At 41.5% G+C, this 144,179-nt stretch overlaps 1 protein-coding gene and 1 pseudogene across 1 annotated transcript; one reads left to right on the top strand and one right to left on the bottom strand.

Moving 5' to 3' along the window:
- Window positions 1-36,448: 36,448 nt before the first annotated feature.
- On the bottom strand, window positions 36,449-115,495 carry SCN11A (sodium voltage-gated channel alpha subunit 11). The gene is made up of 26 exons (XM_026496750.3): window positions 115,229-115,495; window positions 111,893-112,011; window positions 110,725-110,826; window positions 103,179-103,307; window positions 101,786-101,889; window positions 97,168-97,341; window positions 96,353-96,416; window positions 91,676-91,817; window positions 90,926-91,123; window positions 89,921-90,094; window positions 87,113-87,242; window positions 85,834-86,072; window positions 82,016-82,198; window positions 79,630-79,998; window positions 77,514-77,903; window positions 66,985-67,098; window positions 65,816-65,930; window positions 63,686-63,840; window positions 60,571-60,744; window positions 55,506-55,607; window positions 54,767-55,036; window positions 54,028-54,081; window positions 51,223-51,364; window positions 45,673-45,773; window positions 40,594-40,864; window positions 36,449-37,529 (listed from the first exon to the last, which is right to left on the bottom strand). The coding sequence occupies exons 1-26, from the start codon at window positions 115,493-115,495 to the stop codon at window positions 36,499-36,501; spliced, it is 5,313 nt and encodes a 1,770-aa protein (XP_026352535.1). The 3' UTR covers window positions 36,449-36,498.
- Window positions 115,496-132,994: 17,499 nt separating this feature from the next.
- Window positions 132,995-134,255, top strand: LOC113253650 (plasminogen activator inhibitor 1 RNA-binding protein-like; annotated as a pseudogene).
- The last annotated feature ends 9,924 nt before the right edge of the window (window positions 134,256-144,179 follow it).

Below are 144,179 nucleotides of genomic sequence, written 5' to 3'. Positions count from 1 at the left end.
ATCCAGGGCACAGCAACCTCCCCTCTCTACTCCATCTCTCTAAAGCCCACCCATTGTTCAAGACTTCCCTGAAGGATCCTCTGATTTGTCCTGCTGGTCAGCTCTGAAAAGACCTCAAAATAATAATAATAATTAATAATAATCATAATATCACAATTCACTCCACCTGCTTTCGCCTAGGTCTGTGTCTAATGCAAGGTCAAGTTCACAGCTGATGCATTCATGCAGAGCTTCAGGCCTTGGCCCCTCCCTACAGAATGCGAACAAGGCATCTCCAACAGGCCTTCCTCTTGTCACCCAGGAGTCAGTCAGTGCCACATAGTGTTCAGGGTGGGACTGGGTAGGGGTGAATGTCTCCCACCATGGGCAGGGGACCAGGGTTCCTGCTCCTTGTACCAGGAACCAGCTATGTGACCTTGACTAACTCACTGGAACTGAACTTCTAAGTCTCAAAGCTTCTTTATGTATAAAATGAGGGCATCGGACTAAATAATAATGGGAATAGTAACTAATTGGCTGGGCTAAGCCCTTTATACATCCCCTGGTTTAAATCTCTTGTATTATGAACTAGGTATTACCATGGCCATTTTGCAGTTAAGGAAACAAAAGGATTGGGGGGAAGTTGCCTAAGGGGTTAATAAATAGCAAAGCTGGGATGTTAACCAAGGTGTGGCCCAGCCCACAGGCGTGTGTTCTTCGTCACTATGCTTTGCAGGTTAATAAATAGCAAAGCTGGGATGTTAACCAAGGCCCAGCCCAGCCCACAGGCACCTGTGTTCTTGTCACTGTACTTTACACCTATCTGGTGATGGTGACTGCCTCTTCTTCCTGCTCTTGTGAACCAGTTCATAAAACATGGCTCTAGTTGTCTTTGGAGAGCCAGGGAAAGAACAACAGCAAGTAGCAAAGTAAGAACAGTGACCATCGACTCTAATGGGCAAGATGGACCAGAGTGACATCTTGACTCAGGACAGAGTTCCGAGTCTCTCAGAATTGTTGCCAGTGGGGGAAGGGAGAGACCACCTTTGCTTGAAGGGGGAGGTGAGAGAAGGTGCTGTCTGTCATATCTGAAACTCCTTCCCACATGATCTAGGACAGACACCAAGTCATGATTTTTACTCAGGAAACATTTACTGAACTGCTAATGTGTACAAAGTTTTGATGGAGGTATAAAAATCAAGGAAGCTGAGCCTCTGTCACTCATAAGTTCAGTTTGGTGGGGACAGACACTAGCAGGAGCACCACTCTAATGGGAGATGTGCTTATACACACAAACATAGATGAAGAGGTGATGCCAAGGCAGAGAAGGGAGAGGGGGCATGAGGTCTTGTGGGAGAACAAGGTCTCTCCAGGACCTTGAAGGACAGGTAAGGTCTGGGCAGGAAGTGACTATGCAGAAAGTGTGAGCCCAGTGGGTGAAGAATGTATGAGAAAGTTTACAGCAGCCTCAGAGGGGGAAGGGAAAATGTCTTTCACAGGCTCAGGAGGCATGGACTCTAAGCTCATGGTATTGGTTTTTATGTGGGACCCCAGGACTCTAGGGACTCTGGGAGGGAAGGAGAGAGAATGGGAAACATGGGGCTGCTGCTTTTGAAGGAGCTGGGGTTTCAGGAATCTTCTGGACATGATGGGCTTCTGATATAAGGGAAGGCATGGCCGTGCACCTGCCCAGAGTCAATGGTCACTGGTTTTCCTCCTCCTAGAATAGCATTTCCTTGGCAATATTTATTTGTGAAAGACTCTTTATCCACTATTTACGATTACAGAACATCCTCAGGGTCCTTTTCTATTTCCTTCTGATGATGATTTTCTCAAAACTATCTTTTCGCATATATGTTCTTTCATATGTCAGTGTTCACTTTCAATTCCTGTTCATTATTATTATCATTATTATCAACATTAGTTGACTGCTAAGTGAGTGGACAGGAAACTAAGAAATTGCTTTTTAAGACCACTCTAAATTCTTCCTAACATTACAAACCAACTTTTTGCCATTTCAAACAAATTTTTCCATCAGACTAAAAGCAATTCATTTCTTTGCGTCATTTCCACCTTCTTTCCACACCATGTGGCTAGAAAGCCCAACCTTTTGGCTTCTGCCACTCAAAATACGTAAGTGCAATTGACTCTATCTGCTTCATTTTGCAAGTCCAAGCTACATTTAAAAAATCATAGCAGACTTTTCTTTTTCTGGCACTGATCCAATCAGGTAATCTCAAAGAGCAAAATCATGATCTGGAATCAATTTATACTAAGTGCACTTGAGCTATGGGGGGAAAAGCCAGAACCACAGAAATCTCATCTCTCAATGAATCATTCTTCTGGATTTCAGAGTTGGGCTAAAAACAAAGGATAGATGGCTTTGGCCCTACCTGTTGTCAACTTTCTGGACATGTATAAATGCTCCCTGCAGGTTGGAAAACACCCTTGGTCCCCTGGATTTGTATTGTTTCATCATAATATCTTTAAACAGGAGGCCCTCGACCTTGTTGCCCATTAGAGTTTTGGGGAAAGCATCAAAAAAACGTAGATTCCTGGCTGTCACCTCTGGACAGTTAGATTCAGGAGGCTTAGAGTGGGGTCCCAGAGTCTGTGTCTCTAAAAGGTTCTCCAATACATTCTGATGTGTGACCCAGAGTGGAAACTACTGCGTTCAACCTTATCCACACTTTTCTAACAAGAGTACTTTTGCCTTGAGTTTGAGGCAAAACTTATCTCTGAAGGAGTGTATCACCTCATACCTGCAGACTATGGGTTCTCTGCTTTCTACGTCCATTTTTATATAGCTGTAACATTTTCCTCAATACTTCTAGAATATTTAGCCTCTGTTACCACAGCTTTGGTAAAATTTCTGAAATCCCATCTGCTAATAAAACATCTCTTTGTATCAATACGACTCTTTGAAGAACTTGACATTGATCTGGCATGTAGAGATTGCTAGATTTTGGATTTGGCTATAATTTTTCCCCTTATCTTTCAGAGGATGGGAAATAATGGGAGTCTTCTATAGAAATAGATTAATAATACTAGCTTTCTAAGAACTGTGGGTGTTTTGGGAAGGTCGATTATTCAAACAGCCCACAACTGTGCTTCATTTTTGGCTCATGGGTAAAACCTGTAATTCTTCCCATATAACCCCAAGCATATATCTTTACACCATTAGCCATAGATTGGCCCCCGAGTCCCACAGCCAAACCTTTGCTGGCTCAATCTTGCTTGTCTTCTAGGTAAGAGATCCTCTGTTCTATCCCAGCTCGCCTCCACTGGAATCCATGAGCTCCTGGAACACACGTTCAGCTTAATATTCAGGCAGAGCAAGAAGAAACTCCGTCCATCAGATGCCTCTTCTGCCGGAGAGGCTAGTGAGCAGCTCTGGTAGGGGAAGTGAGTCAGAGACCCCCAGCTCTGCAAAGACTTACACTTGTTTGTGCCTTCAGTGAACGTGCTCCGGCCTTTCTGATAGGAACCTCCCTGGTGTTCAGGGAACTGCAAGGACTCAGGCTTCCCTGGGTGCCATTCCCATTTCCCGTCACGAGTCCCACCCTGGCTGCTGGTGCTCCAGAAAGTGCACTCCTTGGACGGAAGCAGGGCGGGGGTGGGGGAGGGGGGCGCAGGGAGAAGCTTATGTGTGATTAGATGGTAAAGTAACAAATGTGATTTTAAATGGTCTCATGGGAAACGCTGAAACCCGAGGAAGCAAAGAGGCTGCACTTAGATACGGATGCCTCCAGCATGCACAATAGACTCCCAGCCCAGAGCACGGCAGCCTAAGAGAATTGGATGGGCTGTTTCCCACCACTGACCCAAAAGAGCAGAGCTGCGCCCATTCATACGGTGCCTTCCTTGCCTCTAGGTCCTTGGTCCAGAACAAACACTCATGTTTATTAAAATGTTGTTCCCCTTCTCAAACCAAAACCTAAAAAAAATGTACTTTTTTGCATTTTGGGAAAATTTAATAGAAAAAAGAGTTTGAGTGATTTTCATATTCTTCATGCATGCTCAGTAATAGACCAGGTCATATGAAACAATAGTTTGAAATGAAATTGTAGGAAAGGTTTCAAACCCCAGATCCGATAGAAGAAAAGAGCAAGAGAAAATGACCTGTACACATGGCCATGGGGTCAAGAGGGATGGGAGGTGATGCAGAAAGTCACAGCCCATCCTGACCCCACTGTGTCTGCCTGGCACAATGTGGGCTGGCACGGTAAGTGTCCCTCAATGCCAGTCTATATCACAGAAGCCTAACTGGATGCTTTAATGTATTTCAACTCCATTTATTCAAAATCTCCCAAATCAAACAAAAAGCAGCTTCTTCAGGTCAGGATTCAGATCACATGAAATGTTCATCTCTCTCTGCAGGGACCACAACTTTCAAAGGGTCAGGCCAAGGAGGGCCAATATCTCTGCTCCAAGGCAGAGCTCAGTAGAAAGGGTGGAGGCTGGAGGGTTTAGGTGTTGGGACACCATCATGGGAAGGAGAGGAGGGAGGATGGTGCCCTCTTGCCACCTGTTCCCTGCAGCCTCCTCAAGACACTTCTTCTTGTGGTCCACCCAAGCAATGGAATCTGCAGTGCCTCCAAAGATGATGCTTCTGAAATACAGTTGATCCTTGAACAACTCAGAGGGTTAAAGGTGCTTGACACCCCCTCTTGAAGTTGAAAAGCTAAGTACAATTTTTTACTCCCCCCAAACTTAACTGTTAATAGCCTGACCTGAAGCCTTCCCAATAGCATAAACAGACCACTGACACATATTTTGTATTATATGCGTTGTATACTATATTCTTTACAATAAAGTAATCTAGAGAAAAGAAAATGTTATTAAGAAAATCATAAGGGATCATCGAACTTTACATCAAAAACAAGGGATGTACTGTATGGTGAATAACATAATATAATAAAAATATTATTATGAAAAAAAAGAAAATCATAAGGAAGAGAAAAATACATTTACAGGGCTATACTGTATTTATCTAAAAAAAAAATTCTGTGTATAAGTGGACCCACACAGTTCAAACCTGTGTTGATCAAGGGTCCACTGTACTTATGATGGAATGACATGCTATCTGCAATTTGCTGCAGAATAATCTAAAGGTACTGGGTAGGGTATGGTGAAAATGAAACAAGATTGGCCATGAGTAGATAATTGTGGAATTAGAGTAGGTAAGGATTTATCACACTATTCTCACCACTTTGGTGGATGCTTGAATTTCTACAACAAAGTTTTTAAAACCTGATGTTCATGCAAAGGCATTCAGTCTAGGCTCTTACATGAAAAGTGGATTATGACACTATAGTGATCCTGAACTTTATGAACAAATACTCATCTATCTGCAGAAAATATTATCTGGAAGGAAAGACACCAAAAGTTTATTTGTTTGTATATATAAGGTGGGATTAGGAGTGATTTAAAATTTTTCCTTTTTTAACCTCTCTTTGTATAATTTTTTCCACAATAAACATGGTAATTAAAGACAATATATAAAGAGCATGGTTAGGGCTCCAGCTCCCAGGATCTCTGCTCTGCAAGTCCTGTTCTGGGGGGTAGGAGGGAGGGGCTGCTGGGAACGCTGGCTGTGAGAAGGAGAACCTTGCACTTAGGGGGTGTTCCCTGAGCTCCCTGAGGTGTGTGCTAGACCCTGTCATCACTATGGGAGAGCATCTTCAGCATTCTCAGGGGTGACATCCTTAAAGGAAACAGCCTTGGGATTGATGTCAGGGAGGTTTTGTGTCCTGGGACAAATCACCTGAGTTCTCTGGGCCTCATTTTCCCCACTACCACTTCCCACCTTCCAATACACTCTTCACACCGCAGCTAGAATGTTCTCTGTTAACAGATGTCCGATCAGAAGTCACCTCTGCAGGAATCTCCTGAATGCAGTCCATTGCTATTACAATGAAATCCCAGATCCCAGACATAGCTTGTGAACTCTCTGCCTTCTCTTAGCTTGGTGGTAACAATGGCCCACCCGCCCCATCTCCATGCCCTAGTGATACTGGGCTGCTTTTGGACACATAAACACACAACGCTGCCTTCCAACTCAGGAGTTCTTGCAGATGTTGTTCTCTCTCTTGTTTCCTTGCATTTAATTTCCTCCCCTTTCCTTTACTTACTAAAAACTGGTTATCCTTCACTCCTCAGACTAAACATCACTCCCTTGAGAATACATTCCCTGATCCTCCAAACCAGGGTAGATACTCATGTTACACCCTCACATTAATTCATTCTTTCATTCATTCAACACATTTTTATTGAGAGCCATCTATGTGCCAAGAGCCCACATGATGAGGGAGCAGAAGGCTAGCTGAGGACAAAGCAGAAGCTGGCACCCTACAGCAACCCCCCTCCCCATGTGATATATGTGAAATTCCTCAGGCACTCCTGACTGCCTTAAAGGAAAAACAAGTGGTTAACTGATGGAGATCACAGTCCTGCAGGACAGGAGTCTCCCTCAGTTTACAAATGTCCTAGTGATTTACAAGGAAGAAGCTTTCTTACCTATAGCCTATGTTCCAGAGACCCATAACTCAGATTTCTGAAGCCCTAACATCACCCTCCCATCCGTAAAATTGGGGGGAAGCTGAGATGGAAGGAAATGTAAATAAAATTGAATTTCTTCTAAACCTGAAGCCCATTGACCAGGACGTGTGATAGAAGGAATGTAGCATTCCTCTAGGAAACTCCCAACTGTCTTCCTGTTAGCACCTCATTAAGGGGAAACAGGGTTGGCTTGACAATAACCAGGACTCCAGTATCCTGAGAACCGTCTTTAGCATACGACAGTCCTTCTGGACACCCCCTTTGTCCTCACCTCCCCAACTCCTGAGTATATAATCAGCCACTCCTCAGGACCGCAGTGCAGCAGCTCTTTCTGCCCATGGGTCCTGTCCCCATGCTTTAGTAAAATCACTTTTTTTGAGCCAGAGATGTCTTAAGAATTCTTTCTTGGTCATCACCCTGGACCTCACACCACCGAACCTCACCTATATTCTAAAACTTAAACACGCAGTCTAGTGTGGGAGAGAGATATTGAACAAATAGTTCTGATAATGACCATGACAATGTGTCTTGTGATGACATATCCATAATAATGCAAATTCAGATAGCAACGGGTGATTGGCTCTCATTCTTAGCAGCTGGCTCATGAGCCTCATGATAATGCATCACACATCTGACATGAATGGACTTTTTGGGCCTCACTTAAGGCATTGTGGCAGGATTCTACTGTGCAGCCAGTTACAATAGGAAAAAGCAAAGGGAATGAACTGTTTATATGACCGAGGATATAAAGCACATCTTCAAGCCATTTGTTTAATGTCTATCTTCCCTACTATTTACTTATTCAACTAGTGCTTAAGAAGAACCTACTCCATGTCCATGCTGAGTGCTGAGGATACAAAAATGAAAGGATGAAGTTCCCCTCTCGGGGAGCTTACATTCTAGAAAGGGAGGTAGAAAAAAGCAATTAAAAAATTAATGAATGCAAGATGCCCTTCAACAGATGACTGGATTAAGAAGCTGTGGTCCATATATACAATGGAATATATCTATCAGAAAGAACGAGTTCTCAACATTTGCTGCAACATGGACGGCACTGGAGGAGATAATGCTAAGTGAAATAAGTCAAGCAGAGAAAGACAACTATCATATGATTTCTCTCATCTATGGAACATAAGAACTAGGATGATCAGTAGGGGAAGAAAGGGATAAAGAAAGGGGGGGTAATCAGAAGGGGGAATGAAACATGAGAGACTATGGACTCTGAGAAACAAACTGAGGGCCTCAGAGGGGAGGGGGGTGGGGGAATGGGATAGACTGGTGATGGGTAGTGAGAAGGGCACGTATCGCATGGTGAACTGGGTGTTATACGCAACTAATGAATCATCGAGCCTTACATCGGAAACTGGGGATGTACTGTATGGTGACTAGCATAATATAATAAAAAATCATTAAAAAAAATTAATGAATGCAAAGTCAAAATACTATGGTGTTAATGCCAGACAACTGCAACCAGGACAGTTATTTCAATCATCAAACCTATGTTCACAGAAGGAGTCTCGTTTCTCATTAAAATAAAAATTTTAAAAATTGTATTCAGAGAAAACTTACTGAACACATACGCGATGTGATTTAGAAGAAATAAATACATGGTCTTGCCCTGTTTCTGGCACAGAGCTCCCGAAATGCTTGGAATTTCTGGTGATGAGAGTCTGTTATCATGTTAATAACGTGTCTTTGCACTGGGTGTTATATGCAAGTAATGAATCATGGAACTTTACATCAAAAACTAAGGATGTACTGTATGGTGACTAACATAATATAATAAAAAATATTATTAAAAAAAGTACTGAATTGGGGCGCCTGGGTGGCACAGAGGTTAAGCATCTGCCTTCGGCTCAGGGCGTGATCCCGGTGTTGTGGGATCGAGCCCCACATCAGGCTCCTCTGCTGGGAGCCTGCTTCTTCCTCTCCCACTCCCCCTGCTTGTGTTCCCTCTCTCGCTGGCTGTCTCTATCTCTGTCGAATAAATAAATAAATAAAAATCTTAAAAAAAAAAAGATTAAAAAAAAACAAAAACAAAAAACAAAAAAAGTACTGAATTGGGGATCAGATGAATTTACTGTCTTTATATAATAAAGTCCTAGAAAATCATAAAAAAAAAATAACGTGTCTTTTGGAACTCCCCAAGGTGGGAGCTGGTTACCAGGAGAAACTACCAATGAGTGGAGGGTGGGAATTTCTGTCCCACCCCCTGACCTCTGGGGAAGGGAGGGAAACTGGAGGTCGAACCACTTGCCAGTGATTTAAAGGCCAGTGATTTAATTAATCGTGCCCATGAAGTCTTCATAAAACCCAACATAGCGAGGTTGGGGGTCTTTTGGGTTGGTGAACATGTGGAGATTTGGGGAGAGTGGTGTGCTAGGAGAGGGGGTGGGATCTCCATGCTTTTTTCTGCTTTCATGAACTCTGCCCTATGCAGCTCTTCCATCTGGCTGTTCGGGCGGAATAGCCTTTTATAATAAGCTGGTAATCTAGTGAGTAAACAGTTTTCTTGAGTTCTGTGAGCCACTCTAAAAAGGAGGGGTTTGTGGGAACCTTTGGTTTATAGCTGGTCCATCAGAAGCACAGATGACAACCTGGGATCATGATTGGCATCTAAAGCAGAGGACAGTGTTAAAAAGGAGACAGGAGGCCTATAATGGAGTCATTTTTGCTAAATTCCACATCAGCAAGCCAAGACTTAACACCTAACCTCACTGCAGTTTCAGCCCCTCAGGAATGTAACCTTTACCAGTCAACATGGAATTACCGGGTCAGCACTAGTGAGACAATCTGCCAGATAGACCCCTTTTGTTCCCCTTAGGAAGTTGACCTTGCCAGAAGCAATGCATTCTTTGCTAATAATTTCCATTTTCCGCGCCCCTTGTTGCCTTTAAAACGCTTCTGGTGGAGAGGGTAGTGGTGGTGGCAGGATAGGGCAGTGGAGATCCTTTCTGTTTGTGAGATGGGATGCTGCCCTACTTGTGAACTGTTGAATAAAGCCAATGAGATCTTTAAATTGACTCAGTTGAATTTTTGTTATTTAACAACAGTCTTGGGGGTCTGACCCCTGAGCTGTGGAATCTGCTGCCAACCCCAGGTACTGTCAGAACTGAGCTGAACTGTGGGATACCCACTAGTGTTGGAGGCTTGCTTGTTGGATGTGAGGGAGCCCCCCCAACACACACACACCCAGTTGTTGAAATTGGGAGCTCATGACAATCTTAGTATATTAAAGGAAAAGAATAATTTTCCAGAAAGCAACATATTTTTTGAAGATTTCTTCTGCCCCAGAAAACCACAGAATTATTGGGTGATGCAGACCCATTTTACTTCCTTTTACCCTATCTTTTCCTGTGCTTCAGCCTAGAGACCTTCCTATCCCTAGTAAAGACACCCTTGAAAGTCTTTTTCCCCAGTAAGTTACAGCCCCCTCTGTGTCTTGTATGTCTTGTGTTCACCTCCCTTAGTTCTCTTTGCGCTCCTTGAGAAAAGCGTGTCCATGCCTAGTCTCGCACACCTCACAATGCTAGGTGCGCAATGCACCAAGAAGGAAACCTTCTGTGCTGCTGGGACTCCCTCCTGGTAAGGGCCCTTGACTTAATGCCTGGGTCCCCAGCACCTGGCACATGCCCGTCTAGAGAGGTACCCAGCTAATACTTAAAAGGAATTGTTCTTTTTTTCTTCATCAGGTATTTGCCGTGCATGCATTTATCTCATTCTTTTGAATACAGGTTATGGTCTTAGCCTGCTGTAGCAACCATCCCTTATCTGTAAAAGGGCTTTATAGCTTACACTTTACTTTTGCATAATAATACCTGATGATGTCTGGTGGATCAAATGGTCCTTATTTTATATTATGTGGGGAAACTGGGTTGAGAGCGGTTAAGAGGCTTCACAAGCAACACCAGGCCATGCAGTATGAAGACAAGAAGGAGATTTCAAAGTTTCTTACTCCAAGGCTCTTGGCAACATAGATTTCCCAGCTGTGACTCGTCTCCTTTGATTACTGCTCCTGGGGCAAGCCAACTCTTTTCAGGCAGTAACTGGAATCATGGCAGCGGTCTGATGCGTGGAAGGGAGAGAATCATTGCCAGTGCCTTGGTTCCTCTGCTTTCCCTGCTCCTCTGAGCTCTTGTCATCCATCTCTGTGCCTGTGATGTGCCCTGGACACAAGTTGTGTGGGCGAGGGGGAGCCCGGGGTGACGGTGCTCTGTGGAGTCTGGCCTCCTTGTCAGAACTCCAAGCACCAGGAAAGGCGAACAGCTTAGTTTCCATGGCAACCTGCCCACCCGGTCCCTGCAGCTGCAGCCCCTCTCGGGCCCTTGAGGCGGGGGTTGCGGGTGGCCTGGTCAAGCCCTGTGCCCACGTCAGCCCCCACCGGGTTCAGGCCTGAGGCAGGCTGTTCATTCTGAGCTGGAGCTTTGCCTGACATGGTTCCCATGGGGACGGCTGTGGGCACATGCTCCCTATGGTCAGATCCCCAGATCAAAACTGCCCTGCAGTTCAAGCAGCTCCTGCTCAGAGCGTTTGGAGGAAAGACTGAGTTTCAGGTACCCCTGTCCCCCAACCATAGGTAGATTTCAGTACATGGCACAGTAGGGTTTTCTCTGCTATGCATGGGGGTATTCCCCCAAGCCAGGGCCTAGGGGCACCAAGATGTCAGAGGCATAGTCCCCACCCTTAAGAAGGGGCAAGAACAATGGCCCGTGGGGCTGGTAATTACACTGCAGCTTGGCCTGGCAACAGTGGAACTAGGAACAAGAAACAGGAGGGACTGACCAATTCTGGGGAAGTTTCAGAGGGGGAGAAGGAGGCATTCCAAGCACAGAAAGAATATGTTCTGTGAGATAACAAAGTTTGTATGCTATAGGAAGAGGGGAAGGTGGAGGTGGGGCTGGGGGAATGTGCAAACCTCCCCCATGGAGGGCTGTAGAGCTCAGGCTGTGTCCCATGGGAAAAGAGGAGTCATTTCACACAGGAAAGCAGCATGGCTGGATTAGTGTGAATTAAAAAGGTCACCACAGAGGCTGGGAAGAGACTGGTTTAAAGAGGGGATGAAAGGTGGGGAGGACAGTGAGGTGGCTGTAGATATCCTGGGGAGGACTCAAGACTGGTGACTAATCTCTCTGGGTCAGGGGCCTCCTTCCATGTGAGGTATGGCCAAGGGCATTGATTCTGTGCCCTTTGTGTGGAAATGGCAGGAACCAGGAGCCAGGAGATCTAGCTGTTTGCTGTCAATGCCTCACCCAGCTGCTGTCATGTGTCAGGTTTACAAGAAGACTCTCAGAGGGGGAAGCTAGCCTACAGAGCTTTATTAGGGAGAGCTGTTGGGTCAACACCTGTGAAGGGAGTGGGCTGGTGGAAGGATAGCGCAGGGGAGAAGTCAACCATCATGCAGTCCTTATGGAGACTTGGCCAACCCCACAGGCAGCTCAGGTGTTGAGGGGCCTGTCAGAGCTGTCCTGCATTGGGTGGGATGGCCAGGCCTTTATGACCCTTCTTCAATTGGTCATCAGATGTGGACCATCCTCAGAAAGATATGATTCAGGGATGCAGCTGCCAGCAGCTGAGGCATCCCTGGGAGGCTGGCAGGTGAAGTCTGCCTCCAGCATTCCCAGAGCTGGGCAGAGAGTCCTAGCTGAAGGGAATCTGGCACGGTTCCTACCGTATCCACCATATCTACAAATTCTCCCTGCTTGCATGGGGTCCTGGGCAGCTCTCCCAGTTGGAAAATTGATGGGTCTGGATTATTTGGTCTAGAAAGTCCTCTCAGGCTTGATTCTAATTTTGTATGCCTCTAATGTCAGGGAGTTAGTAATAATAGCAAAAATAGCTATCATGTGCTGGGTGCCTACTATACACATGGACTCTAGGCCTTCATATTTTACTCAATATCATCTTGTTTCAACCTGTGAGACAAATACATGTATTATCCTATTTTCTAGAGGAGAACACAGGGGTCAGACAGGGGAAATAAGCACCTAGGCCCTCAGCACCCAGGTGGTAGAGTCTGTCCCTAGCGCCAGGTATGTCAGCTCCTCAATGCTGCAGCCACTGTGCCAGAGGCTGCTGCAGATGGGGCCCCGGAGTTGCAGGAAGATTTGAGGGATGAATATGTGACTGTTATATAAGTATGGACCAGTCAACAAGGTGTCTTTACTTGCCAGGATCCTCATGTTTTGGGAATGAGTCTGACAGCACCCCCTTCTTTCACCTACCCACTGCCTAATGAAGCATCCATGTCTAGGGCCTGGAACTGTCCTCAGGGCCTCGGGGTGGAGAAGTGACACAAGAAGAAAAGACAGTGCCATCAGTCTTGAGAAATGCACGTGTCTGGTTTCTAGGCAGAAATCCATTCAGTGAAAGTACTGCCCCTGAGGTGGACTTTGTTTTTCCCTCTCCACCTCCCGAAGGTGTGAGACACTCACGACCTCATTCCCTGAGCAGCTGAACTTTCCAGGCATGCACCAGGACCTCCTCTGACCCTCATGTCAGCCCTGGGAGGCAGGTGTTATCCTCTCTACCTTGCAGAGGAGGAAATTGAGGCTCAGATGGGTTAGGTCACTTGTCTGGATCATGTGGCCATGGTGGGGCAGACCTTGACTCTGGACTAGTCTGTCTGCACAACGGTGAGGCAGGGGATCAAGAGAGGGTCTGAATGAAGGGACCTGCACTGCAGAGGACGGAAAACATGGTCTGTGGGCTACAGCAGGAAGGAGGGGAAGTCAAGAGGGGCCAGAGGGAGGTGGGGGCTGGTTGTTCTGGGAGTAATGACAAAGGAGATCCTGAAGTAGCATCTTGGGATTCAGAGTTGTGAAAAAAAGGCAGTCTAGATGAGCTGGCTTGGTGAGTGTGGCAAGGAGTCTTGGGAGGGCCTTTAAAAGGCAGTGCTGAATGACAATCAACTGGGGATGCAAGAGACCTGGTCTCTCGTGTCTGGGTCTCAGGGTTCCTTGATGCAGAAACGCCTGAGGGGTGGGGAGGGTGGGGAAGGTGGAGAAAGATGAGATAGAATGGTTTAGAGAAGTGGTTCTCAGACTTCAGTGTGCATTAGCATCACCTGGAGAGCTTATTAAAACAGATTCCTGGACTCACCCAGTGATCCTGTCTCCAGACATTGAGGGTGGGGGGCAGGGTGAAGTTCCCTATTCCTAACAAGTGCAGCAGATGCCGATGCTCAGGTCCTGACTCCACTGTGGGGAACACAGGAGTGATGGCCTCTGTGGGCTCCTGCTAACCCTGGCATCCAGCTTCCTGAGATTCTGCAATGGGCTTCCCCAGCAGCTGCCCTCTCCCTAAGGATGGCCACTGCTGACTCAGGCAGGGGAGAAGGGGCCCCTGCTGCTCCAGGAGCCATGATTGAGAGTGGCTGCCATTGGGTAGATGCTTTTGTTTTTTTGTTTTTGTTTTGTTTTGTTTTTATTTATATATGCATGTATGTTGCTGTTCTTTTATTATTATTATTATATTTTTTTATTATATTATGTTAGTCACCATACAGTACATCCCTGGTTTTTGATGTACAGTTCCATGATTCATTAGTTGCATATAACACCCAGTGCACCATGCAATATGTGCCCTCCTTAATACCCATCACCAGCCTATCCCATTCCCCCAACCCCCCTCCCCTCTGAAGCCCTCAGTTTGTTTCTCAGAGTCCATAGTCTCTCATGCTTCATTCCCCCTTCTGATTACCCCCCCTTTCTTTATCCCTTTCTTCTCCTACCGATCTTCCTAGTTTTTATGTTCCATAGATGAGAGAAACCATATAATTGTCTTTCTCGGCTTGATTTATTTCACTTTGCATTATCTCCTCCAGTGCCATCCATGTTGCAGCAAATGTTGAGAAATCATTCTTTTTGATAGCTGAGTAATATTCCATTGTATATATGGACCACATCTTCTTAATCCAGTCATCTGTTGAAGGGCATCTCGGGTCCTTCCACGATTTAACTATTGTGGACAATGCTGCTATGAACATTGGGGTGCATATGGCCCTTCTCTTCACTACGTCTGTATCTTTGGGGTAAATACCCAGTAGTGCAATGGCTGGATCATAGGGTAGCTCAATTTTTAACTTTTTAAGGGACCTCCACACTGTTTTCCAGAGTGGCTGTACCAACTTGCATTCCCACCAACAATGTAGATAAAAAGCTTCTGGACAGCCAAAGAAACAGTCAAAAAAACTAAGAGGCAGCCCATGGAATGAGAGAATATATTTGCAAATGACACTACAGATAAAAGACTGGTATCCAAGATCTACAAAGAACTTCTCAAACTCAATACACAAGAAACAAATAAACAAATCATAAAATGCGCAGAAGATATGAACAGACACTTTTCCAATGAAGACATACAAATGGCTAACAGACACATGAAAAAATGTTCAAAATCATTAGCCATCAGGGAAATTCAAATCAAAATCACACTGAGATACCACCTTACGCCAGTTAGAATGGCAAAAATTGACAAGGCAAGAAACAAAAATTGTTGGAGAGCATGTGGAGAAAGGGGATCCCTGGGTAGATGCTTTTGATGCCAACTTTACAGATAGTAAGCCTGGAGTTCCCTGAGTTCACACGGCCAGCAAGTGCTAGAGCCAAGATTAAATCCTGGAGCTTAGCTGAGACCTGAGGGCATGAGGCATAGACACTACAGGGACTCATCCAAAACCTACCATGACCTAGAATGCCCATTGCTCTCAGGGAGGATATAAAAAGACATTCGTTTGAGAAGCCTGGGGCTCTGTAAGCATGAGATTCATTGAAACACCTCCCACCCCAAACTCCTGAGACAGGAAGGTCACTGGAGTGAAAGAGGGACACTGCACAGTGGTCAGGGAGTCATCTGGAAGGAGATGGAATGATACCATGGCTTTCCCCCCTTGTGGCTCCAACTTACCAGGACATGAATAGAGCAAGTATAGTAAACATCATTCAGATTCTTGAACTGTGCCTGAGCAGGCCATACTAGGGAAGAAAGACACTCTCACAGGGAACAGAATGGGGCTTGGAGTTCTACGAATTTGAATACTAAAAGAGATGTGGTTTTATTTTCTATCTGAAGCTCCTTGTTACAATAGGATTGGATGGGGCTGGCGCAGGAGAGATGCACTATTACTCACATTATCTTTGAAATAGTTTCACATTTGTTTAAATGACAATAGTTTTAGAGTCATAATTGATACCTGTTTTTATAACTTCAAAGTGAGAGAAAAAAATAGGTGGAAGAAAAGGTGCCTACATGAGCAGTGGCAGAGAAAGCTGAAGGTGCCATGGCAAGACAATAGCATCTACTCTGACAGAGTGCCATTCAAAGGAAAAGGCATTGCCTGGTGTGGATTCAGGAGAAGTTGGCCAAAGAGATTTTTAGAAGAGAATACATATGGAATCTCAAATATCTTAGCTCTTGACTAGAGGAAAAATTCAGAGATGGGCTGGAAGGAGCAAGGTGCACTCTAAGAGCTATGCCATGCCCAGGAGAATCGGGAGCTTGGAATACAACTTCATCTAAATGGACAAAGGAAATACGGAATGGCTGTTAATGGATATCTCAACCCAAGATGAAATAGGAGTCCAAGGAGCATTTCAATATAATATATATTTAATTGAAACGAACTACATATCTTAAATCAAAATGATGTTAGCAATTCCATGCAGAGTAGGAATTGCTCTGTGACCTTTATTTTCTCCCTCTCTAATGCTTATTTTGGGAGAGAACTCTTAGCTCAAGTATTAGCTGAATGAACGATTGATTAAATGAATGAATGAAGTTGAAATTGTTAGAAGTTCTTGAAAATGGACTTTAATAATGCAGTTAATTTCCTGTGCTTTCCAAGTTTTCTATGGTGAAAAGATATTACTTTGATAATTAGAATAAGATTAGAATGTTGTGTGGGAGGTTGGTTAGGAGTCTGTTCTCTCGGGGGAGAGTTTTCTGAGGGGGTCGGTGGATGTGTGCCCTCCCAGGCCGTCCTGGCTCATGAAGCAACCACAGGGTGAAAGATGAACTCAAACACTGGGCAGCAAGACTGGGGCAGTGAACCAGCTGGGCCTGAGTCTCTGTATGTCAGAAGTTGTGCACAGAGTTGGTATTTCAGGGGAGGACACTCAGATGGTCTCTCCCTCAGTAAGCCCACGGTTTGGACTGTGAAGGTTCATGGACTGGGCACATGTAATTCTAGAACAATTTGTGCCTGGGGCCAATAAAGATGGCAGTGCCATCTGAAGCTGAAGAAGGACGGCTAGCAGGTGGGTGGAGACTGTGTGTACTCAGAAACTGCTATTAATGCAAAGGAGAAGTGTGCATCTTGGCCCACGACTTCTTTCTCTGGTTAGAAATGACTGCAACATGGTAAACCATTTTAGATTTCCCAAGGGTATGCTTCCTGGCACTCAGAGCAGATAATTCATCTGAGCATTTCACTGGAGGTAGGTCAGGGTGGGCTGGAGCCCTTCCTGGGCAGGGCTCCTCCATATGAGGAGGGTGGAGAGGTAGGATGGGAGCAGGGGGAGACCCAACAATGGATGGGCAGAGGGTGGCCAAAAGTCACTCGCAGGAATATCCTGTCCAGAAACACCTGTCAACCTTAGGAATTGCCTTGGGTGATCCTAGATGTATAGTCCAGAGCCCCATTCCTAAAGATATTTTCTTTTCTCTTTTCTTTTTTTCTTTTCTCTCTCTTTTTCCCTTTTTCTCTAATTTCTTTTCTTTGTAGGTTTGGAGTGGATTCCAAGAATCTGCATTTTTCACAAGTACTGTGGATGATTCTGGTGCAGGATGTCCGGCATTACATTTCAGATAATATATTAGTGTGAGCTGTCATAAAATACCACAGGCTAGGTGGATTAAACAACAGAAATTTATTTGTTTATAGTTCTGGAGGCTGAAAAGTCCCAGATTAAGTCTGGCAGGGTTGGGCTGCTGGTGAGACCTCTCTTCTTGGCCTGTCGACAGCCACCTTGTCACAGTGTCCTCACATGGCCTTTCCAGTTTACACACAATCTCTGGTGTCTTGTGCTCTTCTTATAAGGACACAGTTCTATCAGGTGAGGGCCCCATCCTTATGACCTCATTTAACCTGAATTATCTTCTTAATTACCTTCTATCTCTAAACATAGTCACATGGGGAGTCAGATTTTCAAACTATGAATTGGGGGGTGGGCTGGGGAACGATTCAGTCCATAGCATGTGCCATTCGATAGAATAGTGGGGCCTGACTGCCTGGTAGAGGATGGTGGGGAATACTCAGTGACAAGGACCAAGACTCTGGTAAAGGATCTTGTGCAAGCAGGAGACTGATGTCAAGGCTGCTACCTGTCTCAGATCATGGGGAATCTCTGTGCAGCAAGCAGGGGTTTTACTGCACAACAATGTTCAGGGACAAGTAATGGTACATTAGTCTTCTAAAATTAAATGCCCTGTGTCTGTGAGCTGCCATCCATCCAGGAAATGAGAACCCCATCTCAGTCATCCCTGGGGCTCTTCCTCTCTCTACATCCTCCCAGGACTGAGTGAAGCTCTCCAGGCCTCCTTACAAGGTCCAAAACACCTGGGGAAGGTGCTCTGCCTTGGTGACACATCTGTCACAGCAGCCATGCTTATCATCTAAACCTGCATGGTCTCTCAGAGGTGCTAGGTGGATGCTTGGTGCCCTGCCTGATGGGACATCTTCTGCCAGGGCTGAGGCACCCAGGGCCTGGAATACGGCTTCCCTGTGGTATGTATATGCAGGATCACTCAGGCCTGGAAGGCAGGGGAGACCAGGAGGCATATCTCCTGTCTGAAGAGTAATGTGACCAGAAGAGATCCACAAGAATGTCTCCACAAGAATGAGTAGAACATTGAACATCAGTGCAGAGAGAGAACTGAGAGCTCACCTCATCAGTCTCCTTGTTTTGCAAATGAGGAACAGAGGCCCAAAGAGAGGAAGGGACCTACCTAAGGTTACACAAATGGCTAGTTCCAGGGAAGGAGTAGATCCCTAAGACCCCCTTCACTCTGGCCCTGCTCTTCTCCTCATCTGGTATGGGCCTATTTCCTCTGCTCCAACTAAGTCTTATAATTTACCTAGTTTTGCTAACCATAACATTGCCAGGTGCTTCATCAGAAAACCTACAGTACTTCTAGAAGCCCTAGGGACACGTGCACCCATGCCCATGCAGGCACACGTGAAACATGCACACTCATATATGCATATACTCCACCGCTCCAAGGTAATCCCTGTTAGCACAAGAACACTTGTTTTTCCAGAACATGGGCAAAACATCCAGCCCAGAGCTCTGGCATGTAGCTAGGGCAGAGAGCTTTCACATTTGCTCCCCACACTAATGTAGAGTGTGGATGCTGCATCCTGCTTTCATCAAGCTCAGAATGGGAATGGGTGTCCATAAAGGGACCACAACCAGACCACAGAGTCAGGGGAGAAGATTCAGAGACTACCTTTGAGGAGTGCTAAACCCACTATGCATGGCTGAGAGTCCATGAGCCATCAGAAAAGTGGGGAGCCCCTTACTGCATTTGAGATCTGGCAGGACTGCATCCTGATCTGGGCATGCTGCCACTGAAGTAAGGTGGGAAGGGGACCTGGGTGCAGCTCCAGATTCCTTAATCAGCACTGACCCTCTGCAGCGAGCTGTTCTGACCATGAAGGATGGTGAGAGCGAGAGAGGACAGCACTAATGCTAGCAATGGCACGGGCTGACCGTTGTTGGTGCTTATGTGCCAAGGGCCTCACACGGATCATCTCATTTCAGTCCCAGAATGAGTGTGGACAAGGTGGGGGAACAGCAGATGAAGAGAGGGGGCTTGATGAGGGACTTTGGGAAGGCTGGGATTGCCAGGGCTCGCTGCTGGATCAACGTGGAGCACAAGGGAGAGGGAGGAGCTAGGATAACTGCCAAGATCCTCTGGTAAAATATGCTAAGTGAGTTTTGGATCTTCCCAGAACTTAGCCCTGAACTCTTCAGCCATTAGCTGGAAGTGACCCCAGGTAGTGAAAGCAAGTGTGTCTGTGTTCTGCCGGCCACAGATCTACAGTAAGGGTGGAAAGGGAGCAAGCAAAGAAGGCTGCTCTCGGGACCCCTGCCCTGTCTAATTCTGGCCCCCGGCACCATGTTCTCCCTCTCCTGGTATCCACTGACTTCTTCCTGACCTGCTGCTGCCAGGAGAGGCAGCCAGTGGGAGGTGGGGGACAGGAGGAGGCAGCTCTCAGAAAAGAGCGGAAGAAAGGCTCACTTGGTCCAGTTGTTTCTCTGGAAAGCAGCTCGGGTTAGTCAGACAGATCTCAGAGAGTCAGATGTCAGAGGCAGCCACTGCCTTCACTGCCTTGCAGAGCATGTGAGTCCCTTAGTGGGGTTAAGTGTCCGTTTGCCGTAGTTATTTAGGCAGCTCCCTCTCCTTGTGCTCCCCCAGGCCCAGCACCAGGGGGCCTACTGCAGTTCTCCATGGCCAGCCCTCAGGGAAGCAGCAGGTGGGGCTGGCAGGCAGACCCCTCAGCCAGAGAGGAGTAGAGAAGGAGATTCAAGTGGGGCCAGACACAGCGGAGGGAGGGCAGACACAAACCATCATCCTAGGGGACAGGCAGCATGCCCAGCCTCCTCACCTATAAGCATCACTGAGTTCTGACAGCAGCCCTGAGAGCCTAGATGTTTTATCTTTCCCATTTTAATGCCACTCACTGTCCTTGCCCTGAGGATGGTGTAGGGTTGGGGGCAGACAGCACTCACAGACCCAGTGGCACCCTCTCTAGCTCACTCCACCCAAATTTATCCATTTCTGGTCATTTTATTTTACTTTTTACATTTTTGTTTTAATTCCAGTTAGTTAACATACAGTGTTATATTAGTTTCAGGAGCACAATATGGTGATTCGACACTTCCATATAGTACCTGGTGCTTATCACAACAAGTGCACTTCTTAGTCCACATCACCTATTTCCCCCACTCCCCATGCTCCCCTCTCTAGTAACCATCAGTTCTCTATAATTAAGAGTCTGTTTCTTGATTTGTCTCTATTTTTTTTCCTTTGCTTGTTTGTTTTGTTTCTTAAATTCCACAGATGAGTGAGATCATATGGTATGTCTTTCTCTGACTGACATTTTGCTTAGCATTATACTCTCCAGCTCCATCTATGTCATTGAAAATGGTTAAGATTTCATTCTTTTTTATAGCTGAGTAATACTCCATTGTATGTATCTACCACATCTTCTTTATCCATTCATCTGTCGATGGACACTTGGGCTGTTTCCATATCTTGGCTATTATAAATAACACTGCAATAAACAGAGGGATGTGTGTATCCCTTTGAATTAATGTTCTTGTATTCTTTGGGTAACTACCTAGTAGTGCAATTGCTGGATCATAAAGTAGTTCTATTTTTAACTTTTTGAAGAACCTCCATACTGTTTTCCACGGTGGCTGCACCAGTTTGCTTTCCCACCAACAGTGCACAAGGGTTCCTTTTTCTCCACATCCTTGTCAACACTTGTTCTTTCTTGTGTTGTTGATTTTAGCCATTCTGACAGGTGTGAGGTGACCTCTCATTGTGGTTTTGATTTGCATTTCCCTGATGATGAGTGATGTTGAGCATCTTTTCATGTGTCAGTTGGCCATCTGGATGTCTTCTTTGGAGAAATGTCTGTTCATGTCTTCTGCCCAGTTTTTAATTTCAGTATTTGTTTTTTGGGTGCTGAGTTTTGTAAGCTCTTTGTATATTTTAAATACCAATCCTTTGTCGGATATGTCATTTGCAAATATCTCCTCCCATTCCGTAGGCTGCCTTTTAGTTTTGCTGATTGTTTCCTTCTCTGTGCAGAAGCTTTTTATTTTGATGTAGTCCCAATAGTTTATTTTTGCTTTTGTTTCCCTTGCCTCAGGATCTGGTCATTTTAAATCCAATTTAAACTCCATTATTTTGTTCTGGGAATGGAATACATAGGAAATGTTGTATTACCCTTCAGGGTTGATGACAGAACTGTTGTATCAGTTAGAAAATCCCCACAATTGCTTGAAACGGAGATTCACTAAAGAGCGGCTTGAAGAAATGTGGATCTTTTTCTCTAACATAATGTGATGCACAGAAGAAGGTGGTTCTGAGTATAGCAGAATGTAACTTCCATTCTTTAGGGTGCCTCAAAGTCACAAGATGGCTATTAGAGCCACACCATCACATCTGTATTCCAGGCAGGAAGAAGGAGGAGGTGGGAAAGGATAAAAACACATATCAACTGAGTTAGTCCCCTTTTTAAAGGAGCTTTTCTAAAAGCCTCATTCAGTAATGGTCACTTACCCCTCATTGGCCAGAACTTAGTACAAGTCCACTCTTAGCTTAAGGGTGGATTGGAACTGTATTTGTTTTAAGGTGGGCACTTTGGTGCCACTAATAAAATCTGATTTCTTTTACTAAGAAAAGAAGAGAGTGGATATTGGGTGAGCCCCTTACACCCTCTGCTATAACTTTAATTTGCCTTGGCCTGACTCAGGTCACGACAGTCAAGGACAGCCCTGAGAAGCCTTTTTATAAAGACTAAGCTGTAAGTGGCTTGACCATCAGAAACTTTGAGATGAGACTGGCCAGCTCTCAACTCTTCCTAATAGCATCCTCAATAGCACAGCCTGTCTCTGGGTTAACCTCAGGTAGGAAAGCACCTATATACGGAGAAAAATTACATTTGTTTTGGCTATGCCCTGGGGCTGCTATAAGTCTCAGGGGAGCTAATGCACGTAGCAGCACCTCATATAATATGAAGTACTACCGTTATCCAGGACTGCACTACTAAATGGGGTCTAAGAACCAACAGCATTGGCACCACCTAAGAGTGTGCCAGAAATGAAAATTCTCAGCTTCACCCCAGCCTTAATGAGCCAGAATCTGCATTTTAACAAGATCCCAGGTGAGGTGCATATTTAAGCTTAAGAAGCACTTCTCTGAAGCGTTGAGGGCTTGTCTCCTAAGGGAGGGCAGGTGACAGGAAACAATTCAGCTCACCCAGGACACTTCCTCAAGCCTGATGAAGTATCTTGGGAGTGTCACTCTCCCCATCTGGGCTCATCCTGCCTGTTACAGCAGTGGTATGTATCAGACCCTTGCTCCTTGAAGTATGGTCTTGGACCAACAGCATCAGCATCACTGTTAGAAATGCACAATCTCTGACCACACCCCGGAGTGATGGAATAAGTCGTCTGCATTTTGGCAACCTCCCTAGATACTGCGTCTGTCCATTCAAGTTTGAGAAACCCCACACTAGGTGCTCTATGTGCCTTGAAGTGAGAGAAATCAAAGTAATGCAGGCAAGTGATCCCAGGGGCCTGGACTGATGTGGATGATGAGAGACCACTGATTCCAGCAGTAGCACAGGTTGGGCTGAATGCAGATAAACTCCCTCTGAAAGCTCAGTGACTGGCAGACTACAGGGTCAGGGAATGTAGGGATCCCCACCACTGGTACTGTAGATAGATGCCTGGGCTACGTCTGGAGCAGGATCAGCTGGGGATTTCTCATCTGCTACTTCTCCTCTGGAGCTGGATGGGTACCTGGAGATCAAGGCAGGAGCTGCAGGGAGGGCTCTGGAGATGGCTCTGAACCATGCCTCCCTCTTCCCCTTCTCTCTTTCCAGGGTAGGTGGCACAGCCGAGGTGTATGGGTGGGCAGTGCGCACACCATTGAGTCAATGCCGCTGGCTTTCAGCAGCAGAAGGAAGAGGAGCGTACCTTGCCAGTCTTCTTGCCACTCAACACTTGGTTATTAAAAAGAAACCTTTAAGACTGTTTGATGTTTGGGACTAAATAAAGCTGTGCTCCCACTCCATTTGAGCTTATAATGGAGTCTAATTTTATAAAGAAGCCGATTAATGGCTTTGTAAATATAAAAGAAAGGATCCCTGCTTTTTTCTTGACCAGAAGGCCCCAGAAGTTAGTCCTGTAAAAATGTCAAATCTTGCTTTAAAGAATGGCAGGACTTCTCTGGGGAGAATAACAGGAAATGACTCACAGAGGGCACCCCGAGGCAGCTTCACTCTACAAAGGGGCCCCCTGCTCAGTAAGTGAGGCTGCTGGCAGCTGCAGGAGGAAGGTGCCCTGCCCGCCCACGTGTGTGTGTGTGTGTGTGTGTGTGTGTGTGTGTGCCCGTGCCCATGCTGTCTTCTCTAGGCTGGGTCTGTGTGTGGGGCCTGGGAACTGCTGGCATGCTGGTCCACGGAGACAGAGCAGCATGTGAGGCTGAGAGCCGACACAGGCAGCATTTGTTGCTTCAAGAAAACTCACCTAGAAATAATGCTAAACTAACCACACCAAGCTGTCAGCCCACACTCTTACCTGTAGTAGACTCTCTTTGGCTCTCACCTTGATCCTATTTGATGAGCAGGTGGAGACAAGGAGATGGCTCTCCTATTTTCTTGTGGACTAACTCAGACCTGAATCTTCTGTCATCTACCCCTTTTCCACCATCCTTTCTCCCCCTTGTCCTATTCCCGCCTCAGTCCCGAGGCTTGCCTTGCCCAAGGTCCTCACTGCGGATAACGGCTCTACCCCAGACTTCCAGATCTCATGTGATGAATGGAAAGGAAGATATTCAGATGGAACACGCTGGTACAACCACAGCATTGTTAAGATATTGAATGTTTTCCATGCCAGTTGTTAAATGGTTACTGCCTTGAGCCTCTGTATTAGTCAGAAAGCAGACTCCACCTCAGATGGTTCAGGAAACGTGAATGGAGTGACTGTTTACAGAGGTATGGATGCAGTTGTATTAGTTATCTACTGCTGGGTAACAAATTACCCCAACATTTTGCAGCTTAAGCCAATGAACATTTATGAGCTTACAGAGTTTCTGAAGGATGAGAACCTGGGAGTGGCTTAGCTGGGTGGTTCTGGCTCAGGGTATCTCATGAGGTGGCATCCACGCTGTTTGCAAGGCCTGCAGTCATCTCAACACTTGCCTGGGGCTGCAGGGTCCATGGCTGGGCTCACTCAGGGGATTGTCTATTGGCAAGCCACAGTTCCTTGCTGGCTATTAGTAAGACCATGTGGCCCTCTCCCTTGCTCATGACCTGGTGGCCTGCCTCCCCCAGAATGAGTGACAAAGAGAATGCAAGACAGAGGGTACCCAAGACAGAAACCTGCAGTCTTTCATAGCCTATTCCCCAAAGAGGCATATCATCACTTCTGCTTATTCCACTGCCCATACAACACAAACCTGGCATGGTGTGGGTGGGAGGCACTCAAGGCAATGAGTACCAGAAGGGAAAGATCACTGGGGCCATCCTGGAGGCTGGGTCCTGCAAGCATTGAGGATGTTGAAGCACTCAGAGCCCAGCAATGGCAGGATGCTTTTCTACCCTCAGACCCAAAGGGGTACCCAAAGGAGTAACCAAAGGTATAAAGTGGAGCTGGACCTGTGGAAGAGGAGCACATAGCAGGACACAGCCACTGCTGGAAACAGCCTGGAGCAAGCAGGAAGCAGGGAAAATAGCCTGATTTATTCCTCTTCCTTCCCTTCAGTCTCCTCCTGGTGCCTCCAATGAAGTGAACGCAACTGGAAATCAGGCGGCAAGTGAGTCCAACTGATGCAGCCTGAAAGGATCATAGAAGGATGCAGAGAATGATCTAAGGTGAGCATGTGGATAAATGGATTCTAACCAGCACCCCCAAGTGTTCTCTGGCCACCTCACTGCCCTGGTTTCTTCCCTGTGACCGCCAACCCCAATTAGGTCCTGTGATCCAACAGTTCAAGGGCTACACTGGCCATAGGCCTAATCCCCACACTCACTACCTGCACACTGGCCACTCTCAAGGACCCTCCAGTACTTAGTGACATCTATTCTATCTGGTCAGTGCCCAAGTCTTACCAGTTTAAATATTTTGAATACCACCTCTGATCAGAACAGACAGCAAAGGAAATAATTTAAACCAAAGCAGAGAATGATGGCCCAAGGAGAGTTATATGAAGGAGTTCTGTCTAGAAAAGGGGGAGCCTCTGGTTCACACACTGTCCCACATTTCTGAAGCAGCCTGAACCCAGAGCAGATTCGGGCTCTTGGGTCCCATGGGGAAGGACTCCGTGGCTCAAAAGAGCTGCCTTTAGCACATGGAATGAATCTGTCAGGGTCACCAGCATTTTATCCATTGTTTGTCGTGCAGTGTGGGGCCCCAGTGGTGTGATGGGAGAGCAGATAAAATATGTCTCCAGACAGAACCTCCTCTGAGCTGTTCCCTGCATAGTGATGGCATATGTAGAGTTTAAGGATAGGAATCTTCTAAGGCATCTCGGAGTGAAGTTAGGCAGAGCAGTTTTCTGAGGTGGAGCCCAGAGCTGCTTTGGAAGGGAATAAGAAGGGGAGGGCATTCCAGGGGAGGGAATTGAGGGGAAGAGATTAGGGGGGGGAGCAGGAACCACCAGGATTATGCAAAGATCATCTGAGGGATGGCAGGGCATGAACAGGAAGTAATGAGTGGGTAGATTAGAGGTAAATTCCTCATCCTGGCCTGCACAGGAAGACCCAGGCCCTGGGGCCTGCCTGAGACATGTAGCCCATACCCGAAGCAAGCTGTGGCACATCTGGGGCCAGCTGATGAGATGTCTGGAATGGCACAGGAGGTTGAATGCCATACAGGAAAGGTGGCCAGGTCACTGTAACCTGGACTGTGCTTTGCATAAATCTCTGCATGTTAATTGTAATATATTTACCCTCGAAAAGAACAGAAACCCATCCAGAATTTCTCTCCCTTTTCCAATACTTCTGTTTTGTGGCATTTCTGCCCCTGGCCATCCCCTTCCAGATCTCTAACCTGATGTGTCCTCCTATTCTTGCTCTGTTCACCCAGCGATGGGGGACTGTGAGAATGACCAGGTGAGCACATGCCTCGGAGAGCATCCGAGGCAGCCCTTCCTTTTTACTCACTTCAAAGTTAGGCCCACAGAGCGGATGGGCCTTGCTCAAGGTCACATAGCAAGTTGGTGGCAAAGCAGAGGTCGGAACCCTGCTGCACTGTGAGGCAAGGCAGGGAGGTTTTCTCAGCATCGTGTAGAGGGAGCGGGAAAGCAGCTGCAGGCCCCAGTGGCTGTGAGAAAAGGCTGCTGTGGGGCTCATCAGAGCATTCTTAAGTGTAATTGACTTTTAGGCATTAAATTTTTACCAGAATGAGCTCACAAGGTCTTTAGGGAGAAGGAAAGTGCCTGGCATTTCCTGCCTCTTGGGGCAGTGTCTGGGGTACAGAAAAGCTCATCCTCGGGGCTGCAGTATGGAGCCCTCCCCTGGGAGGGAGAAGAGGGGTGAGGCCCCGGGAGAGAATGCAGACCAGGATACGAGGTTCAGTGGCCTAGTGGTTCTCATTAACTCTAGGGGAGGAAGGGAGGATGGGAGTTCAGTACCCACCCAACAGCCCCCAAGCAGTCCTGTCTATGCCACGAGTGCCTACTGTAGGGGTAGGGTAGAAGAGATAGGTAACTCAGTCCCTGCTTATAGGGAGCATCCCTCCCTCCCCTAACCATGCTCACCTACCATTTTATCCCTGAACCTGTTCCACCATCAATCATGGACCTTGAGTTGGATCACTACCAATCTCAGGGCAACGGTGTTCTTACGTACAGACTTTAATGACGAGTTGGTCAAATTGATATCTGGAAGTTTTTTTGAGCTGTGTCGTTTCTTAGTAAGGTAGTTATCCAAGGTGTTATCCTAAGAGCTTCTTTGCAGCGGCTCCTTCCCCCCAGGCAGGGTGTCACCTTTGATATTCCGGTGCCAAGGCTTACATCCCTGAACAACAGCAGCCACTCCCTTCAGACTTTAGTGCTAAAATAAAGATCCAGAGGCTTATGGACATTTATTTCCATTTAGATCCAAAAAACTCGAAAGCTGCCCTTTTTTTTTGAAAGCAGACTTATTGACATGTAATGGACATACTATGAATTGCACATTTTTAAAGTGTACAATTTAATAAATTTTGATATGTATTATTCACTTATAAAATCATCATACAATCAAGATAGTGAATATATCTATTATCCCCCAAAGTTTCCTCACGAGCCTTTATCCACCCTTTTACCAACCCTTCCTTCCCCTAGCCCCAGGTCACCACTGATTTACTTTCTGTCACCATAGTTCAGTTTACATTTCTTAGAGTTTTATATAAATGGAAACATACAGTGCTTATCTGCTTTTATCCAGTTTATTTCACCTAGAATAATTCTTTTGAGCATCATTCATGTCATTACTTGTATAAATAGTTCACTCCTTTGTACCAAGTAGTATAGCCTTGGATGGATGTACCACAATTTATTTATCCACTCAGCTGTTAATGGACATTTGACTTGTTTGTCCTTTGGGGCTATTAAAAATAAAGCCACTATTAATATTTGTAAATAAGTCTTTGTGTGGACATATGCCTTAATTTCTATTAGGTAAATTTCCAAGACTGGAATGCCTGTCGTGTAATAGGTTTATGTTTAACTTCATAAGAAATAATCAAGCTATTTTCCAAAGTGTGTGCACTACTTTCCACTCCTACCAGTAGCATGTGACAGTTCCCATTACTCCACATCCTTGCCAAAACTGGGTGCAGACTTTCTCCCTTCTTTTCTCTTTTCTTTTCACTTTTCCAATAAATGTGAGGTGGCATCTCACTGAGATTTTAATTTGCATTTGCCTATTGACTAATGATGTTGGGCATCTTTTCATGTACTTTCTTATCAGTTCTTCAAAATCATTCATCCCCTTTTTTTTTAGATTGCTTTTCTTATTATTATTGAGTTGCAAGAACCCTTTGTATATTCTAGATACAAGTCCTTTGTCTGGTATATATTTTTCAAATATTTTCTCCCAGTCTGTGGCTTGCCTTTTCATTTTTTTAACAGTGTCTTTTAAGAACAAATGTGTTTAAGTCTGAAGTCCAGGAATACTATATCCAACAAAACTGTTCTTCAGAAATGAAGGAAAAATGAAGGCACAAACAAAAGCTAGAGAAGTTCGCCCCTAGACCTGCTATAAGAAATGCTAAATGAAGTTCTCAGGTTGAAATGGAGGGATGCTAAGGGCCAACAGGAAAACATGAAAATATAAAATCCACTTGTCAAAATCAGAATACTCTAACATTATAATGGTGGTGCACAAATCACTTTTATCTCTAGTATAAAAGTTAAAAGTCAATAGTATTAAAACTAATGTAGCTACACTACTGGGTATTTACGCCAAAGATAACAAATGTAGTCATCTGAAGGGGCACCCCGCCCCAATGTTTATAGCAGCAATGTCCTCAATAGCCCAACTATGGAAAGAGCCCAGATGTCCACTGACAGATGAATGGATAAAAAAGATGTTTTTTATATATATACACATATATATGTGTGTGTGTATGTATATATATATATACATACACATACACAATGGACTACTATTACTCAGCCATCAAAAAAAATCTTGCATTTTGCAATGACATGGATGGAACTAGAGCATATTATGCTAAGCGAAATAAGTCAACCAGAGAAAAACAATTATCATATGATCTCACTGATATGTGGAACAAAACAGAGGATCATAAGGGAAGAGAGGAAAAAATAAAACAAGATGAACCAGAGAGGGAGACAAACCATGAGACTTTTAATCATAGGAAACAAACTGAGGGTTGCTGGAGGGGAAAGGGTTGGAGGGATGGGGTAACTGGGTGATGGACATGAAGGAAGGCATGTGATGTAATGAGCACTGGGTACTATATAACATTGACCAATCACAGACCTGTACCTCTGAAACCAATAATACATTATATGTTAATTAATTGAATTAAAATTTAAAAAATGTTAAAAAAACAAACAATACCTTGGACGTATATTCAGATACAGTGAGTCAGAGATTACTGTGGCATTTTTTCCTTTATTTAATAATCATGTTTACTCAATTCACTTTATTGTGATGAACAATTTAATAAACATCCTTCAAGTTATTAAAAAAATGTAGCTACAATAATTTGTTAATGGATGCATGACATAAAAAGATGTAAAGTATAGCATCAATATCATGAAATGTGGAGAAAGGGGAAGTAAAGGTGTACAGTTTTTGTATGTGATTGTAAGTTTTTTTTTTTTTAGTTTTAAATAGACTGCTACAGCTAGAAGATGTTTTATGTAAGTCTCATGGTAATAACCACACACACACACACACACACACACACACACACACACACAATACCTCCAGTAGATACACAAAAGATAAAAAGAACGGAATTAAAGTACACCACTCTGAAAAATAAATAACAAAGGAAAAAAACGAGAGGAGGAAAGGAACTATAAACAGGCAGAAAACAACAAAATGGTAATAGTAAGTCCTTACTTACCAATAATTACTTTAAGTGCAAATGTATTAAATTCTCCAATCCAGAGATGTAAGACCTGACACCATAAAACTCTTAGAAGAAAACATAGGGGAAAAGCTCTTAGACATTGATCGTGACAATGATTTTTTAGATATGACACCAAAAGCACAACAAAGCAAAAATAAACAGGTTGGACTACATAAAACTAAAAGCTCCTGCACAGCAAAGGAAACCATCAACAAAAGGAATAGGCAACTATGGAATGGAAGAAAATATTTGCAAAGCATATATCAGATATGGGGTTAATACCCAAAATACATAAGGGGTTCATACAACTCAATAGCAAAAAAACCCCAAATAGCCCAATTTAAAAATGCACAAAGAACCTAAGTAAACATTTTTCCAAAGAAGATATACGAATACCTAACAGGTACATTAAAAGGTACTCAGTATCACTAATAATCAGGGAACTGAAAATCAAAAGTATAAATATCATCTCACACCTGTTAGAATGGCTACTATCGAAAAGATAATACATAACAAATGTCAATAAAGGTGTGGCATAAAGGGAAGCCTTGTAAACTGTTGGTGGGAATGTAAATTGGTACAGCTATTGTGGAAAACAGTATGGAAGTTCCTCAAAAAAATCAAAACATAACTAACCGCACAATCCAGCAAACTCATTACTGGATATATATCCAGTAATGGAAGGAAATGAAATTACTATCTCAAAGAGGTATCTGCACTTCAATTATCATTGCAGCATTATTCATAGCCACCAAGATGTGAAAACCACCTATGTCCATCAACAGATAAACAGGTTTTTAAAATGTGAATGGAATATCATTTGGAATGGTAATGGAATACCATGTAGCCATGAAAAAAGAAGGAAATCTTGCCATTTGTGACAACACAGAAGAAACTGGAGGGCATTATGCTAACTGAAGTAACCCAGACACAGAAAGACAAATACTGCATGACCTCACTTATATATGAAATATAAAATATGTCAAACTCATAGAACCGGAAAGTAGAAAGGTGGTTACCAGGAGCTTGGGGGGGGGGGGGTTGGGGGGAGTGAGGGAAACAGATACATTGGTTAAAGGGTACAAGATGGTGTATAAAGGTATAAGATGTATAAGTTCTGGGAATTGAATGTACAGCAAGGTGACTGTAGTTAATAATACGGTATTGTATACTAGAAATTTGCTAAGACAGTAGATCTTATGTTTTCTCAGCATGCCCCCCCAAAGGAAACAGAGGTGATGGATGTTTGAATTAGCTTGATTGGGGTAATCATTTCACAATGTATACATATATCAAACCATCATGTTGTATACCTTAAATATATACAATTTTTATACCTCGATAAAGCTGGGGAAAAAATAGAGTACACGCCATCAGTGTGATTTGGATTCAAAAGTGATTTTTAAATGTAGAAAGAGGGGCGCCTGGGTGGCACAGTCGTTAAGAGTCTGCCTTCAGCTTAGGGTGTGATCCTGGAGTCCTGGGATCGAGCCCCACATCAGGCTCCTCCACTATGAGCCTGCTTCTTCCTCTCCCACTCCCCCTGCTTGTGTTCCCTCTCTCGCTGGCTGTCTCTGTCAAATAAATAAATAAAATCTTTAAATAAATAAATGTAGAAAGAGCTTTGAAGAGGTAAAGGCACTTGAAGTTGCAATGGCTCAGCAGACACAGTGGTTTTTGGTGGACTGTACGCTCCTTGAGGGTGGCTTGGGTTGGGGGACTGACGGAGATTAAGGCAGACTAAATCAGAATGGCCACCCTACTTCTTGTACCACCACCATTACATTAGCACACTTGAAGCCTGCATTAATTGCTGTACATATGTTGTCCAAAAAGAGGGGGGATTCTGCTCCTGCCCCTTGCTAGAGGGGACCAGTATTCTGCTCTCTTTGCACCAGCTGCTAGAAGAGTTTGCCCTGAGGAGGAAGAGAATGATAAAAGGATGGAAAACTAGGTCAAAATATTAGGGAACTGAGTACATTGACAGAACTGAGGATGCGGAATTTGCAGAGCGGGCACAGCATCTGCATCTCCCCATGTAGTGGATGCTTCCATGATGGAAGAACTTTGAAAACATGCATCATCTCCAGAGGAGAGGAGATGGATGGTGAGACATTTACAGAACGTTACCAGGGAAACTGTGTCCTCCTTCAGTTGCAGTCACACTATCCCTTCGTGTCTGGCCAGTGTGATGCAGTGGTTGATAGCTTGAGCTCTGTGGCCAGACTGCTTGGGTTTGAACTAGCCTCTTACTTCCTCCACATGCCTCAGTCTTCTCATCAGAACAATGAAGATTAAAAATAGTTTATGTCTAATAACACTGTCATGCAGATTAAGTGGGGTAATCCTGTTAAAGTGGCAGCCAAGTCCAGAGTAAGTGCTCAGGAAATGTTAGCACCTGTTTTCTCACCGCCTCTATGATTACTCCTTGTGCAGCGACGGACAGGATTGCCCAGCCAACGACCCTGGAGCTTCTCTGTGGGTTGCCAGGCAACAAGCTATCTGGGACCGGGGCCCCCCTCCTTGAGCAGGAGGAGCTGTACAGGATTTCAACTTTCCCAAGGGCACTGAGCACTAGTAGCTAACATTCCAAGACAGCTCCCCAGAACAGCTGGCTCCTGAGCCTGGATTGTTTATAAGGCAAGCTCTCATGCTTGCTCAATAAAAAGGTAGAAGAGTAGGGATTGGGATCCTTCCCTGGAACACAGCTACTCTGTGTCCTGGCTCCTTGCTTGCTTCTTGGTGGAAGGGATGAAAAGGTGGGACCATGTCACTCATCTCATTGGCTGTGAATTTCTCATGAAGTCTGCTCCATGCCCAAACTGCATGTCATGGTGTTTACCTTCACCTACCTCCCTCGCACCCTTCCCTGAATTGTCTCTCCTCCTCATCTTTACTCTCTGAAAGCATGCCCCCAGGACGAGTCCTCTGCCTCCTTCCAGATCTGTGTGTGCTCCACGCCCCCATAATTTCATCTGCTCCTGCTGTTTCAAATGTCATCCCTGTGCTGAGGACTCCTGTTCATGTCGTATCCTCAAGTTCCTGGCTGGATTCTGTCACTTGGAACTGGCATTAAACCTTCAAAATGTTCCAAACTGAATTAATTTTAAAATTTTCCTCTGCCATAACCATGAAAGCAAACAAACCTTTGCCCTCCTATACTCATTAACTTGGTAACTTGTACTGCCATCTACCTCGTCACCCTGACAAAACTACTAAGGTTTCCCCTATCCTTCTGCCATGGCCATTCAGTTGGCACAAACGTCCTAGGGTCACACTTGATTGCCCCTGCCTCTCTCCTCACTCAGTGCCTCTTCTCCTTCAGGACCAATATTCTGCTTGTTTTCCACTGCATTCCACCCTGCATACTCTGATTAATTTTTCTCCCCCTTTCCAATACCTTTAGTGCTTCCCTATTACCTAAATATGTTATAACTCCTCACTCTGGCATTTAAGGCTCTCCACTAAACAGCCCATTTCTAAGATTCTGTTGGTGTTGTTCCACTAACCATACTCTTAAGTCTCAGTTGGTCACTTGGATAGCTGGTACTTCCTTACACTTTCTCCTTATACTCCTTACACTCTGGGGTCCCCTCCACTTCAAACATCTTCCCAAACAAATCCCCCTCCATCACAATTCTGTACATCTATCAGTCTCATCTCAGGTCCCCACTCTCTCTCATGAAGCCTTCCCAGGAGCCTGCCTACAGCGACATTCTTGGAGCAGAGGGGTGTCCCTGGTTTACTGCACCTGTTATGTTGCATTGTATTATCATCACATAAATGCTTGTCTAATACTCTTTCCAATCAGCATATATGCTCTTGAGGTTAAGGGCCATTGATTGAAAGGAGTTTATACAGGGTGGCACTGCACTGGCTCTCAGGAACATGTCTGTTGGTTGAATTAAGCAGGGGTAGATTTGCCAGGAAATAAGACTCAGAAGACAAGACGGTTGGCTTCTTGTGCCTGTAGGGCTGTTTGCCCTGGACATTCAGCATGGCCCCAGGAGGATGGAGCTCAGACTATCATCTCTGAGTCTTGGGGGTGTCTTGGATCCTCACACAGTGAGAGCAAGCTCAAGGGAGAGAGCTTTCTAGCATCCATCCATGATTTAGATAATTCACCACTTCCTGCCTTGACTTTCCTCCCTTAGCCCTCTGGCTCTTGGAGGGCCAGGCTCACAGGGATACTGAGAAGTGCTCAGAAAAAAAGCATGTTGGGCATTTGCTGCCATCTAGTGAAGGAAGTGTGGCTCAGTTTCTTGCTAAAGCTAAGCAGATCCTGTGCTATCCCTGAAAGCTGGCTTCAGGAAGCCAGCCTTGGCAAAAGGGGTGTATGGAAAAGGTGAAACCTCTGCACAGAACAGATCACACCCAGGCCCCTAAACTGTAATCTTGGATGGGCAAGACCACATCCTTCTAGAACCTCCCCTACTGGGTATCCCTTCTGGAATGATGGCCAACCACCTTGTTCAGAAAACTTGGTAGGCATCTGTAAAACACCCAGTGTTCATAATCAGAGGCATCTTTTAGGGAAGTCATCAGGCATCCACGGTGCCTCAAGTGGAACTGGCCATGACTTTGGAACTGGTGATTTCTTTTTTTTTTTCTTTTTTTTCTTTTATAAATTTTTTTAAAGGTTTTATTTATTTATTTGACAGAGAGAGACAGCCAGTGAGAGAGGGAACACAAGCAGGGGGAGTGGGAGATGAAGAAGCAGGCTCCCGGCCTAGGAGCCTGACGTGGGGCTCGATCCCAGAACGCTGGGATCACGCCCTGAGCCGAAGGCAGACGCTTAACGACTGCGCCACCCAGGCACCCCTGGAACTGGTGATTTCTACAAGGTCCTTGCAGCCCTGTAGGGGAGCCCCTGTGGCCCTGTCTCAAAGCTTTCCTGGCTCTGGGACGACCCACTCCCCTTCCCCAGCATGGCACAAAGGCTCAGGCTCCACCAGGTGAGTGACCGCACACTCATTAGGTTACTGGGAGGTACAGCTGAGATTATTCATGACAAATGCTCAGCCAGTGCCTGATGCACAGCAACCACTAAGTAAAAATCAGGTATTGATAAAGATTAGATAATGATAGTGTTGCTATTTTGCCAAAGCTCCAGAGCATAAGGCTGCCTACAAAACTCATAAAATTCAAGTCCTGGATATGAATACACACTGAAAATAATCACCGGTTCAGTGCACTGGAGCACCCAGTGCTAGACAAGGCAAAGCAGGTCAGAGGCTTGGAGGCTCAGGCCTCAGACGTTGGGCTGCTGATGGCATGCCAGCCCCTCCAGCCTATCTGCGGGACTGGTTCGCACATGGTTTTCCTCCACACTTCAATTATCACGATGTAAGTTTTCCACCCCCAGGGCAGCCTCTTGCCAGGCCTGATGTCTTGTTTGGTCTCTGGGCATCTCCAGTTTTTAGGGAAGTCCTGGGCCTTTTGATAGGCCTGGCTTGTTCTCTGGACTGCATTTCACGCATTCAGCCAGAACTGAATACAGAGGTCATCAAGCTAAGATTTCTAGCTAACCAGTACATTCTCTGGCTCTCCGACCCCAAGGTCCAGGTGTGGCTAAGAAGGTGCTCTCTCAGTCCAAGGTGGCCACCACAGATATTTTAAATGAGGCTTTCTTATTGGTTCCAGCCAGTGGTGTGCTGGAACCAGCTAGGGCCAGCTCATAAGAACTGATTGGGCATCTCATCACACCTTCACATTCAGGATTATCATGGTGGTAGCCTGAACTCAGTCCTGATGGGAGTAGTCACCACAGAAATCAATACATGTTACAAATTGTGGTGCTTTTTTTTTTTTTCTGAAGAGCCAATCATTATACACTTATCAGCATATGATGGGCTCCCATCTCAATTTCAAGCAAAGCACCACTTTTGAATGGCTACTTAATGCAGACACCAAAGATTTTTTGAATGAAATGTACCACCTAAATGAAATACATCTGAATGAATGTACCATCTGAATGAAAATACAAACTGAAAGTCCAATTTATTTATTTTTTTCCAAATGTAGGTAACGGAGACTACAGCTGGTGAAAGATAGGGTGGTAAATGACAAGTCAAGATCACACCTTTTGTTCAAAATAAACCCAAAATACTAATGTTGGTAAAAATATCTGTAATAAGCTATTTGTTTATTGGCAGGTTTTGAATTTTTACTCAGCATGCAAGAGAGTTATATGTGATAAGCCACATACTTGCATTGGGGAAATCATTGAACAAAGGTATTGAACAATGTACCTAGAAACAATATGGAAAAACACTATCTAAATTTTTAACATGTTGTTTCTTATTCTTTTTTTTTCTTTTGATGTGATTTGAACTGTGTTTCAATCCTAACATTGGTGTGTCTTCTATAGCCCTTCTAGTGTCTTTTTCCTTGGTAAAACTGTACCAGTGATTCATAGTCAGGCAGCCTTATCTTCTATCCCTGTAAGACCTGTTTGAAATAAACATTGAAATATTATTTCTTTTAGACAGAAAAAAAATGGGATGGCTAGTCATCCCAGTTGACTAGGGGAGTCAACTCCTTGTTCACACGCTGAGCTGTGGACCCCTGGAGCTGAGACACCAGAGGCCAGGTTGTGAGGCTATGAGGTAGGAGTGGAAGTAGGGGCTCAGTCATAGTGGACCTTGCCCTCGGTCACCCCAGAGCTGGACAGGTCTCCATTGCAGAGTGTGTGGAGTGGTGAATGAGGCCTGTCTTCCAAGGCACCTGTGGACATCTTCAGCCTGTATTTTCGAAAGGCCTTTTGAATAACAGCAGCACATCTTTCCTCTTCCTTCCTTTTGGTGGTGGTGACTATGGGTTCATATAACTTCTTGGAAGGGTTGGCTTCCATGAACTTCTCTTCCATCATCACTTTCATGCTGTCCAGGCCATCAGAGTCACCAAGTACCCTAGTGGTGAATGCAAAGAGAATATCCAGGCAGTGGAGACGATCTCCACTCACCATGGGCAAGTCCATCATGAGAAATTGAAATTTATTTGGCTTTGCCACACGCAAAGGCTCAGGAAGGGCATCAGCAAAGTCAGAAAGAACAGAATATTTGATGAACTGTGTTGCTTCTGGGTCAAACTTTTCCCAGACTTCATAGAATATCTCAAAGTCATCTTCACCCAAAGGGTCCTCACTTTCTTCTGTAGCTGTGTTGAAGTTCTCTAAAATCACAGCAATGTACATGTTGACAACGATGAGAAAGGAGATGATGATGTAACTGACAAAGTAGGTGATGGCTATGGCAGGGAGGTGACGGCTGTCTAAGTTGGGGTTGCATGAATCCTTTGATTGCAGCATGGGCTTGAGGAGAGCATCCCAGCCTGCTGAGGTGGTGATCTGGAAGAGACAGAGTATGCTGCCGACGAAAGTTTTGAAGTTAAATATGTCATCAATTCCATGCTCCTCCTTCACTCTGCAAAAACAGCTCATACCAAAAATGGCATAAATAAACATAACCAGAAAAAGTAGAAGACCGATGTTGAATAGAGAAGGAAGAGACATCATCAGAGCAAAAAGCAGAGTCCTAATTCCTCGTGCTGCCCGAACAAGTCTCAGGATCCGACCAATCCGAGCCAAGCGGACAATCCTGAAGAGTGTTGGAGGGAAAGGAATGTGCTCCTGGTTCTCCAAGGCAGAAACCATTGTACCTTAAGAGAAGGAGATAGGGCAATTAATTTCCAGCAGGCACCTGCTTTCAGATCCAACCTGTCTCTCCTGCCTTGGAATCTTAGTGGGACCAACTTTTATCAGTACTTTGTAATTTATGCACTGAACAAATTAAGAACTTTCTTTATCAGTATCGGGGAAAATATCTGTGCCTTAACTTGGAAAATAATTACCGAGCACGGTACAACTTTAGATGGGACTTTAGATGAAATAGGATGTCTATAATATTGAAGACACCCAAGGAAAGGAAAGAGAGTGCAGTTTATGAAAGGCTATTTTGTGACTTATACGCTTGAAGTACATTATCTATGTTGGGCATTGAAAGTCACTCATGGGATAAAAAATATAATAGTTTTCCATATTTATTGGATACATAGAATGGAAAGCAGAAAAACTAAGGATGGATTCCTTCAGATTCGTGTAAGGAAAAACTTCTGATACTGATTGATGGTTGGCTTGAACTTGAGCTATCAGTGGAAATTGTGGAACTTCTAACCCCAAAGCTCCTTAAAAAGGCAGGTTCTAATTTGTATAGGGGAATTTGAACACAACCTGCTACAGGTGAGGATAGGACAGGACTGGAGTGAGATGGTGGTGTTGGGATGTTCAACTCTTGTGGAACTTCTAACCCCAAAGCTCCTTAAAAAGGCAGGTTCTAATTTGTATAGGGGAATTTGAACACAACCTGCTACAGGTGAGGACAGGACAGGACTGGAGGGAGATGGTGGTGTTGGGATGTTCAACTCTTGTGGAAGAGTTCTCATATTTGTCAATATGCTCATTCCAAGGAAGGACTCCTGAGGTACACTCAAAAAGCTTAAGGGACTAAGTTGGAAATACTTTCCTTATTGTTGTAGACACCTCCAAAAATAACATCTCAAGCAGAGGTGTCTGCAAACAGTGGAATATTTGGTCTAGAATGTCATCCTGTTCTCTCATTGTCTATTCTGTAAGCAAGTGATACAAGATTTGAGACAAGTCACATTTTGGCCCAAATATTATGGAATGGCTGGGACATGCTTGCCTTGTGTAGACATGGCCTTGCTCTTGCTCTGGGGGGTCCTCAAAGTCATTAGGGGTGATGGGCAGCCAAAATTGTCTGCTATCACTTAATGACTAAAGAGAACTAGTTCATAATATATTTCACCAACTGCCCAATTGTGTCAACAAAGCTGAATTCATAGGTTAATTGGGCAGTCAACACTAGTGAGATGTGGAATTTATTAAGTTCCAACTTAACAACAACTGAAGGAGGTCCACTATTTAAGGCTACCTCCTTCACAAATATTTCTTTGACTAACGAAGCCCATAGTAATCTATCCTTTATCTGAGCTCAGTTCCTCTGTGTACCATGGGATTTGGTGTGCAGTTAATTTCTCTATCTTTTTCTGACTTTAAGGTGAGTAAGTCTTAATACTTAAACTGCATTGTTAACTCCTCGAGAGGGATTCACTTTGGCTCACGCTTATTTTGTATCTCTCTAAAAGCTTAGAAAAGACGTTGGGAAAGTGCAAAGGCTCTGTGTGGGGTGGCAGATCTACTGGCAAAGGCATATAAAATGCTGCCCACATTGGTGAGTAGGATTTGGCTCAATGTGTGGATTTTCTCATCCACTGGAGCAAAATGCTTTACAGTGCTCTGCTGTGTAACTGCAATTGCCTAGCAGCTGTTCAAAGGATGGAAGTAAGAGATATCTCCACAACCTGCACGATAGCTGGCACTGCCTGGAAGAAGTTCAGTAAGTAGTGGAATAAATGAGCTGCTCTCTGCATAGTGGAGGAATGGGCTCTTCAAGTTCTCAGAGGGCTGTGCCAGAGTCATTCTACCATCATTTTCTGACATTATTTCTGCTGTGAGTTTCACCAGGACTTGGAATTGGAATTGACTGATAAAGATTAGCAGTCTATTTCACTGGAGGCGTGTGGAAAGATCTGTTGCTAAACTTTACCTCCATAAACTTCATGGCTTAGAAACCAGAACAGACTATGAACTGTACCATTTTTTTGTTCTTGGAAACATCTGCATTGCTGCTGTAGTGATAGGAACCAAAATATTTTGATCTCACATATCTGTTTAACACATCATTTCCGAAATAGTACAAAAGCTTCCACTTGTGAAATCAGTTTTCATTGTCTTCATTGCTTTTTGAACTATGAGAACGGCCCCTGGGTGTTTGCACACAATTACAAAAAGTCGAATTATCAGTTTAGTTAAAAGCAAACTGCAAAAACCCAGAGTGTAAAGTCTTACGGTTTAGCCATGGAGAATTTAATTTCAAAGTTTGTGTGTGTGTGTGTGTTTTATAAAAAGGTATATGGCAACAACCCTTTTTTTCTCTATTCTTCTTCCACAAACCTTATAGTTAATGCTGCCTGTGTTAAGAAAAATATACTCATTATAGAGTAAGACTGATTGGTGAAGGGGGTCCTAGCAATTGAGACAAGCATAGTTCATGCTGTGGTTTAAGTTAACATAGGATACAGAATAAAAAGAAAGCACTGCTTGTCCTCATGACATACTCTTGGAAGTACAGTCTAGGCTGGGCCATAGAGGTCCTATCTAGAAAGCAAGAGAAGGCTTAGCAATATCACAGGGGTGTAATAATTGTGATCTGATAGCCACATGGATTTTGAACTAAGGAAAACCATGGGAACTAAGTACCAAATCCTTAAAACTAAAAGATGCTCATGAGAGCTTATAGTTGTAATGGAAAGGTAAAACTTTGACTCAGTTACCTGGATTTACCAGATACCCCCACAAAGACTTTAAGGTCATCTTAATTTTGTCTATCTCCATTGAATAAATGGATCCACACAATTATTTAACTCTCTATTTCAGTTGTGTAAACAGTCAAGGGAATGAAAATTGCCCTGTATCTCCTAGCAATTTCCCAGTAGAGAATGGCATCAGTATACCTGTTTATTTTTTCAGAAACCACATTAAGCCTAATTTGTTGCTTTGCGGATAGTTTGGACATACTTCCAAATGAAAAGATTTACTTGTAGCTCTCAGATTAAAGACCCTCAGGCTTCTGATATTACTTACTAACAATAGAAAGAACCACGATCACACAATCAAATAAATTCCAGCCAATGGTGAAGTAGTATTGCCTCAAAGCTAAGATTTTGATGAGACACTCAATTGTAAAAATAACCACAAAGGCCAGGTTGAGACGCTCAAGGATGATTTTCGTGGCTTCAGGCTGGTCATTTGATTCAGCCATCATGCTAAGCATGTTGAGGAAAATGAGGATGATGATGATGATGTCAAAGACCTGGCTTGTGACTAGGTCAAACATGAGACCCTGGCATTTATTCTGAGAGGGAAAAGAAAAAAGGAATCTTAGATCATTTTGCATTGTAAGAATGAAATCATATACATAAAAAAGGCACATACAACAGAATTTGTCCTCTCTTACAACTGAAGCAGTTTCTTGAAAAAATGCATACCCTTTTTAAACAAGAAATTCTTACATTTACATTTTCATTTAAATTCAATTACATAACTTTTGAAGTTGTAGGCTTAGAGCTTTAATTCCATTTTAAAACGAAGAAAATGTTTGGTAATGACATAACTTTGATTTGATGGATGATGTTTTGCTGAAATAAAACAGCTCATGTTGGATTTAATAATAAAAAGATGAACTTTGGTTTCTGTATTTCATCTTTTCCTTTATTTGGGCTTCAATAACATTAATGCAGATACCTACTCACATAATTATGTTGGACGGAATGGAATTAACATCCCCAAGCCTCCATTTGTTAATTCAGAATAATCAGACCTAAGTATACTTAACCAAAACTCTGTATTCAAGCAGTTCTTGAATGCCAATTTTCTAAATATGGTTCACTTGAAAATAAGGCTGGATAAATGGGATTGTGAGGTAATGATTACTAAAAACAGAGATAGAAAAATAGATTATTTCATTTTACTATTGAGGGTGAACTTACATATTGGCTGGTACATAGATGGTCATACTGCTCACAAAGTAAGTCTATGTTAATTGCTCCAGTACAGGTTCCAGCTCAAGTTTGCATGCCTAATCCACCATGTGCAATGAAATGGCTCAGTTGTCTCACTATATTTTCTGTAATCTAAGAGCTGTGAAGCACTACTTCTCTTTACTTAGTGGAAAACTATTCTTTTTTTTTTTTTAAGATTTATTTGTTTGTTTATTTATTTATTTATTTATTTATTTATTTATCAGAGACAGCCAGTGAGAGAGGGAACACAAGCAGGGGGAGTGGGAGAGGAAGAAGCAGGCTCATAGCGGAGGAGCCTGATGCGGGGCTCGATCCCATAACGCCGGAGGCAGACGCTCAACGACTGCGCCACCCAGGTGCCCCATTGTGGAAAACTATTCTTAAACACAAACTCAGACATTAATATTGTATGGTATTCTTGACTATAAATTGATTGTTTTACAATATATGTATATATTAAGGTATTTTATATTATATTATAATCTAATCAAAATATACATACACTAGTCTATTTAGAAAACTCATAAACTGCTGAGAATCACTTGTAGAACCCTAGGTATCTATTATGGTAATCAGGCAAAAGATGATGTTGGTTTGTGGTGGTAGTAGTGGAGAGAGATATAAGCATTTAGGCTTAAGAGCTAATATGGAAGTAGATGTAGAAGGAATCAGAGAGTGTTTGAATGGAGGTGGCTACGGGAAAATGATAGGCTGAGGCTATAATTTTTGGTTGGTGGAGCCATTCAAGAGAACAGAGAATGAGGCGTTTGGAGGGAAATAATAAGCTCTGCCCTGAGAACATTGAGTTTAAGGGGACAGTGGGGAATCTGAGGGCCTTGGGCAGGTAAAGGTATGGGTTTGGAGTTCAGGTGTGAGCTGGAATGCAGGTGTAGAATTCAATGGCACCAATACTGACATGAATTAAAACCATGAGAGTGGATGATATCAGTCAGGCAGAGCAAGGGCGATGAGAAGAGAGAGGATAGGGACAGCACTGGAGGATACTACATTTAAGTTGGTGTCTTCCAAATTTTGTTCCAGAATCATTAAAACTTTTATCAAGGAGTCTGCAGAAGAAACTTGAAAGTCAATTGCATTTGCTGTGTGAGAACGCGTCTAGGAAGTCAGAAAGGACCTGGAGAAAAGATGCTTTTAAGGGTGCTCTCCAGGAAATCACAGTGAGTGGCAAGAATAACAGTGAAGGAGAGTAAGCCTAGACCTAATAGTTTAATACTTAGAGAAACAGAGGCGATCAAGGATACAAGTTACCTAAACTGGAAGATATCAAAAAGCATTCAATATCACTTTAGAATGTACAGGGAATCCTACACCTCAGTATCATTTTTAAATCAGTAATGAAGCCCCCCTGTATAGATGGTTCAGAAAGAATCAGAAATTATTCCAGATCCCTTCCTCTATTGTTAAAAACAAAATGCATCACTACTCAGGTTAAAACAGCTAGATTCCAAACCCCCCACCCCCATGCAATTGCTATTCATTTGTTTCAAAGGTCAAAATAATATTTAGATTTCAGAGATAAAAAAGTCTGTGGGGAGATAAAGTTGTGAGTTAAGGTTAACAGCTGATTTAAAAGTCTTAAGTCAAATTCAGGGACATCTGGAATATGTATTTATCTCATGCAACACTGCTCTCTGGAATATAAAAGTTAAGGTAAATGTGATGCATTAACTGGGGAGATGATACCTGCTGGTTGGAATTACTCCTTGTGAAGTCCGAACTGGAATTACTCCTTGTGAAGCCCTGACTACACAGGGAGGGCTATGGCATGACACCTATTCCCAGATGAACCATGTGACGAACATGCCAGAAGACATAGTTAAAGCATGGAGGTGGAAGCTTGCCTCAGGTAAAGTAGTCCTTGCCCACTTGAAGCTTAGCATGCCCAGTGCAGTGGAGAGGCCTTGAAGCTGCAGCTGTGTCATTGCAACTTCTGTTTGGCTATGTGCTGCCTTGCTTGATTTCATATTCTTTATGAAATAAACAGGTAAATATGTGGGAACCTTTTGCGTCTCATGATTCTTTTAGTTAATTTCAAATCTAGGACCAACTAGTATTGAGTCAGTGGTTGCACAGCATGCACATACAAATAAAAATTCTCTTTGTCTTTTTTGTTGGCTCAGGTTCAAATAAGAACCTTTCCAAATATAATTGTATCATTAACCTCTCAGTAAAAAATTCTTCATTGTATAAATTCTAAACACTTTGCCCTAACATTCCCAGATATTTTTAGTGCAACACATATATTTAATCCTAGTGAGATGGACTCTGTGTGTACCCTAAAACATACTCTTTCATTCAATTAATAATTACTGAGAATACACTTTAACCCAAGCTCTTTTCTGAGTCATGGGAATAGCAGTAAACTAAACATACCTTTGGTAACTTGGGGTCTCGTGTTCCAGTGAAAATCTCCAAATCCTATACATGCTTCAAATATCAAGCCCCTCTTCCATACTGCTTTCCTGAACTTTCCCACTGACCCTGCCTTGAAAACCTTCGAACTTACTTGTCAGAGCTACCAACTATGCCTAGTGTATTGCTTTATTATCATAATGCACTCAAGTTCTAGCTCCTCAATTACATTGCAAACACGAAGCATCTCTGGAGTATCTGATAAAGCAAGATTCATCGAGAGCAAGGGTCAGCAAACTATATCCTGTAGGCCAGATCTGGCCCACTACTGGTTTTTGTATAGCCCATGAGCTCAGAATGGGTCTTACATTTTTTAATATTTGGGGAAAAACTCAAAAGGAAAATAAAATTTGGCATGTGAAAATCAAAGAAATCCAAGTTTTAGTGTCTACGAATCAAGTTGCACTAGAACACAGCCATACACATTTGTTCTATACTGTCTATGGCTGCTTTCTGTTACATGGCAGAGCTGAACAGTGGTGGCAGAGACCACGTGGACTGCAAAACGTGCAATATTTACTATCTGGCCCTTTTTTTGCCAACTCCCGAAATAGAAATTTTATCATAAATACTGGTGGAGTGGAAGTCAGTATGTATGACCTAGACTTTATACCAGAAAAGACTGGTAAAATATATTATAAATACATTTTAGATTGGTCAAGATTTAGTCAAAACTATAACAAGATATCACCTGTCATCATTCTCACACCTGTCAGAATGGCTAAAATCAACAACATAAGAAACAAAGGGTGTAAGTGAGGATGTGGAGAAAAAGGACCACTCACGTACTCTTGGTGGGAATGCAAACTGGTAGAAAACAGTATGGAGTTTCCTCAAAAACTCAAAAATAGAACTACCTTAAGATCCAGCAATCACACTACTGGATATTTACCCAAATAATACAAAAATACTAATTCAAAGGGATACATTCACCCTGATATTTATAGCAGCATTATCTACAATAGCCAAATTATGGGAACAGCCCAAGTGTCCATCAACTGATGAATGGGTAAAGAAGATGTGAGATATATATTATTCAAAAGAAGAATGATATCTTACCATTGGCAATGACATGGATAGAGCTAGAGAGAATAATGCTAAGTGAAATAAGTCAGAGAAAGGCAAATGGCATATGATTTCACTCAAATGTGGAATTTAAGAAACAGAACAAATGAACAAAGTGGGGGAGAGGGGAAGAGAGAGGCAAACAAAGAGACAGACTTTTAACTATAGAGAACTGATGGTTACCAGAGGGGAGGTGGGTGGAGGGAAGGTAAATAGGTGATGGGGATGAAGGAGTAACTTTCTGTGATAAGCACAGGGTTATGTATGGAAGTGTTGAATCACTACGTTGTACACCTGAAACTAATATAACACTGTATGTTAACTATACTGGACTCTAAAATTAAAAAAAAAAGATTTAGTTAAAACAAACTATTACATTTACATCATTGCAATGAGTATATACTAAGCACCTATTGTGTGCTCACTTAAAAGCAAATGAAAGTTGTTGCTCAAGTTCTTATTATTGAGTTTGAATGTCTAATTTTCCTTAGGACTTGAGCCAGACACCAGTGTATCTAGGTCTTTGTTGAGTTCTTAGATAATGTCTGTAAACTTAAAAAATAAAGGAGAACAGCACTGCAGAAATCTGAGCTCAAGACCACTTAATGGATCTATGTATTTAGAATGAATCAATTGCTCTCACCAGAGGTCTTGGAATGGGCTTTTGAGGTTTTTTGGATCCTAATTTTTTCATTGCATTATAGTATTTCTTCTGTTCTTCTGTCATAAAAATGTCTTCACCACCTAAGTATATAGAGAAGATGTGAGCTAATTATCATTAACAGTTTTTTTGGAAACAAGTTCTGAATTTTCAGAAATAGTTTCAAAGTTACATTATATTCTATCAATAATTCCTAAAATTCCCATGGGAAGCAAAAGAAGCTGAACTCTATAAGAGGACTGAAACAAGATTTAAGTTAAGGAAAGGAAAAAATGTTACTTTTATCAGCTATATCTTTTTAGAATATGAACAAAGATTACATACTCTTTGCAAACATCCACCACATCTTTAAAAAAATTGAGTATATTTTAGGTTGCATAAATCAAATCACAGTGCAAGAAAAATAGATATTAGTAACAAAAATTTAAACAAAAATCTCACAAATGGCAATTAAATATCTCCTAAATAAATGTATAAATGCATATATCACTATTAATAAAATTTCATAAATTTTCCAGACCCATTCTCAGGAAAAAAAAATTTATAGAGCTTTAAATGTTCTCACTACTGAACAAGAACAAATAGAAATATGAACAAGAAAAATGAAAGGGGGGTAAACAGAGGGGGAAATGAACCGCAAGAGACTATGGACTCAAGGAAACAAACTGAGGGTTTTAGAGGGGAGAAGTGTGGGAGGATGGGCTAGCCTGGTGATGGGTATTAAGGAGGGCACATATCGCATGGAGCACTGGGTGTCATACGCAAACAATTAATCATGGAACACTACATCAGAAACTAATGATATACTGTATGGTGACTAACATATCATAATTTAAAAAAAAGAAATATGAGCAAGAATTTTCACTTCTGGAAATTTTAGGAGGAAATAAAATATCTAGAAATGCTGGTAAATTAGAACAGAATTCTTTTAAAATGTATAGCTAAACTTGCACAAAAGTAAGAAAAATCTCTGGGGTCTGAAAATCAACAGTGATCGAAGAGTAGTAAATTAGCCTGAAGCCATTGTTGGCCTAAGAGCATTTGCTAATCTCTGAAAAACTAGAATCTTGGGCCTTAATAACTACAAGGGAGTCATGGGGAAAAGGCTGTGGGTTTATGCCAAGGTTCCTGCATGAATCCGAGACTCCTTAAGTGCTGTCGATGAAAGGGTGAAGAAGAAAACAGAAACTGTCAATTGGCAGTGGAAGACAAGTAGGAAACTATGTTAGTCTGGACTATGGATAAAAACCAGTCTTCCCTGACAATCTGTGAATCCAGGCCTGCCTTGATGAAGGTGTGGGATTTGAATTTTCACCACTACCAGTATGGACCAAAAATATACAGCCCTAGGACAGTCTTTTCAACAATGGTGCTGGGGAAACTGGATATCCACATGCAAAAGAATAAATTTAAATTCTTACTTAACACCCTACACAAAAAAATAACTCAAAATACACCAAAGACATAAATGTAAGATCTAACAACAAAACTCTTAGAAGAAAACATAGGGCAAAAGCTTCACAACACTAGATCTGGCAATGATTTCTTGCATATGACACCAAAGGCACAGATAACAACAACAACAACAACAAAAAGACAAATTGGACTTCATGAAAATTTTAAAATTATGTGCATCAAAAGATACTATCAGTGGAGTAAAAAGGCAACCCACGGAATGGGGAAAAATACTTATATATCATGTATCTGATAAGGGATTAATCAGAATACATGGAACACTCCTAAAATTTAACAACAACAACAACAGCCAATGTCAGAGAAATTACTATCTGTGTTCTCTTCTAGAATGTTTATGGTTTCAGGTTTCACATTTAGGTCTTTAATCTGTTTTGAGTTTATTTTTGTATATGGTGTTAGAAAGTGGTTCAGTTTCATTCTTTTACATGTTGTTGTCCCGTTTTCCCAGCACCATTTATTGAAGAGACTGTTCTTTACCCATTACACATTCTTGCCTCTTTTGTCATAGATTAATTCGCTATGTAAGTATGAGTTTATTTTTGGCCTCTCTATTCTGTCATGGATCTATGTGTCTATTTTTGTGCCAGTACCATACTGTTTTGATTATGACAGCCTTGTAGTATAAAATCTGAAACTGTGATACCTCCAGCTTTGTTCTTCTTTCCTTAAGATTGCTTTGATTATTCAAGGTCTTTTGCAGTTCCATACAAATTTTAGTGTTATTTGTTCTAGCTCTGTGAAAAATGCTGCTGGTATTTTGATAGGGATTGCATTGAATCTGTAGATTGCTTTGGGTAGTATAGACATTTAAATAATATTAATTCTTCTAATCCATAAGCATGGAATATCTTTCCATTTGTTTGTGTCATCTTCAATTTCTTTCATCAATGTTTTAGTTTTCAGAGTATAGGTCTTTCACCTCTTTGGTTAAATTTATTCCTAGGTATTTTATTCTTTTAAGTACAATTGTAAATGGAATTGTTTTCTTAGTTTCTCTTTCTGCTACTTCATAATTAGTGTATAGAAGTGCTACCAATTTCTGGATATTAATTATGTGTCCTGCAGCTTTACTGAACTCATTTATTACTTCTAGTAGTTTTTTGGTGGAGTCTAGGATTTTGTATGTATAGTATCATGTCATCTGCAAATAGTGATGGTGTAACTTCTTCTTTAACAATATGGATGACTCATTTATTTTTCTTGTCTTGTTGTTGTGGCTAGAAGTTAACTAGGTTGTTTCAGGATGCCTGGCAGATACAAGTGCCTTCAGTAATTACATTCATCATGGTACTATGTATTAATACTATTATTCTGAGACTGTCCTATGTGTGTGTTGGGGGATAAAACAAAAATGAGTAATTATGGAAATTTTTAATTCTATTATTTCCTGTGCCCATGAGAATCAGTTTTCTCAGTGTGGAAAAGAGGAGATAGAGATTACTATTAGAGAAGAAGTTAAGTGAAAACCTTGTAGTTCTGAACTTGAATAACTAGCATTCATATTTCCAAATACATTTCCTTGAAGTCCTAAATTTGAAGTAGGGCTGCCCGCTGAGAAAACATTGAAGCAATGACAATGAGCATTTCGGGTTGTGATCTCGGAATACCACCTCCCCCCCCCAAAAAAACAGAATTCCTTAGCGAAATGGCTGATTCTTGATCTGGCACAAAAGTGGTATGATTTAGCCCTGAAATATCTTGTCATTCCAGAGAGCAAGGAATCTATCAAATGGGAGGACCTGACTTCAATCCTAACTTTAAAAGAATATTAATTGATCAAAGAATGAATAAATGAATAAATATTTTATGAAAATGAAAGACTCAAAGAAATTTGAATGTTGGCTGGATATTTGACAAATTTAGAGAACTCATGTTAAACTTTTTAGGTGTGGTAATGGAATTGTGGTTATCTTTAAAAAGAGATATGTTTTGAAATATCTGTGGTTGAAACAGTGTGATGTCCATTTGTTTTATTAAAAAAATCTGGTGATAGGATTGGATAAGGGCACAGATGCTATGAAGATGTTCTTAAGTCAGTAAATGTGTTGGGTGATGGATCTTTTAGGTTCATTTTAGTATACTCTTGTGCATGGTAGAAATTTTCTATAATAAAAAGTAGAGCAAAACAAAACAAAATGCCATGGCCTGATCAAAACAGTGATTTCAAATGTAAGCTTCCCTCTAAAATTACAAGGTCTGACATCCAAATTGCCAGGATTGATTGCAATCAAGCTGCATATTACAGGGGTGACTCCACACAGCACACTTCCAAATACCAGCAGCAATGTAGTTACAGAAGGACAATGAGTGACTCTCCCAGCAGATACTAAGAAGGCTGATCAGTATCAGGATACATTTTGTATAGATTGCAAGAGTTCAAAAAAAATTAAGAAGATCCATAAAAATAATTAGGAAAACCAAAGGTGCATATTTAGTTACCCTGTTTTAGGATTTTGGGATTCAGTTCCTACATGCAAGAGAAGAGGCCAAAAAGGACAAGATTGGGAATCTGACTCCACAAAAACACTAATTATAGAAATATCAGAAGTCACAAATTAGACTTAATATTTGAAAACATAAGAAAAAGATGACAATCTTGACTTTAAAAAAGAGACAAAGGGAGAAATACGTACAGCCATCAATCTGTGAAAAAAATGTATAACCTTACAAATGACCAAATAAATGAATATAAATCAATGAGATAATACTTTTACCACCAAGCTGGAAAAGATGATAAAAAGTATAAGAAGGAAGGGGGGGTAAAAAGAAGGGGGAATGAACCATGAGAGACTATGGACTCTGGGAAACAAACTGAGGGCTTTAAAGGGGGGGGGTGGGGGATTGGGATAGGCCGTTGATGGGTATTAAGGAGGGCACGTATTGCATGGTGCACTGGTTGTTATATGCAAGTAATGAATCATGGAACTTTACATCAAAAACTTAGGATGTACTGTATGGTGACTAACATAACATAATAAAAATTTTTTATTAAAAAAAAGTATAAAAATAAGAATGGTGAAACAGAGCAAACAGGCATATTTACATCTTGCAAAAGGAGAGTACCCAGCATAGCATTTCCAAAAGATTATTTGATAATATATCTTTAATGCCTTAAATTCTAGAAACTTATCCTGAAGAAATAATCACAGATACAGAGAGAATTTCAAGAATGTTCATGATTGTTTTAGAAGAGCAAGAAATTTGGAAATGATCTAAATGTCAGAAAAAGAAAGGAATGATTTAGATAAATTATTATTTATCCATAATATGGGATGCAATTTAGCCCTGAAAATTCTTATAAAAAAGATGATTTCATCACATGGCCTCATAACTAATGGGGAGGAGGGGAAAGTACAAAATTAAAAGTATCATGTAATCGCAACCATGTACAAGGAATACATACATATTTAGTGAGAAAGTAACTGGAAGAGATTATGTCAAAATGATGAAGCTTAATCTAAAATTGTTATCATTTGGTGGTCACCTTATGGGTGGTTAAATTTTTTTTTTAAATCTTTCTTTATTTTCCACATTTACCACACATCCCCTATGAATTATGGAATCAGAAAAAAAATAAACATCTGTTTATTACAATGCATGAAGAAAAAGATCTCCCTAAAAAAACCTGCCACTTCCTCAAACATCTTCTTTCCAAGTTCAATAAATCTGCTGAGACTTACATGCTGGAAGCTAGGACACAAGTTTGCTGGAAGAGGAGAGTTTTTCTTTTTATCTTGGATAACAAGGTACACTTGAAAGGTTACTTAAGTATGACTACAGTGTCATAAATACTAATACTGGTACTTGTTTTTCTGTTGGGGTTTAACAATGCCCTCCATTTAAAGAGGGTAGAATAAAAAGTAAAAACAATGATTTAATAAAACCCAGCTGTGCTTAGTCTCTTTTCAGCCATGTCTTCAAGAATCTTCTCCAGGTGGCTTTGTTCCCATGCAGATGATAAAGGTTACTTTGCACAACAATCTAGATTAGAACTGTGTTCCATCCAAGCCTTTGGAAAAGAGAGGTGAAAATACCAAATCAGGACAACTCCCATACTTATCTTTTTCTGCTGTTGGTTGAAGTTGTCAATAATAACACCAATAAAAAGATTCAGAGTAAAGAATGAACCAAAGATGATAAAAGCCACGAAGAAAAGGTAGTTCACTGGTTGTTCCTCAAACCCGGGCTGTAGTTCTTTCTGTTAGGGATTTTTTAAACAAGAAAAGAAAACAATTACTGGAGAAAATTATAAGCCATCTTAACTGCCTTATCTAGAAGTCCAAAGTGTTTCTCAGCAGTAACATTAACTATTCAGGCCCTTGAACAGCCATGGCCTCTCCAGGGAAACCCACTTTCAGTTTCCCCTAGAGGAGCTTGACTGGTACCATGCAATGGGGAGGGGATGTGACAAGAGGGTTACGTTTTTTCTTCTAAGCAATGGAGAACCATGAAAGGGTTGTAAGAGAGAGAAATGATGTGATCACATGTGTCCTTTGAGAGGGTGTCTAGGATGTGTATATGGACACATAACTAGAGAGAGCCAGACTGGAGAGGAGGCCACTGTAGAAGGGGCATAGTCCCATCAGGCACAGGTGACTGACTACCAGCTCTTGATGAATGATAACATCCTTCATATTAGAGCCCACTGTTGTATTTAGTCTGTGGTTGTGTCCTGTCACTCTTGAATTCCTAGGGCCTAGTATACTTTGTGACATGTAGATTCTCAATACACATTGAATGAATGTTTGGATGTATGGATGGATGGATGGATGAATGAATAGTCAAGCTATAGAACAGACACAAAAATGGACTACAACCAAGTTCCCCCAACTCAGAGTATGACCGAAAGCATACAAAATCCCTTTCATCCAAGTTCTTCACATTGTCATTGGCTTTATGCAGTTTGGGCATAGGTGGCAGGACAATTTCTCTTTTCTTTCTCCAGATCACGTTCAAAGATATAGCTATGAGTGTTGATAGCTCTATCACCTGTTGAATGTTTTTATGATATTTGTTATTCAACACCCACCATACAGACTAATGTAATGAAGGTAATATTTGAAAATATTTTTCTTTTGCCTTGAAGAGTACATGACCTTAGTACCAGTTGGCTTGAGATGTCCATTTGTTCAAACTAGGGGTAGGCATTAGTACAGAAACAATACAGTGAAAAGAAAGAATTACTGTCAGCATCTGACATTTAAAATAGGATTATATAGCAGACTAACTATCCTGCAAAGAGAGATTCAGATAGGAAGAAGAAAGACAAAAGATCACCCCTCTTGTACCTAGGGAATTGTCAGAAAAAGAGAGACAGAGAACATCAGAGCCATGAGATGTGTGTCCTGATTCACCCTCTTTGGGTTTGGAGAAGGGACTTGGGATTCAGTAAATTGAAGGTAACATGGGGATATAAAGAGGATATTCTTGCTCAAATTCTGTATTTTTCTAAGAGAAAGCTGCTGCTGGGAAGGCCTGGGATACACTGCACAGGCAGGATGACTTAAGAGGCTAGAGTAGCATAATTAGAGAAAGTCTCTCAAATTTTTCAGTTTTCATGAGGCTTGGACATGGAGTTGATGTCCAAGGCCTGCCATGATGGGCTTTTGGCAAGAGATGGGAGTAGACTGCTGGGCCAGGGGACCAGGTAGAGGACATGGCAGAGAGTCAGTGTTTGAGGCCAGGAGGAATTGAGTGGGAAGAAAGGCCCATGGTTTCACCAATATTTGAGACCAGCAAGATTCTCTGTGATTACACAGACAAGGGCATCATCATGCTAGAAGCCAGTACATACACACCAGCTATAAGGTCCCAGGACCAGCATCAGGATGGGCATCCCACCATACACCTCCACTCACCTATCATTCATTCTGAGAACATGTAAGTCACACACCTCTTCCTACATACATCTGCATAAGATTTCCTCCCCATCTCCCATCTCCACCTCAAGGCACATGGATGCCTAAGTTAAACTAAGGTGAAGGTCATGTATTCAAAAGACCAAAAAAAAACCACAAAAGCACGTTAATATTTTAAAATACTGTCTTAGTTATAAATTGCCTCCATTACTACTACTATAACATTTCTTGGCATGCATGAGTGGCTCAGTCAAACATCTGACTCTTGATCTCAGCTCAGGTCTCGATCTCAGGGTCATGAGTTCAAGCCCCATGTTGAACTCCACACTGGGCATGGACCCTACATTTAAAAAAAAAATAACCCACTTCTCATACCACCTCCACTGCCACTACCAGCTCACACACCTACTATGTGTCAGGTATCAACTCTGCAGATTCTCAGAGCAACAACACGTGTGTGATTACAGGAAAAAATAAACAATGCTGATTCCATTCTTGATTCAACCATTTGCTTACTCCATGGCTTTGGGCAACACTCTTCCTTTCCAATTCTCAATTTTCCCAACTAGAACATGGAAATGAACCATGAGAAGGTCTCTCTTATCAGACCCTAGTCTAGCTGTAAGGTTTTCCAACAGTTCAGGGCTAGTGCCTTTTGAAATTTGGTTTCTGCCTGAATACCCAGTTGAAAAAGAAGCCAGAGAGGAAAATCAAGGCATTCTGTGATTCTATTTTTTCTGGCTCCATCTCCTCCATGAGAGGTTTCTCCCTGGTCGCTATGGAGAAACAGGACTGGACTTTGGAGCAAGATGGGATGCAATACTCATGGCAGGATGAATAAGAACCTCTTTTACCCCTATGTCATAGTCATTGTCCCAAGGAAAACAAGGCACAGAACGCTTGCTGGTGGAACTATGATGTGGGAAGTTCTAGACTGTGTGAGCAGTCATGATATCCCTGATTTGACCGTAGCACTCTAGAACATGGTAGAACAAAAGCTCACCCCTCTGGAATCGACAGCTGCATACATAATATCCATCCAGCCCTTAAATGTTGCCTGTAACAAAAGCAAATAAACATGAACATAATTATAGACTTGCTATCAACAGACAAGTGCCATACAACAGCAAGCAAGGCCCGCTGGGCAGATATATATAGATGGATAGGACCGAATGTCCAGGACAGAATGTCCAGATAAAAGAACAGTAGAAGGGAACTAAAAAATGGGTATCTTGGGTTTTTTTTCTTCTTCATTTGTACAAGATAAAAAGTATTTTTTTAAAGGAATTTCTGCTTTAAAATTTTCTAGAGAGGCTGTGTAACAATTGCTGGAAAGAGCCTGGCTGAGGCTTTCCTGATGCCACATGTTTGCACTGTCTGCCTAAGACCTGGCAACTGTGGTTTGACCAGGGGACTGACTTCCAACAGAGAACTGCTACTAATGGTGTGGCTTTGCATCTGAGGCTCCAGTCCTCTTTGGCTGGAGCTCTGGAGAGTAAGGAACCATATAGGACAGGGTGAGATGTAAAGGAGCATTGCTTGGAGGTTGAGGCTTAGTAGACAGTAAAGTTGGAGATGCTCAATGGGGAACAATTCCAGAGGGCATCGGCTTCCACTTGGGAAATTGGGATCTGATTCTACTATCTCAATGGAGTCAATGTATTTTTATTAAACTGAGAAATGATTTATGCTTCTTTTAAGGTTTCTCTCCTCACAGTGAAAAACATACCAACAGTACTTACCACTTGCAGCAGGGCAAGGTAAGCCATTCCCACATTGTCAAAGTTGACTGGAAGGATGACCCAAGATAAATTTCCACTTTCACATTGAGTTTTGCTTGCAACAGTGTTGTAATTTATAACTGAGTTTATATCTGTTCTATTAATACATCTTCCAAAATTTCCAGAAAAGAAGTTTACTCCCAGGATACAAAATATCAGCCAGAAAATGAGGCAGACAAGCAAAACATTCAGAATGGCAGGTATGGCACCTATGAGAGCATTGACTACAACCTTAAAAAAAAAAAAAACAGAAGAAAAACATAACAGATGCATGGGATTCACCAAGCTGTGGATCTCAGGATGGGCCTGATATGTGGGACTGGACTTCTTGGAGCTCTGTCTTTACTTTCTACCTCCAACTCCCCCAACCCTGTATCCTATGACAAGCCCTGCTCTCAGCTCCATACATAAAGGGTCTTTCTTTATCACTGAGGATCACTTGAGAAGTGTCCTTTGATGACAGTGTTACAGGCTTATGGGACACCTGCCCTAGGATTGAAAGGAAACCAGAGTCCATCTTGGCTACCACAGAATGGATGCTATATCTTAAATTTTCCTCCATCTCTCAAATTCTAAGCAGTGGACTGGATGGGAAGGAGCCCAGGAAAATCTTGGCAATTTAATGGAAGCCCAGCCCAAGAAGAGCAGTTGGCTCTTCCACCTCTCCCTGACCTTCCTCCCATCTATCTGAAGAACGTACCTTCATTCCTTCGAACTGGGACAATGCTCGTAGGGGCCTCAGGGCTCTTAGGGTCCGGAAGGACTTCAAGCTCTTTAAGTCAATGAGACTGGTCACAGAGACCTGGTGGGAAGAGAAGCCACAGGTAGTGTACCTGACTTGGTTTCCAGGGAAGCAAGTCAGGGACTGGCAGCCCTCATTCTGAGAGGCAGACACACGGTGTCTTCAGCGGATTATCCAGAAACAGAAAGCAGTCAACTCTCCCTGGAAGTGGGAGGGCAAGTGAAGAGGCTATTTTTCTCCTTGCTTGCCAAAGCTACAGCCCATACAGGTGAGGACAATGCATTTACATTATTTATTTAATGAAAGACAAAGAAAGGCTGAGAAATTGTTGTGAGTTAAAGGAAACCAAAGGGACATAACGATGTTGTGTCATTTGGGGTCCTGAATTGGATCCTGGCTTGCGGGGAGGTGAGGGGAGCCAAGGTGGATGGATAGAAAGAATTATCCATAAAGGACCTTGTTGAAACAATTGACAAAATTTGAAAATGGATATGGGGTTTGCTATTGAGTCATGTTAAATTTCCTAACTTTGATAATTGTGCTGTAACTGCGAGACAATAACCTTTTTCTTAGGAAATACACACTGGAATGTTTAGGGGAAAGAGGTGTGGTGCCTGCAACCTAATCTCAAGCAATTTAGAATGAAAAATGGAGAGAAAATGACAAAGCAGATGGGGTGAAATGTTAATAATTCGTGAACCTGGGGAAAGAGTATAAGGGGTTCTTTACACTATTTCTTGCAACTTTTCTTTAAGTTTAAAATGATATAATAAAAAATTACAAGAAAATAATAAACTGTTTGCGAATATTTCCCCTCACTCAGATGCCTCCTTTTGGAGGAATTAAATCCAATTTTCTCTCCCAACATACTTCTTCCCAATGGGTCAGAACTAAGGAGTGGAAAGTTCTGCAAACACACTAAATTGAAACAACTATAATGAGCTTAAATTGAAGACCACTATTCACAGATTCTAGTCATTCTTACTGATAATGCAGAGCCTTCAGAGGTTGAACTTGAAAGAAGGGCTGCTCAGCAGGACAGGAAGTGAATTATCATATGACTGACTATGCTGATATCAGAGTTCATGATTATCTAAAATCAGTCCCCTACCAATCTCATTGTAGTAGTAAAATACTAGCAAATTGAGAGAAATTAAGTGAGTTAATATGGCAGAATGAAAAAATTTTAAAATGTGTAAATCACTTTTTTTATATCACCATCAATTCAAAATGCTTTTATTTATAAAGGTTTTCCAGGGGTGCCTGGGTGGCTCAGTCAGTTTAGTGTCTGCCTTTGGCTCAGGTCATAATCCCAGGGTCTTGGGATCGAGCCCCACATTGGGCTCTCTGTTCAGCGGGGAACCTGCTTCTCCCTCTCCCTGTGCCTGCCCCTCCGCCTGCTTATGCTCTCTCTCTCTCTCTCTCTCTCTGTTAAATAAATAAATAAACTCTTTATAAAGGTTTTCTAAAATAGGCATTTTGTTTGTTCTCTTGTTTGTAATAGCACTGCCTGTTGGGAAAGTTATTTCAGCAGATTTTCCACAAATATTTCCTTGTTCCTAGCCAGAGGGAAAAGGATGGCACAGTTCAGCAGTTCTTCTGACTTTACCAAATAACTGTTATCGCAGGTGGGGAAGAAGGGTCTCTAGAGGGACACTGTACACCTTTTCACCTGATAAGGTTATCCTTAGTCTATTCCACCAAATTGGGAAGTATTGATGAGACATGTAGACATAAAAATGCTCACATTATTTCCCACTCTATAGTACTCTTAAGGTGGGAACTCTTCTGCTGGTTCTATCTTTTTTTCTATCTAACTTGCATTTATTACTCTGTACTGTTAGGACATTCACCATTTTGATATACATATTCTTGTGGTTTGTTCCTTTTAACTGTTATAAAATATTACAGGATAAAAATATTCATATTTTATGGATCCATTCCCCCTTGGTGTTATTTCCAATTCTTTGCTATTATGAACAAAAAACTGGACAGATGTGTGCATTTTTCTTGCATACATACACAAGAGTTTTCCATAGATGTATAACTAGAAATAGTATTTCTGGATAATAAATTGGGCACATTTGTAATTTTACTTAATGTGCAAAATTTTCCCTAAAATAACCGTTACCAATTAAATTGTTAGCAGTGATTAGAAATTCCATTTTCTTATATCCTTCTCAATATTAGAGATTATCCAACTTTAAAATTTTTGTCAGTCTGACAAATAATACAAAGTCTCTTATTTCAATATGCGCATCTATGCTAACTGGTGAAAAAGCTAGTGTGTATTTCTTCATATATTTATTTGTAATTTGTGTTCCTTATGTGAATTACCTGTTTGCATCCTTCTCCCATTCTTACATTAAATTGTCTTTTTCTTGTTGATCTGTAGAGAGTCTTTATATACTATGGATAATAATTTTCTGTTATGCATATGGCAAGCAGTGTCTCCAGGCTCTAGCCTGTCTTTATAATTACAGTTCTATTGAAAAAAACCCAAAAGTTTTACATTTTTATATAGTTGAATTTAGATATATATTTTTTGTGGACGTGTTTATATTTTCTACTTCAAAACTATAAAGGTCATTTTATATAATGTTGATTAATGAGCAACATAAAAGGATTATTCACAGAGTGCCTGGGTGGCTCAGTCAGTTGAGCATCTGACTCTTGACTTTGGCTCAGGTCATGATCCCAGGGTTGTAAGATCAAGACCCATGATGGGCTCTGTGCTGAGTGTGGAGTCTGCTAGGATTCTCTATCTCCCTCTCCCTCTGTCCCTCCCCCACCCCCCACTTGCACGCTGTCTCTAAATTTTTTTTTTAATTTAAAAAGGTTTATTTACATACTTTCTCTTATTTAATCTGCACAATAATGTTCTGAATTAAGTAGCATTATATATCACTTACCATGTTTCAGACAAAGAAAGTTGAAGCTCAGAGGATTGGCAACTTGTTTCAGGTGGAACTGGGATTCACAATTTGGTCTATATGATACTAATGCCAATAATAGTAATAGTAGACCATACTTATCAAGTACTTTGGGATTTATAAAAATAAATATTTACAAGATTATTTCTTTTCTTGTTCTACTCATCTTTGTTCCATTCATTTTGTTACCAAGATTATACTTATCTCATCCAAGAAAGTCTGCAAGCTTCCTCTTTTTTAATTCTTTGTAACAATTTGAATAAGGTTGGGGTTAACTATTTATCTTAGTTCAGCCTGCAAAAACAGAATATCAAAGCCTGGGCTGCTTGTAAATAACAGAAATTTACTTCTCACAGTCTAGAGTCTAGGTAGTCTAAGATCAAGGTGCCAGCAGATTCAGTGTCTTGTGAGAGAGCACATCCTGACTCATAGATAGTTTTCTTCTCCCTATGTCTTCACATGGCAGAAGGGGTGAGGAAGCTCTGTGGGGTCTCTTTTATAACATCACTAGCCCCATTCATGAGGGCACTGCCCTCATAACCTAATCACCTCCCAAAGGTACCACCTCCAAATACGAACACATCGGTGGTTAGGCTTCAACATATGAATTTTAGGGGATGCAAACATTTCAGTATATAGCACTATTCCTTGAAAGTTTGGTAAAACTTGCCTGTAAAACCATCTGCACCTGGTGCCCTTTTTTGACAGTGTGGAGTTGAACTACTGTTTTGATATTTTAAATGGTTATTGTTAGATTTATGTTTTCTATTTGTATCTGGTCTAATTTGGGCAATTTGTAGTCTATACTCTCATTTTTATTAAGGTGAAGACTTATCAAAAGGGGGAAGTACTTTGCCTAAGGTTACACAGAAAGAGAACAGACAAGATAACTTTAGGATCAGTTTCCTGAGTTTAGGTCAGTAGACCACAGGTCCCTAGAATGGAGATACCAATCATCTGTCCACTGTCTTATGGGTTCTTCACTATACTATAAGATAATGGGTGAAATCACCTTGGAAACTGATAGGGTTTACAGACATGTGGATATTTTTATTCCTTTTTATTATTGCTGTTGGAGCTCCCATGTTACTGATGCTTTTTTAAAATTCCTGAACCACATGCCTACTTGTATCCAACAACAACATTAACAACATTATGGTTCTCCAGTTGCTATGTTGACCACATGGCTTCTGCTTATGCATTTGTCGTGTCTACTTCTTTAAATAGCAGGGACAAAGTCTAACTAATAGCACATGATAGAAAGAATATAGATGTTAAAATCAAGGGCTTCGGAGTAAGGCTTACTGGGTTCAAGTTTCATCTCCAACACTTCTAGCAGGCCAATTTTTGACATGTTTCTTAACCTCTCTATTACTTAGTTTCTCCTTGTGTATATGAAAAAATAATAGTACCTACCATATGGAGTGGTTGTGATAACTAAAAGAAAGAATGCTTATGAAGCATATGGCAGAGTACCTGGCATAGAGAAAGCACTCGATAAATGTGATGTATTATTATTAGCCTTAGCATAACACAGACCAAGGTGTGAATTCCAGTTTCATCTGAAACAAGTTGCTGACCATCTGAGCTTCAAGTTTCCTTATCTGTAATGTGGTAGGTAATGTATGACTCTGCTTAACTCAGAACATTGTTGTGCAGATTAAATGAAAGAATGTATGAGAATAATCCTCTTATGTTGCTTGGCAGTTAAGATGGAGACCAGCCTAGTCTGTTGGCTGCTCACCTGCTTTGAGAAGTTTTGAGAGAAAATAGAAAGTTGGAAGAAGGGTGGGACACTCAAAGTTATTCTATGTATACATCAGACATAAGCAGTGCTTATGGAGAAAAGTGGATGAGTGCCATCATGGAAAGTACTGGTGTAGTGAGAATATGAAGCGCAGTGTGAGGAATAAGATCCAGGACAAACAGGACTGCTGATGGATAAATGACAACTACTTACAAGTACTGTGAAGAAAAATATTTTGGAGGGGTACCCAAATAAGGCACACAGGAAAAGCAGCTTCCTTATGGTATCTTCCCCTCCCCTACCCCAACCCCTGCTGCATGGAACACAGAGATGGTAAACTTACAATCACAATGACGAAATCAAGCCAGCACCAGACACTGGTGAAATACTTCCCAAATCCAAAGGCCACCCATTTTAGACCCATCTCCAGGATAAAAATGTATGTGAAAATATGGTCAGTACAATTTAGTAATGCTTGGATATTGGGTCGTTCCTCAAGGTGAACATCTTCAAATACCTGAAATGATAAAGCATAGCCATAGGCCAGGTTGAATATTTGCTTAGAACTACTCGCTGACCTTACTTTTTAATTTTTCTTCCTTATTTGAATAAACTAGAATCTCTTTTGGTGACAAGGTTTTGCTCAAAAGGTATTAAGAATGAAATTTCCCAGTGGAATAAATTCCTTGAGTAAATAAAACTGGAAGAAGGAAAATTCTATTTCTAGACTCCTATTGCCACAATAGCTCCCTAGGCTCTCATCACTGATCCCTGAAATATGAAAATATTTTCCTAACAGATCACCACACAATTTCCTGGTCTTCCTGATCCTTTCAACTCTTGCTAACAATATCTTGCCAACTTTTCCAGAACCACCCAATGGCATACTCCAGCCCTTTCATCCTCCTAGTTACCTTAGTGGCTCTATATAGAGGCTCTCCATTGCTCGTAACACCTTAGTTCCAAACACCTTAGTCTACACTATATATTTTGCCAACTCTGAGGCCAACGATCTACAACAAACAGCCTTATGACTTACCCCAGTGCTCCCAATGTATGTGCCCATTTTTTGTGTACCAAGACATGCAAAAGTTTGGGGAGCTCTGAGCTAGAGCTTCCAGTGTAAATTACCCTGAATATTAAACATTTGTTGAGTGTGATCATGAAAGTGAGACGTCCTAGCCTCTGGAGAGACCCTTTTTCATTCTACATCCAAACATCCCCCTCAACTGAAATGTGTATGTGATTCTCTGGGGTCTATATAACTAGGGTAGAAGCAGTCCTTTTGGCCTTTATAAAGTTACTGAGAATGAAAAAAAGAAGATAAGTCTCCCTGGTACTTAACCTGTCATGACATTTGGGCAAACACTGAAGGTAAGAAAAAAATTGGTCCTGCTGTTGGGTACTAAGGTAATCTCATAGTCCCATGGTCCTGGGGAAAAAGAATGCAAAAGAATAAAACAGTCTGACTTCCAACTCCTAAGTGGGCTTCCTGTCCTCTGCTGGCTCCTCATCATTGTTAAAGTCTCATTTCGTTTGATATTTTCTTTGGAAACTGTCCTTCTTTCACCAAGACAATTAGGTGACTGTTCTGCATGGCCCCATGTCATCCACTGCTTCTCTGAGTGTCACTGTGGCCTTGGTCTATAACTGCTTGGACCCCATCTGTCTTCCATACTAGACTCCATGCTCCTGGAAGTCAGGGACTTGTCTTTGTGCCTCCTGAAGAGAGACAAATCTGAATAGTATTGGAAGCTCATTTCCTCTCTCATTTTGGAAGCTGAGCAACAACCTGGCTCAGCAGATCAGACTTTGCTCAATCAAAGAATAGGTCAATATCAGCAACTGAACTTTGGAGCCTCCCACATTATAATGAGGCCATTTCCTTGTCCAGAAAGCTCCCAATATTACCCAGTTGCTCAGACAAGAGCTTCCCAAACTCTAATGAGTCCCAAAGCACTTAGGTTCTGATTCAGCGGGTCTGCGGTGGGCCCAAGACTGCATTTCTAACAAGCTTCCAAGTGATACTGAGACTGCTGATCCATATACCACAGGCAGTGGCAAGGGACTAGATGTTTCTTGTCTCCATTTGTCTACAAATATGTAAAGTGAAACAGGACCTGAGTCCTTCTCCTAGAACCCTCTGCATTGTGTGTTCAGTCTTGCTCTGCCCAACCTACACTTGCCTCATCAGAAGGCAGATGAGAACTAGGAGGATGGTATCATATGTCCTTGACCTTCTGACAACACCATGCTTTCCCACTTACAAACACAGGGCTTGGTAGATACCAATTATCATTTGTGAAATAAATTAAAGAACCCTATTACTTGAATAAGAGTAAAGAGCCAGTGCAAATGTGAGCACCAGAAGGCTACAAGGAATCCTAGACCAAGGATAAGCAATAAAAATAATTAAGAGAGTTCTCTGGCATGGTTTAGAAAAATTTACTGTTCTTTAGCTTGAGAAATAATTTACACTGTAGTAAGTAGATAAATGGAGATGTGTGCTGATCATAGGCTCTGGTGGGCCCCAATGTGTGCTCATCTCCTTTCACCCAGAGATCACATAAGTGTAAAGCACTAACCAGGATGGCAATGGTGAAGAAGCAAGACATTTCCATGTCTCTTCTAATTGCTAGTGACTTACTATGAAACGTTCTGTGATTCTAAATCGATAAGGGGGAACCTAAGACTCCATTCACTTACACAACAAATAGTAAGAGAGTTTGGTTCTATATTATGGCCATTTTAAGGGAAAATATAAAATAGAAGGGGGAGAGAAAAAGAGAGAAACATGTAGGTGATAAGAGAGAAGATGCTATTACTCAAGTAAGGGAGGGAAGAAGGACCAAAAGGTGAGGAGAGAGAGCAGGAAGGAGTTTATGACTACATGCTATTGGAGGCATGGATTTAGTTATTTCCAAACCTTACTGGGACCACTACACCTCGATCTGGAAGGAGCTGCTATGTGAATAAAGCAGTATCTGTTTGTCTCTCCTCTCAAGGGACCATGACTGATGGACAATACCAAGACAAATTATTATATCCAAATCTGGTCCCCGTAGCCTTCTCCTCCTAATGTTCTACCTTTAGGAAACCAGCATTATGGTTTTCCAGGAAGGAGAGGTAAGAATATTGCTGTCTAGAGGAAGAAACATGTAGAATAGAGTGAAAATGTCTAGAAATTCTCCAAGAATGAGGGTCAGGCATGGGGTTCAGGGCCAGACTCCAGTAGCCACTTTAAAGTGTTGATTTGAACCATGCTTCCCCATAAGTAAAGTGTCTTTGGCTTGGGACTTCCCAGTTGGAGCTGGACTCCAGAAGTTGTGCAAAATCCTGCCCTCAAGGGGAACCAGCAGCAAAGATCCCACTTCTGCCTCCCCATATTCACAGCCCCATGTCAGAATGTTGCCTAGCCACCTGATGCCCAATGTCCCCACAAGACTGTGATAATTTACCAGTGCCCCACTGCTCAGCAGAATCACAAAGATAATAAAACTCTCAAACCAGCTGTGTTTCACTATTTGGTAGCAAGTTTTCCGCAGGTTCCACCAAATGAGCCCGGGGGACTTTCTCTTGTCTATGGCACAGCATGGGAAGCAGTGACCCAGGCCTGCAAAGAATGAGCAGCAGCATTATACTTAGTGTCTGTAAAGAACTGCATTAATAACCCTAACTCTTCACCCCTCCCTTTATGCATGTCCCTTACCTCTGCAATTCTTCCCACTGAAGAGGTGGAGTCATTTTGCAACCTCTGAATCTGGGCTCAGCCATGTAACTTGATTTAGCCAATAGAGCAGAGTGAGAATCATACACACCAGTTCTGAGCTTTGGCCTTGAGAGGCCACTTGCTCTCTGGCACCATCTCAATAAAGAGAGGAATATTTGTGCCAATCCACTGGTTTCAGGAGAAGGAGAATGGACATGTGATACAGAGCCAAGGGACCCAGTTAAGCCAAGGGGCCCAGTTAAGCCCAGTCCAGATTGGCCAACTCCCAGTCATTATCACATATGAATAAAGCCAGCCAAAATCAGTAGAAATAACCAGCCTTGATGAGTGGAGTCATGTAGACACATGTTTATTATTGTGTGCCACTGAGACTTCATGGCTGTTTGTCATGCAGCAATTTCTTTTGGTAACAGTAAACAGTGTTCTAAGGACTGAGGGGAATGAGGTAAGGATGGGCACAGGCTCTATGAACAACCCAAACCACACAATCTGATCAATTGTCAAGGCATTTACACATAGCTAAGGCATTTACACTAGCCTTCAGCATGAATTACATCACCCTTCTCACCTTGTCTCCTTCACCCACCCTCCAAGTTCCATGGAGGTTAATTTCATGGTGATTACAACATTCCACTCCTTTCCACATCATCTTCCTAAGCTACTGTGAGGTCTCCTCAGTCTGTCCCTGCCCTCTTCCACCGTTCAGAACATCAATAGGTTAATCTCCCTTAAAGGCTTTCTTTCCTGTCTTTTATGCCACTTCTCCCTTCTTCTAGAAACCAACCTTTCTTCTCCAACTTCACTGTTGACTGATCCTGTACGCACCTCAAGCACCAGTCCAAATGTAAGTCAGGATAACTAACAGTAGTCTATCCCCAGCCTGACCTCTGACCCCGTGGGCAGTTTGGGGGCTGTCAAACAACCTGGAATAAGTTTGAAACTCATTCTTGGTGTCCATTCTGAGACCAATCTAGTGTCAAACTTATGAAGAAATTTTAATTTTAGATTCATTCATTCATTTAAGTCTCTATGTTGAGCCCATAATCTGGGCAAGATTCCATTCTTACACTAGAGATACAATATTGATTAATTCAGTGCCTAAGTTTTTAAGGACCTCACAAGAGAGACAGACACAAATAAATTTCCCACAATGAATACAGGAAATAATAAAGACACATAGAAAGGAACCACTATATCCACTCAAGGAATTAGGAAAGACTGTATTTATTGATTGCTTATTATGAGCCAGATATTCTTCTAGGTGATGCACATTCACTCATTTAAGACCAACAACAATTCTTTGCAGTATATACTATTATAGCCATTTTATAAATAAAGCATAGAGAAGTTAAGTAAATTGAACAAGCCATACAGCTAGTAAATAAGGAGGCCAGAACTGAGCTCAGAGCCAAAGCTCCTAACTACAATATTATCCTTCTTCCAGAAAAAAATCTTGAGGGATGTATTGAGGGTCTGGCAGGGCTCCATTCAACCCTGGACTTATGGTCAGCTTCCCTTGGTCTACCACCTCAACTACATCTTGACAACAGATGTACTGGGGGCTATAGAAAGTGGCAGACATACTGGCCCAGTGGGAAAAGTTTTCTAGAGGAAAGTTTTCTACAGTTTCTGCTCTGATTGTTAGGCTGTGTTAGTTGAGCACACCTTAATCAAGAATTTCTGAAATCTCCTTTGCCTGGATCTGATAATGGCCCAGAGAACCTATAGATGCCCTCTCTTCACTTCTGTCTCCAGTAGAAGTAGAAAGAAGGCATCTATCAAAATCATAGCGCTTCAAAGAACAAGAGAATCTCATCCAAATATTCTGTGAACTGGATGCAGGAATACTGCCACTTACCTTTGGGAAAACATCTCTCCGGTTCTTTTTTGGGAACCATTTCAGGAACGAGCCCAAAGGGATCCTGTGGATCAATGGTGCTACATTCTGAGAGCACACTGGTAGTATCACACTTCTGGACAACAGAACAAAGGAAGAGGGGAATCATTTACTAAGACTGACTCTCACAATGGTAGCACCTAATACCTTAGTGTATAACTTTTTAGGCATGAAGCTAGCTAGGCAAAGGATTCTAGGTATAAGTGTATCTAGAAAGTATCCCTCTCACTAAGTGCTTTTTAAAATGCTCTAAGAAATAGCAGGAAGGGAAGAATGAAGGGGGGGTAAACAGAAGGGGTAATGAACCACGAGAGACTATGGAGTCTGGGAAACAAACTGAGGGCTTCAGAGGGGAGAGGGGTGGGGGATTGGGATAGGCCAGTGATGGGTATTAAGGAGGGCACATATTGCATGGAGCACTGGGTGTTATATGCAAACAATGAATCATGGAACACTACGTCAAAAACTAATGATGTACTGTATGGTGACTAACAAAACATAATAAAAAATTTAAAATAAATAAATAAATAAAATGCTCTGACTAGCTCTGATTTTAGGAGAGAATTCTCTAACTGCTCTCCCCTGGCTGAAAAAAGGTGAGATATATAAAGACACAATATCTCAACTTTTTCCTCCCTACAAATCATATCTCTGATACCACCTAACTCCAGATAAGAAGGCTGGGTGATGAGGTGAAGGCTATTTGACTGAGACTAATTTTTAGCTCTTTCAATTCCTGGAATAATAGGTCTAGACTCCAGAGCCGAATGAGTCTAGACTCATTGTTTTGGTGGTTCTTATTATTTTGCCCTCCAGGAGACATGCTGACAATGTCTAAAGATACTTTTAATTTCACAACTGGGGGATACTATCGACATCTAGTGGGTAGATGCCATGGATGCTGCTAAACATCCTACAACAGACAGAACAGCCCAGCACAAGGAGGAATTATCATACCCCAAATGTCATAGTGGAGAGGTTAAGGAACCCTGGCCTTTGCTTAAGATCTGATTCTGGCAGTTTGCTCTGCATTAATCCTGATATTTTAATCTTGATAGCCATAGTGGCTATGTTGGAGAATGTGTATGGATACGCTCCATGTTCCTTTTGGAACACCCTGGGAAAATTACCTTTTGGGGATCCTGTTCTGACAAACATATGTCATCTTCAGAGAACACATCAATTTCCACACTTTGAGTTCCTGGGCTGATGGACTTCTTGGTCGTCTGGTGGAGTTCAAAGGCCTGACACCAAAAAGCACAGAGTAAGATTAATATTCTTCCTGGGCATCTCACTTGAGATAAAACAAGTTTGAATTGTGACATTATTACTTTTTTTCTTCTTACTTTTTAAAACTGCTCCTGGAGAAACTCAACATAAAATAATTCTGGGAAACAGGTAATGAAACTTACTCAGAAGTCATATGATCAAACAATATGGTTTTGGTACAAAATTCACCAAATAATTCAGAGGTGAAACTTACTGTATCTTTTCACTTCAATGACTAAATAATAAATTATTTAATAAGTGATAGTGGTATAATTAGTTATCTCTGAAAATATAATATAATGCCAGAATACCGTAAAAATAAAATCCATAATGACTTGATATACTGATATAAAAATAGATGAGTAAAAATGTTAGAATAATTTGGAAAATAATTTTTTTATTCTTTGGGTTACAGAAGGTTGGCTTAGTGAAACAGAAAAGAGCATTAAAGAGAAAAGTGAAAATGTATTATAGATAAAAATAAAAAATAAATTTTGTCTTATGACCTGCAGGTATATCCAAGAAAGATGTGCAAAGTCATGCCTTAGGTGAGGGTTTCATGCTAAAATCTGTGTGAGTGTTCCTGTGACTCTGACACTGTAAGGTCATAATTTAAGAACTCTTCTCCTATTTGAACACATGCATTGATATATTACAAACACACACAACACACACACGTGTGTGAGAAACAAGTAAATATAGCTATGAACCAGACACAGAACAGAAATATGAAGTAGTGACAATTCAGAGCATGTAGCAGGTAATGATCACTGAAGGTACCCCATGTGAGGAAAGGAACCACAGCTATGTTCAAGGCTTGAAACTTTGGACTGGGATGAAGTTCTTGCACTTAAGAGAGAAAGCCAAAACAAGTTGTGGCCAATGCTTGGAATTATAATTATACACAGCTGCATATCTATGCAGGCAGGAGGAAGTACAGCTTCAGAAATAGAATCTGGGTAAAGGTACCCACTGGATCTGAAATACACCTAGTATCACTATTAGACAAGAATCCCAAATTGTCAATGTGAGACTTGGTTCTGTAGTGGCTGCCCTAGGAGGGTCTATTAAAGACAGCACAGAACCTGGACAGCACAAAGAGAGTGACAGATCCTCTCACTAAAGAGAAATTGAAACTAACACTCCAAAATATAGGAGGAGACAAACAAAATAAGTGGCCCTAAAAATGAACTACTAGGAGGTGAATCTATTTCAGAAAAAAAATGAATATAATAATCTGAAAGTGTCATTAAAATGAATAAGTTTAGGATTTAATGAAAAAGATATATAGAGCTTTGCTTTCTGGATGGCAGTGTAAGGAGTTCCATGGACATAATCTCCAGAGAAATAAGAATAAGCATAAGTGGTGAAAAATATTTTTAAAAAATTATTTAAAGTCTCTGGAAATTGTCCTAAGGCATACAGCAAATGAAGAAACTCGTATTCAAAATTTTTTTTCAGAATTCAGTAATAGTAGCAGGAATTCATGGCAACTGAAACATGAGCTTCCCTCTCTTTCCCCACCCTCCAGCTCAGTTGATGGAAGCCCTTCTCTAGGCAGCTGTGATCAAGAAGATGATGCTCCCTCTACCCTCAGCCCCCAATCAAGAGATATGTATCTTAGCAGGAGGTGTAGATCACCAGCTTTTCTCTTCCTCTCCAACTCTGAGTTGAAGAGGTTACATTCCTCATGAATATGGCCAAGAAATTGGGCTCTCTTTTTCCATCCAGCCTCTACTCATAGGACAGAGACTTTATTCCAGATTCAGCAGCTTGAGCATACTGGGGTCCTCATCACCCTCACCCCAGCTAGTTTATAGGGAAGACGTTCCATGAAGAAAGAAGGAAGTGAGAAGATGGGAGGCTACTGCCCCCCCCCAAGTACTTGGATTATAGCTAAGAAATTTTGCCTATGGCAGGAGGCATTCCATAAGAAACAAGAACTCTGATGCTCTCCCCAAAAGAACTGACTTTATGTGGAACAATGTCGGGGGGGCGGTTAGGGGGAGGGTTCAAGTCTAAGGGTATTCTTGAAAACAATGGAGACTTTGATGGTAAGCAAATAAGAAGAGACTGGTAGCCTCTTCTTCATTAAAAACAACAAATTAAACCACAGGTCAGCAAGTTCACTACAGAGAACCATGGAAAGAGACAGCTAAGAAGAATCTCCCTGGGGTCAGAACAAATCTCCAAGATGGCCTTATAAATATTCCTCCCTGAAATTAATTAGATCAGACTGTGGAGGAATTAATGCCCTGTGGTATTGTCAGAAACAATAGAGCAATTAGCCAGCAATTAGTTCAGCCCAAAATCTGGGTGTGATACCGAAGAAGGCAGACAGATTAACAGAGAGAACATGGAAAGAGATAGTCAAAGAAAGCCCTGCTAAAATAACTGTCATCCTGCAGTGACTGTCTGCAAACCCAAGGGTGTGTCCTCTGAGGAGTGACACCAAAGACTTCACATTTGTGTGTGTGTGGTGAGAGTAGGCAGAGGAAAGAGGGAAAATAGACTTCACTAGAACAGTCTAGCCAAGTCACCAAACAAGCCCCAGAGAGGAGAAAAGGGAATCAGTTCCAGATCTGCTGCAATATATTACTTAAAATGTCCGATTTTAAACAAAAATGATAGAACATGGGAAAACCCAGGAAAGTATGATCCACACTTAGAAAGAAAGCAGACAACATAAACTGCCTGTGAGGGGGCCTGGATGCCAGAGTTAACAAAGAATGCAAAGTAGTCATTATAAATATGTTCAAAGAACTAAAAAATATTTAATAAATAAAGGACACTATGATAACAATGTATAATCAAATATAGAGTATCAGTGAAGAGACAGAAGTTATTTAAAAAACTAATAAAAATTCTGGAGTTGAAATGTGTGATAACTGAAATGAAAAATTCACTAAGTGGAGCAACAATATATCTGAACTGACAGAAGAAAGAATCAGTGAACTTGAAGAGAGATCAGGAAAGAGTATGCGATCCAAAGAGCACAGGAAAGAAGGAAGAATGAAAACTTAAAGGAAGCTCAAAGAAATGTAAAACACCATGAAGCATACCAACCAGAAAGAAAAGAGAAAGGGGAGCAGAATAAGGGCTGAAAACTTCCCAATTTTGACTGAAAGTATTAATCTACACCTCCAAGAAGCTCATAAAACTCAAAGTAGGATAAACACAGAGCTCCAAACCTAGATATATCATAGTAAAAATGCTGAAAGCCAAAGATAGAGAAAATATTGAAAGTAACAAGAACAAAGTAGTTCATTGCATACAAGGGGATCCCAACAAAATTAACAGCTGACTTCTTTTTTTTTTTTTTAAGTAGGCTCTGTGCCCAACATGGGGCTTGAACTCATGACCCTGAGATTACAAGCCATGTGCTCTACCAACTGAGCCAGTCAGGCACCCCAACAGTTGACCTCTTATTAGAAACAATGGAGACTAGGAAGCAGTGGAATGAGATACTATGACTGCTGAAATTAAAAAACAAATGTGAACCATGATTTTATTATCTAGCAAAACTATCTTTCAAAAATGAAGGTGAAATAGAATAGCACATAAACAAAAACAGAAAATTCTTTGCTAGCTGACCCACCTTACAAAAAATACTGAAGAAGATCCTCCAGCCTGAAAGTAAATGATCCTAAATGGTAATAAAAGTCCACACAAAAGAGCAAAGAGCACAGGTAAAGGTAAGTCTGTAATTATAAAAGACGAGAAAAATTCATATTTATTTTCCTTTCTTCTCTATAGATGACTTCAAAAGAAGTTGTCTAAAACAGTTAAAAATTAATGTATTATTGGACATGTAATATATGAAAATAAAATATACGTGGTAATAACAGCACCAAAGAGGCGAATGGAAGCAAAGTCATCATAAGGAAATGATACCTGAAGTTTCCTCAAATTCACAGAAACAAATGAGGAGAGCTGGAAATGGTAAATAAGATTAATAAAAAAAACTCTGTAAATACATACTTGCTTTCTTTTCTCAGCTTCATTAGTAAACATATATGAAGGGATAATAAAAATGTATTGTTGGGTTTTTAACATATATGGATGTAATATGTATAATAAAGAATAGTACAAAAATGTGGGAGAGGGAATAGAGCTATACATGAGTAATGTTTCTATATCTCACTAGAATTAAGTTAACTTACCAGACATCAATTCTGATAAGTTAGATGTATGTGGCAACCCCTAGAGCAATCAATAAGAAAATAACTTTAAAAAGTTGTGAAAAATCATTAAAGGAATTAAGACATTACATTAGAAAATATTCAAACAATGCAAAGTAAGGCAATGAAGGAAGAAAAGAGGAATAAAAACACATAAAACACATAAAAACAAAAAATATGAGAAATAGAAAAACTAGATCAATAATAATATTAATTATTAAACAATCTAACAAAACGGCAGAAACTGTCAGGCTGGATAAGAAAACAAGAGCCAATTATGTACTGTCTACAGGAAATACATTTTGGATTCAAAGACACAAATAGTTTGAAAGCAAAAGAATGGAAGAAGCTATCATACAAGCAGAAACCATAAGAAAGCTGGAGTGACTATATTAATGTCAGAAAAAATAGATGTTGGGGCGCCTGGGTGGCACAGCGGTTAAGCGTCTGCCTTCGGCTCAGGGCGTGATCCCAGTGTTATGGGATCGAGCCCCACATCAGGCTCCTCCACTATGAGCCTGCTTCTTCCTCTCCCACTCCCCCTGCTTGTGTTCCCTCTCTTGCTGGCTGTCTCTATCTCTATCGAATAAATAAATAAAAATCTTTTAAAAAAAAAATAGATGTTGAGTTTTCTTGTTTTTTGTTTTTTAGAGAGAGAGAGCACACAAGGGCGGGAATCTTAAGCAGGCCCCATGCCCAATGCAGATCCTGAGACAGGGCTCAATCTCATGACCCAGAGATCATGATCTGAGCCGAAATCAAGAGTTGGATACTCAACTGACTGAGCCACCCAGGTGTCCCAGACAAAATAGACTTTGAAACAAAAAAATTTACTAGAAATAAAGAGGGACATTTCACAATGACGAAAACATCAATATATCAGAAAGATAATATTTATAAACATTAATGCACCTAATATAAGAGCCACAGAATATATGAAGCAAAAACTGACAGAATTGAAGGGAGAAATAGACAATTCAACAATAATGGTTGGAGGCTTCAATAACGTGTTTTCAAAAATGAATATAACAACTAAGTAGAAGGTACAAATAGAAGGCTTGAACAATATTATCTATCAATTATACCTAAAAGATACCTGCAGAGAAAAAGACAACTATCATATGATTTCTCTCATCTATGGAACATAAGAACTAGGATGATCAGTAGGGGAAGAAAGGGATAAAGAAAGGGGGGGTAATCAGAAGGGGGAATGAAACATGAGAGACTATGGACTATGAGAAACAAACTGAGGGCCTCAGAGGGAAGGGGGGTGGGGGAATGGGATAGACCGGTGATGGGTAGTAAGGAGGGCACATATTGCATGGTGCACTGGGTGTTATACGCAACTAATGAATCATCGAGCCTTACATCGGAAACCGGGGATGTACTGTATGGTGACTAACATAATATAATAAAAAAATCATTAAAAAAAAAAGATACCTGCAGAACCCTCAACTCCAAACAACAGAACACATATACATGGATTGAAACTGTACAGAGTGTGTTGTCTGATCGTGATGGAATAAAATTAGAAGTACAAAAAGACATTTGAAGAACTCACAAATAGGTGGAAATTAAACAAAACAGTCTTAAATAACCAACAAGTCAAAGAATAAATCACAAAAGAAATTAGAAAAGACTTTAAGATAAATGGAAATAAAAATATAATATGCAAAAATGTGTTGGATGTAGAGGGAAATTTATAGCTATAAATACCTACAATAAAAAAAAAGTCTCAAATCAATAACCTAAACCTCCATGTTAAGGCACTAGGAGAGGAAGAGAAAATGAAACTCAAAACAAGCAGAAATAAGGATACGGTAATTATATGAGCAGAGATTAATAAAATAATAGGATCAACAAAATCAAAACCTGATTATTTTAAAAGAGCAACAACATTGACAAAACTTTAAAAGGACTGACCAAGAGAAAATGAAAAATCAAATTACTAAAATCAGGAAAGAGGGAACATTGCTATCAACCTTGCAGAAATCAAAAGATTTCCAAAGAAATACTATGAATAACTGTATGTCAACAAATTAGACAGCTTCAGTAAAATGGACCTGTTCCTAGAAATATAAAAACTGCCAAAACAGACTCAAGAAGAAAGGGAGAATCTGAATAGCCCTGTAATCCCTATAAGTAAACAGATTGAATTTGTAATTTAAAAACTTCCCACAGAAACTTCCAGTTTCTGGTCTGACATATAAGAAGCCAGGAGGTTTCCACTCCATCCCAACATGTACAAAGCTAAACAAACTGGAAAACCAATAACTCTTCTTAGAAGAGCCGTAAGAGCAGTGAGGTCCAGCACAAACTGCTGCCCCCCAAATTAGGGAGAAAGACTGATACAGAGAATTACAATTTAGCAAAGCAGAAACCCAGGAGCAAAAACCTCTGTCAGAACCAATTCCAGAGTAAGGAAACCTGAACTATAATTGACAAACTCCTGGAGGCTCAGTGTGGACAAGTCTAAGAGATAAAAGCTTGGTGGAACCCAGTCAATAGGGGCCCCCACATTTTTGAGAGTTTTATCTCTTAGAGCTCTACCAGGTTCTCACAGAGTATGGGAGGAAAATCCCCACTTGCTTCCAGCAGGGGGAGAGTAAAAGGAACCATTTTGAAACAGGCACATGCATTCTGTTCTTCACAAGGCCTTCCCTCAAGAGAAACTAATTAACCAGAGCCTAACCTGCTGGGGTTCTATCAGGACTTGACTGACCTGTGGGGTGGGAAATACCCAAATCTAGCCAGCTCTAGATTTCCACCTGGAGGGAGGCAGATATCCAACTCCAGCTCACACTAGCCATTCTGAGAAGCACTGTTCACAATCCAGAAGCACAGGCTCACTAAAAGCCTGAGACCTACTCATAGGACCACAGAGCTTCTTCATTCCCCTCACACCTCACCAACACATAAATAAAGACCTATTTAGAACACTTCCATCTACCCAGTACATCATGTCTGACTCTAAAGAAAAAATTAGAAGGCATTATAAAGGCAAAAATATAGTTTGAAGAGACAGAGCCAGCATCAGAACCACATTCGATACCGTAAAGTTGTTGAAAATGTCAGACCAAGAATTTAAAATAACTATGATTAAAATACTAATGCATAAAGTAGACAGCATGCAAGAACACACAGGCAATGTGAGCAGAGAGATGGAAATTCTAAGAAAGGACAAAAAAATGCTAGAGACGTAACACATTGTAACAGAAATGAAGAAATGCCATTGATGGGCTTATTAGTAGACAGGAAAGAATCTCTGCTTGAGGCTATCTCAATAGAAACCTCCAAAACTGAAAAAGAGAAAAAAGTATGGAAAAAAAGAGACAGAATAGAATACTCAAGACCCGCGGGGCAACTACACAGGTGAAACATACATGTAATAAGGATACCAGAAGGAGAAGAGAAAAAAAAAAACAGAACAAATATTTGGAACAATAATGACTGAGAATTTTCCATGCAATATTTTAGGTCAATTATAATTGATAATATTTGGATGGATCCTGAGGACATTGTGGTCAAGTGAAACAAGTCAGAGAAAGACAAATACAGTGTGATATCACTTATGTGTGAAATCTGAAAAAGCCAAATTTGCAGAGACAGAGAGTAGAATGGTAATTAACAGGGGCTGGGGGGTAGGTGGAGTAGGGAGATGTTGGTCGAAAAATACAAACTTTCAGTAAGAAGATGAGTAAGTTCATAGGATATAATGTACAGCATTGTGATTATAGGTAACAATACTGTGTTATATAGTTGAAAGTTGCTAAGAGAGTAAACCTTATATATTCTTACCACAATAAAGAAATACTTATGTGACATGCTGGAGGTGTTAGCTAATTCTATGGTGGTAATCATATTGTAAAATATAAATATATCAAATCAATGTGTTGTATACCTTAAACTTCTACAATGTTATATGCCAATTATATCTCATAAAGCTAAAGGTAAAAAGAATAGAAATAGAAGAGGAGGAAGACCTCTCAACTCATTTAATGAGGCCCATATTAACCTGATACCAAAACAAGGCAGACACATTATAAGGGAAAAAACAAGGGATGCAAAATCTTTAATGAAGTATTAGCAAGTTGGATCCAAATATATATAAAAGGATAATATACCATGACCAAATAGGGATAATCCAAGGAATGCATAAGGGATTTAACATTCAAAATAAATTATATGATTATCCCAATAAATCTAGGAAATGCATTTCAGAAAAATCAATATATATTCATAATTTAGAAGAAAAATAAAACCTCCTAGAAAACTGGGAATAAAGGGAACTTCCTCAACAAAGTTCTTACTTAATGGGGAAAGGCTTTATGTTTCTCCCTAAGATCAGGAGCAAGGCAAGGAATACACTCTCATGATTCCTATTCGACATTATATGAAAGGTCCTAACCAATGTAATAAGGCAAGAAAAAAATACAAATTAAAAAAAACACCTGTTTTTATTTACAGGTAAAATAATTACATGTGTAGAAAATTCTAAGGAATCTACAAAAAAGCTATTGGAATTAATAAGTCAGTTTACCAACATCGTAGGATACAAAGTCAAAATACAAAAGCCCATTCATTTCTATGTACTAATAGTAAACATTTGGAAATGGAAAATTTAAAAATTACTTTTACAATAGCATTAAAATATTGACTTCTTAGGGATAAATGTAACCAAATATGTCGAGACTTATACACTGAAAACTACAAAACATTGCTAAGAAAAATTAGAGAAGATCTAAATAGGTGGGGAAAAATACGTGTTCATGAATCAGAAAACTCAATGTTGTAAAGATACCAATTATTTACAAAATAGTGCAACACCAAACAAAATCCTAACAATCTTTTTTATGGAAAGGTAACACACTAATTCTAAAATGCATAAGGAAATGTAAAGGGCCTACGATAGCCAAAACAAGTTTGATAAAGAACAAAATTATACAACATGCTTTCAAAACTTATTATAAAGCTACCATAATCAAGAGAGTGTGGTATTGGTATAAAACAGATATATAGATCAACGAAACAGAATTAAAAATCCAGAAAAAGTCCTAATAGATAGATAGATGGATAGATGATAGATAGATGATAGATAGATAGATAGATAGATAGATAGATAGAGCCAATTTGATTCTGACAAAGATATCAAGTTGATTCAGTGGCATAAAAACAGTCTTTTCAATATATAATACTAGAATCACTTAGCTATATATACAGGGAAAAATGACACAACTCATTGAATTAAATTGAAATGGATGGTGGACTTGATGCTGAGAGGTAAACCTATAAAATTCTCAAAGAAAACATGAGAAAACTTTCACAGTTTTGGATTATACAAAGATTTCCTAGAATGGAAACAAAACACATGAACCATAGGAACAATAATTGATAAATTATACTTCAACAAAATTAAAAATTTCTGCTCCTTAAGATACCATTAAGAAAGTAAAAGATAAGTCACAGTTAGAAAATATGTGCAGTGCACATGCCAAAGGACTTGTATCAAAATATGTAATAAACTCTTACACCTCAATCATAAAAAACTCCTCAATAAAAATGGGGAATAGACATTTTACCAAGGAAGATATATTAGGCAACATCATTATTTATCAGTGAAATAAAACCTGAAACCACAGCAAGGCACCACCACAAACCCATTAGAATGATTAAAATTACTGCTGGGGGAATGCAATATGTTACAACTATTGCGGAAAACTCAGGAGTATACAGCCAGCCATTCTGCATTCAGAATGAAGTCTGAAGTTGTTTATTTGGGGTATCTATCACACTGCAACTCTCTGAAAGCCCTCATCTCCCACCACTCCTCATCCACTGGTCCCTTCAGAGGCTGAGTTTGTTCCCACCACTGTCTCCTTTTCTATGCTATTCAGTTCACTTTCCTTACCTTTCAGCTAATCTAAACTTTATACTTCCTGTAAGGGTCAAACAAAGTCACTTGGTTTCCCTGTTGGCCCAGCCCACTCTGATCTTGCTCCCCTCTGAACTCCTCTGCCATCTCCCACCTCCATATGTGCAAGACCACGATTAGAACCAGCACTGGGATATGCACGTGAGTAATGAAGGGCAGCCTTCACATTTTCTACCCTTATTATCCCTTCATGGTGCTCAGAACAGGGCAGGCAACCAATGTCTCATGGCAGCTCTAGCTTCATAGGACCTCCATGTCTATGTATGAACCTTCATACCTGTTTTCCAGCCTCAGGTTGTGTGACGTGCTGGGCATTATTTTCACCAGAAGATTCAAAACCATCCTCTTCCTCTGCAAGTGGGGCTAACCAAGTCCGATCATGCTCCTCCCTCATCTCTGGGCCCTTTTTCATCTCTGTGACCAGTGGAATGATGTCTTTGCTTTTGGCAGCAGGGCCTCCTGTCACCTCTTTTTGCCTTGGTAAGTTTCGACTCCTGCACCACTTGTGACAAAAATGCTGAAGAGTATGTATTACAAAGCAAAAAGCCCGGTGGAACCGATCCAGGGCTAATTGGACTTTGGTTTTTTTGGACTCTCCATCCAAGTTTCCATCTCTCTCCTCATTACTGAAGGAATTGAGCAGCAAGGCAATGAAGAGGTTGAGTACCTGGGGTGGGGTGGGGGGAACACACAAGGAGAATGGAAAGTTTAACAAGGGGAAAGATACAGTAGGTTTCCAGAACAACTTTTCCCCAAGACCCAAAACTAAGTCAAATAGGATGTTATGCCCTTCTGTCTCTTGAGAAAGTTCATCTATAAAATGAACAAAAGGGGACAAGATTGAGGAAGACAGCAAGATAAGATGAAAGAAAAATTGAAGTGAAAGGGTGCCACAACCAAGACCAGTTTGTCCACATACAAGCAACACGTGTTGTAAACTCTGGCCAGGGTAAAGAACTGTGTGACCACTGGCAAAATAAAAAATGTATATTCCTTGAGAACAGTCGAATAGTGAGCTTGGCTTTGCTGGAATGGGATATGGGTCTGATGTCTAATACTGCTGTGGGTTCCTCCCCTGTTGGCACAGTTTGAGAGATAATGTGATTTGTGCAGGCTCTTTAGGTCCTGTTGCCCAAACCACAACAAAGTATTGGAGCTGAACTGGAGGAGTTTGGATCAAATCTGCAACTCTTCTGTTGAAGCAAGGATCACTTTAAATTCAGGTCATCTCATCAGCTTCCTACTTGGGGGTTTTCTTTTCTTTTTTTTTTTTTTTTGCTTACATTTACATACCCTCCAATTCATCATCTTCACCTCCTCAAACTCCTTTGTTTGTGGCTGTCACCAGCTCAAAAATATACAGCCTTTGGGGAGGAGTATCTTATGAGTGTAAATGGGTCTAGTCACTCTCCCACAGCTTCACCACAAGAATTCCAGCTGTGGATGTTTGCTCAAGCTTTCCTCTGTTTGCCAAGTCCTCCTTGCCTCTTTAGTGCCCTTCTCAAGTACTGTATCTTCCACATATCCTTTGTTAACACTTTTTCTTCCCACTTCCATTCATTATATTCTGCTCTTCTGAACATTTGTATCACTGTCTATCTAACATTGCTGATCAGGCACATAGGATAAAGCCATTGTGTGCGTGTGGATGGTTCAGTATATTTGCACGATAACTCCAACTTGACTCTGAAGACCTTGTGCTCAGGTATCCTGTGTGTCTTCTGTCTTTTCATACCCTTACTGGGTACCCAATTAGCTAATAATATCTATGTTTCCAGCTGCAAGTGACAGACTCAAAGCAACTTACACAATAAGAAAATGTAACTTAAGAAGTTTGAAAATAAAACGGAAGGACCAATTATGACATGAATATATAGGTCTGTTCCCCCTTTTCCCTCTACCTTCCTCAGTGCTGGCTTTGTCTGAGGCTAATTCTTATGCTTGCATAATGTTTGCAGTTCTATCAGGAATCATAGTCGTAAAAAGGCCCAGAGAAAGTAAAAGGACCATTGTTTTTTAACTCATTCCCTTCTTTTTTTTTCTTAAGAACAAGAAACCTTTCTCACTAGATGTCCCTTTACAACTTATTGACCAAATCAAGTCACAAACCCCTACTTCAACCATTCACTGACAAAGAGAATACAATTATCTTAGAATAATCACCTGGTATAGAATAGATATTGGGGCATCAGTCAATACAAGCACTATGTGACAAGAAGGTTTTGTTTCGTGCTTTTTATATTTTCCTCAAGTCAAATTCAAATGCAGATTTTTAATATCATAAAACATTAAATGTATATTATATTTAGAATAATAATTACCAGTGACGTGTTACAAAAGAAGCTAATACATTTGTGTAGCCCATATATTAAAAAAAAAACCAAGACACTCACCACAAGTTTTCCTATCACCATGATCAACAGAAAGACAACAATGCACAGTGCTTGATTTGTTTCTTGCATACATTCCCACATGTTTTCAATCCATTCCCCACAGAGGATGCGGAATACCACCAGAAAGGAATGGTAGAAATCCCCCATATGCCAGCGTCGTAAACATGGGACTGTAGGGCCACAGGATGTTTTATTGCTCCTCACAGAATTGAATTTAGAGCCAAAAACCTGCGTGCCAACCACTGAGAAAATAAAGACCACAATAGCCAAGACCACAGTCAGGTTTCCCAGGGCTCCAACGGAGTGGCCAATTATCTTTATCAGTGTGTTCAAAGTTGGCCAGGATTTGGCTAACTTGAAGACCCTCAGCTGTAAAAACAGACAATAAGCAAAAGTGGAAGAAAAGCCAGTTAAAGACAAATTCCATTTGTTCAGCTATATAGTAAATGACATGCTCCCAAACCACAGCATTTATGATTTTCAAAAATCTTTTCAAGTTCAAATCCATCCTAAACATAATCATCAACTCTCTGGCCCATGATTATACCTATATCTACTTTTTGTTTTAAAAATAGAAATATTTTGTTCTAATTTTTGTTAAATGATTAAGACTTTGAAGTCATAATGATGAAATTAAGCATACATGTTTATTGCATAAAGTGAATGTTTTGAAATCCTATATAATATACCAAGGGTCAAAAAAACTATGGCCTGAGGGCCAAATCTAGCCCATTGCCTGTTTTTGTATGGCCTGAGGGGTAAGAAAGTTTTACATTTTTAAATGGTTGGAAAATAATCCAAAGAAGGATATTTCATCACACACAAAAACTGTATGAAGTTCAAACTTTTGCACCTGTAAATAAAGTTCTATCGGGACACAGCCACACCCATTTGTTCTCAAATGTCTGTGGCTACTTCTGTGCGACAACAGCAGAGCTGAGTGAATTCAACAGAGACCATACAGCTTGTATGAAAATACAAAATATTTACCATCTGACCTTTTACAGAAAAAAATCGCTGACTCCGGCATTATATAATTCAGGGCACAAGTTTGAATCTAAACTTCCTAACAGTGATAAGAGGAATACAGTGTTTTACACCCAGGAGAGAAAAGGCAATCAGCTACACAAAACATACACACACTTCTTTCAAAAAGAAGTCTTTTCCATGGAATTTTACAGACCCTGTGGGAGACCACACAACAACTAGTTTCATAGGTTATTTCTTATATTAACTTCCAGCATAAACCAATGGTTTCACTCCAAAGTACAATCCTGTTAAGTATCAACTATTTGGGGGAAATACTGCAGGTCAGTGAGACCTATGGCCCAAGAGAAGGAACAGCACTGTGTTCTCAGAAGGTAGCTTGGGCCACCTCAGGGAGAAATCACAGTTCTGTTATACCCAGACAATTCCACAGAATTCCTTTCCCTCAGAGCATGGCTGAAATAAGCCTAAACAATCATAAAGCAAATGTAATTTTGCTCACCTGAGTGCCAATGAAACTTTAGGAGAGCAACTTAATAACGTCTGACTTTGAGCAGTGTGATCACCTAACATATCTCAAATACAAAATGTAGGCTTAGGTAACTGAAACAAACGTTTTAATCTGTAGGCTTAGAAATCCTATCCCTGCCAAAAGAAAAAGTAAAGCTCTGAAAGAGGACCAAAGTCACCTTTTATGGCTTCCCAATCCCCCGGTCAGATGTGGATTCCCTATAGCTTTTTATCTATATCTCTCATGGGGTTTGTCACACACTCTACTTTGCCTCATTTCTGGCCCTGTCTTGTCTCATCTCTAGATGGCAAACTCCTTGAAGGCAGTACTTTCCTCGTCTTTGAGCGCTCCTTCAGGTCAGCTCCTCTTAAGTGCCTCTGCAAAAGTCACCAGAATGCCTCCATGGTCAGTGGATGGAGGACAGACAACGGGACAGGAATGTGGCACTGGAAGCAGTGAGGAGGAACCTACAGAGACAGCGTCTGCCAGCAGCACCCGGCTCCCTCCTGTACTCTGCAGTCTTCACCCCCTTGGTGATCCCAGATGTGAGGGTGCCTGGCTCAGAGCTCAGGGATGAGTGGTGGTGAAGAGATCATGGGAGGGGGTTACACTAAGCAAAGAGCAGAATGCTGACACCAGAAAACACCATGTTGAGTCAGACTGCCTAAGGGGTCATCTTGGGATAGGGGAAATGGGGGTTCAGCTGGGAGGAGACCTCCTGGAACTCCCGAGTATGCAAAACCTGGGTGGGAGGAGGAGCACAATTTTGATTCTCAGGTTAAGGTAAGATGAGTTAAAGTAATGCAAAATAGCCACTGAACTCAGTCAAGACTCTTGTCAATCCTGGCAGCTAAGGTATTCAGTAAAATAAAACAGTAAGTGCCTTACCACTCTTAAGGGACGGAAAAACAGCAGACTTTTTTTCCCTACAACTATACTGTTCATCACATCTGCAAAACTCAGAAGAGCAACGATGCTGTCAAAAATGTTCCAGCCTCGGCGAAAGTAGTTGTAGGGATCAAGCGCAATAATTTTTAGGCACATTTCTGCCATGAAAATGCCAGCGAAAACCTACAGTGAGACAGGGAAGAATGAGAAAACGAAACTACCTCTCCTTGAAGATACACTTCTAAGAAGGGTCCAAGGGAATTGCAGAGGTTACAAAGAAATAAAGTGCACTTTCATTTACTGTGCTCCTCTCCCCCCCTCCCCACCATAGCGCCCATTACAATATTAGCAAGCTCACAGACATCAGGGTGGAGAATAAATATTATTTCCCAATGCACAACTGGCTTCTTGATAGAGGACAGAGCGATAGAACGTGTTAAGTAGTTCCTCCTCTAAGTTCCCTTTAAAATGCTAATAAAAACTCCCCTATGAGGGAAGGGGCAAGATACATAACAGCTCTGAAACCTGGAGATAAATATCCTCCATAAAGCAGAATCAAGAGGAGTTCACCTAACCACTTACTCTCAACACCTTGATCAGAAAAAAAAAAAAAAAAGAAGAAAGAAAGAAAGAAAAAAGAAAAAGAAAACATTTAAAAGGGGCCCAGAGCAAAGAATTGAAAAACACTGCTAGGAACCGGAAAACATCTTTAAGCAACTCAATATAGGCTTACCCTATATGATGAATATCTTGGGATAAACCCTAGATTGGTTATGGTTGAAAGGAGGGTTAGTGAGTTGGAATATAATCTTAAATCCTATAATTCACTCACAGAATGCAGGATTCATTATTCCAGAACAAAATACCAAAGAATTAAAAGGAAGGGCAAGAGTTAAGAAAGTGCTAAACTATGTGATTTCCGTGGGCACAAATAAGTGTTTTTGTTTTTGTCTTTGAAAATTAGATAAATACAGTCTTAAAAACATTGCACAATGTTGAATAAGTGGTAGCCAAATTCAAAACTAAATCTATCATCTACGTCTTTGTAGAAGATAAAACAAAGCATTTCTTCATAGCAAACAGCACATTCTGACACAGACACAACTAAATAGATATGAGAAAACAATAGTATGAAAATAATAAGGTTATATAAAAAGATTGTCAGTAATAAGACTCTCCTTTATAGTTCTGGAAAAGAAAAACAACTCAGAAATGATTTTTAAATCTCCTTATTAAAAGTAACAGACGATCCGTTTTTATAAATAATTCGATGACTTACTATTTATTTTTAAAATCCCTAAAATAAAGTGACACAAGTTAAAAAAGGATAGGCAAAGACAAATCCAAGATAGACAAAGAGAAAAGAAACCAAGGTGGCAAAGAAAACCCAAAGCTTGTATCTATCTCTTCCTTTTAAATATTGTTATCTACCTCTGCCCTGAGCCACAACCAGTGCCTAAAAGCATGAATATAACCTATTGTAGTTAATTATGCTGGACTGATCCCTGTCCCCTTTTGAGCTCCTCCTCCCCTTCCTGTCTCCTTCAAGCTTTAGGTATCTAGCCCTACAGCAAAACCCTACATGCCTTGGAATCATTGGTTTTGCAATCCAATTCAACTGCTATTCATGGCTCCTTGGGAGCTCAATGTACTCCCCTGAGTCAAGCAATACCAAAGCCTGGAGAGTGTATTTTCATGTCCAGTCCAACAGAACTGCACAGGCCAGCTGAATCCTGGTCCACCTGTCAGAGGAGGGAGGTTTGGATGCGTTCTTTGGAACTCAAGGCTCCAAATCCTCCCTCTACCATTGCTATGGGGTTACAGTAGATGAGGTGGCTGCCACCTTTGTATTGTGTGTTAATTTATTTTTTTAAAGATTTTATTTATTTGAGAGAGAGAGAGTGAGAGAGAATGAGCTGGAGGAGGCGCAGAGCGAGAGGGAGAAGCAGACTTCCCGCTGAACAGGAAGTCCCACGCGGGGTTCCCTGGGATCACAGCCTGAGCTGAACGCAGCTACTTAACCAACTGAGCCACCCAGGCGCCCCAACGTATTGTGTGTTTAGGGAATGGGGCACATGGAATGGAAGCACAGGCTACAAGGCCAGTTCTGCCTGTTTCTTGTCAGTTTTCAGGGGCTGGGGCACAGCTGCTGCCTGCGAACTCAGACACCAACGATGTCCCTGTGCCTCCTTCTGTACCACTTCTGGGGAGAGTGAAGAAGAATGTCACTTAATTATCCAGCTTCTGACTGCAAAATGCAGCTTCATGTCAACACTCAGAACATCTAGTCAGTGGGAAATCTGAGAGGGTGGCTTTTATCATTTCCCACAGCTGGATCAGTAAATGAAGGGGATGGACCGACCACTTTTGCAAACTGGGAAGCCCTGCCTAGGGATATGACTCTGGGTTCTTTGGGTATTCTCTGGAACTTATCTAATAACTCCATCTACCAGGAGGTGCTGAAAGATGGGTCTGCTGACTCTGCTGAGACAGGAACCTGCAGTCACAGCTTTCTGTCTCCAAGTGAAACAACACTGTCAACCCATTTCTGGGATACATCATTGGGAGATAGCTGAATACCCTGGCCTGGAGCCCAGAAGATACCAGCCTGTTAGAAGGTGCCATGTGTGTTAGGTTTATCGTGTAGCATGAAATCTAATCTGACCCACACACACCTACAGAGCACTTCTTCCCAAGGGCAGTTTGGGGAAGAAACTTAAATGCAGGCTGTCTGTAAGGAGAACCACTCTGGCCTTGCACTGTGGTCCCGCTGTATCCCTGCTTCTCCTGAAAAGGACGTGGAATTGAGGGTGACCTCCAACATGTTGCACAGAAGCAGCTCTGTGGACCAACTTCTGATTCAATAGGTATAATGGGTTCTGATCAGTGTAAAATAATTCATTAAAAAATACATGCATACATATGGACGAGAAATCCTCTGTAAAGCTAAAAATGATCATCTTTGCTAATAGGACCATAGGAAATGAGTTTCTTCTTTGTATTTCCCTTATTTGTACTTTTCCTTATTTTTAAAATTAAAAAAAGCGTGTATTGCTTCTTAAGTTGGAAAAATAAAATAAAACTTGAAGAATAAAGTTAGATACTCTGGTAAGATTAACTCATTAGCTAATTAGGGTAGAACATTTAGTGGGTAATTTTTTGTTATTTCTGATATTTGGGAAACTAATTAATCCTTGGGGGGGGGGGAATGCCTTCTCCAGGAACAATAAATTGAGCAGTTCATGGGAAGTCTGCTCTCCTATCTTTGTTTTCCCAATTTAACTGGGACTAGATCCATCCAATGAGAAACATACTGAAAGAGGCTCAAGTCTGGAGGCCCCACTACCACTCCATAAGCTCTGCACAACTCCTCCTAGGAAAGTACACCCCACAGCTGCCAGGCCCTGACCTGCCTTTCCAGGAGGAATAACACCTAGTAATGACAGTCACATTATTTTGTGACAAATGATGTCATCCATATCACCGGGGACCATGGGACACATTACCAGGGTCTCTCGATATGGTTAACATTTTCTCGATCATCCCAAATGGCTGAACTTTTAAAACGTCTGCTGGCTTCTGGCTTCCCACTGGATGACTAAAGCGATGTCTTATCATACCAGAGGGCCAACACAGGGCCCATGGAAAATTACTGAACTGGGGAAAAACAAAATCCTAACAGTTGTCTTTTCCCTCTACTCCACTTAATGGGAACAAAGACTTAGGCTAGGTTAGGCCACTCACAACATGTTTAGACTTTGAAAGAATTATAATTCACAGTTTGAAATATTTTTATATTTTAAAAAGTCTAAAGTTACCAAATTCCCTATATACAACATAGACTCAAAACTCTGGTCCATGTTGTAATGATCCATGGCCAAGAAGATAGTGTTGATGATGATGCAGATGGTGATGGCCAGCTCAGTAAACGGGTCAGTCATTACGGTTCTTAGGGCCTTCTTAATGCACAGCCACTGGGGGCTACAGTTCCACACGAGGTATCTGGATGCCAGGTTTCCCCCACATGGGAGGCAAGGCTCCTGTGATTTTTCTTGTTCTGGAGAAGGAAAAGGAAAGAGCAGTTGAGTAGTTAGCTCTGAATCCATCTGGCTGCTGTTGGCCTGAGTGCATTCCTTCCTCCCACTTCCTTAGGGTCTCCTATGAACAACCTGATTAGCCAAGAAGGGCACTGATGGGTGTAGTTGGAAAGGTTTCCCATATACAACTTTCATGTGGTATAGCCATGTACATCTAGTCTTTATACGTGTATTAGGCATCTGGGAGCTGGGTTGCACTGCTAGAGATAACAGATATGGAAGCCAACACTGGATGTGAACCCATAAGAGAGAGAAATATAAGAAATGTTCATTCAAGGCAGACCATGGTGACAGCTATAACAGAGGTACACAGAGCCACCAGGGCTCAAGGGAAGGAGAGGTGTTCAGGCAGGGGCATCTATATGCATTGGAAGAAAATGTACTCTCCAGCTGGTTGAGTTCAGGTGATAAGGCCGCTGGACCCCCGATTTCCCTGGAACCATTTCAGGGTCTCATACAAGACAAATGAGGTGATACAACAGGCTCAAAAGTGCTAAGGATCAATCTGACCCCATCCTTGTAAGGACTTGAGTCCTGCCTTTGAACACCAACCCCTTAGCTGGGTCCTGGTTACCTGCTGTTAATGAGGCCCATCAGACGGTTCCAGCCTATCTACATAGGTGTTCCATTGTCCATGCCAGATTCCTAACTCTAACTTCAATGACAACTGTCACCTCTGGAAACTTCGGTGTCTTCTCTTCTTTGGTCACTATCTTTGTCACTGAGACCTCCTGTGACTGCCTGGCCTGATTGGGAGGTCCTGTCTGTATTCTTAGTCCCAAGTGCCATCCCAAGGCTAACCGGTTCCCACCACTACCCAAGGGCCAACTCAGGGTGGGCTCACTTCTTCCAAGTCACTTAGCTCACATGCTCCAATGCGGCACAAGAAGTGACTCTGCAAGAAGTACAGGGGGCTTCAGAAGGCTTCTGGGGGAGGAGAGGAGAATGGAGGGACATCACTGCAGTTCAGCTCTCCCTGGGGCTGGGAGACAGAGCTTACCCTGCATGGTGATGGTGAGAATGCTGACAGCGCTCAGGGCCCTCTGTCTTTGGAAGGGGTCTCCGTGCTCATCAAAGTAATCCACTGACAGATTCTGGGATAGTCGTTTGGTTTGCTCTAGGATGTGTGGCTGTAAGAGAAGGCAGGCATGGTAGACCTTCAAAGCAAAGGGGCTGCCTTTCCTCAAAACTTCACAAGCTACTTTGTTTCAATGCCACATGCCTCAAAGACACTTCATATCTTATACAGGTCCACTCCCATTTCATGGCACACTGAAGGTTCAGTTTTTGTATTTCATATTTAGTAGATAAGTACAATACAGTTTGACATTTCTTATGTATGCACATTTCCAGGGTCCCAGCTACAGAAAATTTTCTTTCTCTGTGATTTATTCATTGTCAACAAAGGGCAAACAAAATTTTACAAAAACTAATAAGCAACTGTTCAGGGGACAAAAGCAATAAAAAGTTGAATTTAGAAACAATGTTTTTGAGTGGCAGAAGTGGGGGATACATTTAGAAGTGTGGTTTGGGGCCAGACAGTGAAGTACCTTGAATGGCTGCCTAAACCGATTTTGAAACAGTCAGTAATTAGAAAGAACAGCCAAAATAAATACAACAAAAGCTATATAGTAAACCTCAAGTACTCTTTCAGGCTGTGCCCAGGAGCTTGACTCTCACCTTACCTGCAATTCTAAAGTCTCTGGAGGTGAACAGATATAAATCTTCAGATACGTAGAAAACTATCCATAATGACTAATTTCCCCAAAGTTCTGACCAACCAGGGCCTCAGAGGGAACTATCCCTTGTGATAAGCTATTTTAAAGGCAACCTATAGTCTTTCTTTAGCTATTTCTCTTTTGGTTTAGGGAAAAGTCTTCTTAATAGCTATCTGGTCTTGGTCTATTGTTTCGTGAAATGAGGAAAAACCCTCGAAATATTAAGAAGTATTTGCATTCTCTTCATATGCTATGACCTGACATTAAAGAAGCCTCTAAACCAAGAGATCTGTCCCTGTCACTCCATCAGAGAACTGCTCACAGTAGTGGATGAGGTCTGTCCACCTACTTCTGCAAAGATCCCCAGACCCCCTTCCCCCACCCTACCCTCAAATGTGCAGAGCCCCCTTCTGACCACTTCAACTCCTCCTTTCATCTCAGGAAGGTGGATCTAGACATTATTCTGTGGTCTGTATCTTCAACATTTTCCTCTCCTCTGAAGTGTCTCTCCACAGTTAAAACATGTTTGAACATCCCCCACCTCAATGATTAAAAAAAAAAAAGGCTTTTTTCCTACTGCACATCCCCCATAGCTTCATTTCTGCATATCCTATGGCCTACTCAGTATCCCTGCTAGGATGCCCAACAGGCATTTCAAACTTGCCCTGTCTGAAACTAAACTTGCCCTCTTCCCCACCTCCAGGACATGTTCCTTTCCTGTCTCAGTAAACTACCCTCTATCAAGTTGGCTACCCAAGCCATCAACCAGATATCTTCCCCACCCTGTACATCTAGTTGACTGCTGAATCTTATCCTCTGGAGATCACTGCACCCTGTTATTCTCTCTTTATCCTCCTGCCCTAACCAGAGTTTAAGCCCCTGTCGCCTCTTGGATTACTGCCACAGCTTCTTCTTAACTGGTTGCCTCCAATTCTGTCCTAGTCCCATCCTGTCTCTTCAATGCATCTAGGATTTCAAAACTGTCAACCTGGTTGTCACTCTTGCTTAAAAGCTTTCAATAGTGCTTAGCCCTTGCTCTCTGGTGAACCCCTGAGCTGGCTTCAAGGCCTTTTGTGATGACCCCATCTTGCTGCTATAGGCTCTTACCACCCACCCTCCAGCTGCATCACACACACACATGTGCGTGAGAACACACACTCCCAAGTGTTCCACTGGATCATGTTCTCCTGCTCTCCTTTGCCTCCATGCCTTTGTATGTGCTGTTCCCTCTATCTGTGGTGCTCTATTCACTTCTTACCAGAGGGTGAAATATTAATTCACCCTCTCGGCGCAGACACTTCTTCCTCTGAGAACTCTTCCAATCTATGGCTCTTCTCCCACTCCCACCAAGTCTGGGTTGCTTGTCTGAAGCAGATGCTGCTGTTGGCTGATTCTGTATGTCCCTGGGTCCTACCTAAGGGCTTTCTCTGGTGACTTGACCACCCTCTGCCCTAATGCATACCAAGTCAGAAATCCAGGAAAATTATTATCTCCGGAACCCAGCAGTCTGGAACCAATGATGGACTAAACTTGGTGTATAAATACTCTAGTGCCCTCACTCCATGGAGATTAAATTTCAACCACCTTCAGTGGTAACTGGCTTGATAATGAACCTTAATTGGCCACCTTCTCTTCCATGTATCTTTGTTCTCTCTCCTCTTGGTGCTTCCTGGGATAACTTCCCAAATAATCTACTTGCACTCTAATGTCTCAGGGTTTCCTTTGGAGGGAACCCCCACTAAGACAATGCTCCTTCTCTGTTCTCCCATAACAATCATGTCAGTCATCACACTAAACAATAACTGCCTCCTTTTTAGTGTGTCTCCATCAATAGTTGTCTGTTTCATACATCTCATTTACCCCCAGTACTTACCCCAGTGCCAAGCAGATAGTAAACACTGTCAACACTTCAAATAGAAGCTTGTAAATAAATGGGTAGTTGAATAAACACATGGATGTGGGAAAGTATGCACAAATAGATGAACATGTAAATGAGTAAATGTATGAATGAATCCTTTCGAGTAGACTGACAACTTGACCTGTTCCCCTAACAGTGCTATAGTATCATTAATTCCTGGGCCAAGACTTGCCTTTTTTGTGGAATCTTCATCAGAATCCGATCCTGGAGGCTGGTCCTTCCCAGAGTCTCTCAAAAAAAAGGACTTTCTTTTCCTTTTACCAAAAAGCTTTCTCTTCTTTGGGGAAAAAGATGATGCTTCAAGGGAATTAAGTGAACTTCTATCAATTCCCATGGCAACCAGAGCCTTAGAAAGTGAACAAAAGCAATTAATAAACAGATTATACCTCCCCATAGAACGCTGCAAATGACCTGATCTTTGTGAGCATTCTCTTCTCTCTTCTGGAAGCATCATACCATTTCGATTGCTCAACACCCACTTGGAACATGCTAGCTTTGTTACTATTTACCAGAGGAACATATTCTGTTTATCCACAGAAACTGTGGTCTCAAAAGCAAAGTTAACTCTTTCATATCTACCACTAACCCTTAGCACAGAGTCCAGTATGTGCTAGGCACTCAATAAATGTTTGTGCCTGATGATGCAGGTATTAAACATGCTGGGCTCCCCACTGACAAATCTCTATGGAGGATGAGAAAGAGTATAAAATATGTTCCTGAAATCTTAGAATTGGGAAAATGATATCAAGGAAACAATGAGAATGGGCTATAAATATGAAAGGAATTTCAGGAAGGGAGAGGTGACCACAGCTGTTGTCCTTAGAGCACCATTACTGTTTTCCCAAACCATCCCAAGCAAAGGCCCTGAACACATACATTTCCAGATTCCCATAAGAAATCCTACAGCAGAGCCTTAGTTTACACATATGTACATTTTGTCCTCTAGCCTGCAGTCTGGGGTCTGCCCTAGAAAGCCCGGGTTTCAGAAAATCTAGGGTTCCCTGTTGTCAAGAGATCTGTGCCTGGATATCATAGTGAGAGACAGCAGCAGAGCCAGTCTTCACGGGGCTTAAATTCTCCAAAAAGGACCAGTAGAGAAAGCTCTGAGACCAAATCTCATGGCCTTTGCAGCCCCGCCCCAAAGCAGACCCCACTTTCTGACACTGCGTGCCCTTACCTCCTTCTCCTCCTTCAGCAGCCGCTGGGCTTCCTGGAACATCTTCTCCTTGGCCTCTGTCTCAGCAGCTACATTTCTGTTCTGTTCCTCATAAGCCATGGTGACAACAGCCAGGGTTAAGTTAATCAGATAGAAAGAACCCAGGAAGATGACCACCACAAAGAAGAAGACTGAGTAGAGCCCTGAGGCACGCAAGGTCTGCAAAGGACAGAGCACACACTTGCCTCTAAAACCTTTTTCTACAAAGGGGTGACTGTCACCTCAAGCAGACATGATACAGTAGCAACCAGTCCTCCCCCAGCACTACTTGGGTCAGCTGCCCACAGCATCGTCTACAGCCTCCCCTCACCCAGTGACTCCTGGCACCCATCAGGGATCAGATGCCATCTCTGCATTCCCATGTAAGATGTGGTACTTTGTTATGACTTTCTCAAGGGTAGTTGCATTTTAGAATTTAAAAGGCAGGCGAGAAAGGAATGCTTTGTGAAAACTGAAGCACCGGAGAGGGCTAATATTTCTAGGGAGAGGAGATGGTTTTTGATGTTTCTAACAGAATATCTAAGGTAGAAGTTAACAGTACAACTATTGAGGATGACAAACTGATGACAAAGAATAGATGGTAAGTTATGAATAAATGACAGAAGGATAGATGAGCAATAGAGAGGGAGGGAGGAGTGGAGGGGTGAGGGTGGGAGAAAGGAGGGGGAAAAGGGAGTGGGGGAGGAGAACGAGAGAGAATAATTAGATAACCTGTTGATAAAGTTTCTCCCAGGAATCTTGGGTCATAAGCCGAAACATGGCAAGAAAAGACCAACCAAAGTTGTCAAAATTGGTATAATTATAGTCAGGATTCCTTTTGGTGTGTTTGCATTGAAAATTTTCAGAACAGGCACTAGATGGAAACAAGGGAACAGAGGAGGAATTACATTCCCTGCAGGCCAGCTTCCCTCCCACCACCTACCCATCCCAGCCAAGACACCGGCTCTTCTGAGGGCCACGGACTCATACGGGGAAGTCCTGGGTGCAGAGTATTTGTAGAGGAGCCATGCCCCACCTGCCAAGCCTTCCAGCCTATCCCTTACTGGGGGCACTCACTGACTCTTTTCAGATGGATTGATCAGTAAGCTCATATTAGCAGTTTTTCATTAAAAATTAAGTGCAATGATACAGTGAACAATTAGTGGTAATAAAAGGCAAGAGAAGCACATATGTACCAGTGCACCTCTTTTGCAATACATATATGGGAGTGTTCTTTGACTATTCTCTTGCACCTTGCTTTTTTCATGGGACAATATAGCTTGGAGGTCTTTCCACACAAGCATACAAGAAAATATTTCTTTTCATGTCTTATAGTTCTATGATTTATTTAATTGCTCTGCTAATGGTGAACATTTAGGGTTTCAGTTGTTACAGTCTTTTGTTCTTATAAACATTTGGGCTTACCTTACAAACAGATCTCTTGCACATAGGTCTTTACCCAAATCACCAAGGCACACATCATTAAATGTATCTACCACATAATACTAAGGTCATGTACTTTCTCCATTTTTGGTAAATACAGTATTTTGATCAAAGTAATACATGCACATGGTTTAAAAATCATGTGGCACCAAGAGGCTCGTAATGAAAACCATTCCATCATTCTTTAGCCATCATTTACACACTGCAAAGTCAACAACTTTCAACTCTTTTATGTACATATCTCTAAAGGTAACGTTTATGCTGATATATACCAACTTTAGTCCTTGGTGATTAAGTTCGTGCTAAGATGAGGGTTAGCTCCTCAACATCCTATCCCACTTCATCACTACTTATATCCCTCTTTCCAGAAAAATACTGTGGCCTGTGTCAATGGCTCTCTGGGGTTGGATATGTTTTTCTTGGCTCTTGTGTGTTGCTTTTTCCAAGTTTTACTTTCTCGTTTTTTCTGGTACAAATCTCAAGTGACTTCTTAAGAAGACTGGGTGATCTTTGCGTATGTGAGTAAATCTTTATTCTACCTTTACAGTTGATTGATAGTTTGGCCAGAAGTAGAAATCTGGTTTGAAAATAATTTTTCCTTAGAAATATGAAGGCACTGCACAGTTATTATCCTGTGTTGCTATTGTGAATTCTGATGCCATTTTGATTTTTGTTCCTTTGTGGGTGACCTTTTTCTCTTTGGTTTTAGAATCTTTTCCTTGAAAGGCCACAATAATGCACTTGGCATGGACCTTCTTCATTCATTGTGTTGGGCACCTTATGGGACACTGAGGGACTTGCATCCTCAAGCTCAGGAAAATCCTCTGTATTGTGGCATTGCTGATTTTCTCCCTTTTGTTTTTTTCTGTGCCCTATTTCAGGTATTTCTGTTTAGTCAAATGTTGGGACTTCTGGATTGATATTTGTTCTCATGTTTTCTGTCTCTGTTTTTTGTTGCTACTTTCTGGACTATTACCCCTACTTGATGTTTTAATTCTATTATTGATTTTTCGTAATCACATTACCAAAAAAAATCTTTCTTGTTCAGTGACTGTTCCTTTTTCATAATGAGCTATTTTCATTTTTATGTATACAATATTTCTCTTAATTTCACTGAGGACCCTATCTAAAGTTTTAAAAGTCGATTTTGGTTCTCTCTGAACTCTTGTTTTGTCCACGGCTCTTATGGCCTGAATGTTTGGTTCCTCCCAAAATTCATGCATTGCAATCCTAATCTCCAGTGTGATGCTGTTGGGAGGTGAGGCCTATGGGTGGTGATTGGGGCTGGAGGGCAGAGCCCTAATGATGGGATTCGCAGCCTCATAAAAAAGACAATAGAGAGCTCCCTTTCTGCCATATGAAGATACAACAGAGAAGACTACCACCTACATCCAGAAGAGGGCCCTCATTAGAACCCAACCAAGCTAGTGCCCCGATCTTGGACATCCAGCCTCCAGAGTGGTGAGAAATAAATTTCTGTTGTTTATAAGTCACCCAGTCGGTAGCATTTTATATAGCTGCCTGAACTACGATAATGTTCATTTTTCCTGTTTCTTTATCTCGACCCCCTTTATGCCAAAGTCTTTCTTCAGCTATCTGGTGTGTTCAGTTGCATTTAATCAGAGGTCCTGACAAGTTGATTGGGAGTTTGCTTGGTGGGCAAAGTAGTACTCAGTGAGTGGTAGGCTTGGCGTTAGGGTGACTCAGAAGGAAGACATCCACTGTGCCCTCTTCCCTACCAGACCTCAGTGAAACCCTGTGAAGCCCCAGCACCCTTATCTTCCAGGAATCTATTGGGGATGAACCTAACATACTTGATTTATCTTACTTCCTAGTCACCATTCAAAATATTAGCTTGTTTTGCCCAATATTCCCCTGTCTGGATATACCTTCCCGTCAACCTATACAGGTGATTAAGTCTCTCCTCCAGTGTTCCCATCTTGACAAAGACATCACCAGTCACTCACCCCGGAAGCAAGAGAAATACCTCTAACAGTTTTCTCCCCTCAACACTTCCCACCATCCTCCCACACATGCACTTATGCACAGTGTACATGCCAACCCCCCTCTTCAATTCGCAATCTTGTTCTTTCTGTCTCCTAAATGTCTTTGGAATTCATCCATCTATTTCTCATCATCTCCACTGCACTGCTTCGTGACTTTCATCTGTATCAACCTAGTCTTCTAAGTGGCTGCCTCATCTACTCTATGCATCCATTCTCCACATAGCACCCATAGTGACTTTTACAAACAACTAATCTGCTCAAGTCTTGTTTCCTTCGTGATCAATGTCAAAATCCTTGGCACTGATGGGCTACCAGGTCTTGCAGTGTTAGTTCTTGTCTCCTGCCTCTCTGCCTAACAAGCTGCTGGGCTTCTTACTGCACCTGATCTCATGTCCTCAGGCCCAAAGCCTTCACCCTTACTATTTTATGGACTTAAATTGTTCACTCTACCTCCTTACCTACCACTTTATATCCACATTGTGGTCACCAGTCAGTTGGTTCTCAGGGAAGGAGGCAGCGAGTAAAGGCTGAAAACTAGGCCTGGGCCCTGGACAGACAGAGAGCTGCCCCTGAAGGTGACCTCAGACCTGCCATCTCCTTGGAAACTACTGTGTTATGATCAGTGGGGAAGGTCATGTACTAGGAGCCAGTCTTCTATAAAACTCCTGAGCTTTGAGACTATGCCAAGACTAGAGAGCTATGATCAGCACACAAGCTTAGAGAGATAAGGACACAATAAGGACCAGCTGGAAGCCAAGGCTACTGTGTCTTTGTATCCAAGTGGCCCACCTCACCTTGGATTTTGCCTACAGCAACTACCTGTGTGGGATGAAGGAAGCACTGTATGTAACAGCTATTGGTCCCCTCATTAAATGAAAGCACTGTAGATGCAGTGCATCCTGTCGTGGATCATATTATAGAACCCAGTAATCCTTGTATTAGATTAAAGACTATGATGTCTTGTGAGTTTGACTAAATCTGAACTTATGAGCATCCCAGGTGGCATTAGAGGACACGTCCCTCATTTTACAGACAGGGTTATGCCCTCTGTTCAGTTTCTCTCAGTACTTACATGTCTCTCTTAAAACACTCATCACACTTTCAAGGAGTCAAACACACTTTCTCTCCTTCCTGTGAGATACCAGATTCAAGAGGGAAGTGATCTCTAGTTCATATTTGCATTCTCTGGGCGTAGCACAGAATTTGGCATGCTATCAGCCTTTGATACATATTTGTTATTGAGGAACAAATTTAGCCTATTTTATCAGAGTGACTAGTATATTACCTTAATTTGAAATACACTCACTAAATCATCCTGAATTGAATTTCTCACCACAGAGAGCACTGATACTCTGGAAGAAAGAAGCGTATCCCTAAAGGGCCAGAGAGCTATGAGCCGCTAGGGTGAATGCGTATGAACACACATAAAACTGTATATGAAATTAGAGACAGTGGTGATCAACACATGAGCAAACAGAGGAAGATTCTCAGATAGTCTTGCATCAGGTCCATGCCACTGGACAGGAAATAAGGACTCCCTGGGGCTCTCAGTCATAACGTTCTTCTTACCCTTTGAAAGTCTTGAATACCCACTGCACAAAGTCAAAATATCACATTTTCAGTAGGTTTTTTCAGCTACAAATTCAACATGACTTGGGGGAGAAAGTTGCTCTAAACACTTGGAAATAATTATTATAATATTAATTATAATTAAGTGTATCATTTTATTATTAATTTTAGAATTAATTGGTTAATTTTATCATTAATAATTATAATCATGAATTATTAATAACTTAATGCACATTTAAACTAGACACCTAGACACATGAAATAATCAGTACTGTTTGCCTACTGCCATCACTGCTTCCACAAGTCATTAGATGAAGACTGTTTGCCACATTACCCCAAAAGGTCCACCAGTGCTGCGCTTGGGAGGAAAATGGATATATGAACCTCTTACCTGTTACCCATCCAGGTGCCACACATTCTGAATTCAGAGGAATTTTTCTTTTCAAAGCAATTGTCTGAGAAGGAATGAATCATAAATTCAGATTTTTTAAAAAAACTGAAAGGAAAGAGAATAGCAAATATGCCAGATTTGCTTGAAACAAATGGCTTGGAACCCTCTGAAATGATCAAAGTGGACTGCCAGAGAGGAACCAGAGCATAAGCCCTCAGGAAGGAGCAAGAGACAAGGAGGGAAAGGAAGAAGGTGGAGGAGGAAGCAGTGACACCAACATGTCCCCCAGGCTTCTCAGTGCATAAAACTGAACCAGAGTCCATGCCCAGGGGAAGCTGGACATCAGCCCATGAGAAGCTCATAAACCAAGACAGACATGGAGAGGGGTTAGCCACATGAGGTCCCAGACACATGAAATTGCTGTAGGGTTGACCTCAGTGTGGAGAGGATGCAGCAGAAAAAGAAGTAGTATCATTGGAGAAAATATCCAAAGAGGAGGGCTGGGAAGTTGCTGGACCAATACAGGCATTCTGAAGACTTCTGCAAAACATGACAAAGAAGTGGGCAGATCCACAGGGGAAGGGATAGGAGCTGACACCACCTGTGTGGATATGGCTGCAGGCTTTGCCTTCTCCATGGAAACCCAAAGAATGAGGCAGTTCTCTAAGAAACACATCTGCCTGCATGAGAACCCTGAATGGATGAAGTCATCCTTGCTCCTAAGAGACTCTGTAATGCAGATCTATAGATAGTATGAGTGATGACAATAAAAGTTAACCATGCACAGACCAAGGCATGAAAGGTGGAATATTTACCATCAGGGTTATCCATATTCTTACAGTCATTATGGATACATCTCTGGTTCAGACTTCCCATGAAGAGCTGCTGACCTACCAGGGCGAAGATGCTGAGGCAAAAGAGGGTCAGGATCATCACGTCAACAAGCTTCTTCACAGAGCGCAGCAAGGCCCCAACAATGACCTTCAGACCTGGGGAGGAGAAGGACAAGCCCCCACTCACACACACAGCAGACACAGGCAAGGGGCAAGGAGGGAAAAGCCAAGGCATCAAACGTCACCCGACTGCAGGCTGGAATCAGAAACTGGCCTGGCCTAGGATTCTGATGCCATGGGTTCTGGTTCTAACTCTTTCTGAGAAGTTGTATGATACTGAGTAGTCCATCAGTCTAGAGCTCAGCCTCTTCATTCTGCCCTGTGTCTGCCACAGGGTTGCTCTGAAGAGCTAGTGGGAAGACTCTGAGTAGAAACATCCCATACAAACAACTTGATTACAGTTGTGCAGACACCTCACAGCTGGGGTTTCATGCAGCACCACAGCCAAAATGAGGCTACCCTAGAGGAGATAGACCTGTATTTAACATTCAGTAGTCACTACTTACTACAAGGTATGCAAAGTGCCATGAAACAGTGCTAAATTGGGGGGCAGAGAGCTAGAAGGAGGAGCTTTGTCTGGACCCAGATAATGAGAATATTCTAGGTAAAAAAAAACTCAGATTACTACTTATAATAGGTTTTTTTTTAAATTCAAGAAATATTTACTAAGCACCTACTGTGTCCATGGCACACTGCTAGGCTGCCAAGTTACAATATAAGAAAGACATAACCTTGTGGTACAACGGTAAATGTTTAAAATCAACTTTCTGGGGTTGCTGGGATGGTGCAGTCAGTTAAGCATCTGACTCTAGATTTCTGCTCAGGTCATGATCTCAGGGTCATGAGATCAAGCCCCGTGTCAGGCTCTGCACTCAGCATGGAGTCTGCTTGGGATTCTCTCTCTCTTTCTCTCCCTCGGCCCTTCCCCCTGCCCCTTCCCCCACCCCCGTTCTCTCTCTCAAATAAATAGTCTTTTTTTAAAAATCAGCTTTCTGTGTGGGGGGAGGAGTGTGTGTGCAGAGAAAGTCCCATCTATAGCATTTACAGATTTCTTTGCTGAATTATGTAGTGTAGATCCCTTTTCTCCCTCCATAAAGCCCTCTCACCCTAATGGTTTCAAGCTAACACATGACATCCCTGGATGCAAAGCTGGAAAAGGACATGCACAATCTGCTGCTGAGGAGCCAGAAGAAGTCAGCTCCAGTACACCACTGAGTCAGGGGCTCTGCTCTCAGCACAGCTGGAGAGATAAACAACCAGATATGACTTACAATGTGTGAGATGACACAAAGTGGCATCGTTTCAACTAATCAATGTAAACCATGACTGGTAGACTTGAGAACAGAAAGTGACACCTAATGGGAGTCCAAAGCTGCAGCAAATGGCCCTTCCACAAAGTGCGATGCCACATAAGGAGGAGGCTTCAGTATAAGCTGGGATATTCACTGTGTCCCAGCTGCAGCCAAACAAGCAGATGCTTCAACCTCATCTACATCCGACTCTCATCTATAACAACATGCTTGAGTCTTCTCCAAAGCAAGAGGATCTGGCTGAGAGAAGGTTCTGATTCCTGAATAATTTTTCCAAAGTCCCTTTAAAGATCATACCTCACATCCTTACTTCCAAATGTATCCCGGGATCTCATGTGTTTCATGGGAAAAAATGGAGACTATGTTCACCTGCTTAGAGATGAAGAAGGAAACACTACAGCTGCTAAGTGACTGCCTGATGTATATTTTGCCCATTGGAAACACAAGGCACAAAAGCCCTAACTTTACCTGGGAAACCAAGGTCCAACTTGCAAAAGAGGAAGGAAAGGAGGAGAGGGACAAATTCTACATAAAGTGTCCTTGGCTGCCAGTTTATCACCATTTCTGAGGCCTCAAAAAATAACCCACTGCCTCTGAAAGAATCCAAATTGCCTAGAGTTTTGGTAGTGGAGCTAAGAATTGATAGAAGAGATTAGAAGGGAAGGGAAGAAGAAGGGGGGAATGAAGGACTCCAGAGAGGGAATATTTTTTAATAAAGATGTTTTAATGTAAAGGAAAGAGGAAGGAGTGAAGAAGGTATGCCATAATAACCTCATTTTTTATAAACTCCAGTTCATACTCACAACCCATCTTAGCTTCATCCTGATTCACAGAACACCTTCCTTACATAGCTTCCAGGATCCACCTTTCCCTCTTATGTTCTGGTGTCTCCTGCTCATCCCTTTTGCTGGTTTCTCCCTTTCTCCCTTCACCTTTAAGGTGGTAGTGCCCTGGGACTCAGTTCTTGGCCCTCTTCTATTTTTCATCTAAGCTCACTCTCTTGGTGATCTCATCAGATTTCATGGCTCCAAATATCATCTATAGGCTCCTGATTTCCAAAATGATATCAACAGCCCAAGCTGCTGCCTGGAACTCCAGACTTGTAAACCTCATTACCTACTTGATACTTCCATTTGATGTCTCACAGCCATCCCAAACAGAACACGTCCAAAGCTAACTCCTCATCTGACCCCCAGATCTGCTCCTCTCACAACCTTCTCTATGTCAGTCTGTGATGACTCCATCCTTCCAGTCACTCAGGACAAAAAACTTGACTCATCCTTGACTCTTCTCTTTTGTTCACATCACACAATCAGCCTATCGGGAAATCCTATTGTTTCTACCTTCAAATTCATAAAGTCAGACCACTGTTTAACAAATCCTCTACCACCATCTGATCTGAGAGCACAACCATCTTTTTTCTTGGATTATGACAGTGGCCTCTTGTGTCATTTTGGGTTCTCTGAGAAGCAGATACTCTGGAACCAGAAGTGCAGGAGATCTGTTGGGTGACATGCCTGTGAAGAAGAAGGGGAAGCGAGTACAGCTGGCAGGGAGAGCCTCAGACTATGACACAGGACTGGCACCTGGGAAAGGAGAGTGGTAAGGAAGCAGGACTGGGCAAGAAGAGACTCAGACTATAGTGCCACTGTGAGAGAGTCTCAACCAAGCTCTCGAGGAGCCCCTGAGCTACAGTCCTTCAGGACTTTATCCTTTAGGAATGGGCCTGCTCTAATCCCCCTGACATGCAGGGAAAGTGTGATCTTGGCATGAACATGACTGCAGTTGTGAATCCAGAGATGTGGCAGCTGGGATCATCAGTCAGCTATGCTCCCTGCAGCAGGAGATCTGAGTGGCACATTTTCGTGGTGATCACCATGCCTCCTATCTGATCTTTCTGCTTCCACCTTTGCTCCCCTGCATTCTATTCTCCATGCAACAGACAGAGTAGTCCATTTAAAACCTGTCCAATTAGATGAATGGATAAAGAAGATGTGGTGTACTATATATATATATATATATATATATATATATATATATATATATATATACTCAGCCATAAAAAAGAATGAGATGTTGCCATTTGCAACAACATGGATAGACCTAGAGGGTATTATGCTTAGTGAAATAAGTCAGACAGAGAAAAACAAATACTGCATGATTTTATTTACATGTGGAATCTCAAAAACAAAACAAATAAACAAAACAAAATGGAAACCATAAATACAGAGAATAAACTGGTGATTACCATGGGGGGTAAGAGGAGGGGGATGAGCAAAAGGGTGAAGGGGGGTGGGAGGCACAGGCTTCCAGTTTTGGAATGAACAAGTCATGGGGGCAAAAGGTACAGCATAGGGAATATAGTCAATGGTGTTGTAACAGCATCATATGGTGACAGATGGTAGCTACAATTGTGGTAAGCACAGCATAGTTTATAGAATTGTTAAATCACTATGTTGTACACCTGAAACTAATGTAACATTGTGTGTCACCTCTACTTCCATAAAAACAAACCAAAACAAAACCCCCAGATCATGTGACTCCTCTTCTCAAAGCCCTCACCTGGCGCCCATTTATCTCAGAGCAAAGTTCAAGTCCTCCTAGTGGTTATGTGCCTTCCCTTTTCCTATGTGGTCCCACCTCTACCACCTGGCCCCTCACTCTGTCTACTCAGCCCCATCTATATTTTTTCTATTCCTATGTCCCTGCACTACTGGCTGTTGCCTGTGTGCAGAACACTCTTCCCCATATATCTACTTATGAAACTCCCTCACTGCCTTCAAATCTTTTCCCATCTCCCCTCCCCAATGACACCTATTCTGATTACTCTCTTGAAAACTGCATCCTGCATCCCTGGACCCCTGCGACTTCCAGTAGCCCTCATGTTGTTTACTTTTCCTTTTTATTTTTCCATGGCACATATCATTTTCTAAACAGGATAGTTACCTCTTAATTATAGTTATTGCTTAGTGTCTGTCTCCCCACCCCAACCCAGAATGTAAACTCCACGAGGGCAGAGACCTCTGTCTGTTCACTCACTCTTATGATACACCCCAAGCAGCTAGCACAGTGTCTAGACATATGCTCAAACACACATTTGTTGAATGATCAAATAAATGAGTAAAGCAGAATTTGTTTGGTTTTGGTTTATATGACATCTTGAGAAAATTTTAAATATAAAAGGACATTCCGCCTGCTAAGAGGCAATGTTGAAAATCAGAGTGACTTACCCGAAACCACTGAAATTGCTTTTAAAGCTCTGAACACTCGGAAGGTACGCAGGGATGACAGACTGAAGCCGCTTTCCCTGACTTCTGGTACGTATGTTGCAAACCTATAAGACAAAGCACAGGAAAAGTCTGGGCCTATTCAGTCCTGCAGCCACGCTGTATATCTCCACAAAGGCCACAAATAAACATGGGCCCTGTATCTACCATGGTGAAATCTGGGGCTTTGCCTTATCAGCCTCACCTTCATCTCAGGGTCTGGTAATATCATTCTCTGTTGCTGTGGACTACAGATTGCACAGGATGCTTGCTAATTTTTATATTTGGACATAGATGAGGATTCCTTGAAATAGTATGCAGTTGTGGCTACATCCATTGATAACAGAAATCAATCGAAACACTTATTAACGACCAAGATCCAGGCCCAGTGCACTTCCCTAAGGTCTCACCATGTGGCCAAGCCCTGAAGAAACCCAGGCAGTCTGACTCCAGAGCCCTCATCACTGCACTACACTACCTTTCAATAGCCAGGAGCACCCAATCATTGAATTTCAAGTGTAAAACTCCGATATTAATAGCATCTACTTCAAAGGGCTTTCGTGAATATTAAATAGGAAAGCATATGCAAAGTGCTTAAAACAATGGCTGGCACAAACTAAGTAATGTTAGGTTTATTATTATTGTGCTGGCAATGGGCCATGGCTCTTCTTGTTCTTTATTTTGCTGACTCTGTTTCATCATTCAGATGCCAAACTGATGTCTTTTCCTTCAGGAAGAACTTCAACTCTCACCTCATGTCATATACAATATACATAATAATTAACTCAAAATGGACCATGGACTTAAACATAAAAGCCAAGTGTATAAAACTTCTAGGAGAAAATGAAAAAGAAAAAACAAAAAACTCCTTGAGAGCTTGCAGTAGCCAAAGATTTTTAAGACTCTGTGTTTCCTCCTACACATTCTGACAGCCCAATATATGCCCAATTCCTGTCCTAGCACTCACCCTACCAGATTGTGATGGTTGTTAATTTTCTCTCTTCCCATCTGGACTGTGAGCTTCAAGAGGGTGAGAACCATGTCTATTTGTTTTGTTTTGTTTGCATTATCACAACCCCTGTATCTTGCACAGAACTTGGCCCATAATAGGCCAGTGTTTGGGAAGTGAATGGCTGAAGGAATGAGAGCATGAATGTGGCCTAGAAATGGATTCATACTGGTGGCCTCTGGCCAATTGGCTGCATGGTGCTGTTCAGGGCCAAGCAACACTGCACTCAGAGCTCTAGGCATTATTAGGACACAGTTACTCACGTGGACCCCCACAAAGCCCTGGTGGAAGCCAAGGAGATTCTTTCCCACCCTGAGTTTCCTCAATAAACATCTTTGACATTCTTACGCTGTTACAATGACAATGGAGTCCAGCCAGTTCCATGGATCTCGAAGAAAAGAAAACTCATCCAGAATAAAACCTCTTGCCAATATTTTTATCAAAGCTTCAAAAATATAAATCCCAGTGAAGACATACCTATAAAGCAAATCATTCAGAACAAGTAGGAACATGATAAGTGATGTGAAAAGCAGAGAGCCCATCCGTCTTATCTGGCCACTATGCAGTTTTATTCCATTTCAATGTGACATTTAACATTCTTATTTTCAGCAAACCAGAGTTCAGAGTGGTAGGTTCCTTACGCAAGTTCTAGTAGTTAGAATATCTGAGAAACAGGCCCGCAGATAAAATTGTAAAGCTGCTGTTCAATGCCAAGCTCTACAGCCATATTTTTGAGAGTCGTTTTAGCCAACGTGGGACCTTAGGACTAGGGGTTGTTACTGCTATTTTATCACCACTATTCTAGCATTGTCATTTTGACGTACAGAAGAGGACGGTGGCAAAGGAACAAAGAGAATAAATGACAAGGCTAAAAACTGGATCTATCCATATCCCATGTTCATGGATTGGAAGACTTAATACTATTAAGATGTTCATCTACAGATTCAGCGCAAAATTAAAACATCTATCCTGAAATCTATCCTGAAATTCATATGGAATTTCAAGGGACCCTGAATAGCCAAAACAATCTTGAAGAAGAAAAAGGTGAAGGTCTCATACTTTCTTACATCAAAATTTATCACAAAGCTAAAGTAATCAAAACAGTGTGGAGCTGGTATAAAGACAGACATATAGACCACTGGAATAGAATAGAAAGACCAGAAATAAGCCCTAACATATATGGATAGATGATTTTCAAAAAAGATGCCAAGACTTTTCAGTGGGAAAAGGACAGTCTTTTCAACAAATGGTGCTGGGAAAGCTCAATATCCACATGCAAAAAAATGAAGTTGGACCCCTACCTTACACCATGTACAAAAATTAACTCCAAATGTATTAAATAGCTAAGTGCAAAAGCAGAAACTATACAACTTCTAGAAAATATTTGCAAATCATGTATCTGATGAGAAGTTAATACCCAAAATATACAACTTAACAACAAAAAAAAATCACACCATATACAAAAATAAACTTAAAATGGATTAAAGACTTAAATGTAAAAACCCAAACCATAAAATTCCTAGATGAAAACTTGGGCAGTAAGCTCTTTGACATCGGTCTTAGCAATATTTGTTTGGATCTGTATCCCCAGACAAAGGCAACAAAAGCAAAAATAAACAAATGAAACTACATCAAAGTGAAAAGCTTTTGTACACCAAAGGAAACCATCAACAAAATGAAAAGGCAACCTACTAAACAGAGAAGATGTTTGCAAATACTATATCCCATAGCCTCCTATGGGATAACATCTAAAATATAAAAAAACTCATACAACTCAACAACAAGCAAACAATCTTATTAAAAATGGGCAGAAGACCCAAATAGATATTTTTCCAGAGAAGATATACAGATGGCCAACAAGCACATGAAAAGACACTTAAGGTCACTAATAATGAAGAAAATGCAAACCAAGACCACAGTGAGATATCACCTCTCACTTATCACAATGAATATTATCAAAAAGACAAGAAGCAAGTGTTAGCAAGGATGCAGAGAAAAGGGAACCCTTGTGCACTGTTAATGGAAATGTAAATTCGTTCAGCCACAATGGAAAACAGTATAGAGGTTCCTTTATTTTTTATAATAATTTTTATTATATTATGTTAGTCACCATACAGTATATCCTTAGTTTTTGATGTAATGTTCCATGATTCATTATTTGCGTATAATACCCAGTGCACCATGCAATATGTGCCCTCCTTAATACCCATCACCAGTTCCTTTAGAAATTAAAAATAGAAGTACCATATGATCCAGCAATTCCACTTTTGGGTATTTATGCAAAGAAAACAAAAACACCAATTTGAAAAGAATGCATACTGCTACATTCAATGCAGCATTATTTACAATAGCTAACATATGGAAGCAATCTAAGTGTCCATTAACAGATAAGTGGATAAAGAAGATGTAGTATATACGCACAATAAAATATTACTCCACCATAAAAAAGAATGAAATCTTGCCATTCATGACAAGAAAGACAGACCAGAGGGTATTATGCTAAGTAAAATTAGACAACGAAAGAAAAATACTGTAGGATTTCACTTATATGTGGAATCTAAAAGGCAAAACAAACAAAACAAAAATAGACGCCCAGAAACAGAACAAACTGATGGTTGCCAGAGGGGAAGGGGATGGGAGATGGGGGATGGATGAAATAGGTGAAGAGGATTAAGAGGTGCAATCATTCAGTTATAAAAGAAATAAGACATGGGGATGTAATGTACAGCATAGGGAATACAGTCAATAATATTGTAAAAAGTTTGTATGGTAACTAGACTTTTTTAGCCTTTAAAAGGAAGGAAATCATGACACATGCTACAACATAGATGAACCTTGAAGTCATTCTGCTAAAGGAAATGAACCCATCACAAAAAGACAAATACTGTATGATTCCACTTAAATGAGGTACCTGGAACAGTCAAATACATAGCAACCCAACATAGAATGGTGGTTGCCAGGGACTGGAAGGGAGTTAGTGTTTAATGGGCACAGAGTTTCAGTTTTACAAAATGGAAAGAGTTCTGGAGATAGATGGTGGTAATTGGTTGCACAACTCTGTGAATATACTTAATACCACTTAAAAATGGTTAAGATGGTGATTTCTCTCATCTGTGGAACATAAGAACTAGGAAGATCGGTAGGGGAAGAAAGGGATAAAGAAAGGGGGGGTAATCAGAAGGGGGAATGAAGCATGAGAGACTATGGACTATGAGAAACAAACTGAGGGCTTCAGAGAGGAGGGGGCGGGGGAATGGGATAGACTGGTGATGGGTAGTTAGGAGGGCACGTATTGCATGGTGCACTGGGTGTTATATGCAACTAATGATTCATCGAATTTTACATCAGAAACCAGGGATGTACTGTATGGTGACTAACATAATATAATAAAAAAAACATTAAAATAAAAAAATAAACAGAAAAAAATGGTTAAGATGGTAAATTTTATGTAACATGTATTTTACCGGAATTAAAAAGAAAAACCTATTTCCATTCTCTTCCCTGAGTCTTTCATCATGTTCTATCCTCTAATTTATTTCCCTTCGTCCCCTTCCTCCTTCAAAAACAAACAAACAAGATAAGCAAATAAAAAACAACAACAAAACCCCACAATATTCCATCTCTCTTGTTATAATCCCTAGCTGTCAAAAATGCTGGTTCTGCGCGCGCGCGCACACACACACACACACACACACACACACACACACGTTCCCCTTTAGGGACAGAAACAATCAATTCAAATAATCTAAACAATCTGTCATTTCACAGTAAGAGAAGTGGACCTTTTCTGGTATAATATCCAGCCACTGTCAGCCCACAAGGCTAAAGAACTAAGGCCTTGGGAACTTGAAAAATCCAAAGTAACCAAATCCAAGAGGAGAAATGGTTATGAGCAGCTCTCTCTTTCAGTCTTTTTTTAAAAGCTGATCACCTTTTAGGTGACAAATGAACACAGCAGATTAATTCATGTCTGCCCTGAAATACCATTTTTAAAACTCAGGTATAATTTACAAAGTTAAGGGTATTTTGAGAAAAGGCTGTAATTGCAGATTTGTGTGATTTTGCAAGTCTTCATCTAGATCTCAGACAATTGAGGCAACAGCCTCTGACTGCCATTTCTGCCCTACCACCTGGCCTCCCACCTCCCATCCCCCCCATTCTCTCTTTTCCAGCAGAAGCCTGGCCAATAGAGGGACAGGCAGAGCAACATGACATATGATATGGAGTAGAGCCATGCCCACCACCAGGAACAGGGCTTGGGAGCTCCATGATGGGGAAACCCCAAGCCACCAGGCAAATAAGGCCCTCTGGAATGTTTCACTGTCAGTTCAAGCATGGTTAGGGTATCCAGTCAGGGCCATGGGTGGTGTCCAGGTAGGTTAACAGAACACTATGACCTGATCCTAGGGCGCTCTGGCATTCACTCTCTGAGAACTATCAGCTTGGAATCAATTTCCCATTTAAAAGGTTTCTAACCAAAGGACACTGACAAAACTAAAGAAACTCTTCCCCCATGGGCCTAACAACTCAGCTACATGCCTTCTTTTATGAAACCATTTTCAACAGCCTTCTCCCACCTCCACTTTCATGAATCCATTGCCAGTCCAAATGCCACCAGGGGATAGCAGCACCTTCCCTACAGCCTAGACAAGGGTTCTTTCATATCTCTGCCTTATGGGTCTGTTAGTAGTGAAAATGGCCTTTGAGCAGATTAGCATTCAATTGGGCCACTGCTTTCTACTAATAGAAAAAGAAGACTCATATTGCATGGTGCACTGGGTGTTATACACAACTAATGAATCATCGAGCCTTACATCGGAAACTGGGGATATACTGTATGGTGACTAACATAATATAATAAAAAATCATTAAAAAATAAAAATAAAAAAAAAAGAAAAAGAAGACTCATTGCATCTCACCAGAAGTGCTGGCAGGTCAGACCACTACTATGAAGCAATCCCCACTCCTGTATCTGCCTCCTCCATAGATCTCCCTTTGTTGACTCCAAAGGCTTCCAGAGACACTGCAGTAAATAATGAGCAGCAGCCCCTGCACTATCAGTTAGCTCCTCACATGGAATAGCCAACTCTCTAGAGGGGAGACCATTTTCCCCAGTGATATTACCAGGATGGTTTCTATTCCCAGGGTTGTCCATGCCCCTTGTTCTAAGGCACAGGCCTGAGCTCATGAGCCTTAACTAGATCCCAAGTCCCACTTAGCAGCAGAGAAGAAGTAATCACTAAAAAGTAATGCAAAGAAGGAAAGCTCAAAAAACAGCAGAGAATTAAAATGAAATACTACACATAACTGATTAACAAAAAAGAAGGCAGGAGTGAAAGAACAACAGAAGAGCAAAAGAACAAAAAACAGATGAGAGCAACAGAAAACTGATAGAAAAACAGGAGACCTGAATTCAAGCATATTCATAATTATATTAAATGCAAATAAAATAAATATTCCATCAAAGGCAGAGATTAAAAAATAGACTGCATAATAAACAAGAACCAACTATGTGCTCTTTACACATATACACCATTAATACAAAAGAAACACTATTAGTACAAAAACACTAAAATACAAAAATACAATACACTATTAATACAAAAAAGGGTTGAGAGTAAAAGGATGGAAAAAGATATGCCACACAAACAAGGAGCATAAGAAAGCTGGAATAGCTATAGTAATCTCAGACAAAATAATACTAAAAGGAATAAATAGTAAAAGGAATGCTACTAGAAATAAAGACATTTTATAATGATAAAAGAATGCATACATTAGGAAGATATAATAACCATAAATCTGTACATGCCTAATAATAGTGCGGCAAAAATACATGAAGCAAAGCTTGGGTTTTTCTAAGTGAAAAATTGTGAAGTGACAAATTCATAATCATAGATGGAGACTTCAAGCGTCTCCTTGGCAATTCATAGGAGTACTAACAGAAATGGTTAAAGGATAAAATCTAAATGACACTATCAACCACCTTAACCTAACTGGCCATTTTCAGAATATCATACCAAACAACTGCAGAACCCATGTTCTTTCAAGGGCATGTGAAACATTCCCCAGGGTAGAACCATAAAATAAGTTTCTCCTAATTTCAAAAGATTGAAATCTTACAGAGTATATTCTCTACAACCGAATTAAATTGGAAATCATTAACAATAAGACAACTAGAAAAATATAAAATATTTGGAAATAAAAAAACCACACTTCCGAATAACACATGGAACAAAGAAGAAATCACAAGAAGTAGGGAATATGTTTAACCAAAAGGGAATAAAAACACAATGTATCAACATCTGTGGGATGAAGCTTTTTCAGTGCATGGATGGAAATTTATAGCTTTATACAATTGCTCAAGAAAAGAAGACCTCAAACTAACCAAGTTTCTACCTAAAGAAGCTAGATATAGAAGAGCAAATTAAACTCAAAGTAAATTGAAGGATGTAATTAATAAAGACTTTGAAACTTTCACATATTGCTAGCAGAAATGTAAAACAGTGCAGCCACGTTGGAAAAGTTTGGCAGTTTCTTAAAAAGTTACTCATATACTTATCATATAACACACAGCAGTTCCACTCCTAGGTATTTATCCAAGGGAAATGCAAACATATATCCACAAAAAGAATTTTATATAGAAATGTTCATAGTAAGTTTGTTCATAATAACCAAAAACTAGAGATAACCCACATGTCCATAAACAGGTGAAAGGGAAAACAAATTGTGGTATACCTATACAAAGGAATACAACTCAACAACAAAGAAGGGGAAAGCTAGTGATACAAACAAGAACATGGATGCATCTCAAAACATGCTAAATGGAAGAAGCCAGACATGAAAGTATGGTATCATATATACCACATGAGTCCATTATATGAAATTCTAGAAAAGGCAAGACTAGCCTAGGGTGACAGAAAGCAGATCAAGTCTGGCGTTGGGAGTCGTGTCAGGGGATTTACTGCCAAGAGGCACGAGGAAACTTTAAGGGTGTCTGGAATGTTCTGTAATGTTGAATGTGGTGGTTTCTATCATATAGTTAAATATGTGATCAAAATAAGAGATCTCTTATTATTCTGTCAATTTATTATCCAATATATTCCTGAAAGACTAAAGCAGTAAATATGTTAAGCTAGAAAAACTAAGACAACATAAAGAGAGTATTTATCAAAATATAGAACTTTCTAAGTTGAAAAATGAACTTGTATGTCTGAATAACCAACTAAAAATTACAAAAAGTTAATATTTTAATTATGCAAAGAACTCACTCAAACTCACCAGGATAAAAGCAAAAGTGATACATGGGCAAAGATGGGAATACAGAATTCACAAACTAAAACCAAAAAGTCCAACCCATCCAGAAATTAAGGAAATGTAAATATTTTCAACTCTATTTTGGAAAATATTTTGTCACCATATATTTTTTCAAGCATTAAAATGTACCTTTCAATCCAGCAAACCCATTTCTAAGACTCTATCTTAAGAAAATAGTAATTTTTAAGAAGTAGCTATATGTAAAAATGTTGCTTGTTGCAATATTTATAGTAGTAAAACACTAGAATGGTTAAGTAAATTATGGTTTATTTACCTGATAAAATATTGTATAACCATAAAAGAAGATTCCTATAAAGCCTATCTAAGCACAAAGAAAACCACTTACAAGCTAGACATAAAATTTGTATGTGTACTGTTTAGTATTTTAAAATGTCTTCAAAAAACAATTATTAAAAATATGTATACGAAACTAGAATTGACTCTGCCAGCATTTGTGTTGGGAAATTGGGATTATGGGTGTTTGTCTTTCTCTGTATATCTGAACTTTGATGTAATCATAAGTCTTTTAGGTGTGTTTGTTTAAAACCTTAGGATGGACGAGTGCAGGACAAACACTTACTCAGCATTGTCAGTATCTGTATTACTGTTTTCCTTCCAGAAGGCAGAGGCCATGAACACACAGTTAATGATGACGGTGCAGATGATGAACATACTGAACAATGTGACTGCTGTCTGTTAAGGCAGGTACACTACAGGGTGGCACATGTCATCAGTCATAACGAAGGCTGTGGGCATACCTCCAGGTCTCCTTTTCTGCAGGTGCACCTGTCTGCTTACTGTGAGTGTTGGCGAAGAACAACTCATAGCTGTCCCCTCCCCTGAGGGACTGCTCCATCCTGCTTCCCTCTTTCCTTCTCCAGAGAGCACTCCTCAACTAAATCACTTAAATAAGAATCCCCATCTCAGGCTCTGCTTCTAGGGAATCCAACCTGAATAGTTATTCCTTCCCATGCCCCCAGTACTTCATTATGTCTACCAGTCTATGTCTTTCTCACCTCTCCCAGTCTAAAACTGCCTAGTGTCTCCACTACCTGCTGCACACATCAGGAATGCTTCCTGTCTTTACTCTTTAAGACTGAGGTTGGAAGCTCAAAGTCTTAAGAGTCTGGGGAGTAATTTAAGTGAGTGAAATGGGCGGATGCTGGGTCACAGAGAGGCGTGGAGATGTGGTAAAGCATAGTTTGCACAGCCCCTCTGAAAGAGGCAGTGGTTTCTCACTACACCAATTTTTGCCAGGTAGGAATGCAGACCTAGCCTTTACAGAGGTTCCATCTTCAAAAGATGTTGGAAATCTGGACTTTTAACATTATAGGGTGTTTCCATAAAGTTTTAAACACTTGTAGGTCCAATACAACACATTTAGCTGCTAAATACAGAACACAGGTTGACAGTGTGCAACCTTCGTTTGGGTCTCAACTCAGATGTTCCTTTCTCCAGGAAGTCATCCTGGATGCCTTCAAAGCACAACTACCACTCCCAAACTGTCCATCTCACTAACGAAATCACCTGCCTTTTGGGCCCATCTCCTTCTGCCTTTTGGATCCCAGAGCTGGGCCAAGTCTTGTTCACACACAGCACTAGCACAGCCCCTGCCGTGCAGCAATAGGCACTCAGCCAGTATTTGTTCCAAGAATGAGCTAATTCCACTCAACAAGCATGTGAACAATCTGGGGCTCTTGCACTTTTCACATGACCTGGACTTAGTAAAATATGCAATGAAAAGATATGAATGGACCGAGATTTTGATGGCTAAACTTCGGATTGGATTGAAAGGCCCAAAAATGAACAAGGCACGCTTGGCACTGAAGCGGTAGATTGTTCTCTTTTTGTTCAACACCATAAATGTCTGCAAAAACAAACAAACACAACAAGAATTACATGTAGTGACAAAACAATATTTATCATGAGTTCATTTAGAAAAAATTCAGTGGAACCACAGATTGAGGTGTGGCTTGGCTTATTATGATCATGACAGTTTCTAATTGGACTGCTGTCATTCTGAAGTCCGAGGTGCTTTCTGATCGGCCTACACTGTGGTTCTGGACACCAACCGTTCTACAATGTGGCCTAGGTCTCACTCAGAGTCCCAAGATAAGTACTGAGCTGTGGACTGTTCAACCAGTGGAATACTCTGGAGACTCCAGAAATGGAGCATATAGTCCCTGCAGATAAACAAGGGTGGAGACTAGTAACTGGGGAGAGCAAAACCCTTCATATTGTACTCCATGGTATGTATCTATGGAGATAAGAACTAGAAGGGAACTTGGAGAGATGGAAGTAGTATTGAACATTCACATTCAGCAGATTAGTTTAAATTATTTTGATTACAAATGAAAACTTTGTAACACATCTTAGAATAGTCAGGAACCTAGAGAGTCCATATTGTTGTACCTGAGCAGTTCTACATGAGATAGTCTATCAGTCAATTCTAACCTTGAGGATCATCAACAAGTCATCAAGTTTCCCAGACTTGCTCTCCCATTCTCCCCACAGACATTCAGGCAAATCTGCCCGTGATTCCTAACTGGTGGGAGAGGACCTACAGAAGGCACCTGGAAATGCATGTGGGTGTTTTTGATTGTCTGTCACAATTACTGGAGGCCCTACTGGCCTTTATTGGATAGGTCTAGGGATGCCAAACCTGAGACAGATCTGCTAAATGGTATGTTGTCCCATCCAAAATGCCCACTGGGCTCCACTGAGGAATACCTTACATGCACCCATTTCTTCCTAGTATGTCTTCCTGGGCTTTGGGAATGAAGCAGCCACTGGACAACAACCCATCACTCACAGGCTTCTAACATCAACACCCAGACCTCCTTCTTTCCATTTAGCCATAATCTGGCTATTCCCTTGCATGTCCCTAAGGTTGTTAGTTACAAAAGCCTTCACAGAATGAGGGTCATTCCTGTTTCCCCATGTCTCTGCTCCTTTAAGATTTGCAAAAGTACTACTTGACATGTAATCCAGTGTGTTCTTATAGAGAAAAGACAGGCCTTGTCACCCAGGCCCAATATAGCAGGTAGATGCTGCCTTGGCTGAGGTACCGGAACTTCAGTCACCGCCAACCATCAACCGTCCTTCATTGAGTTGTTGGAACTTACTTGTCTGCTGGCCATCTGGCTGCAGGAAAAAATGGAGAAGGATATTTTCTGTTGCCTCTATAATAAAAGGAAATGGGCCACAGAGTTCTTTGAAAGCTATGAGCTCAGGAGCCCAAGACCCACTTTAGGGATTCTGGGCTCTTCCTTTGGATAGAAAGACAATTTTAGGGCAGAGAGCAAACCTCTCCTTGAGGTGGGTCACCCCAGATTAATAGGTGGCATGATATGGCTCTGCCTCTGTGCCCCTTGATATTTTATTAATGCCATCTCTGACTGCTTTAAATATTTCAACTAATGGTGTATTTAACTACACTCATCAGGGTTTTAATTATTAAAATGATAGGTACCAGCTCCTTCTGTCTGCTTGCTGACTCCACCCCTTTCTCTGTAGCTCTTTAAAACGGAAATTTCTAAAGATAGGAAGTAGCTTTAGACTACAGAAGGAGCCCCTGGGTTTGAGTCACAACTCCATTCCTTACCAGTTGCTTGGCCTGGCCTAATCCACTTCCCCATCTAGTCGGATTCCTCATCTTTGAGGTGGAGTGCTAACTACCACATATATCTCACCTGACTACTGAGAGTACAAGCCACATGGGGTCATGGGTGTGCAGAGCTCTAAAAAAGTATCATGTCTTCTGATTTAAAGGGAGAGCCCAACCTGAGAAGAGATGATTCTAGAACAGAACCTATCCTTCCAGGACTATTTGCAGCACACCAAGCTGCTGCCTACTCCGGCCCTGAGGCAGAAGACCTCCAGCAGTCAGCTCACATTTAACAACTCTACCTCCAAGAAGGCCCTGGAATTCTGGGGCATAAGAAGGAGAAATACTGGAGTGTTTTTGTTCCCTCATCTCTCATCCCCTTTCTTGTTTTTCTCACTCACTCCCCACTTTCCTCTATACACACAGTTCCCATCTGGCCTGGTAACTCTAGGTCTTTCCCAATACAAGGACACACCAGGCAACATTTCTCTGGAGAGTTCAATTTCTTATGGTTGCCAGCAGAGAATGGTCTCAGTATCTCATATTTCTAGGACTTCTCCCCAAATTTCCTTCCTCTCTGAACTAAGTCTGGTGAGGTAGGTTTTCCATTCTTAGCTGGATCACACAGTGAAATGATGATGGTAAGGTCTTCTGAGCTTTTCCTGAAGGGGCAGGACTGTCCTCATTGCCCCAGTCTTTGAAACAGCCATTAGAAGAGCCCAGAGCTCACATTTCCTCACTCAGAAGCCCCTTTAAGGAAATTTACTAGAATTTCCCTACAAGAACTACCTTCAGGTAGGTTAAACAGCAAGCCTATCACATATTGGCATGGGATTTACATAAAATCTCTATATGCCCAGTTCATTCCATATTCTTTGACTTCATTTATTGAACTTCTATTATGTGTCATGTTGGTCTATGGCTCAGGCCTCGAAAAATCTCATTTAGTAGCCTAAAAAGCCTATAGTTGAGGAGTTTTCTGAGGAAAACTCTTATTACGGAAATGGACATTCCTGGACAGTGATATTCATCTTTCATGTAGGTCTAATGCTTTACAGTTTATAAAGTGCTTCCATATCATGTCCATATTATAGGAAGCTGGCATGATCCCCATTTCACAGATCAGAAAAATGAGGATTAGTGAAGTGGTTTATCCAAAGTCAAAAAGCCAATCACTTACATGGCTTACACCCAATCTTTCTGTTAGTCCAGTCCTCTTTCCATGACACCATTTATGTTTTTTCTGTTTTCCTTTTAATCATCCTGCTACTCCTAGTCCTCCTCTTCCTTGCCAAAACATATATTACAGAGAGAAAATGAGGGCTGAAAGAGGTTTTCAGGAGTATGAAGACAACAACAAGTGGTGATAACAAAGGAGGACAGACATCCCTGCAAACTCCAAGATCAGTGTTTGGGAATTCTTGTAACAGTCATTATAACTGCATGGTTAGAACACCCCAGACCCCCATTCAATTACCTTATGATTTCTGTAGAATGGGTCCAAGTCTTCCAGGGGCATTGCTATCAGCTCATGGGGAATGTCACCATAGAGTTTGGGCAACTTCCTGGAGACCTTTAGGTCAAGCTGAGGCCGAGGCTGGGGTTCTGCTGTTGTCTGGTCTTTGCACTTTTTTTTCTCATTTTGGATGGCAATCCTCTTCTCAATTGCAGCCAGAGTGTCGGAAGTGAAGGGACGGAAATTCCGCTCATCTGGAAAGATCACTGGGTAGCACCTGTCATCCATCTTCATCCTTGAGACAGAGATAAGCAGTAGATCCTCAGAGAGCTCTGAGGTAGAAATCACACAGCCTGCCCTGGAATTCCACTCTCCAAGGATGTGTCATGGGGGGCTATAAGAATTAAGTAAAGTGAGGGGGCTTGGGAGCTCATGGGCTGTAGAGCAGGTCAGAAGAGGTGACCACCATTGTGGATACAGCAGGAATTTTGGGCACAGGGAAGACCAAAGTAGGCCATCACTCCTGGAGGACCTGGGTATAAGTGGCAAGTTAAGTTCAGGAACAACGAGCGGAAGAAACCCAGTATCTAAAACTGATACCCAAGCACTGAGCAAGACAGTAAGACTGAACCCGCCAAACTACTGAAGTGGGGACTGCAGATGGTGGTCCAGTGGCCACAGTGTGAACAGGAACAGAAAGGATAGGGAATTAAGAGGGACACAGCTATGGGTTGCAAAATCAAAACTATAGGTGCATGCGTCTTCTCACTGTTTGGTCAGCAAAGTTCTTCAAATGTGATGGAATGGAAACAAAAAGGCTATAAACATAGGCGCAAACATTCATACTAACACCTATGATTCTATGCCAACTCTCTTACTTCTGAGACCCTGATCTGGCAGAAATGAGACCCCAAGAAAGCAGAAAGGATTTGCCAAAGCTAACAGGGTAATTCTGCCATGGGATAATAGCTGTACTAGCCCCTATCCCTGACAGCCCTTTCTACAAGGACTTCCTCTACAACCTGAAATTTAAAAATAGTCTGTGAGAAAATGCAGTAGAGCTCAGTACCTTTACTCCCCATGCTAGGCATCCTCTTCCTTCCTTATATACCTGAATGCCAATCTAATATTGATTCCCAAGGCACTCCAGAGAATTAAAATGGGTAATCTAACATAGCATTGGTTTGCTCATTCAGCAACCATGTACTCAGTGTCTGTTCTAGGAACATGGCTAGACACTAATGGAGAAGAAACAACAGCCCTTCCACCTAGTCCTACAAATTATGCTGCCCTGGTGTAGTAGTGGTGAAGACAAATAAAAGACAAGAAATTACAACAGAGTAAGACAGATGCTAATATAGGAAGAAGTAGAAGGTGCTATGTCTGTGCATGAGATAGGTGTCTAACTGGACTTGGGGAATCAGGGATGATCTGCCAAAGCTTTAATGTCCCAGTTGAGACCTGAAGAGGATGTAAGACATAGACAAGAAAAAAAGGAGGACATTAGAATGTGGAAGGAGAAACAAACAGCATGTACAGGGTCCCATGGATGAAAAAGAATATGGTGTCCATCAACAGGTTCTGTCTGCCAGGGATGGAGATTTTGTGGGATGGAATGGCCAGATAAGGCTCCAGTCAGCATTGAGAGAGCATGGGGGGGGGGGGCTATAATCCTTAGTAAATATCATGGATTTCATCCTGAGGGTAATGGGGAGTTGCTAAAGAGTGGATTGTTGTTGTCGTTGTTGTTGTTACAGAGGAGTAACAATATCAGGTTTTTAAAAAATATCCCTCTTACTGATGAGACTGGATAGGACTTGCAGCGAGGAGCTGAAGGAGGTGAGGACCTGGAACTGCAGAGATTATTGCAACAATCACAACCACTAAGGATGACTTAACGGAGTGGTTGGATCTGATAGTCACTTAATAGTCTTAACAAGTGATTTGTGGGGAGGGAGAAATTTGAGGGACAGGAAGGAGCTGAGGTTCCTGGCTTGGGAGCTGGGTCAACACAGTGCCACTCATGCAGACAGACAGCACTAGGGAAGGAAGAGGCTTTGAGGGAATAAAGCGAATTTAAAACAGATGACGTCAAAGTTGTTTGTGGAACCCGCAAATAGAGAAAACCAGGAGGCATTTGAATACAGAGCAATCATAGCTTACACATGTTAGCCCCTGAAAAAAGCATATAAGAAAAAAAAAAACAATCAAACTTCTCTTGAAAATCCCTCAGGAAGGCACCATACTGAAGAGGCATCCCAACTCAGTGGCCAACAAGGTCAATACGGTCAATTTTTCTTCCGGTGCCAGAACCGATCACCCTTTCTTCAGTTAATCCACAAATTGGTCAGTTTGTGTTAAGGGCCATGATAAAGGTAACATATGTGTCTTTAAACACACTAAGGGTAATGTGATGAGCATATTCTGAGTCATATGTCAACTGAGATGACATAGGGAATCTAGATTCACTGCATTCTGTTCCATTCATTCAGGGTCAAGCTCTTTATGGAGGTGCCTGGATGATGGAATTGGCCACACTTACTTAAATTATTCTTTCTCTTCCCACCCCTCCACTCCTCTTCCCTTCCATTCCACTCCCCTCTCTCTCATAAACATATATGATTGAATTGGTATAAATGAAGTGGAAAACAATGAGACTTTACTGTATTTGGTTCTAGAGCTCATGAAAGACATTTGAGACGGGGACGAAGTCCTCTGCAGTCAACATCATATGAATGTTAGGTGATCCTAGAAAATGTTAGGTGAGCCTAGAAAGCCCCTGGATGGTAAAAACTAGACCTCATGCTAAGTTATAGCAAGGAATCCAGTGCAGGGCTTCTATCATGATAAGGAGACTATTAAAGAAGAAACTGGACACCCTGCCCCTCTTGTTCTGACCCTGGGGATATTTCACTCAATTTCTAGTAGAAAAGAGGCCTGATGGAAATAAGTAACACAAATAAAATTGAGAACCCCAGAAACCGTGCACATTAAAATTTGTTATAGATGCTGAAATAACTAAAGAATCACGTGTTAAAGTTAATATTGAAAATTACAAAAATCGAACTTGGAATAAGAAGACTTTATAAAAGTTATCAACTCAAATAAATCTGACAAAATAAAATCACGTGCAGTAAAATTTTCTTAATAACTGAAAAAACTGATGAAAGAATGAAATATTTTTAATAAAAGCAGACTCAGGAAAATTGGACTGTAGAAATAGAGGCTGTGCATGCAAAATTAATTAAATTAATAAAAATCAATATGGTATAATTGGTAAAATTTGGAATGATTCAAATGTTCATTGTGAAACTTATACCTCAAACACTTGATTCTGAAAATTTTATCTGTACAGAAAACAGACTGCGTTGCATGGAAAATTGTTTGAAGAATTAAACTGGCTAAAGTACAATTCTTTCCCAAGCTTCACTAATAATCAAGTATGATGGCAAATTTTTCAGACACTGAATGACTCTTTACAAAAAAAATTATTTGAGCATATGCTTCCAAACAATGAAAAGAGAATCCAAAAAATGGCGGATGCTTGAAACCTCAAACATAGTATACCTAACCCAAGAATGAAAAAAAAAATTCCAGGGTAACTGCACTACAGTCAGCTAAAAAAAGCAATTGATCCAACTAGAATTAGAAGTCAAAGAGCCCTAAGAAAAACCCTTCGAGAATAAAGTAAATTCTCCGTAACAAAAAATATGATTAAGCAACTGGTTTCTTAATAAGTAAAAAAGAAAGGCAATTAGACGTTCCATCAAAACAATGGCTCTTTGGAAAGTCAAGTTTTACGTATGAAGCCAATTAAATGGCTTGAGCAGCTGATAGAGGAGGAAAAAAGAAAGCCCACTTGATCTTGACACTTAGGACATTCTTCTTCATGCAGCAGAAGGTCAGTGACATCAGAGTCCATTCCCTTTTCTCTGGGTCTAAATATGGTACTTGGTTTTAGAGACTAGAAGCTACAAAATCATTGTATCATAAAAGTTATATACAGCTTTTAATTTTAACAAACATCCTATAGTAAAAGCAGAATTAATTACAATTACAGAATAGAATTCAAATGATATAAGTATTATAAAATGTTATTGCAAGTTAGAATTGGAAAGCAAAGACGAAAGGAGGCTCAGAGCTACCAACTTCCTCATCTTAAACACCTGGAGAATCAAAACATTCTATGGAAGGTTGATGGATCAAGCAATTGAGTGTAAGTCTAACCCGTAAAATTATGCAGGTATTTAAGGGCAAGACCAAATGAAAAATATACTAAGCAGCAGAAACTGAAGGAACCACAGGGACAGCAGAGGATTACTGTCAGTACACTAAATTCCTCATCTTGCACAGAGACAATTCGATAACTGCTACTTAACCCTGATGAATCAAAAAATAGAAGCATAAGAGAATCAATTAGAGTTAGCCAGACAATGACCGGAACACTGAAACACTGAAAGGGAGACTGAGGATACAGCCGAAGGTGGGGACATTTTATTTTTTGTGTGATACCCTTCCCAGCATTTCTTCCTTCAGAGTTGTTTGAATTATGCGCGTGTGTTACTTTTATAGATTTGCAAAAGGACTGTAAAACTCCTTCCAGGGCTCCAAACATCCTCGGATTTAACATAGACAGTCAAAATATTGGGTACAATGACAGGCTCTAAATCTCCTTGAGTCATAAAGGAAGGAAGCATAATCTCAACTTTCTGTCCAAACCGGGAGGCCAGCGACATGTGAATTACGATTTCACATAGGAAACCACAGAGACTGGGAGGCCCATGCGGAGGCCCTGCCAGATGTCCCTGAGGTAATGCACTAGACTTACAGGGGAGGTGGGGAGTTGCCCATCAGAGAGGGCTCTGTTCTGCTCCTCTGAGGACTGGCCCTCGGCAGGCTCACTCTCTCTGAATAGAGGGAAAACAAGCACTCATCCAGGGGAAAAGGCTGAGGCTTCACTTTCCTAAGCAGAGACCCAAAATTCCTCGGGAATTCACTTGCAGTTAAGATTAGGTAGCTCCAGGCTTTACTTCCAATCTACAAGCCTTATAGAGGCATTAGATCTGAATTCCAATTGCTCACTCATTCATGCACTAGGCCTGAAAATGCAAAATAATTTAAAACACCATCCCAGCCCTTGAGGTTCTTACAATGATGTGGGGAATTAGGTGAGTCAGGGATGGAGGACGAAACCATACAGTGGGTGTGGCTACACTAGGGGGAATTTTAGGTGCTGTGGGAGCCCAGAGGTCACAGTGGTAATGAAGAATCAGAAATCATTGAGCTGGGAGAACAACAGGAGGTGTGCGCATGTGTGAAAACACTGAGGGCAGCAAAGGGCTTTTGTTTCCTATTCATGACTCTACCAGTCATTATAAAAGTTGCATAACTTTGTGCCCCACATCTGCAGTTTGCCCACCAGACCTCTCCCCATCTTTCCCCTCCCTTCTCAGTGCCTATGCAGCTGATTCACATGGACCCCTCAGTGGGATCCCTGAACTCTGGCTTCTGGTTGGATTTGGCCGATGGGAGGCACCAGCAGGAGACCCAGAGAATGGTGGAGAGTGAGGTCAGGGTTTTCCTCCCCACCTCTCTGCCCAGTGGCAACCATGCACGACAGCTCCTGCCAGGTGGCCTATCCACAGAGCTGTCTTGGGCTCTGTAAAACTTCCCTCTCCTGGTCCCTTCAGATGTAGGTGTAATGGCACCCATTTTCACCACACCTGAAAACTGCATCCTCACTGGTTCCTGTTACTGAACTCTGCCTGCGTTTAAAAAATATCCCTTTAATAAAATAGCCTCAAAATGCCCAGTTCGAATGTGCCATCTGTTTCCTGCCAAGGCCCTGGCTGATGGAATCATCCATTAAATAAAATTTAAAAAACAAGAAAAGGAAATGATCACCCACAAACCAAAGTCACCTAGCACATGCCAGTTTTCACATTTTGGTATATTTCTTTTCAGCAATCTTTATGTCCATATATTTACATAGCTGGCATTGTCATGCATATGCAGTTTTACCTCATGAACTTTTCAATTAATGTGATACCACAACCATTTTTACAATGATAGCTATCATTTAATGGCATTTACCCTGTTTCAGGTAAAATTTAAGTGTGTTAACATTACATTATCTCATTTAATCCTCAGAACAATCTTGTGAGATAAATATTATCCTTCGGGGGTTTCTGAAAGGAAAAATTCATCTGGAATGGAGGTGAATTATTTGCGCCTTCTCTTACGAGGCAGGGGTTTTAACCTTATGTCTTCTTAGTGTTTCTCTCCAATTTTCTCTGTCAGTAAGAAGCCAAACTGGACAACCTGATCTTCACAATTTACCCTAACCAGTAGGGGAAGTCACCAGAGATTTGTAAGTGCACACCCAAAACATTTCAATGTGGTCCACACAACCTGAAACACCACACTGAGGTTAATAAGAGCTATAAACTATGGGCTAAGCACTGGGTCAAATACTTTAAATGGATTATCTCTCATAATCTCTCTTAACTTCCCAGGAAATCTACAAAGTAGATATTATTATATCATCCGCATTCTACAGAAGAAAACATGAGGGTTCAGAGAAATTGAGATACTTGCCTATGATCACATAAGGAAGTGCTAGAGAATCTCAATCCCAAGTAATCACCACCATGTAATCCACCTACCTGCGTAGTTCTTCATACTCCAAGCTAAGACATCTCAAGGAGATGAGAGAAGGGAGTCAGGAGGAGAAAGTGACACAGATTCCAGCTGGGCTGGGCGGGGTCTGTGACACCCTCACTGTGTGATATGCTTCCCAAGACATCAGCCTCACTGCCATCTCCTCATTCACCTGTCACTCCCACAGGCATTCCACCACCCCCACCATGACACCCTCCCGTCCACCCAACCCAGACAGCCAATGGTAATGTACCTTATAAGATGCCCCTTTGTCCATTTTGGGTAGTGATCTAAACAACAAGATCTTATCTTTGGTAACACAGAAGCCATGTCCATTAATGCAGGTTACAAAAAATAATATCTCTTAAGAAAATCAGAAAACAAATTAACATGAACAGATTTTGACACAATTGATCTCAATCCAAAATCAATCCCAGATTGATTAGCTCTTCAGAAAAAAAATTTAAGTGTACATTAATTTCTGATTAAGTTAATTGGCCACAGAACTCAGAAACTATTTGGAGGATTTGCATGATAGTCTCAGGATATAAGACTTAAACATATCTTTTCTAGAAAAAACCAATTCCTGACATGAAATCCAGTGTTGTGAGCACCTATCAGGCCAGGTAGCCGCCTCCTGTCCCCATGGCCCCAGGCCTTCTCAGAGCACTTGAAAGGAGGAGAACCACCCCCATGGACTCCATCTCCTGAGCCATGAATCTTGTACCTGGTTCCTGACTTGGATTTAAGCAGGAAATGATTTAAAAAGGCCTGTACCCCATCCTGATAGAAAAAACAGAGCACGTTCCATAGTGACAGGTCTAGCCTTGAAAGCACAGAACAAAGAAAGAATAGGACTGCCCCCAGCCCAGAGGACTTACCTGCCTTGGTAAGGTGGTTCCAGACAGCAGCCCCCGTGGCACCTCTTAAAGCTCTCCACAGAGCAAGTCTCTCAAAGTCTGAGCTCCTGCTCCTGGCAATTGGAGGCCTTCTGGGAGGGGCGGCTCGGAAGCTGGGTGGAGAGCGTGAGGAAGGCAAATGGGAACACGGCCAAAGTGATTTTAAAGAATCGTGTAGGAAACCCTGTAACTGGAGAAGTGACTGAGATGGTACTTACATTTATACTTTGGAAGCATCTGCCTTTAATCAGCGCTTAATCTAACTCTACAGAAAGCATCATTAATAAAGAAACAGGTTGTTTTTTTTCTTTGGCCGCATCCAAGTGGGTGAGAGAACAGCGAAGAGTCTATCTGAAAAGCCATGCTGGCTTTCTGCAAGCAGCTGAGCCTGTAGGCCACCTAACCCGGGCACTCTGGGGTTTCACCCTACCCAGTACGTACTAAGGCCCACAACGTGAAATTGTTCATAAGGCACCCAGTCAGCTGCTCCTCCTTTCTTTTTTCTTGTGCCATCAACACTGAGGGTTCCCCTATGAAAACACCTATGTGGTTGTCATAAGGCACACCAAGAAAATCCCTTGGCCTCCAAAACAACTCCATAATGGATCTGTCCTCACACCCCAAACTCCCCCAAGTTAGCTTTTGATCTAAGGACAACTTAGATCTCTTTGGAAAGTGTCACACCATAAACTATTTTCAGCCATTGTCACCTTCCAGAGGCTAGCAGACAGCCAACAGGGATAAACAATGCAAGATGGGTGTTTACGTAGAGGCAGAAGGTAGGAAGTAGGTGTTTAGAGGAGTGTTGGAGTAGAATTACAGGCAGATTTGGGTCCTGCCAGAAGTGGCACTGAACGCTAGTCAAAAGAACTGGGCATAAATCCCAGTTCTACCACTAAAGCTGCATGGTGTTGGATGAAGCACTCAGTTTCTCTGAGCCTTAATTTTCTTTGCATAAAATGGGATAATTCTTTCAAACCTCCTTAGTCTTAAGAAGCAAATGTGATGATAGCCATAAAAACACTCTGCAAACACTGGATATAAGTATCTTCATTTTTAAGAGGGAAAAGGCCTGGTTGCTTTTCTCCCCCAACTGACTCAACACCTAGATCCCACGTAGAGAAACTGAAATCACAGACATGGGATTAGTACCAGGCTTGGCACAATGTGTATGCCCTGACTTTTTAAAGCAGTGATCAGAAATTCTAAACCCCTGTCTGATTTCAGAGTGATTCTCAGAATAACAGAAGACCAAAGAATAGGAGAAGTACTTAGAGAATAAATAAGCGTTTTTTTATATGGATAAAAACGTGTGTGTCTGAAGAGGTAAAGGAGGTCTCTAAATCCATTATCTTAAAAGGTCCTGGCCTTTTTAAACATAAACTCTTTGCAAATATTATTTTCCTAAGCTATTAAGTCATTTTCTGACTTCCCACTCTGAAGGTTCAGAGAACATCCTAGTTTTATCTTCAAGGTAAATACAAATGATTCCAAATGTAAGGATTTCTCAGGAGTAACACACCAACACAGGCCACCTGAGCAGTATGGGGTTTGCATTCAGGACTTTCCCCAGACTCACTTCTCCTGTGGAGAACTTGGGGAAGGCAAACATGCATTTGAAAGCTGAAGCAGAATCCTGTGTTGAGTCCTCATAATAAGAGGATGTTAACATCAACACAGGGTCAGGATACCCCACATTTGCATTCCTGGAGCCATTCAGCATTGTCACCTCTCTTGGGTGCTAGCAGGCAGCAAGACCCTGATGGTCTCAGTCTTGCCATCTGATAAGCTGACCAGCTTCGACATCAGTGCCCAAGTCAGGATCATCAGCTTTAGCAGCAACCACGCATCCATCTGTTTATTTAGCAAAGGTGACATTGAATCTCCACTATTCAGAACATCTGAAAATACCAAAAGAAGACCTGAGTCCTTAAGGAGCACGCAGTCTGCTGCATGAGAAAGAAAGATGTGCAAAGAACTATAAGCAACAAAGAGGGCATCAAGGAGCTGTAAGAAAGATGCAAACAGAGGTCTCCACAGAAGGGAGCAAGGAGCAACTCATTTTGGGAAGGCTTCGAAGAGGAAGTAGGGTTTGAGCTGAGGCTGAGACAATGAAGAAGAACTCAATATCCCGAGCGAGAAGGGATGAACTTTCCAGGAAAAGCCTGAGCAAGGACACACAGGCCTGGAAGGACAGGACATGTGTAGAGAATCTCAAATGGTTCTATGAGGATGGAGAGGTGACAAAGAGAGAGGGGCACAAAAGAAGAGGAGGTTTTGCATGGCCTTGCATACCACTTGAACACCACTAAGGAGTTTGAACTTGAACTTGTATTGAGTCACAGGTATGACACTGGCATAATCTTAAGTTTCTGATAATATATAACCACCAAGTCTTCTGTTTCTGGGATGTGCATGACTACTGGTATCTCATTGACAATAAGACATCCATGCAAGTAAACAATGTTCATGGATAATGCTGAGGGTAGTAACATACACCATAGCAAGTGTGGCAGCCAAAGTGAATGGAACGCTTGTGGGAAAATTTGGAGGGAGCAAACCAACCAAGAGGAACTAACTGGCTGTGACTGATTTAGCTTAAGTCAGAGGTGGTCTGAGGAAATGTAGCAGTGGTAACAAAAGCAGCTGCTTTACTCAGAAACCTAAAAGCTGGTTCCTGTATATTCTGCCTTCCCCTGATGCCATGGGGTCAGCCAAAGGCTTGTACATACATGTAGAGACTGAGCAAAGGTTTCAATGTCCAGCTCCTGAGGTCTCTTGCAACAGAAGAGTGAAGACTGTTCCATCCTCTAACTTCCACAGTTCATTCCTGGCACCTGCATTTAGCATTTAGTTCACTGTACTTCCACTTTCTGATATGTATGCTGATATGACGTGCATTTCTGATATGTAATATTGAGGAGTCTTTTGGTTGCAAGTAACAAAATCCTAACCCTAGTATACAGCATAAGCAGAAAAGAAACTTTATTGGCAAGGATCACAGGTGTCACACAGAATCCAAGGGCAAGAAATGCTGTGGACCCTCATGGAATAGAACCAAAAACTAAAGACCTGCAGGAAACTCAGGAAGCTCTGTCTCTCTTCACCACCTGTTTCTATTGCTGTTCCCCAGCCTCTATGCTCCTTTTTCCTATTGTACACTAGCTTTCTCTCGTCCTAGTGGACCTGAAAGAAAATGGCCATTCTCAACCACTGTGTTTAAATGCAGAGCCCTTTTATTCTGGCATACAAAATCCCCGGGGAAGGACCTGAATCATCGCACTTGGCTCCAGGCCCTGACTCTGAACAAATCAACAGAGGTCAGGGAGCTGGAGGTCAGGCAGCTCCCACTGCCAACCTAAGGATGGATCCGGGAGGAGCAGTTCTAAAGAACCCCCAAATGGGGATGGCACCAACATCACAATGTTTTAAGGATTAAATGAGACAACATGTATGATCTTCTCTTTGTACACTCCTAAATATTATACAAAGATACAACTTCATGGTTCCTTGGGAACCAAAAGATCTTGACTTGAATCCTACCTTGTCGTGCCACCTAAAAGCCATGTGATCTCTTTTTAAAATTTCTCTAAATCTTGGTTTTATTCATCCAGAAATGGCACTAATAACACCTACTGTCCACAGCATTTATGAGATTTAAATGGTCAGGGGATTATACCACTTTGTGAACTGTAGAGTACAAGCTAAAACAAATGTAAGTGGTTGTGGTAAGAGTCGGTGTTCACATATGTGGTCGCCCACTAGCTACAGTGTCCTTACCACCCCACCCCCACAGATACAAATACACACACTCCAAATTCTTTATACCCACCACAGCCCCTACCACATTTAAGCTCCAGCAAGTAGTAGCTACAGTAGATTGCTAACTTATTTTCGTAGGAGGGAGAGGGGAATAGGTGGAGGAAGGAAGGGAGGGAGGGAGAGAACAAGGCAGGCAGACAGGCATGCCGCCAGGCTGAGGCTGGGATAGGTGGCCAAGTCTATAAGGAAGCCCAGTGAAGGGACTGGCTGGAAGTCAAAAAGGATATAATTAACTTAAGAATCACAATAAACTTGTAGCCACACTTAATAGGTTTCAAATATTTTCTCAATTTACCCTGGCTTCATTCTTCTGGGTTTGCCCTTGTTGAGGAGGAAGGGAAGGGAAAAAGGCAAGGAAAAGTCTTAAAGAGACAGCACTCCCAAACCTGTAAACAGGAGGAACTGGTCGACGCTTTGAACAAACACTCAGTGGCCTGCCTGATATCAGACCTCTGTGCAGCCACTCCTCAGAGAACACACAGAGGACGAAAGTTGAGCTGTAGTGACAGGAAAAAATACATCTGACCTATGAAGCTGCCTTGCTCAACCCCCTCCTCAACTCTCCTCTCCCACAGCCCTTAATCCCCAAGAGGCTGAAGATGGTCTCAGGGCTGCAGCTGAGTATCCCCTGAAGAATTCAGGCAGGTTTGCCTCATGATGTCCTAGTTGTTTTGTCATTTCAGCTTTTTCTGTGCTTTTTCCTGACTGAGCAGAAAATGGATGTTGGTATTTCTGGAGCAAATTTAAAGCCATCTGGAAATGAATCCACAATGTGTACAGAAGAGAAACAAGGTCTTCTGAGGCTCAAGTTCAGAAACAGAATGACTGGGCGTCCAGGGGGAGTCAGAAGACTCTCGTCCTCTGCAGCACCTGGCCTAAGGTTAAGTGCTTCACACCAAAACCTAAACTTGACGATATTCAGTTCTTTTTAAAATCCTGGGCACAGTAGCTCCTCTGGCTGCCTCCGTAAAAGTTGGCCTGACCAAAACCTCTGGGAGTACTTGAACCCTGTGGCCATCAGTGGCCATCTAAAGAGTGTATCCTTTCATCTATAGCACAGATGTTAGCTGTCTGCCCCTCTGCTGTCTCTTGGACCCACTCCTGCTATCCCTTGCTTCTGGCCCTGGAAGAATCTCTCTTGCCCTTCGCCCCAGCCCCACTGGGCCCTCAATTCTTTTTATTCATTTCAATTTCCTACCATCTTTCCTCTCGAGAATGAGGCAAATTTCTTTCCATGCCTTGAGCATAACAGTTTGAAAGACGCTCCGTATTTTTTTAAATGCATGCCCTTGGGTCTCATCTGCCATCTCAAGCAATTTATCTGAGTATTTCTTTTAAATAAATAATATGTTCTCTGCAAAAGAAATTTTAGTAAAGAAGTATGTCTCCACCTGATTGGACTGCCATAATTTGGAATTAAAGGTAGCACTGTCTTATTTTGTTTGCTATCAATTTTACACTTTATTTTTTTAAAGATTTTATTTATTTATTCGACAGAGAGAGACAGCCAGTGAGAGAGGGAACACAAGCGGGGGGAGTGGGAGAGGAAGAAGCAGGCTCTTAGCGGAGGAGCCTGATGTGGGGCTCGATCCCAGAACGCTGGGATCACGCCCTGAGCCGAAGGCAGACGCTTAACGACTGTACCACCCAGGCGCCCCTACACTTTATTTTAGAAATTAAAATGGATACCAGAAACTTTAATTAATTTTTGAGGCCTAATTTTTAAGACAGTTTAGTCTTAAAAGACACCAGGAAGTGAGTATGTATATACAGGTTCCTAGATGTTTGGAGAGTCAGACCATTGGGGTCCCTCTGCATCTTCTCCCCCTCTGTTCCTCTCCACTCTCTGGAATTATCTATGCCCTGACCAGTCCAACCTGTCAGCATCTCTGCCCCTTAAGGCCAGTGAGACCACTCCCCCACAGCACCCAGCATGAATTTTCTTTGTAGAAGGGGTCAGGTCAGTGGGCAGTAGGCGCACCCTGACCATGGGACCTTAAAGTATTCCCAGAACCCTGGGACCTTGCACAAGAGAAAGGGCCTGTGTGGCTCTCCTTCAGCCCCTCTGAAGGCCCAGGCTTCCCTACCTGCACATCTTTGGGTACCTCTTGCACCATCAGGGAGCCCAACAGACCTCAACATGATGACAGAGCTGCTATCAGGGTCCCTGTGGGGGGCTGAGGGTCTCACAGCCTCAGTGACTCAAAGCTATAGCCCCTGTTGCCCCAATTTTATTATTACCACCCCAGACCCATATCCAGAACACAAGTGTCTGATGAGAGTCCCTGAGAGCCCAAGTATACATTCACACTCACTCATACATACATATATACAGAGAGAGAGAGAGAGAGAGAGAGAGAAAACCCAGCAGAACAGAGATGTGAAAGAAATTAGATCCAGAAAACCTAAAGTTTCATTGGGGCCACTACCTGATTTCTTCTGTATTTTTGGGGTCCCCACACCCCAAACACCATGAAGCTAAGAAAGGGAGGCTCACAGACCTGGTGATCCCAAAGAGGAGACAAACCAGCAAGCAGGCAGACAAATGGCCACCCTGATTGGCACTGGCCTGGCTAAGGCTCACTTCCCTGACCTTACTTACCTACTCTCATGTCATTTGGAGGCTTGTGCCCAAATCCATACCTGTGCTCCTGCTAGGCCCCTGCATGGATTGCCCTCTCCCCTACCTCCTCCCTGAATCCACACTGACATTCAGAACTCAGCTGAAGCCCTCTCCTCTAGGGAACTTTTCTCATAGCAAGGTCTTACTTTGGTGACATCGACTGTCCCCCACTTCCTCCTCTGACCATTTCATGTTGGATAAGCCTCGTCACCCCAGTTAGGCTGAAGGCTGGTCCAGGGCAAAGACTGTGTTCTCTTCCCTTGCATCAATTAGCACCCAGCCTGGAGTTCATGCTCATAAATTAACATTCAAGCTCCCTAATAAATGGAATGAAGGAAGCTAGATGAGAGATGGTTCAGCTGCTTCCAGAAAGACACTTGTGCTTCGGAGCTCGAGGAAAGCAGGAGGAGGGCGGGAGAGAGGGAAAGAGAGGGAGGGAAGGGCTCACTAAAAGCTTATGGAATACACAGAAGAGCTGAGCACCAGAACAGAGACTCATTTAAAAGGGCAAAGGAAACACTAGATGGCTGTTAATGGTGAACTGAATATGATAAATTATTGCTTAAATCACTTGGTTTCACTCCTTGTTGTTATGCACAGTTAATTGGAGGGAACAAAATGCTGAGCCTGGATGAACCGGATGGGAGGTGGCAGCAGTCTCAGGCTTGCAGCTTCTCTGAGACCACAAAGCCATCATGCAGGAATGACAAGCATGGGGCCAACCTCACTCCCTAACCCCCTGCAGTGGCCTGGTTCCATTATCCACACTCTGGTCCCCTGCAGGCTGTAGCTGTTTGCAGCCAAGTGTCCTAAAGGAGAGAGAGTCAGAGGGGTGGTCTGAATGGCAAACCCTTAGGCTCTGAACACCAACCTTGCCCCCAAAGGGCCCCACTCAGATGTTTCTCACCCTAAAGAAAGCCAGGTAGCCTCAACAACAGATTTAATCTCTGTTCAAAAACTTGGATTTTGACAGTTTTTTTCTTATGTTCTATTCTATACACTATATGTGTATATATATATATATATATATATATATATATATATATATATATAGCCTAAGTTCCTACTAAATTTTAAAGCACTTAGTGGGGAAGAGGGTTAAGGAGATCCAGAAATGAGTAACACACAGCTTCTGCCTTTATTCAGTTGAGAGAACAGACATTGAACTTGTTGTAGGCTGCATAGAAAAAAAATCAAATCTTTCTAACACTTAATTTAAGACAAAGAATCTGTTAGAGTCTGGGAATTTATTAATAATCCTGTGGCCAAAGGGAGAAGAAGCAGGCAAAACGAGACTGATGACAACATCAGGAAAGAAAGAAATTTAGAAACATATAGAACTGTTAAAGACTGGAATTTCACAAGTAATGTTTACATGACAATTAATTAGCAAGGCTTGAAGAGTTATAGTTACATGATATGGAAGACAACACTCAAATGTTGAAGTCTACATGTCTACAAGATAGTTTAACAAATTCAAGAGACATTTTTATGGTTACAGAAATAGAAAAAGAAGGTTATAAGATAGAACACAAGTATAATTTTAAAGACCATGTCCCTTTTCCTAAACACGAATTTAAACTTATATTTAATCTTATGTTTAAAGGCTATTCTCAACCTTCAGTTTTATCACAAGAAAAAGTTTTTAATTGCTATACTCCTTTCATTAAGTTTTTGTATAAATAAATGTTATCTCAGGAGAAAACGCTGTTAATTAGAGGCTCACAGGTTCTTCTTAGAGTCAGGAGTCAGTACAGGAAAAAAGTGCATATATATATATAAATATATACATATGTATTTATATTTATATATACTATGCACAAACACACAAGCCTCAGAATTAAAATGTTAACAAAGAACGGAATATGGGATAATGGTTTTTGTTAGAAAATGTGAGCTTAAAGAAGAACCTGGAGCAACATTTCCATCAGTATGAAGAGTTAGGTACCTCCAAAATTTTTTGCAGTTGAAACAACTAATATACTGGGTAAAATAGTAAAAGATGAAAAATTAGGGGCAACTGGGTGCCTCAGTCAGTTAAGCAAATGACTCTTGAGTTCAGCTTGAGCAATGATCTCAGGGTCATGAGATCGAGCCCCATGCCGGGTTCTACACTGAGCATGGAGCCTGTTTAAGATTCTCTCTTTCTTCCCCTCCCCCACTCTCACTCTCTTAAAAAAATAAAACTAAAATTAAAACATTTAAAAATCTCTGAGGACTCTACAGATAAAGACAAATAGAAACCCTTGAGTGGAAAAGTGTTGGAACCAGCTTTTACCTAGAGGACCTCTGCCAAACCTTAGAGACCTTATGTTTCCAATACAGGGTGTGGGACAGGCCAGAAAGCCTAGGGCCCATCTAAAGTGGGTTATGTAAGAGTAGTCCACTGTATAAGGTGGGAGCATCAAGCGCTTATGCCCATAATGCTAGGTAAACAAGAAATAAAATCTGCCTCTAGGGGCGCCTGGGTGGCACAGCGGTTAAGCATCTGCCTTCGGCTCAGGGCGTGATCCCGGCGTTCTGGGATCGAGCCCCACATCGGGCTCCTCCGCTAGGAGCCTGCTTCTTCCTCTCCCACTCCCCCTGCTTGTGTTCCCTCTCTCGCTGGCTGTCTCTATCTCTGTCTAATAAATAAATAAAATCTTTTAAAAAAAAAATCTGCCTCTAGAAGGACACTGGCAGAAGTAAACACAAATCTTTTCTGGAGAAATTCCACTGTGATCCAGGACCTCAAGCAATTCCCACAATAATGTTTTAATAAAACTTAGCAGTTCATAATAAAAATCACAAAACACACAAGGAAATAAGTCACCATGAGTGAGAACCAATCAAAGCAATAGACAGCACAAAGATTTTAGTTTCTAGAATTATCTTACAGAAAATTTAGGAACTAATAAAAGAAAACTTAAAAATATGAGGGAACAAGAGACTGTAAATAATGATCTTTGCAAATTTTAAAATGAATCAAAAAATATCTAGAAAGTAAAATATTTAGTAACTGCAATTAGAAATATGATACATAAATAAAACAGCATATTAGACATATATGAAGAGAAAATTTTAAAACTGGAAGATAAATATAAGAAAATTAGACCAAAGTGCAGCACAGAATGCAAAATTAGTAAAACAGATTAGGAGACATGGAAGATAGATTAAGCCTAATGTAGGTCCAAATTGAAGTTTCAAAAGGAAGTAACAGAATAAAGAAAAGAACATTCGAAGTATATGATAATAGTGGAGAAATTCCCAGAATTGTTAGAAAAGATCAATCTTCAAGTCCAAGAATCTCAATAAATCCAAAGAAGGGAAAAATTGTTTTGAATAAAAAAAATTCAGAACATCGAAAGTGACTATATTCTAAAACCTGCCATGGAGAAAAGACAAATCATGTACCAATGGGCAGTAATTTAATTGATGGCTGACACCTCGACAGCAATAAAACAATCCAGAAAGGAACAGAATAAAATATCCAGTGGAAGAGGAGAGGGGAAAAAAAGGTAACCTAAAAATCCATGTTAACAAATATATCTTCCAAGAACAATGCTGAAATATAGACAATTTGAACAAAAACTAAGAAAAGTGTATCAACAAAAGATCCTCACTAAATATATACAAGCTGAAGAAAAATTTTCCCAGATGGAAAGTCTGAGACTCATGAAAGGATGCTGAGTAAAAATATCTTAATATGGGCCCTGCCATCTTGTGGGAAGAGCTCAAGCAGGTGCTCATGGCTGGGTCCTGTCCGCAGCAGTCCGTGGAGGAACTCACGGCGGAGCCACCATCATGCCTGGGCACTTACAGGACAGCTTTGGCTGCGTGGTCACCAACTGATTCGACCGGATATTTGACGATGAATTGGGCCCCCTTGAGGTATTGAAGCAGCAGGAAACAAGAAAAAAGAAGCCAGAAGGGATGGCATTGGGGGCCCTGGGGCCAAGAGGGCAGCTCAGGCCACAGCCCAGACCACCTCCAATGCAGCAGACAAACAGCTGCCTAAAGAGTCCCAGAAAGACCACAAGAACCCACTGCCTCTCCAACATTGGCATGGTTGACAAGAAAGAGAGACACAACCGCCCATGGCACTTAAGAAAGAAGGAATAAGAGGTGTTGGAAGAAGACCTGATCAACAGCTGCAGTGTGAAGGGAGAGTAATTGACAGGAGACCAGAAAGGTGACCACCTCATGAACAACAATTTGAAAAGCCACTTGAAGAAAAGAATGAAGGAGGAGACTTTTCAGCTGATGGACAGATTATTGACTGGTCTATCCGAGGCTGTGGTGGTCTTGAAAGAGGTCGAGAAGACCGGGGACGGGAAACGGGCCAAGGCAATGGATTTGATTCTGGTGACAAATGTGAATTTGATAGGTATTGTAGACTGACATTACAGTGGCCTGAAGCACGAGGACAAATGTGGAGGTAGTGGATGTCACAACCGGAGAACTGTCAAGATGAATTAGCAGACTCCCCAAAATACATTCAAATATGTTATAGTTGCAGTAACTTCGATCAATCAAGTGTGACTGGGGAAACACCAGAAAGTGAAGAACATTCAGTTGCAGACACTGAAAATAAGGAGAATGAAGTTGAAGAAATAAAGGAAGAGGGTCCAAAAGAAATGACTTTGGATGAGTGGAAAGCTATTCGAAATAAGAACCTGGCAAAAGTAGAATTTAATATCTGAAAACTAAATGAAGGTGCTGATGGGCAGTGGAAGAAGGGATTTGTTCTTCCTAAACCAAAGAGTGAAGAGGCTCATGCTGAAGATTGGGTTATGGACCATCATTTCCAGAAGCCAGCAAATGATACAACATCTCAGCTGGAGATAAGTTTTGGAGACTTTTGCCTCCCAGGACATGGTGGCAAGGAAGGATGATATGTCCTTGGGCATGGTGGACATCTAAACTCCAAACCATGGCAGCAGAACTGACAAGTCAAGAGTCTTCTCCTGATGTAGATGACCCTGAGGCATTCCCAGCTCTGCCTTAACTGGATGCCATAAGACAACCTTGGTTCTTTTGTGGACCCTCCCATTTGAGGTTTTGCATGCTTAAAGATCCCAAACAACTTAAGAATTAAAAAAAAAAACACAACACTCATTCATACCATTCACACCAAAAGACTGAATTTTATCTGTTTTGAAAATGAACTTCTCTCACTACACAGAACAATATGGTAGTCAGGGGATTTTGGGGGGGGGTTGTGGGTTTTTTAGGTGTTTTTTTATAATTTTTATTTTGTTATATTAGTCACCATACAGTACATCCCCAGTTTTTGATGCAATGTTCCATGGGTAGTCAGTTTTGTATTTAGAAATGTATTGGTAGCAGGGATGTTTTCATAATTTTCAGAGATTATGCATTCTTCATGAATACTTTTGTATTGCTGCTTGCAAATATGCATTTCCAAACTTGAAATATATGTGTGAACAGTGTATACCTGTTTAAAGCTTCCATTTCACTTGTTATTTAATTAAGGATTTAGATGTTCTCCCAATTACAGACTGGTTTTAAATATTAGACATAGTATCAGTGTTAATACCTGCTTAGCATTTTCATACATGGTCAGTTGGGTCATGTAAACTTTGATTTGTCAAATTTTATGCTGTGTGGAATACTAATAATACTTTATTATTTTAACTTAGTTTTAATATTTTCATTTCTGGGGAAAATCTTTTTCCACTTCTCATGATAGCTGTTATATATGCTAAATCTTTATATACAGAAATATCAGTACTTGAACAAATTCAAAGCACATCGGTTTATTAACCCTGCTCCCGCATGGTTCATTAAGTTCAAAATTATAATTGATTCACAATTTCAACTGTATTTACTTTTAAAATGTGTGACTTTCCCATTTTAAAAACCAAACTAGATACTTTGTTGATGGAAGTTTAAGCTACTTATTATTGATACACATCCTATCAAGTGAAGTAGTGTTATGGGTGTTGAATTTTTTCCCCTCCAAACGGTGGATGGAACAAGATAATTTGGCTACTGCATAACATTTAAATTGCTCTGTAAAATAAGTGGCCACTCAGCATGATTTGCGTGTGTGGAAGTTCCCAAATCAAAATTGTTCTTCCATAATCGACAATGCTTTAACCCTTCCTTTTTCTAAAGAAACCAAAGGTTTCACTGGTTTGTATGATAACATGGGGGAGAGTATGTTAATTTTTAGAATTTGGAAAGCAGGCAGTTTTACTTTGAGATTGGAACAGCAGCACCTTCCATGAAATATAAGCCAAAAATCCTACTGTTTTCGAGTTTCCTATACTACTATTAATTTTGGTTTTAAGTTGATAGGTGTCTGTTCCACAGAAAGTGGTATCTCTTACCTCTTCCTCCATTAGAAAATTAGGCTAATGGATTCCTTGAATGGGAGCGTTGCCACTTACTAAAACATACACAGAGAGAATTATCAACAAACAGATTTTCTGGATCCTTTTTTCTTCTTAGTCTTATGTCACATTTATTGGTAAACAGAAAAGGAATTTCATGTGTAGTTTTAAAGATCTTTGTTACTCAGTATTTTCTACCTGTGTATAGTAATACCCAGTTTTAAAAATGTTGATCTTAAATCATAAAATGTCTGCTATTTAGCTGATTCATTCTCCCATATACTCCTAAAAGAGAAATTATATAGTACAAGAGTTATTCCTTTGGATTAGATTGATTAATTTAGTTACCTGCTAGTTTGACATCTTAAGAAGGAGGTAATGGGTTTTAACGATGGATAAACTTTTGTGCTGGTGTTTTGGAACTTATGATGCTGAACAGGTTCCAACGTCTACTATAATTTTATACTTACAAACATAAAAAAAAGTTAATATGTGGGTAAAGCTAAACAGACACTGACTTTAAAACTAGTGATAATAACAGTAACAATAATAATGCTTAATTTGAGGGGTGAAATGTAGGCTAGAAATAAAATACTGGATATCAGGAAGAGTGGTTAAAGCATTCTTAGATCCTTGGATTGTCTAATTAAGTAGGATTAAAATGCTGATTAACTTTAAACTAGTGTAGGAATGTTAAAATAACTTGCTAAGAAATAGACACGGAGTGTATAACTTACAAACAAGTTGAGAAGAAAATTTTAGTAAGAAAAAGGAAAAAAGGCAAGGATGGAGATTGTTGGACATTATGCTAAGTGAAATAAGCCAATCACAAAAACATTCCACATACACAAGGTACCTAGAGTAATGAATTCATAGGGTCAGAAAGTAGAATGGTGGCTGCCAGGGGCTAGAGGGACAGAAAAGTAGGGAGTTGTTGTTTAATGGATATGGAGTTTCAGTTTTGCAAGATGAAGAGTTCTGGAGATTGGTCTCATGACAATGTGAAGGTACTTACTTAACCCTTGAACTGTACACTTAAAGTAGTTGATGGTAAAATTTTATGTTATATGTATTTTACCACAATTTTTTAAAAAAAGAAAAAAAGAAGAGAGACTGTTTTAACAAATTAGAAAAGAGTACATTATAGGGGCACCTGGGTGGCACAGCAGTTAAGCGTCTGCCTTCGGCTCAGGGCGTGATCCCGGCATTATGGGATCGAGCCCCACATCAGGCTCCTCCGCTATGAGCCTGCTTCTTCCTCTCCCACTCCCCCTGCTTGTGTTCCCTCTCTCGCTGGCTGTCTCTCTCTCTGTCGAATAAATAAATAAAATCTTTAAAAAAAAATAAAGAAAAGAGTACATTATAAAGAGAAAAAAATAAGGTAGTAGAAATATTTCTTAGTGTATCAGTAATCACTATAAAAGTTAATAGAACTCTCCAGTTTCAAACAATGTTGTCATATTAGATTTAAAATTAAAAATCCAGTTGTAGGCTTGTTATGAGACATAATTAAAACATAAGGAAACAAATACCAAAAGTCAAAGAACGAAAATACACATACTGTCACAAACCAAGTTTCCATATTTATGAGAATTGTTTCTCAGTTTTTACACAATCAAAGCATTCACTCACACATCACATAAGACATTTTTGCATGCAGGGGACATTACTGAAGTCCTGAGGAGATGGTGGCAGGGCCTGTTCGTTACAGAAATACAAACCTTTTCAAATCAAAATTGTACACTCTTGATCTGAACAGTTGTTTGGTCACCCCTCAAAGCCCCAGGCCTCATGTGACCTCACTGGCTTAATCCTTCCCCCTCCACCCTACCCTCTTTTTGGCAACCAGGGTCTCCAATTCTCCCTGCTCTTCATTCCAAGCAACTTAACTTTCTCCAGTCCCTCTGTCCAAACCCAGAGGAGCCTCCTCAGAAGGCAGTGATTTATGATTACACAGAGAACTAGAAGTAGCCAGGGAAATAACTGAATATCCAATACTGCTCAGAGTGTAGAGACTTTGAGAGCAGTGGTTCCTAAACAGGGTTGATGGCAAACCCTCTGAAAGCTTCCCTTCTGACCCCCGTAATCAGATATCCTATGGCGGATTTGGATCCACATGCATCTCTGCTACAAAAAAAAAAAAAGAAAGAAAGAAAGAAAAAAGAAAACGACGTGAATACAATTATTGTTGCTGAAAACATAGTGATTACTCAAAACAAAACAAAAAGAGTGGGTTTCTGCTTCACAGTGAATTTCTCCAGGCTTATCCAGCTCTCATAGTTTTTCTGAAATGTTACCACAGTTTCTTCCCTGGCCAGCCTGCCTCCATTCCTCCTCCCCTCCATCTGCCCTACACATGCCAGTTCTGAGACCAGAGCTGCTCAGATGGCTTGGAGGACTCCCCGGTAGCTATTGAATAAGAGTTACGCAAACTTGAACATGTCACTTAACCTCTCTGTGCCTCAGGTTCTTCATCTGTAAGTCATAGAAAACAATAACTCACGTAAGGCATGAGGCTGATATGAGAATGAAGAATTAGCATTTGTAAAGCCTTTCAAACATTGCCTGACACAACATAAGCACTCAACAAGTGTCAGTTATTACTATCATGTTATTTTTTGTTGTTGTTCTGTCTTGTTTTGGTCACAACTGTCCACACTGCAGATAAAGCTGCACACTATGGCCCTACCCTCACCTGCCTTTCTAGACTCATTTCCCACTGCGACTCAAATTGCATCATCTCAATTCCCCCCAAATATGCCTATGAGTTCCCATTTCTGCCCTTTCGCTCACTCTGTAATTTCCACTTGGATGCACAGTTTTTCTCTCTACGTATTGGCTAATAGGCAGATGGGTCATTTTTTAAAGGCATAACTCAAGCGTTACCTTCTCTCCAGACTTCCTCTTCCTGCTACTATCCTATATCAAATCTCTATCACTTCCAACCAGGAACATTTGGATAGTCAAACCATCCTCAGCTTCTCTCCACCAATATCACCATCCTTGATGCTTCCAAAAAATTCTCTTCTCCTTAGAAGAACATTCTCTGATTACCTGTGATGTACCAAGCACTGCCAGAACCTTCTACAATATTTCATTACTCATTGCAAGCACCCACCCCAAATAACACAGGTATTACCATCTCTATTTTACAGACAAGAAAACTGATACTCATTGCCAAGGTCAATGAGCTAGTGGTAGAGGGGCCAGAATTTCAAACCAGGTCTGTTTCCTCCAGCCCCTATACTCATTCCTCAAGAATTCTCTCTAAGCCATGTTTGCCATTTTTGCCAGTTCTGTTTCCCACCTGTATAACTATTAACTTACTTTTTTATTTAAATCAAGTCAATTTTTAATCTTAAATATATTCTTCTAAAAAATATGAATGTTATTACTATCCATTAAAAACTAATAACATTTGCCATAAATAGAAAGTAATCCTGAATAATAATACCATGAAGGTAACATTAGGTCTGGTCTGTGCCTCCAGCCTTGGGTCCCTTCGTTTTTCCCCTGCTCTTTCCACACTGGCCACAACAGTTCACTTTCTGTCCTTTATTGCTTACCATGCCTCCTGAAGCCACAGGGTATTTGCACATGCTGTTCTCCTGCTCAGAACATTCTTCCTTACCTTCGTAGCTTACTTATACTCCTTCTAGCCTTTCAAATACCAGTGTGAGGTATTTCCTTGGGAAAATCTTCACAGACCTCCTTGAGTGGACCAACTACCCCAACCCTCAAGTCTCAGACCACTGAAGGTCTCTCCTCAGCATTTCTCCCAAACTTTTCCATTTGTTTTTAAGATACATTAACATCTGTCTTTCTCTCGGAATTATGTAAATTCCACCAGAGCTATGAACACTGTTGGTTCTGTTTACCACTGAATTTCTAGGATCAAGAATTGTTACTTAATGGTATTTGTTGAATGAATGAATGAATGAATGATTCCTAGATTTCTGAAATATCAAGTAGTAAAGTCTTGCAATTCCTTGTAGGTGTAAGTCTTCTCTTCCTTATTCAGCTCCTGTGTTTCTGATTTGACAATGAGGCATGGGAGATACTGCAAGCTCTCTCCAGTGAGGCCACAACTGCTTTCTGGGATCATGGAGGCAGAGTGTGGTGTGTTGCTCACAGGTTTTGAGAGTCAGAGTTTTCTGAACCTTCTGAGTCCTCCAGATACTGCCATTACCGTGTTCATTCTCTGCAGACCTGCTCTATGTAATTCAGATGAGCCTATGACAGGCAGGGACTTCAATTTGTGAAATAACCACATAACTAATAAAGTTTACAATGGACTTCCCCAAACCTTTAAACGATACCCTTCCTAAAACTCTTCTCTGCCGAGTCTGCATGGTGCTCCTCCAAAACCTTTTCTGACTTGGTTTTCCCATCACCACTGCCAATCTCTAATGCATGCCCTGGTCCTCTGGCATCTGGACCATTATAACACATCCCTCCAGCACCTGTCTGCTTTAACTCATTCTCTAGACAGTCAAAAATTCATGTATGAGCAGATTGCTTCTCAGTTGAAAAACCTAAATCTCCAGTTCCCTCCAAAATCTCAAAACTTCCCTGACAAATAGTAAGGCCCTCTTCAGTATAGCCCCAACCTTGCATTCAGCCTCTTTGCTCCTCAAGGGAGAATGCTGTTCTGTAGTTACCCTGAGACTGAGCCCAGGCCTGTAGCCTGCCTACATCACACACCACGTGCACCGCAGTGCCCCACACTGGGGACCAGGCAGAAGGGGGATGTGCGTGAGTCAGAGACACACCTGAGGAGATGCTCAGAGAAACAGACAGCACTGGCTGATGAAGGTACCTAAGTGCTGGGGGACGGCATCCTTTTCAGCATGACTCTGGATGTGAATGAAAGGATCTCTTTCTGTTTTCTTTGAGGAAAAAAAATGACTAATTTGCCTTGAAAGAATAGAACCATTTACTTCATATGGAAAAACCATGGAGCGCTGCACTCAGAAGACTGAGGAAGAAGGGGATCACTTTCCAGAGGCAAAGTGGTTTTTAAAACATCTTTCCAGGAAGGGAAGTTAATGGGTGAGCAGTGCAACAAAAGACCCAGAACCACTGCAGGCAAGTATGGCACGGTGATCTCAGTCATTAATGGGAGTTACCACACGCTCTCGCTGCAGGAGCACAGACAGGTCACTACCCTCTCTAAGTCTGTACCATGCAGACTGTAAACTGAATGCCATTGGAAAGGCAGGAGGACAAGGAGCAATGTGTGAGAGGGTGCTATAACTGTAACCAGGCTTCTGAGCCCAGGAGAGATTTGGGGGCTTTTCGAGTTTCTAGCAGGTGGTGGTGTCTAGCAGGGAGGAGCTCACGGTTGGGCCAGGTCAGACCCAGAATCTGGTCCTGAGCTTTGATGCATCAGAAACATTTCATTTATTTAATAAAACAATTGTGACTGCTATCCTGGGCAGCCTCTTCCCAGCATCAGGATTTCAGGGAAACCAGATTAGTAACCAGAAGTTTATTCACTAGTGGTGGAAGTGAGGCAAAGGGGACCAGATAGTTGTAGACACACTTTTTGTTTTGTTTTATACCCCAAACTTACACAGAGCCTGAAATTTTTTATGCAGTAGAGAACTGGTGTGCCTAAAACCCAGGGTGAGATACACCAGAATGCCAGACACAGTGCCTGACTCCCTGGGCTGCAGCTGAATAAAACTTGACATTGGTTTTCTCCAGTCTTCCTTTGTCTATTCCTCTGTAGACTTCCACCCTTCTGCCTGCCTCTGTCATTATTACTATGTCACTATTTCCAAGGTTACAGTTTATTGGATGTGGCTCCTTATTTTCCTCAATAGGAAAAACCCTAATCTCAAATCAACCATGTGTTTACAAGCCTTCTCTAGAGTTGGGCTTCCCATCAATCAGGGAAATTCTTATTACCCAGAGGTGTCACTTCCTGACCTGATGGACAAATGCAAAGGGTGCAACTGTCTCCCCTTGCACCTTAATTATATTTCCAAGAAGTAGTTCAGAAACACAGACCTGGAAAATGGCTTCAAGTCAGCTCTAGTATGAATCTGAGTTCTGTCAGCTGAGAACTAAAAACCAAGGCATCCAGTGCTTCCCAGGCCCAGACCTACGGGGGTGTCTTTAGGGAGCAGTCTTGAGTCTCTCTTTCTGCACTCTCATCCATGGCCTTGGAAAAGGACAGCAGGCTATCAACTTATGGCAGATTTTTGAAGTCGAGTGCCATAGTGGCCATCCTAAGGCAAAGAACGAGGCTAGCAACAGGGCAATCAACAGGAAAATTCCAGTTCAAAAAACGTGAGGGACAGGTAATAACCCCACTTGGCCTCAGACTTTCCAATGAGTGGGATGAATCTGACACAGAGTGTGAAGTGAGACAGCATTGACTCAGAACTATGGGAATGAATATAAGACAAAAGTAGGGACAATGGTCAACACCAGGCCCTATTTAGAGCTGGGAGGGAGGGCCAAAAAGCTGAGTATTCCAGAGGAAATGGTAGCCCTGCTGCCTGCTCTGTTGGGACCATACCTGGACCAGCTCAGGATGCAGAATTCCTGGAACTTTTAATGAGTGTAAAGGGTATTTTCCATAGAGCAAGAGGAAATGAGATTTACTTCCAACAAAGTGCACAAATCGTCCTGGGCCGCTAAGCATAGCTTTTCTTAATGGTTTAATGGGCCCTGGGTAAACAGTAGGTGAGCCCCTGATTTAAATGGAAAAGTGTGAGTTTATAGAATACAACCCCACAGAGCTAATAAAGCAGGGTGGGGAGCTACTTTAAAGCTGCTACTCCTACATAAACCTAAAGGGACATAAAAGAACCCTATGGACTGTTCTACTGGAATAAGCTTAAAGAACAGTTTCATTTATTAAGGGAAGGAGATTTCTGTGAAAGTAGGGAATCAACAGAAATACTGCATGAAGGTACAACAGCAAAGCATTACATGGTAACCTGAAATGTGTCATGCTACATAATAAAGATGGTTGATGGCTCAGAAAAGGGGCGGGGGCAGGAGAGGGAAGCCAGGAAGGAAGACCCTGGCCCAGGGTCAGGAGCCTGGGGTGTCATGTAACACCTACTACTAACTGTAATCTTGGGGGAGCCCCTTCTGGGCCTTGGTTTCCACATCTGTGAAGTTGCTATAATAATAATAGCAACTGACACTTATTGAGAGCTTCCTCCAAATGCTGGATATATGCCACAAACACCTCATGTGGGTTATTTCATTTAATTGTCACAACGATCTGGTAGGAGAAGAACATTTATGACTTCTCTGAAAAAAACCAGGAAGTCCAACAATGTTGGGCACCAGTCCCCGTGGCACAAAGTCAGAGCTGAGCAGAAGCCATGCTGTTTTAGATGAAACCATTAGCCACATCGTCACACTCCCATCATACTGTTTATTTTGATTATGGTACCTGAATGGTTCTTACAGCAAGTGGGCTTGTGGCCCCTGGATTCAATGGTCTTAATGATCCCTCCTCTACCCCTGAGAGTTGATGTTCTTCGCTCCATGTCAGCCTGCCCAGAGCGGTCAGACCATTCCTCAACAGTCAGGCCTCAGATAGTGGGTGCTGGACATTGCTCCCCGACCCCTTGAGGACTCCTAGGAAGCATGGGTGCTAGGGACTGAGAGCAGGTGCTACTGTGCCCTGTGAAATGGAGTTTCAGTGGACACTGGTCTCTCTGTAGCTTGCCCTCCTCTGAGCCAGGAGCTTGATCTCATTTGAATGGGGAAAAAGTAGCAGAAGAATGAACAAGGACATTCTGAAGCCCCCAGGGTCTGTGCCAGGATGAACAAGGACCTTCCTATCCTAGAGGCAAGACAAGGCATGACCCTAAGTCACATTAGTCTACCTCTCTCTGCCTTGGTTTCCTCACCTACAAGGTAATAATAGTCCCTACCTCATAGGGAGGCTATAAGAAGCAGAGAAAGAACCCCATGGGTTGCTAAAAACTCTGAAGTTTCTGGTCCCAGCCCTTTGGCCATCATGAGATACCTGTGGGTTCATAAAAGAATGATCTATCTCTAACAAAAAAACGAAAACCCCTTTCTGCTTACGCTAGCTTATATTGGGTTTCACCCACCAGGAAGTTAGAAATAGAAACTACTTAGAGGTGAACTTACACATTACAAATCCTTCAGGTCTGTGTGTTTTTCCCATTGCTCTCTTTCTAAATGGGCCTCTGGTATAGATAACGAGCAGTTCACTCATTTGTTCCCAGAAGATTGGGGCAAAATGAAGTCCTGCTCATCACATTTCTAACTCTTTTTAGTCCAATTGCTTTGGGAAGGTTTCTACAGCAGTCATCCTTCCCCAAGCTCTCTTTCTTTCTTTTCTGCTCCTCCTCCTCAACTACCAGGCCATAGGAGGAATCCTGGAGCAGTCTTGCTTTATGACCAGTGGGTCCTTTTCACTAACAGCTGTCGCAAACCACATTTCTCCAGTTGGGTTTACTTATTCTTCAACTGAGGCCCCTGTACTGGGGCAGGTGCTCTATTCAGAAACTGTCTGTTCAGAGCTGCCCCATACCTGCTTCTCTGGCTTCTCTGGCTCTTCAACACTGCCTTCAATCAAATGTGCTCCCCCTGGATTCTCATAATTGCTATTTTAGTTTAAATAGGAA

This window comes from Ursus arctos, unplaced genomic scaffold, assembly GCF_023065955.2.
Source record: "Ursus arctos isolate Adak ecotype North America unplaced genomic scaffold, UrsArc2.0 scaffold_20, whole genome shotgun sequence".
In the NCBI taxonomy this organism is placed as follows: Eukaryota; Metazoa; Chordata; class Mammalia; order Carnivora; family Ursidae; genus Ursus; species Ursus arctos.
The sequence above is the reverse complement of the archived record's forward strand: the minus strand, read 5'-3'. Positions and strand labels throughout refer to the sequence as shown.

Coding starts and splice junctions, on each gene's coding strand:
- SCN11A (XM_026496750.3), bottom strand. CDS start 115,495: ATGGATGACAGGTGCTACCCAGTGATCTTTCCAGATGAGCGGAATTTC. Junction 91,818..96,352: donor GGCACCTGGATGGGTAACAG/GTAAGAGGTTCA, acceptor GTTTCCATCTAG/TGCCTGTTCTGAAAATTTTC. Junction 90,095..90,925: donor TGCTGAAGGAGGAGAAGGAG/GTAAGGGCACGC, acceptor TCACTTTCTAAG/GCTCTGGTTGCCATGGGAAT.